This window comes from Lepisma saccharinum, chromosome 24 (genome assembly GCF_977018435.1).
Source record: "Lepisma saccharinum chromosome 24, izLepSacc3.1, whole genome shotgun sequence".
In the NCBI taxonomy this organism is placed as follows: domain Eukaryota; kingdom Metazoa; phylum Arthropoda; class Insecta; order Zygentoma; family Lepismatidae; genus Lepisma; species Lepisma saccharinum.
Genome location: NC_139252.1, coordinates 39,658,375 through 39,780,270, shown reverse-complemented (window position 1 = coordinate 39,780,270; position 121,896 = coordinate 39,658,375). Strand labels below are relative to the sequence as shown.

Genomic DNA, 121,896 nt, shown 5'->3' with positions numbered 1-121,896 from the left:
GATAATAACGTCTTTGATACAACTACTACTAGCAATAATAATAATAATAGTAATAATAATAATAATAATGCCATTATTATTATTATTATTATTATTATTATTATTATAGTATTATTATTATTATTGATGGTGGTGCGTTTATCCTGCTACTTCCCCCCCCCGAAAAAATCGTGCTTGCTCCTCTGATCGTCTGGAGATACTGAAGAAAACCATGCCCGACCCTGTGGCCGAGTGGTTAGCACATCGCGCTGCGACGCCAAGGGTCCCGGGTTCGAATCCCGGTCGGGCTTGGTTGTTTGTGAATGTCCATTCATCAATTTCATCATTTCATCACTCATCCCCATCTTCGCAAATTAGCCAAGAAGCACAAAACGCGAAGTAAAATAAACTAAATCAAATCAAATCAAATGAAGAAAACCATGGGGTGGATTCAGAGCCGGCGCCGAGGGAGGGAGGAGGGGACAACTTGGGCGCTCGCCCGACACCCCGCGCCAAATAAAAATAAATGTTTGCGTACTGTTTATTATGAGTTCATAAGATGCTTCCATTTAAGCAACTAATCTGATTAATCCTGACTTCGTGGATTGTTTTGACATACTTAAAAATATCGAAATCATATTCTAAAAGAAGTACCTACTACATAAAAATCGTGTTCAATTATTGCAATCAAAAATAGCTAATATGCACTTTTCATTTAATTATAGATTGAAATGAGCGTCAAAATTCAATGAAAAGTAAACAAAATATAGAAGACGTTGCCCTTATAGGTACCATTGATTTGATGGCCTCCCCGATGGCGCAGTAGTAACGTAGTCGCCTTGTAATCAAAGGGTCCCGGGTTCGATACCCTGTGGAGGCACATAGTGGTTCGGATCCCCCTTTAAACTGTAGGTCCAGTCCCGATTAACCTTACTGTGCATAAAGTGGACTTAAAACACCAAAATCAATCAACCTTTGATTTGAGGCTGGGTTAATCCCAGAGCCGCTATATGCGGGGACAAGGCCACCCCGGAAATCGAACCCGGGTCTCCAGTGTGGTAGTCTCAGATATCATACCTATTAGACCACCTATGGTAATAATACGAAGTATAAAATTAATTGTTTATATTAACTGTAATAATGTTTAAATTATCTTTCACTTCAGACTACGGAACACAAATATCTGATTTCTTCAGACCTCTGAAAAATTTTGGTTATAAACCCCGCGTATGTTGTAAGTGTGTCCCAGACCTCGCACCCACCTAGGGCCGGCTCTGGTCACATACATATCTCATCAATCGTTAATCTGAATCGTTGCGGTTAATCTAAGATATATATAGATACAAGCGTGAAATAATAATAATAACAATAATACAAGAAGACATAACTTGTCGCGAAACTAACCACTATTGTCATTGTTGAGATAAATCTGCAGGTATTAGCTATAAACATCGATCAAGCACCGCATTCAGGAAGGGGTGAAAATAAATTTGTATTTGTAATCGAATTATTGGCCTTGGATACCAGCTTGAATGTGGAATGGAAGACTTGATTTTGCGTTGAAACAAGTTTTATGTATTAAAACGGACATACAAATAAGTTTTATTCTAATTGAACAATTATTCTTGGGGTGTTCGGAATTAATTCCGATGTTGAAAACTGAAACTTCCTGGAACTCGTTTACGACGTAGTTTTCCATGATTTCAGTACATGATATTAATCAAGTGTTCGTATTTTTATTAAAGAGCATTAATTATGCTTTAAATTCCAATTTAAGTAAGTCATTCAACTCATTCTCATTCTCGTATCATTGCAATGAAGCTAGTTTCTCGCTTGATTTACTCCAGCGCCCGCACTCTGCGGTGCAGAGTAGCAGAAGACAGTATCAGTGACTTGGCAACTGCGCAGAAGTGGGTTGAATCCAGTCACATGACTTGCTGGAGCCAATCATGAATCCACTACATACCGGCAGTCACATGGCAGACAGCTGTGACCGTATCGCAAGATCGTGCGGCTCTGAGGGGTAAAATCTTATCATTATTGAAGTGGGCACTCAGTCGTTTAGATCGCCAGTGCAATGAATATAAAGGAACCAACGATGTGAAGTGTGCAATTAGGGTGAAATTTAACATTATACCTTGACATCCCTCAGACAATATTCTTAACTTCCCCTTACCCAATTGACCGAAGTTGGGTTTAAATCTGCTGCATTGCAGAAGAAAAAACAAAGCAGCTACATTATACGTTTTCCCCCGCGATTGATGGCGTTCCAGTGATTTCCTATTTTACTTGAGAATATTATTGTGGTTTTAACGACTTGTGGGACTGCCAGACCTACTGGATATCTACGAGAGGATTCCTAGCTGTCCTTTAAAGATGCCCGCATTGCAACAGGTAAGTCAAAAATAGCTAATTATTTCTTTTTCTGCGCGTCAAATTATACAGAATTTTTATTCCAAAGATCGTATGCTGTATATTTATATCGGGAAAGTTTTTTAAAAGCATGCATGTTAATTACTACCGATCAGCAGCAAGTAATTGTTACTAATTGAACCAAACTAACTCTTGAGTAAGAAATTGAGAATACGCTGCTGATTTTTGTTAAAATAAATTTTATTTTAAATTTGTTATTGTTGAACGATTGTGTCCAGCTCTTGTAGTGCATATTCTGCAGGAATATAATGTATGTAATAGCTACAAGGAAACTGTTTACGCGTGCTTAAATTTGATTTAAATTTCGGATCGAATGAAGTTTTATCTTATCCATTTCAAATCTAACATTCAATTTTTGTGCGGGCATGAAAGAATATACATTACCATACGAACTTTAAATTACGTGCCTTTCGTACGTAGCAATTTGACTGTTCGCGCCTGCGTAATTTTTACACCAACTCTTGGCAGCGAGGTCGTTGACTATATTAAACTGCAAGAAAAATTATTTGCATGTAACGAAAAGCTCTCGTCAGTTTCCAGTTGATAGTTCCATGCAAAACGCACCCCCTCCTCCCGTCTATGTAATTGTTGAACGAGTGCGACAGTGAGCAACTGGAGGGGGGGAAAAAGTAAAAAAAAACTAAAGGTCTAATCTCGTATGGGAAGCATGAAAGCTTCGAGACGTGAAGTGTAAAAATTAAACAGAGCGTATCCACAGACATTAATGACCTTGAACATTTGTAAGTTGCTTCCCAGTAAGGATGCTTTCGTTTTCAGTTTTATGAAAAAGTTTCCAGCATTGATAAAAGTGGGCTTTTCGTGTCTGAAACTGTTCCCTTTCGATTGATCGGGTAGGGTTGGTCGTTAAATTCATTTTTTGGGTATGTAAACCGTCAAAATCAACTGAGTAGCCTACAGTCCCGTTTCGTCACTATTGATCGAATACACAAATTAATTATCCACTAAATGTAAGTTGAATTTGACAAGGATGAGAATTCAGGAAGAAACTGGGCTTCCAATAAACAAGAATTTTTGGTAGCACCCCTCCCCTTCCCCTTTACATGTGATAGCTGTATAATAACTAACTGCTGCCAGCACCAGGCACGTATCCAGAAATTCTTTTCGGGGGGGCTAAACATCATTTTTTTACAGGGGTATAGATAGAACCTCGCAAGGTTTAAGGTCGATAGTGGCGATTCAGTTCCAAAACGATGGGGGGGGGGGGGAAGGGGGCAAGAAAAGTTTAATTGCTCTTGGAAGACAAAGGTTAGTATTAAAAAGCCATAGCGCGGGGCCAAAAATGGAGAGCAACTGTCTCCTAAATCTGCCACTGTTTAAGCTGTTCTTCTTTGCTTTCTTTCAGAACGTGATATCGGGACATTTTTTATCACTAGACTCCTCTGTTGCAATGTACGAACGTTGTGTTTGTGCCGAAACGATCTCAGTATGTGTCCGTTTCACGGAGCTGTTATGCAATGGACAATCCATTCGAATGTTTTGATTTGATTTATTTGATTTTACTTCGCGGTTTGTGCCTCTTGGCTAATTTGCGAAGATGGGGATGCCCGAGCGGGATTCGAACCCGGGACCCTTGGCGTCGCAGCGCGATGTGCTAACCACTCGGCCACAGGGTCGGGCATGGTTTTCTTCAGTATCTCCAGACGATCAGAGGAGCAAGCACGATTTTTTCGGGGGGGGGGATGTGCTAACCACTCAGCCACAGGGTCCGGCCTATTCGAATGTGTTCTCCCAGGTTTTGATATGATCCTTTATGGTGTTGTCGCCTGCCTTCGAAAAGTAACTTCAGCAAAAATCCTAATTTTTCATCCTTGTGACTTGGATCTTCAAGATTTCGGAAAAATTCAGACCGAAGGCACACACACACACACACGTCGTTTTCAATGAGTGATCCAATCAACAGAAACTTTTCACACCGTAGCGGCACGACAGGCTGTACAAGCCTGTGTTCGATTTGTGAAATCCTCAAGCGACGCGTATAGCTTGTAGCTTCGGTGTGAAACCTGGTGGGTCAATCTCATTGCCCCCTTGAACGGCAGCTCGTGTTGACCACAGAAGATATCTTGTCAACAGGTGGTAATGTCCCTTAGTTTTATTCTATCTCCTTTTTCTGTGCTTGTTAATTAAACGGGCAGCATCTTACGGTTGGGCATACACAAGAGATGTGCTATGCAGAAATTTTAGCGGAAAATGCTGACCCCACCAGGCATACCGTGCCATTGCTCTACAGCGACAGCAAAAGATCAAGCGAGGTGATTCGGTAGCTCACTTGGTAGAACAAGGAATGGCACGGTATATGCCAGAGACCTGGTTTTGGAGTCTTGGTCGAGCTTGCTTTTTCCGCTAAAATTTCCATATATGCAACATCTTCTTGCTTTCTCTTTTCGACATTCATAAAATTTTCGATCTTCATGGCTGCCCTTTTGTGGTAGTTAGTGTTTGAGTGTTTTTCCAAAACAGTTGACTTAAAAGTCCTTTTTAAACCCACGAAACTCTCGGACTGCATACACGAAACTTGGTCCGGTCACTAATAAATCGTCACTCAAAACTTAGATTTTCAGTCGATCTGCGAAGCTTCTTTCCTTTTTTTTTTTCTTAAAAAAAATGATGCTCCAATGCCAATTACTGCTGAAATATTTACTTTAGAGACCTTCGATCTCTTCGGCTCATGACCCGAAACTAGCACTACACTGTCGGGAATGTCTTCAGCTTTGGACCTGAACTTGTACTAGTGGTAGACTTCAGCACTTTCCAGGAAAATGTCACTAGTCCTCTTCTCCTCTTCATCCTCTCCTCCCCCCGAATCTTTACATCTTATAAAACTGTCAATGGACACTGACTGATTACTAATCGACCGTCACACTTACTCGTGAATTCTTGTTGAATTATTCTGTTGTACAGACCAACGGTGAAATTGAATCCGCGTATTTATGTCCATATATTCTGGAATGTTCCGCACATTTTTTGTAGTAAGTAATTCAATGAATTGCCCGACTCATGGCGCTACTTTCAACAGTGCTTTGTTGTGCAACTTCCAAATGCTGACAAATCTTTAAACAATGCTAAAGTTCGTTGCGACAACACCGAAAGAGCAAGAAAGGTTTACATGCAATATTATCAATAACAGGGTTATCACTCAGGGTTCTAGAACATTCTCTGCCTTTCCTCGATAATTATATTTCTCCTTAAATTATAATCACAATATTTTATTTCACACACACAAGCCAAAAACCTCATTATATCTAGTGTAAATCGAAAAATTTCGGAGGGGGCTCGAGCCCCCTGAGCTCCCCTCTGGATACGTGCCTGGCCAGCACCCAGGTTCCTGGTTCGAATTCCAGGCAGAAACTTGCTCTGCAGTGTTTCTGAATGCCCTCTGCAATATAATCATGATTCAACCTTGTCGTGGTTGACCAAAAGTGGCAGTGACTTAAAAGAATACAAAAACAGGACTGTTGTGCCGACATCGGTTACGACTTAACGATACATTAACTACCCTCAAGGCCGTGGCAAAGGGGGAGGGGGCTAACTCCCAAAATTATATTCTAAACATTAGTATTAAAGACTGAGCACGATTCATGAAAATTTAACTTTCGTGGTCAACTTTTTTTTGTCGCAGTTTATAAATTTTAACTTCTTGCCTCAGATGGAGCAGAATAGTGTTAAACAGCGAATTCTACTGTGTTGTATTGAAAGCTTTCTTAAACATCAAACCAACTTAGGTAGTAAGAATATATTCAAAGAGGACATCAACTCTTTTTAAAAGTGAAATTATTTATTGGCCCTGTAAGTTAGACGAAGCGATGGGTCATCACTTTTTTTTTCGTTCTTCAAATCACTGCGGGTGTGTGGGATCCCAAAATATCGAAACTACGATTGGGAAAACTTCCATGCCCTACGAAGACTTCTGCTACTGCGATGCAGAGCAGAAGGGGAATTTCGGATGGTCGAAGTTTTCTTCACTACGACAAAAAAAAATGCAGGATGTCCACATGAAACCGCCCCGATTTCAAATTACAATTTTGAGGTAACTATTAGTTTTGCTGTTTGTGGCATCATGTAAGACTACTGTTTTCTTTTGAATTTAGAGCACTTCTACTTGGTCTCCATTTGTAACCCACAAAATGTCTAGCCGATGCTCTATCTCGACCCAGGTGCGCACTAGTAAGTCGTGTTCCTGTTCCTGACATGTTCCCAAATAGTATGAGATAATTCGGAATCCTTTTCATCCTTTTAAAGAACCTTTTCATCTGTAAGGTATTTCAATTCGGTCCAGGAACCTTTTTTCCGGCTTATTTTAAATACGGTCCATGAAACTTTTTTCCCCGGTACGGTCCAGGGACCTTTTTGTCCCCGGCGGGATTTAAGTACGGTCCAGGGACTTTTTTTCCCCCGGCGGGATTTAAGTACGGTCCAGGGACTTTTTTTCCCCCGGCGGGATTTAAGTACGGTCCAGGGACCTTTTTTCCCCGGCGGGATTTAAGTACGGTCCAGGGACTCTTTTTTCCCCGGCGGGATTTAAGTACGGTCCAGGGACTTTTTTTTCCCCGGCGGGATTTAAGTACGGTCCAGGGACCTTTTTTCCCCGGCGGGATTTAAGTACGGTCCAGGGACCTTTTTTCCCCGGCGGGATTTAAGTACGGTCCAGGGACCTTTTTTCCCCGGCTGGATTTAAGTACGGTCCAGGGACCTTTTTTCCCCGGCTGGATTTAGGTACGGTCCAGGGACCTTTTTTCCCCCGGCGGAATTTAGGTACGGTCCAGGGACCTTTTTTCCCCCGGCGGAATTTAGGTACGGTCCAGGGACCTTTTTTCCCCCGGCGGAATTTAGGTACGGTCCAGGGACCTTTTTTCCCCCGGCTGGATTTAAGTACGGTCCAGGGACCTTTTTTCCCCCGGCTGGATTTAAGTACGGTCCAGGGACCTTTTTCCCCCGGCTGGATTTAAGTACGGTCCAGGGACCTTTTTTCCCCCGGCTGGATTTAAGTACGGTCCAGGGACCTTTTTTCCCCCGGCTGGATTTAAGTACGGTCCAGGGACCTTTTTTCCCCCGGCTGGATTTAAGTACGGTCCAGGGACCTTTTTTCCCCCGGCGGGATTTAAGTACGGTCCAGGGACCTTTTTTCCCCGGCTGGATTTAAGTACGGTCCAGGGACCTTTTTTCCCGGCTGGATTTAAGTACGGTCCAGGGACCCTTTTCCCCGGCTGGATTTAAGTACGGTCCAGGGACCCTTTTCCCCGGCTGGATTTAAGTACGGTCCAGGGACCTTTTTTTCTCCGGCTGGATTTCAAGTTCCGTATTGGAATGAAACAATACTCAACTTGGAGCGAATTTAAATTATGGGAGGAAAAATGTTTGTCTTGTTACGGAACCAAATAAAACCCTTTAGAATGTATGAGTTTCTGGCTCTGGAACAATTCCAGGGTTGGGGGGGGGGGGGTCGATTTAAAGGGCCAGGAATGTTTAAAAGTATTTCAACTGTATCTAGTTGTTTGAAGGTCAACAACCTCTTTTTCAACTCTGCAAGCGTTCAATGATGTTCTTGTCCCTGCCACATGACACTTTCCCCTTTGGTCGCGATAATTTGGCTTCAAAATTCCCCATTCCTGGGAAGATTACATGCTGGGAAAAATTGGTTTGCAACATTGACCCAGACTGTTGAGGAAGTTCAGAGGGTTTTTTCCCCGCCATATGCAACCCTGTTCTCTCCTGTAACAGTTTGACTCCACAATTCCCCGATCCTGGGGAAATTACATGGTGGGAAAAATTGGTTTGCAACATTGATCGGAGCTCTGTCAAGCTTACCCGTCACCCCGTGGAGTTGCCCGCCAGCTGGGCCAGCAGTTTCGCGAATTCAAGGAAAGCGGGCAATGTTTCCAACTTCTAAGAAATCAGGTTGATCTTATTGAAATGAACAATTTTATGCACATTTTCTGATAGATATATGCTTCGCAGATAGCCTAGATAGCTCCGAATATACGCCTGACACTCGCACTGTCGCTTCGGTGGATTTTTGCTTCGAATAGTCGACCCTCCCCACCAGTGGCGGCGATTAGGGGGGTGTTGGGAGGTCAGTTCCCCGCCACTTTTTGCTCCCACACTATGGCCTCTTAAATACTAACATTGTTTACCAAGAGAAAGGAAAATGTCTTTACCCCCAGTTTTTTTTACCCAATCGCCGCCACTGCTCTCCATCGAAATGTCTGGGTTCAAATCCATTCCACGATATGAGTTTCATTGTTTACCCATACGTTCACTCATCATTCCTCATCGTCGTGATTAAACTAATGAGGTAGAAAAACGACGCTAAATAAGTCAAATACTAAGCGAGGAAAATGCTTTAACGAAGGCCACGGACACAACTTCTCATTTCCTCTTCACTTTCTTTCCAACCTCACTTCACCGGCCACGATTCATGAAACAAGTGGGCAGCAATCATCAAATGATTATTTTCGGATATTGCAATTAGAAGTATAATATAAATTCCGAACTTTCCAGGCGGTAATAAGATATACCTACTTCAAAAACCCTTTTGTATAGGCTTATGTGATGCTTTTGCGATTAGCTTTTGTTCATAAGACTCCAGTACAAATTGACTGACATTGGTTCGTGAATGTCACGAAAGTTGTAGCACGGAAAGAAAATCGAATTGTCTGATACCAGTGGTGTATTTTTCGTTTATTTATCCGCCTATGTGGCAGAGCGCATTGAATGTTCGACTCTCAGATCTCCCTATCGAAGTTCAAAGCTAGTCCTGAGTTTTCTGTGAGTAGATCTTCATCGTCGCGATTCGTATAAAGATAAATCACTTAGTGGCGTGCCCAGGATATTGAAAGGAACGGGTTACGCATACTTTTTTGTAGTCAACCCTCATTTTTCCATCTTTTCCTGCATTTGAAGTTTTTTTTTATTTTTGGAAATACTGGACCATGGAGTTATAACTTATAACCTCACCACCACCCACCCACCTTGGGAACGCTATTGGTTACTTTAATACAATAATTTAATACTATAAGTAGCTTAGCTTAAAAATGTATTGTTGATAATAGAAAGTTATTTTTAATAGTTAATAACGAACATAAAGTTCATACATAAACGAACATAACTGAGCCCCATAGGCCCTTCCTATACGTGGGCGGCAGTGTGAAGAATAGAAACCAGCGCTGAAGCTCATTGTTAGCGGCTCTTGTTTGACGCTTGTTTTCATTTCAGAGACGGTAACATGAAAGCGCTAATTCCGAGGTAGCTGGACGTCGCTGTTAACTTCAACTGCACAGAGCTTGTTGCCTGTGCTTCTGTGCTGAGAATAACCGTCCGAACTTGGGAATGGATAGTGCATTGTTCTGGCTTCTTGCCGCAGCTTTTTGAAGATATGCTTTTATGCGATTAATGTAAAGAAGGTTGTCCTGATGCATCCCGTGACATGAAATAAGACTAGTTCTTTTTCTGGCCTAGTAGAATATGAAACCACCCGATCCTAGGAATTTTGGTTAGCAGAGGCACAAAGGCAGACTAGGATTTCGATGTTTTAATCTTTTCCATTGCTTTTAGGCTTGCAAACTTTGAAGAATAAAATAGTTTTCAAACTGTTCTGCAAGACTAATGCCCTGAATATCAGCTGTTGTCTGTGGTCTTGCTACGATGAATACAAAATTGAATCAACTTGATCAAAGTAATCTCAATTTGTGAATTAGTAAATGAAAGTAATATACAGTAAAACCTCGTTAATCCGGACTAATGGGGGATAAGTTGACCGGTTTAACGAAAGTCCGGATTAACTGAAATAACCTAAAAAGAACAGTAGAAAGTGCATTAAAACTCAGTTTATAGCAACAAAACAAGTTTATTATGGTGTATTTAAAGGGCATAGGCCTAAATACACTATACAGTACAGTAAAATGTAAAGTAATACCGTACATACAATGCAATACGTACATAGACGATACCCATATTGTGACGAATGCGATTGTTGACTTCTAGCCACATTTAAAACCTTGCATTCTGCTTCCACCCCCCACCCCCCCACCTTTTGCTTGTCCGGCTTATCGGGGCCAAGATTAACGAGTTTTTACTGTACTTTAATTTTATCTCTACTCCTAGCTGGCCATTACTACACACTGCACTTAATCCAACTGTAACACTACGAAATCTATGCAATGAAGCAAAAGTGAGTGGAGAGAAATAAGTCTCGAGACTGATGCAACAGTGACGTTTTGGCGCAACAATGGGTTTAAACTTTCTATTTCTCTGTCCTCCCACATACTTACTCATTTCTTCACGATAACGTGTCTTGTATCATCTAAGGATGTACTGAAGATCCATTCATCGGCAAAATATCAATGAATGAATGAATACTAAAGGACTGTTTGGTTGGAGCGCAATGCGTATCATATGTAATTTATTTACATGTGTTTAGTTATTTAATTAGTTTTCAAACACAAGTATTTGACGAAACAGTTTTTATATTAAAATGTGTACATTTTGCCAACCCGTTCTTAAGTTTACAACACGGCACTAACAAAATAAAATTTCTGAATCATGCACCATTGAAATTATAAAAAAAGACTAATTGGACTATTGGATCGCGTGCAACATTGCAGACGAATAGTCTCGATTAGCCTCGGAGCACTTTTCTGTAGCTGCCGTTTCAAGTCCACGGTCTGCTCCAGTTGCCAGTGGAGGGGAATTAACGTGCATATTAAGACAGGACGTGCACAGTCGTAAAGCAAGAGGGAGCAGTTTCGTAGGTTATTGTATCATTTGAAGGTCTGCGTTACGGTGCTATACCTCGGGCAATAAACAGGCAGGTGAGACTAGCTACCACCCTGAAATATCATGGAGCACTCGGATCCGCCTCCTAGATAACACCGTGAGGAATTGGCCGCCACATCTACGTTTTATGGCACTGGACGTGACGAAACGTCTGTTGTGTACTCTTCTGGCTCGTATTGAAACAATCGAGAGGCCTCTTGTACACTTCCTCCTTGCAGATATATTTTTCTAGTGAGCGTATCTATTCCTATTATTTGTCTTTGAAATTGAGCTTGCAAATGCCCTCATTGAAACTAACTAGGCTGTGACGATGAACTATAGCCAGTTTGTGGGGATCAAAGAAGAATGGAGTCGTACCTGTCTGTTGGAACAATTTATTCTCTAATATTTTGTTGTATAGGTAGCTCAGTTGCAGTGGCGTGCCCACGATTTTCGTAAGGGAGGGGTTATGTATACTATTTCTTGGTAACCAGCCCCAATTGTGACATATTTTCCTACCATTGACGTTCTTTTTTTAAGGAATACTAGACCAGGGGGGTTATAATCCCCACCAACCCCCCCCCCCTTGGGCACGCCACTGCTCAGTTGGTATAGAATCTGGCTACCACGCGGAAGACCCGGGTTCGAATCCCGGGGCAGATCTGGACCAGGATTTTTTCCAGTCAATTCCCTATGTCTGCACGGCTCTGAAACCCACCCAGCCTCGTATCTATGGGTACCTTGGGGGTAAAGGCGGCCGAGCGTGATGCTGATCACATCTTCCAAAATTATGGCAGAGATCAAGAATATGTGGAGCTCTACCTCACCCCATATGCCTGTATGGCATGTTTGCACATGCACAGGGGTACCTTTACCTGTGTGTTGCTCATCGCCATGTGAAACCTTGGTGGTCTAGTCGGTTTCCGATCTCCGTGGCGGAGTGGTTAGAACAGGTTCCTGGGTTCGAATCCCGCTTCGGACATAATGTTCGTGTTTGTCGTGGATGAAAAAGTACAGATTTGAGAATAATTGATATGAGGTTTGTGTGGAAAAGCTGCCGCTTAGGAGTTTCCTTTGAAGAAAGAAAAGTCTACAGGGCGTCTGACTGCCTGCCACGCGGGAGACCCGGGTGTTCTAAGGTCTGAATATATTATTTCCAGCCTTGTCCTAGCGTAAAGCGGCTCTGGGATACACCCAGCCTGAAATGGGTACCTGATGAGGGGTAAATGCGGCCGCAGCGTGGTGCTGATCACATCACCTCCAAAATGACAGATTATGTGTGGGACCCTACCCCCACATCCCCTAAATATGCCTTCATGGCACGGTGCTATATGCACGCCATGTAACAATTAAACATGTATATTGTAGGAAATGGGGAGAAAGAAATTGTTTTAATTGGAGTGTTATCGCTTAGAAAGTAAATGGGTATTTTCTCTTAGTTTTTTCTATATGCGAGATCTCAACATGTTGGATGGGATTCTTAAGTGTTGCATTAAACTTTCCACACGCTGTACAGTCCAGTTCAGAGATACGTAGATGCAAATTGTCATTTACTCTTGTCATACCACTCGCTTGCATGCGGTGGTTTGTGCTTACTTTACTTGATGTAGTTCTGACGACGTCTCCTTGTAATAATTGAGACTAGTTGGGAAGCTAATTCTCGTAGTCTAAGTTTTTATTTCGATTCTTGAAACTCTCATTGCTCGAAAACAATTGTAATATACAATGTGTGTACTCATCAGCTTCTGTTACTGCCATTTGTAATTATAAACGTATTAAACATCAACGACCCATGGAAATTTCAATTTGGAGGCTGTAATTTCGTGTTTAGTTGGGTTGTTACTATGTTTTGTTTCAAAAGATTCTCATACTCCAATATGTTCACGTAAATTTTTCATGTGTGATATATTGTGTGAAGCGATTTAACATTTTTTGGTTAACCTTGTTCTGTCTCTTCAGAAATAAAACTTATTTCCAGTTCAGTTCGGCGTATTAATCATTATGCCTTAAAATTTAACATGGGTGTAAGGATAATTTTCGACCGAAGGTCTTGGTGAAAATTATAGAATGGGGATGGGGGGGTATTGTGTGGATAAATCACTGTTCGTTGATGATAATAATATAGGAAGGCCACGAATGGGCGACTTCTTTAACTTCTGGATCGATTACCCGAAGGCTATTTTTAAAATCTAACTTTGTTAATCAATGGTAACAAAATTAGAAGAGATTGGTAGTCACTACTACAAAATAACTATTGACCCGATAATGTTTAGTTCCCGAGGTCAATATGAATACTCCTCCCGACCAGTGTGGCACATTTTTGCCATGTAAATACATATTTTGCCTTTAGTAGCGTGTATGAACCAGCCTTTTAGAGCTAAGCAAATGCTTTCCCTGTACTTTGCCATGGAGGCTCTTAGGAATATCGCTGCACCTTCTCGGTCAAGCGCCGTATTAATCTTCTGACGCAAGCGCGGAATGCTTTCGTGGTTAGGTTTAAAACTCTTAGCATAAATACACTAAATTTAGCCTAACAATGAAAGCATTTATACTCACGTCAGTAGACGAGATACGGCGCTTGACCGAGGTGTTTGACTTACGTGCGATAAACGAGACTCTTGGAAGTAAGTTCCCACATTCACGATCGGTCATTATGTGGAGGCGATTTGATCAGGAACATGCTCCGGTCGCCCCTTCCCGCTGACTAAACCCAGAGCATCCTAATCCAGGAACCATGCTCTGAAAAATTCCCATCAGATCATCCATGGCGTCAATCGAACCCGGGTCTCCCGCGTGGCAGTGAAACATCTTGCCGGGACTTTTTACAGATGGATATATATTATTTTTTCTTTTTTGCAGTTGAGGACATTTTTATGGGGCTCAAGCCCCATGGCCCCTTTTAATACGCCACCGCGTTGGTGAGCCTTTACAGATCTGATCAGGGTGTCCGCCTGTCTGGAAATCCTGGAAAATTCAGGGAATTTTATTTTTCTGGAAAAGTCATGGAAATTTACAGTTTCTGGAAAAAGCAGTTATTTTTTTTAGCAAATAAAGGACAAGCAAGAAATATAAAACTTGACAAACTACTAATTTTGGTATACAGAGTATTACCAGTTGCTACATTAAAATTTGATCTATTTTCATGTAGAACTCTACAATATGTAGAGCCTCTCCCATGGCGCAGTGGTAGCGTCATTGACTTGTAATCAAGGGGTCCCGGATTCGATACCCGGTGGATGCACAAGTGGTTCGGATACCATCACAGGTGCAACCACGAATCTTGGTCTGGGGGCAAGTACCAGGATAAACATACCAATAATAATAATAATTTTAATAATAATGCTAAAAATATAACATTATTATTGATTTGCTTTATTTTACTTCGCTTTTTATGCCACTTTTGGCTAATTTGCGAAGAATGGGATGAGTGATATGATGAAATTGATGAATGGACACTCACAAACATCCATGCTCAAGCCAGGATTCGAACGCGGGGACCAACATTATTATTTTATTAGTAGTAGTAGCGGTAGTAGTTTGTATCAAATACGTTATTACCCTCGTAAATTATGCAAAAAGGGGTAGAAGTTGGTGCTAAAGCATTTGTGTTTGAACAAACTATTTGAATTATTTTTCAACACGTTCAGTTTCACATTAATAATGGAAAACAATCACACAAACTATTTTTGAAAGACAGAAAATGCATTCCAAATATAATTCTTTTTTACATTAACATGTATAACTTTCATGCATGATATGTTTCACATATGCAACATGAAGCGACGTGGACACTAAATTGTGTACGTATTCAGTTTCTTTAATACATATTATATACAACATATATTATTTAAATCCATTACACATCCAATTCATCCATCTCACAATAAACCAACAGCAAAAATTACATAAATTGTCTCTCAAATGTGCACGCTCTTTCCTCAAAACAATTGTTCATGCTTTTAAAACAAAACCAATTAAGACAAGTCTTATTTCTCTGTCTGGAAATCTACAATGCATTACAGAGAACAAATAGAAATTGAGAGCGAAGCGAGCAAGAAAATTTTTGGATCCACTGTTTTTGCAGGCTGTGATCAATATTGATTTAATAGGCCTCAAATAATTTCACGGGACGCCAATGCATTCTCTTTTACAACTTTTGTGCCTCCGCGATGGTGCAGTGGTAACATCGTCGCCTTGTGATCAAGGGGTCCCAGGTAGGATACCCGATGGAGACACATGGCACAGTGGTTCGGATACCACTTTAAACTGTAGGTCCAGTCCCGATTAGCCTTACTGTGCATAAAGTGGACTTAAAACCGCAACTTACTTTTGAATTTACAACTTTCCTGTTGCTTTTTTGGTGTTTGGTAAATAGTTATTGGGAACAATACAGACGCTACTAAAGTGTACTATAAATTATGTATTTATGTAGTTATATGATTATTTAAAAATGATCTTTGGTAATCATTAGTGAATACATGGCAAAGTATCTCCATAAAAGATTTAAACCTGCTACTTGTATCCCTCCTGTATCCAACAATGAATAATTGTTGAGTTTACCTTCTCTTTATTAACTTTACATGTGAAGTAAATATGCCAGTGCTTGGTTAAGTGAGATTCTAAGGGTGTATTTAGCTGATATAGTGACATTCTTCCAGACTATTTCATAGCGTACTGAGATAGCCTGGAAGATTTTGGCTCTTGGTCTGGAAAACAGTCAGGAAATTTTGTTTTTATGAAATTGCAGACACCCTGCTGATGCGCTGTTTCAAGCAGAGGTGCGGTTTAAAGACGAGGCTGAAAGGAAATGTCGTGAAAGTGACATTAGCACCGTGGAAACCGGAAACTTTAATGAAGCTGAGAAAACTCGTCACTTTCTTTCACTTTAATGCCGTGAGTATCTGCAAGCAGTTAAAAACGAGACAAAAAGTCTTAGTATTAACTTTGTTCTGAAGAAAACCGCGCTCTTCTTTCATACCTTTTGCTTCCAACATTGTGAACGCATCCTTTTGTAGCAAAGACGTATTTGGGAGGGGCAGGCCCGTAGCCAGGAATTCTTTATGGGGGGGGGGGCGAAGTCAATCCTAGAGGGGGCAAATTTTTAATATATTGTGCCACATTGGCAGATATAACAGGGTACTCACAGGCACTTGCCCCCTCCCCCAAAAGAGATAAGTAACAAAAAAGGGACGATATCTTGAAACTGCAGCGAACAAAAGAAAACTTCGAGCAACATCAAATAGCAATATTTCGGTAATGACCTTTTCAGATTGCCAAAGAATATAAAGTTTAACATAAATAGGTTAATAGGGACTGTATCTACTTAATATTTACAGGTCGAATTGTTAATAGACGATTAATATGTGATTAGATTAAAAGTTTGAAGAGACGCTTACAAGTAACACAGATGGCCAGGGCGGGACTCAAACCCAAGCCGGTACGAGAATCAGTATTTAATTCCTATTCCTAATGCCATTTAAAAATAATAGTTCGTCGTGAATTTTAAAGTTCATGTAATAGTAAAATTATAATTGTTTTTGTATACTCAATACATTGATTCATGGTTGATTCTCATTGAAAATGATTCAATAGAACAAAGAGGTAAAAGGCAATACAGGCCCGTAGCCAGGAATTCTTTGCAGAACTGATTAAGAGAACACACTTTATAAATCATGCTTCATAATGATTCCCTCTAGTTTCCAGTATGCAAGATTTTTACGCACAAAGGAATCTAACGAGAATCCAACAACACCATTGTATTGTATTATGCAAGAAAAATCGAATTAAATAATAATTGTTACATATCTACACTTTGAATTGTGCAAAAATTTGTAATACCTTTTTTTGTACTTGCTAAAACATTAAAACATGGGTCCCTTAGTCCACCACGGACTCTTTCCTTCAAAGGGGAGACTCTTGCATCACTACAATGTTTGCCTACTGGTTACATTAACCATTTTGCAAAATGTTGTGTGAATTGTATTATATTATAGTTGAAATACAGTTATATAGTTAACACCTGATAAACAAATAGGAATCCCTTGATTGATCAATGGCTTCTTGGATTAGTGTCATCATTAATATGTCATATAAGTTTCATAGAAAGAAATTGTTTTAATAGGGCGCAAATAATTTTACGGGGCTCCATGGCAACATCTTTAACATTTTTTGTTATATAGATAGTTTGGCTCCCAGGGCAGGCTCCAGCCGCCCCATAGCTACTGAACTTTGTCCATAAGAATAGCAGACATTGCGAGCGAAGCGATCAAGAAAGTTTTACGAAATGTATTTTTATTTGTATAAAATTTGAAATCGAGGGGGTGCAATTGCCACTCTGTCCCCCTTGCAAGTGTCCTTGGCCGTCTAGAAGAAAAAGGCAAGAAACACGTAAAAACTAATTCCATCATGAGTATCCAGTTGTCCTGCTATTCTTAGATTCTCCTAGTCTTGTTTTCTTACTTCAATGTTTGCTTCCCCTAGAATGGACTTCCATCAAAGGTCGGGGGGACAATGCCCCCTGCCCCCCTGTGGTTGCTGCACTGTTTGAGTGTGTCTTAATCAATTTTACGTCATCACTCATTGTTGTGATTAGCTAGAAGTGGCAGAAAAGCAACGCTAAGTAACAAAAAATTAATATCCACTCCCTCTCGACCACATGAATCACTATTACCAAAAGATAGACTTGGGAAACAAAAATTTAAGCAGTTCCTAGTTCATAGCAACACATCCAAGAAAAACATCCAAACACATTAGGCACCTTTAATACAAGACTACTCAAAATGTCACAACTGTTCTAGATACTGAAAATTGCGAAATAATTTCCCGAAGTCTGAATCTGGAAGGGAATTCCTCCCCCACTCCCCCAATCCTGATACATTATACGGAATCCTATACACCATAATAAATCACAAAATCAATATGTCTCTTTGTTATATTGCTAGAGTACCAATTGTAAAGATTAGTGAGAATTCGAGGTAGGAATGTGTTCTGTATTTTTCACAGGGGGGCAAAGCAGGCTCTCAAGGGGACAGTTGCCACCCCTGCCCCCCCCTCTAGCTACGGGCCTGGGGAGGGGAGATACTCCCAGACCAACAAAAGTACTTATTTACTGTTCGTTTATAATAGAAACGTACTTCCGTGGAACAGATGGAATTCCATTGGGATAAATTTCGTATTGTCAAGGACGTATTTAGGGCAGAGTGTGGACTTCTCTGAAAGAACAAGTACTCAAATAATCTATTTTCTTGTAAAGCATTCATTGTATAATCGAGAGTTCCGCCGAATTTACACAAAGGAAGGATTATATTAAGATCATAACTTTTAATTAAGTGCTTATGAAGATTTATGCACACTAGTACTTACAACAATATGCATAAGATATTAATCGGGAACTTTACTTTTCATCAACTGGATATAACCTTTCTTGGTTATTCAATATATATTAGGTTTATTTTTTGACATTAATTTCCTTGCGAGGAGAAGTTTTTAGCAATCTTGACTACACGTAAACTAGATACGGAATACGTGGTGTTCGATTTCTATTCCTGTACAATCTTTTTACGTGTTCATATAATGACTATAATTATTAATGAATTTGTTTTAATAATTATAAATAGACCAATTAAATACCAGTGTGTTTATAAACATTTATTGCGAGATATTTGATTCGGACCCTCCTGAAATATGCCTGTGTATTGTCTACGAAAATTAATGCACAATCTGGAACTTACTTTGTCAAAACCTGAAACGTCCTCTTCGTTAGTCGATAAATCTTAAATTTCTATTTGACGTTAATTTCCTTGTAAAAATTGATTTTATACAAATTCCAGTGGTCTTAGAAATAAGCTCGATAATGAATGTGTATGGTTTTTCTCTATTAGTACGCCTATCTTTTTACATATTCATGTAATCATGGGCGCCAGGAAAGGGGCAAAGAGGACCCACCCCCTCATTAATATTCTAAATTAATTTTATTACAAGTACGACAATTGGTAAACATGCCAGGGCCCCTTCTGAAATACGTCGATTTCTAGATAAGTTTCTGATTAGTGTACAGAGCAAAGCGAAATGTCCCACGCTAGTTGCTGGAATTCTCACAATGGCATTCCGTACACATTTGTAGGCTTAGTCATCGGTTAAATAGTATTGGACGGAATGCTTCGAGCTTGCACATTCATTACCAGCTGGTATTCAAAACAAACTGCGCGCTGTGAACACTGAGAAATAAAACCAGAGGAAGTTGTTGATATAAAACGTGTGTAGTCTGAAATCAAATTGGATTTATTTAAACAAAACTAGTATTTCCGGTGTTAGTACATTTATGGAACTTTTGTTCGCACAATTAATGGGCAAGGCATGTTCTTGTGGATTAATTTGATTTCGTTGGATCACGGGGACCCAAACGTTATAAGTAGGCTGCGGTTAGGGGGGCGTGGGGGGCAGTTCCCTCCCCACTTTTTGCCACTATTGCCCCAGAACTGGGCTAAAACTTATCTACCAATGTAAATTAAACTGTTCTTGTCCCACCCCCAAGTTTTGGCACATTGCCCCCTATTTTAGAATCCAATCGGTGCCACTGTGTAGGAGCAGTAATTCTGATCAAAGAAGATATTTGACCATTTCAACGGTAACAATATTGGAGAATGGAAATGCGTAGTGACATAAAGGTAGATAAGAGTTCAGCAAAAATAACATTTGGCGGCACCCTTATGCATTAGATTACTCATCCACATGCTTGGCTCCGCGTAGTCGATAATAACGGCCACAAGAGACCATTGTATTCTCTTTGTAGGTCTAGCTGATAGCTTGCGCAATTCCGACACAGACAAGAACTACAGCAACGCGGCGAGAGGTCACGTTTCAAAACGTTTCATTGTTGGCTTCGCTCGGTGGGTGTTTCTGCTTGAAAACCAGCTACAGCCGTGTTCAAATGTCACGTTGCCGCATCTGGAGTATGTTTATTCTTTCCCTCCTGTTTGCAAGAGCGCTCGGGAAAGGTTTAAATGACTAACCTTGAGTTGTGTATTGGGTTATCTTGTAAGCTGGTGGTTTTTACGGTAAAGTAAGTACAGCAGAAGGTGACATGGTGGATTTTATTTCCGGAAGCTTCTTGCACAAGAAATTTTGGTGGCATTTTATCAGAAAATTAGGTCAAATCTGAGAATGTGGGAACTGTAGTTGGTCTTCGTAAGATCAAGCTATTTTTTCTGCAATCTGCTCTCATTCCTTAACTTCGTGTCTGTATTGCATTCTCTCATTGAACTGTAGGTCCAGTCCCGATTAGCCTGTCTGTGCATAAAGTGTACTTTGCCGCCACCATGAATTTCTTCTATACGCTGTTTCCTCTTTATCCTCTTCACCTACTTTCTTCTTTTTCTTACATATGCTGCTCCATTTCTCTGGAAAAAAAAAACTTCCGTGGCGGAGTAATGGTTAGCACATCGCGCTACGACGCCAGGGGTCCCGGGTTGGAATTCCGGCCTGGTCATGGTTGTTCTTGGCGAGTGTCCCTTCATCATATCACTCCTACTTATATTCGCAATTAGCCAAAAGTGGGAGAAAGCGAATTAAAATAAACCAAATCAATCTCTGAAAGTATTTGAACCCAATTATGGGTATGCCAATAGTCTATATAGCATAAGAGCAACATTGACTAAATGTTGAAAGCAAAACACAAAAATCTAAAATTTCGTATTTAAAACTTTAAATAACCATGCGCCTCCTGGACATACCAAAAAACAATGGAAAAGTAATTGACCCATATCGCGATACGTGAACAGGCGAAACCTCGTTAAATTCGTTTCCTATCCCATTAGCTGCCCACAAAGGTTTCCACAAACTACTGGAAAGTGCACCCACCAGGATTTGATGGCTGCACCTGGATTGCACTGACTTGCTAAGTCCCCCTAACAGGTGATGGAGACGCTTCGCTAGCTGAGTCCGTCTTGTCATGCACTTCCAAGGCCGCGATTTTATCACCCCTTCAACTTCCTTTGTTTCACCAGAATTTTCTTCCCTAGCTGATACACTTCGCACGGGATCGCCATTCTTGGTTCGTATTCACCTGGCGTCTCTTTCCCCATATGAAAATTACGTAACGAACGCCACTCTATTAACATATTCATAAGAAGGATTTGGAATTCAACCCTCTTTCCCTTAAGCTATCTTACAAATCTTTGACAAAAAAGTTCTTTTCTTAAAAGAGCATGAAAAGGAAAAATTTAGTGTTAACTAATGTGAGAGTACATTTAATAATGGATATTAGAAAAGGGTAAAACGTAGAAAGTGGAGGGGCCTTAAGATTTTTAACAAAATTTACATATACTCTCATAAGGGTTGTCACGTGCCTGCCATTTCAAAATTGTAATTACCACAACAGGAAGTACTGTTTGAGGTGTTCATAAGCAGCAGATAATTATTTAAAAAAAAACTAACCTTCAAAGGTTTCCATTCATTTCATTAAGATTTTACATACCATTATTAAAATTAGAACTTCAACTTCTTGAACTTTAAAATGATGATCTAGATACTGTAAATTATTGAATAATAAAATACTTGACAATGTGGAGAATTTTCTTTGCCTAGTAGGGATTTTGCAAAGAAAATCCAGAATTTTAGTTTCAATGTTAACTCAGAGCACAGTTTGCAATAGTTACCTCAGTTGTAAAATTAAATTAGTGTTAACATTAGTGTACTTCCAGTTAACAATTTCCAAATTTTTGTCCCACTGTTAGATCTTTAATTTTCCATAATTATTCTCCTCTTGCCATATATTTTTCCAATGCCTTCGTCCTTTTTATTTTACCGCTTTCCTGCAACCTTTAATTGCAACGTTGATGAATTAAAATTACGTGACATCGGTGAATGGATATTGAAAAGGGAACATCCATTCCCAGAGCAAGAAACTCGAGCCCTGACTTTCTGTGGTCTGACATGAATATATCTATAGACGCACTTGTCTACAGTGGCTCTTTTGTGATTTGCTTTTTGTTAATTTCATACACGGTACCACGGACGCCCATTATTTTTTTTGTTCCATACTTGCAGGTCTTAAGCCCTAAAATGCAGAAAATATTTCAAACTGCTCACAAAGGACCTTTTATTAAAATTATACACCTTATTACAGTACTCATATTTTTTTTTGTAATAAGAGACAATAATACTAAACAGAATGATGGCCTAAAAGTAATTTAATGAGTAGACTGATGCTTGTTTCGTGCGTTACGTTTTTGTTTATCTTCCGCTGTTTTTTTGTCGAAAGTCATGACTAACTCAGAATAATTGGCTTATTGACGATCTGGAAATGCGTATTTTATATTACAAAGTTTTCTATTATGAACTATTTAATATTAATAAAAACTATAGAAATGTTTTTGCATGGCATGGGCCATATTTAATTTTTAAATGTTTATTTCAGTTGGCAATCTATTTGCCACGAATTTGCATGGCTAGCATAGAAGCTAGCATCTAACAACTTCTTCAAACCTTCGCGACCACCCCTGAAAGGGGGAGGAGGGGTCTCACGGACCGTAGGGTAAGAACAGGTCTTCTAAAGTCTTCATATTTCCATGCAAAAGTTTGAAATTTTTTTACTTAAACTTAATTTTCTCGCAGTGTATTCTGAGGTTTGAAGTAATTCGAAACTTGAAGCGTACGAAGAGTGTACTATTGTGAGATCCAGACCTTTGCCATCAGAGGCCGGACGCACTGTAAACTCTCCATAAAACGCACTTGTGCGTATGAAGGCTGTGCACGCAACCCTTTAATTCACGTAATTTGAGCAACCTGAGCACGTGAGTTCTGGGAAGTGAGAATTAACGGAAGTAGAGCTCGTAATGTTTTCCACGATCTCACAAACATAGGAAGTTGGTATCCGTAGCATGTCGATCATATGTACTGCACCCTCTCATGATGCGTTTATGCCATTTCTCACACTTTCGTTCCTGAGCTTTCTGCAGTAAATCTTAGGCTCTGGCTCGTGGGAAGATGGCAGCGATTTTTGTCAAGGGAATGTAAGAAGTTTCTGCAAAATTCAATACGTATCGCTGATCTACAAGTTGTAGCCTGTTCTGCGAGTAGAGCAAATGTCCCCGGAAGAACATAAACCTCAGCGATAAAATTTTTCGTGGGTGGTGGGAGAGACTAAGGGTTTGTTTTGCTACATTGAGTCAAGGCAGGCCCGTACCCAGGTTCTTTTTTTTTTGTCTGTATGTATATATGTATATTTAATTATTTGTATACAGGGTGTCTCATAAGTAATAGCGCAAACTGACACAGGTGAAAGTACACGATAATAGAAGCAAAAAATTCTCGGTAAACATGGGTCTGCAAACGAGCAGTTTTCGAGATAATCGCGAATGTGTGATTACAAGCCGCCACTGACTTCATTCTTTGTAAACGTCGTCCTAGTTGGTGAAATGCTAATAATGTGTGCGAATGTGTGGTTACAAGCCGTCATTGATTGAATTTTGTAAACAGTGCTTCACTCCTTGCGCGGTCCAAGGTTTGCTCTGTGTTTACAAAACAGAACATTTCCGAGATGTGGCGTTGTAATCAGAGAATATTTCAGAGAGGTGGCGTTGCAATCAAACAGAACATTCGCACACATTATTCAGCGCCCAGGACGAGAACGATGTATCTGGCATACTTAGACATTGTAGAAATGTTATGTACTTACTCTTTTCCGCTTAATCCGATGAAAAGTAAATTTAGCATTCAAGAAATTTGGCTAATAAAAGGATAGTCGGTTGTGCATCGCACACAATCTTCATTGAAGCAGTCTGTGTTTGTTGTTCACATCTGCAAAATCGATTGCAAATTAAAGATAACTAAGTGGAGGGACAAAAAATGAGAAACTTTAAGTCGACATTGGTTTGCTATTAAATTAACATGCAAGTGCTAGGTTTTATTTCCGACGAAAGCAGGCGAGAAATGACAGGTCGGTCTAATTTCTGTTCCAGGGGCCTAGGGTGACAATGACAACCACCTTCGCAGCTACGGCTCCAGTTCTTACTAGTCCAATTTCATATAATTTTAATCTTATCTATGACTGTAGAAGTACGTTTTTACCCCATGTTGTTACCAACCCGAGAAAGAACAAAAGATCTATGCAACATTCAGACACAGGCTGACATCATTTTTTGTTATTCCGTCTTTGTATGTGTTTATGATGTTATTCTTAGTAAATTGTTTGAAGTCCAAACTAATTGCTTGTTTGTTATAACACAAACTCTACCCCTCGGAAAATTTTAATGGGGAAAATTTGTTATTAGAATAAGATCGTTGGTGGGAAGGTGGGAGATCCCCTTCCCCCATGGGAATTCGCCCTAAACATGACCACCAACGCTATGGAATTATAATGAAGAACAGGTCTGAACGTGAATTAACCACAAAAAGAGGACATTTTCTCATAAAGACTGCAGTTCGAAAAGAGGAGTAAATATGGTGAACTGTCCCAACCAAATTTTAACATTTGGTAGCTTCGCATATAAATATAGTAGACTGCAGACTTCTGGAGTCTGCCTCTCTACAGACACAACCCATTAATTTATACAAAAAGAATCTAAATTCTTGCAAAACCTTAAAAATTATCAGTTATTTTTGTAGGTTTGAATCAAAATATTTCATGGCTCGAGGGGGGGCATGGGTACGGGCCTGAGTCAAGGTGATTTACGAATATGAAAATGACTTAAATAAACCTTTTCAAATACACTGAATTTCAATGTGAAATTAATAGTTTTTATTTATGTAAGAGTTGAGGGAAGAGATAAAAAGGGTCTCTATTATTTGTTCACCGCTGAAAAAACTCGCTCTTTCTATGATCTCGGTAGGATTTTTTCCAGGGAAGGGCAAGAAAGGTTTTTTTTGCTAGGGAAACTAGTCATATTCCCCCCATAATTATATGGTGCCCTCCTCACTCCTTCAGTTGGAAGTTGTCATGTTCCAGCAACGTCCTGATAGTAATTGACAAATTACTGAGACTAAAATGAAATTGTGAAACGTATATTTTTAGTTTTGCATTACTTTACCAGGGGATGCGTGCTCCCTTCCGGACTTTTCATGGCTTTTCACTTCATTTATATAATGAAACTTAAAAATATGTCCAGAGATGTGCGAAATATCGGGAAATTTGATTTGCGTAATGCGGCAATACTAGTATACCGTTCCATACAGGCTGCTTTCTTGATAGGCAAAATTGGATAATATTAATATATCGTATGTTATATATAACAATAAAACACATGCAATACTAACCTTATCCAGGTTTCTCTTGTAGACTCTTGCTACCATATTTTAACCAATACAACTTCAAATAAGAAAACAAAATTCTAGATTGCACAGATGAAAGGGGTTAAAAGTGCTTGCGTTTCGGTAAGCTTTATGGGAATTGATTATAAAATCGTGACTTACGAATGCAGCGAAACCAATCCTAACGTATGTGGAGCAGCTAACAGCGGCAAGCCTTACTTAGATATGCAGTTGACTGATTTCACAATTTCATTAACGTCCATATCACCTTTGCACGTACTTCATGGTTTAAGTGTCTCGGCTGTGCATGCTTCATGATTTCCTTTTTACTTTCAAGACTTTGGTAGTTTTCAATCGAGGTTAACAAACGAGCGTTGGTTATCGTGATATAGGTGTTGAACGAGGCGGCATATTTCTCACTTGAAATTTCACCATGCTGATAAATAAAAACCTGAGGAATGGCTGCATGTGTTTCTGCGGCACAATCCCAGAACATAATCCATTTACACAACACTAAAGTTAATACACAAGGAAAGCTACTGGAGTAATCGTGTCTATATATAATGGAGTTTTAATGTACAGGGTTATTATAAATGATTGACCCGATTTCATAAATTCACTGTAGCTTTATTTGACATATTGTCAAAACTTTGCAGACGTCTAGAAAAACTCAGTTTTTTTGTGACATATTACAAGTGCTCTATATGTCCTCCCCTAGCAATTCTGCAAATATCAAGTCGATAATCAAGTTCTTACCACACTCTGTGCAGCATGTCCCCATCAATCCGTTGGAAAGCACTGTTGATGCGAGCTCTCAGTTCTGTTAGGTTTGTTGGTAGCTGAGGCGTAAACAATGTATCCTTCACAACCCCACACAAAAAATCGCATGGGGTTAGGTCCGGAGAGCGTGGAGGCCATGACCGGAATTGCTGATTATCATCCCCACCACGACCGATCCATCGGTTTGTCAATCTCCTGTTTAGGAATTCACGAAAGTGTCGTTGCACTGTTACGACAGACTGATGTGAATGAAACTCGAGCACAACATAAGCTTTCTCTCTGCCTGTCGCCATATTGAATAAATGCTCACTGCTGCGCTCTCGTGGCAGAAATCGGAAGCGAACCTGCAACACAAAAAAAAACTGAGTTTTCCTATACGTCTGCAAAGTTTTTTTGACAATATGTCAAATAATAAAGCTACAGTGAATTTATGAAATCGGGTCAATCATTTATAATAACCCTGTATATAAATCGCACAAGTATTGATTATAACTAGGCAAAAAGCGGGCTATGTAGTTTTAGTTGAGTTGAGGTTCGTAATGCCATTTTGCAACTAAACTAACTTACATGGTGTGCTGACCGATATTGGCCATTGCTTCTAGTTAATTTGTTTTGTTTTACTCACACGCATTGGCGTACGCAGTGGGGGAGCTGATTGAGCCACAGCCCCTCCTGAAATTTTGAATGAAAATATTTCAAATGAAAGGAATTGGGAAAGCCAGTGGTAAATGCACCCCTCCTTCCTTAAATCACCTCAGATTACCATTTTTGTCTGAATAACTTCTAAAACTAAGGTTAAGATGGCAATTAAGAAATATTTTATTGATTGTGTATTCTGCCCCACCCATAGAACGTAACTATGTAATATCCACCTCTGCGTCTGAAAAAACCTTGCGTGTATTACGGTGCGCTTGCACCTAGCCAATAAAATTGCTCTTACATTGTTAAAAACCATAGGCCTGGTCAAGTTACTTAATGTGAGAATGTGCTGGAAAATTCCTGGCTTTGATTGATTTTTTATTTTATTTTTGAGGGCCTCCCCAATGGCTTCATAGTTACGAGGTCATATAATGATGCCATTATAAACTGTAGGTCCAGTCCCGCTTAGCTTATCTGAGCAAAGTTTAAAAATCAGTCTGGTCCATCCTGAAATCCTACACCCTCGATTTCGGCAGAGAATTTTTTTTTAGGAAGATTATGTGTTGCAAATTGTGAAAAACAAAATTCCTGGAGCGCGGAAACAAATATTGCAGAGTGTACAACCGTTTAAAGTGGAAATACAGCCGTTTAATTGCGAGGTGGAAGTCTACTTGCGGCCATGTTGCGAGGTGGAAGTTTGGTGGAAGTCTACTTGCGGCCATGTCAGTTTCGTAGCAGCCACCCGCACCCTTACCGATGGATATACGTATAACAGTCGCTTTTTCAGGGCTAAACAAAAAAAAAAATCATAAAAATTGACTCAAATTGCCCGCAGATTCTGGGCACCGCTCCTGGGGTAATTGACCTACTGCGGCCCCGCCTTATTCTATATTCCCTTTAAAGGCATGTTAGAACCTGCCCAACAATATTTTTCGACAATTCACTCAAACATTAGGAAGGTACCAAAAAATTTAAACATTCACAATTCATTCATAAGAAAAAGAAAATGTGTAGACGTGCGCCTGTGACAGGAATCCTGATGGAAGCCCTGAAAAATCGTAATCACGTTACGTAGGTAAGGAATTTTCATATTACAAGAATGTAAGTTTCGTAACACGTAGATCTATAAAAATTTCCTTCCGCGCTAGTTAAGAGCACCCTTTCTTAGAAGAAACTTCATTTTGGACGAAAAGATTTGAAATGTGGTAGAAATCGAGGTTGTAAGATTTCCGGACGCAGCCTCAGTCAAATTGAATTACTTTGTTAATGACTTAGTTTATTAAAATCTTGACGCATTGCATCCTCACTTTTTTTTTTACTCTACAATGAAGTCTGGCGAAACCCTTCGTGGTTGCATGGGCGATCTGTTTGTTTAGTTCCCCGTGGTGCCCTGTTTATTATCATACAGTTGGTATGCCAACCCATTACCGATTGTATGGCTTCCGGGAAAGCCTCTGTAGACCAAAAACGTGCGACGTGCGATCCTTCCTTCGTACCCTTGTGGTGAAAACTCCGCTCGAAAATTAAAGAAAATAACTTTCGTCAAACGAGTTAGCGTACAGACAGACTGATACGAATATCTATTCAAAGAAACTGGACCTTTTCTTTCATTACAATAATTTTAATTACATTTTTCACAGCATTCCCGTTCAGTTTGATCCCAACATTTCTTTCACTGTTCGAATGTATTGTATTTTTATTTTACGCAGTTTTATCCCTTTTTTTAAAAGGATATTTTAAGCTGACTCCACATTTCTGGTGGTGGACGAGGTACCAGCACTAAGTAATTTGTGATACTTAATTTTAGACGTCACATTGTAAACTCTCAATTTACTCCTATATTGATTAGGAATTTATAGTTTGACGTTTAGTTTTTGACTTTTCGTTGGAGTAATTTCTAGTTCCGAGGAGGGTGCAATGGTCTACTGACTCCTCCCTCTTGTTGGCTCATCACGAGGATTCAGTGATTTGGAAACTAATTTCAAACATTAGGTCTATTCCCGATTAAGATGTCCATGCTTAAATTTCATTTGTGAACTTGGAAAGTAGGAATAATCATGATTGAGGCAGCAGTTTATTTGCCTGAAAAGTGAAAAATGTTCGAAATTGCAAGACTAAATTTAATTAATTTTTGGAAGGTTTGTGCAGTAAATTGGAAATATCAAACAATAGTTCTCTAGACACATTTTCTTCGTGCTCAGGTAAAATTTTAAAAAATAAAATGTAGATTGGTTCACGATCCTCGACCAAAATTATCCCATAACCCTATACACGCTTAAGAATAGCTCAATTCTTGGCCGGGGTGTAAGCAGGAGCGGCTCAAGGTGGACTTTTGGCGCCCTTTACTTCTCCTTACCCCCTCCCATCTTTTATCCTAGTCCTCCTAATTTCCACCTTCCTCCAATAAAAACAGGACCATGTTTTTTTTACGGTTTTAATAACTAAAAATAATAGCCTTATTTTAAAAAAATACTTTGTTGCTGTTAAAGGACACGTTTATTGTGGGTAAGTGTTTATTTAATACCTACACAATTACATCAAAATAACAGTAATCTCTTAGCTTAAATTGCTGTGATTTTGCAATACTCATTACATTATGCTGCAGGTCAACAATAAATCACTCTTATTAAATGGAACAGGCACGTAACTGGTGAAGGCGCATAGTGGTTCGGATCACATTTTAAACTGTAGGTCCAGTCCCGCTTAGGCTATCTGGTCAAAAGTGTACTCGAAAATAAACTCAAACAAATAGCCACGCTTATGTAAACAGAAATAGTTAGTGCTAATTAAGGGGGACAACCCAGTGATCATTGTGGAAGAAAATCCCCCCCCCCCGAACAGTGTGACTTTAATATGACACTATTCTGTCAGTTCTAAGAGCAAAGTATGTTATTGCAAACATACACGTGGCTTCTGATATATCCTATTGGTGGTCAGAATGACAACTGCAGGAATATAGTGCATGGGATAAAGCCATGCCACTCTGAACGTACTAGCTTTTTGTTGGACCTTGTGGTATAGGCTATGTATACCTACAGCCCATGGTGGAATGACAAACAGGTGGATGCACGCGCATGGCTCCCAGCCATACGTCACAGCTCTGACGTCAACATAGTGGCCACAGCCAGGAGAGGGGGTGCTTTTCAGAGGGTAACAAGTGGAGTTTCCGGGTTTGTTCTTTTCTGTAGACCATTGAACTGGTGTTTCTTTTTTGTTGTCTTCGTTTCACTTCTAGTGAGAAGAATCTAAGTGCATTGAGAAAGAAAATATGCCTAACTGTGCTATTTACGGCTCTAGCAATCATTACAAAAAGACGAAAGGAACGAATATCAAGTATTTTGGGTTTCCTCTTAAAAAAGAAGAATTTTGTTACGAATGGGTATTGGCTTGCAGGCGGAAGAACAAAATAAACAATTTTATATCTCTCTCTCTTTATATATATATATATATACACATACACACACACACATACATATAATATATATGTGCATGTATTGTGTTCTTTCACGTATCACATTTTACGTTGCTTTTCTGCCTACTTGGGCTGATTGCCCAACACAAATACTCTTACCCAGTTCAGGATTCGAACCCGGTAACTTCCGTGGCAATATCGCGAGTCAAGAAACCGGCGCCCTCAGTCACCGAAGCGACTCACGTATATATGCAGTCTTAGGTGTTTGTATATTTACGTATATGTATGTATACGTACTATACATATGTGTATATATTGGGTTATTAATGCAGTCTGTGTTATATGCTCCTTCGTGCCTCAAATTTATTTCTAAGTTCCCCGTGCATATAGTACCGTACCATGAAGGCACATTTTAGAGGTTTTAGATGTAGGGACCCACACATTCTAGATCTCGGCCATTTAGGAGGTGATGTAATCCGTACCACGCTCCGGCAGCCTTCCCCCCCCCCCTCCCTCGTGGAAGGAAGTCTTCTATAGAATACAGCTGGATCGCGAAACAATTATTGCACAGTGAAAACCCTTCCGTTCCCAACACATCTAATGTTTCTTCTCCCAATATGATCAAATGCTTACTCATTTAGGTATCTCCAGTGACGTGCCCAAGGGAGGGTGGGTGGGGTCATTACCCCATTTGACACAGTCCTTAAAAAAAAAGAACGTCAAAAACAGGAAAATATGGCAAAATGAGGACTGACCACCAAAAATAGTATGCGTAACCCCTCTTCCTGCCGAAAATCGTTGGCACGCCACTCTTCATCTCGGAGACATTTTTAAAAACAACTCACCAGAAAGTTTTATAATTTCGTATTACAGACTGAAGTAAAGCACCTTTAACACGATCAAATGAATCATGAACAAGTCCTTGAATTGAACGCTTAAAAGGAAATTATGTCAGAGACAACGCCATTTTTCTCTTGGATCCAAGGTTCGGTCAAAGAATTTATATTTAGGAATGGTTCTAATTAACGCGCATTTATATCCTCAGTATATTCTAGAACGTTGCGCAGATAAATGATTTATAAATATTGCCAGTAGTTCGACTCCACTTATTGAAGAACATTCCCTCTCGCGCCTTCCAGAGATTAAAAATTACAACGAATCGCTCTACGTGTGGCGATACCTTTGCTGTGCAGCTTCCAAATGCTGACAGGTCTCTACATAGTGCTCAAGTTTGCTGCGACAATACTGAAAGCTCAAGAAAAGTTTACGTGCAATATTATCAACAACAGGGTTATAGAACATTCTCCGTCTTGTCTTGATAAGTATTTCTCCCCTTAAATTATCGTCACATTATTCAAAAACCAAAAATCCTAGTTTTATCTAATGTAAACAGAAATATTTCCTGAAGGTGTGTGTGTGTGTGGGGGGGCTTGAGCCCCCTGATTCCCACCTTGGATACGCGCTATTAACAATAACAGGGTTATAGAACATTCTTCGTCTTGCCTCGATAATTGTATCTCTTTAAATTATCATCACATTATTCAAGAAGACAAGAACCTAATTTTATCTAGTGTAAACTAAAATATTTCCTTTCCTGGGAAGGGGGGGGGGGGGCTCGAGCCACCTGATTCCCACCTTGGAGACGTGCTAGTAACAATAACAGGGTTATAGAACATTCTCCGTCTTTTCTTGATAATTATTTCTCTCAAATTATCATCACAAAATCCTAATTTTATTTAATGTAAACAGAGAAAAATCCTGAAGGTGGGGGGGGGGAGGCTCGAGCCCCCTGATTCCCACCTTGGATACGGGCTATTAATAATAAGAGGGTTATAGAACATTCTTCGTCTTGCCTCGACAATAATTTCTCCTTAAATTATCATCATAGGCCTATTATTCAAGAAGACAAATACCTAATTTTATCTAGTGTAAACTGAAACATTTCCTGGGGGGTGGGGTGGGTCGAGCCACTTGATCCCCACCTTGGATACGCGCTAGTAACAATAACAGGGTTATAGAACATTCTCCGTCTTTTCTCGATAATTATTTCTCTCAAATTATCATCACATTATTCAAGAAGCCTAAATCCTAATTTTATGTAGTATAAACAGAAAAAAATCCTACAGGGGGGCTTGAGCCCCTTGATTTCCACCTTGGATACGCACTATTAACAATAACAAGGATACAGAACATTCTCCGTATTGCCTCGATAATTATTTCTCTCCTTAAATTATCGTCACATTATCTTATTTCATACCACAAGAAACCAAAAACCTCATTTTATCTAGTGTAAACCGAAAACTTTCGGGGGGGGGGGGCTCGAGCACACTAAGACCTCTCCTTGGATAAGTGCCTGGCTCAGTATACCATGGTTATGGTTATTCCGCGTGTTTTGAAGTTATATTGAGTCTGTAGTTGAAATTTGTTTCACGAAGAACGCTTCACTGTAAAGCGAACGGATTCCCTGCAGTCCTCTTCTGCAACGATGATGACGTCATGCGCCGGAAGGGAGAGTTTTCAGGATCGGCTTGCATCCACCTCTTTAGTCTTTACACCATGCCTACAGCCAATACATTCATCGGCAAAATAACACCAGAACTAACGCATAGGAAAGGAACTATTTCTCAGAATTCACGTGGTTTTGTTTACTTGAAATCTGTTCTTGCAGTGGATGGACAATAGAAAGGATACATGCGAACACATGGTATCGCTTCGGCTGTGTACAGTCCTATAGACAATTCACCTTGATTCAGTCTGCTAAATATCGAGAGTTTGCAACGAGTCGATCAACTCGCACAGAAAGAAGGAAATTGTTATTGATTATTCATGGCATTGAACTTGAATCTCTAAGCTACACAAGTACGGTCGTTGGGTAATAGTTATTCTGATTGCTCGAGTTAATGCAGACAAGCTACGTTTCGGTGAATGACGTGATGTTGCTTTTAGAATCAAACGCTCCGGTTCTCTTCGGCAGTGTTGCCAGTGAAGAATAATTTTTGATCAGTATTTTAGACTTACAAAATATTGTACAAGAGTTAGTGATCGGTTTTCAGGCTAACTGTAGTATCGACACTATTCCACGATGGTTTGTTTCAGTCACAACTTCAAGAGATCGAGTTGTACATTGTATTTGCTAATTTTATGTTGGAACGGCACTAGGTTCATAATTGATATTCTTGGGAGTACTAAGGAATACTAGGAGTCGTGCCCCATATATCAGATGCTTAGTCAAAAGGTTAGCCTGTAATTACTATGATGGGATAGTTACAAATCCAGAGAAATCTGCTTTGAAGGTTCTCTCAGCTACTCCCGGTATTAGGAAGATCATGTGGCAGGAATTTCATGAGATTGTCCCAGAAAACTAGGAAAAATTAGGTAATCTCCTATATACTATACATTTTCGTATGGTATTTTGGGTATATTAAATGGTTGCCCCCTCCGCCCGCGAAATATTCCATTCCACTATTACTTTTTATTATTATTGCTGTCACTTCCCTTAATTGTTGAATAACAGTTACGTATCGTAAAGTTCACAAAATTGATCCATGGGGAAATTTGTGGAATCTCAATTGAGATAACCTTTACATAAAAATGTCTTTTTCGGAAATTTTTGTATGCCATAATGTAATAAGTAAATTGTGTTGAACAATATAAACGTATAATACAGTTTGATATTTTGCCCCCAGTTATTGAAAAAAAAAGAAAAAAAAGGTTAACCGTTGACGAGAAATGAAATATGGCATCCCAAATGATAACTAGGAAATTGTTCAATTTCCTGCAAGTATAGCGGCACGCACGCCTCTATGGCTTCATAATTGTTTACTAATTTTTATAACCGCTTTCGTAGTGATTAACACTATCTTCAACTGGAGGAAATAGTAAACAAATTGTACATACTCGGCTGTGAAATCTGTAGGCTAATCAGAGGAATTAATCTAACAAAATACGCGAAGAGAACATAAAGGAAAGTGGTGTGAAAGGAAATTCGAAAGCTGGATATATCAGTTCGTATGCGAACATCCCAGGCATGTAAACTGAAATATTATATATTGTACTGTATTTAATCTCCGGGTTTAATATCTTGGTTCGGCCACAGAAGTGACATTAGGCAAATTGTCCATCACAAGGTTTATTGTATTTTCCACAATATGAGTGCAATGAATTGAACTAAGTACGTACTACGTACAATCCCATTTCTTAACATGGCCGTAGACAAAAAAAAATTCTGCGAGTTCGCCAGAAATTTTTAGGAGGGATCAGGTCATTAATAAAATTTGAATAATAAAATAGTATTGAATATTACAGTAGTAGACCATAATTAATGTATCAAAAATACTCTATTTATTATTATTGCTATTATATCCTTGAGGACTGTTCTACTAGATCCCACAGATGAATGAATAGCCAGCACAACTAGGTTTCATGTTATTTTTATATTTCGTACAGTTAGTGTACTGAAATGCATAGTTATTGTATTTGTTATTAACTTTTAGATTTCTAGTTAAAGAAAAAGCATTCAAGGTTGATGAAAAATTTAGTTGTAATATTTGACGTCTCGCATATAACTTGAAATTTGGAATTTTCAAAACTGTGGAACAATTAAATTTTTAGATTAAAAAGTAGATTATGGAAAATACATACTGCTTTCTGTATTGCACACTAAACTTATCGAACTGCGTTATCGATTAGGCCGGAAAGGGAATTTTGGAACAATCAAAAGGAAATTTTTAGTCTAAACTAGAAGCAACGCTGAAAAGAGAACAGAACTGCTCTCCGATATGGTCTATGGCGTGCCTCAAATTTAGACTTAATTCAGTCCTAAATTTCTTCCTGGCCATTGTTCGTCACCGAATTCCATCCACAAAACACTTGCCCGATCTTAAGATGTTAAATATCCAAACTCCTCACGAGAGAGACAGACTGGCCGACCACATATTCTTGCATAAAATAGTGAATGCTAACATCAGAAGTGACCGCCTTCAGGAAATTCAGTTTCGAGTGCCGCCCCCGCTCAACAAGAAACATTCAACTTTTCGCTTCTCAGAAGCAGAGATCACATCCAGCATTCTGTTCATAGACTGTAGCATAGACTGTTCAGTTTCGAGTGCCGCCCCCGCTCAACAAGAAACATTCAACTTTTCGCTTCTCAGAAGCAGAGATCACATCCAGCATTCTGTTCATAGACTGTAGCATAGACTGTTCAGTTTCGAGTGCCGCCCCCGCTCAACACGAAACATTCAAATTTTCGCTTCTCAGAAGCAGAGATTCTCTCTCATCCAGCATTCTGTTCATAGACTGCCCAGCCAAATAAGACAGATTTCATAATCTGGCACATTTTAGAAGACTGTTGACTAGAAGTATGAGTGTGTCTCTTCATCAAATGTTATATAAGTTTAGTTCATGTTTTTTCTTATGTTATATGTTATGTTATGTTATGTTTTTGTTATTTTCTGTTAGTACGTTCCAATGTAAAATGGCTAACGCTGTATTTGGAATCTTCTATTAATTAAATAAATTTAAAAAGGGAGGATTCGGGGATGGGCTGAGATTTCGAGAGTAACATCTGTTACGCTCAAGTTTTAGGAATTCCGAATGCTTAAAAATTCAAGTCTCAGCATTGTCTCACTGTTGTATTTTTGTAAAGTTTTGAATATTTTTTTGAATATTCTACACACTAATGCAAAGGCGAAAGTTTATTCACAAAGTTCGTTGTGCTGCCTCTCACATATAATTATTAAAGTTTTGGAATTTTGCCAACTGTGTAACCAGATCCAACATTTTTTTACTTTGGTTATTTTCTACGAATCCTAACTAAACCTTGATTCTCTTTTCAAAAAATAATATTTCTGCTCTTTTGCAACTTTAAAAAAAAAGGTAAAGTGCTCCCCTGTGCTTAGCACCACGCCATGAAGGCGTATAGGGGTTGTGGGGGTAAACAATGCTAATTTCTAGGGAGAGGAGGGAGTTGTCGACGTACCCCATCCCGACTTCCATTTAGTAAAAAATGTATCACTCAGAAGATTTGGGATAGGACAGATTTTTATGCGAGATTACTCTTATCTCAAGCTGTCTGTGGTTGAACTAATGTAGTGTTCAAGTTGCAACGAAGGCTGTTTTTGAACAGTGACAATCAGGGTGATATTTGAAGGGAGGATGGGTTACTGCACCCCTAGTTGCTAATTTTTGGTCATTTTGAAGGGGGTACATAATATGTGTAGGATATTCCAATGCTTCAAGAGAAAGAAGTTGCTGGAACCACTGGACATTTTTCAATGACCACCGTGGGACGACTCACAAAATATTCATAAGCAATATACCTCAGAGAATCTGTGTTGAAGAGGTTTAGTAGAAAATGTTACCCTTACCAAAGAACATGAAGTGTTCTACGCTTGCTCTCATACTAGTTTTGTTTTGTGGCACGCTTTGCAACAACTTCTAGTGCAGTGCATAAAATGGTTGTAGCGACATATTAGCCAACGTATGTGATTATATGTAATTTCTTAAGAAGGGAATTAGGTGAGGAACACGCCACTTAATTGTGGCAAGGTTATATGCATTGAACTACTTTCGCCTTCGCAGGTAGACAAAACTGAAACTTTGGAGGATTTTATGATGTCTGGCAACACTGTTTGTGCGTGCCCTTTACGGTACACGGCTTCGGACGAGGTGAGTGAATGGTGGCTGTGAAAAGTGAATCATGGGAAATGCGAAAACGACATGCACGTTCCCTTCATACCTCCCTCGCAGAAAGCATTGTTTAGCTATAGAACAAGAATATCTTAAGCTGCGAGCCTGGAATAATCAGCTTATTTGACATTCAAGTAGCTTCGTCCACAGTTTACTGACTTTGTGCTACGACGCAACGTATGAGAGAGCACCATTAGCAGTATAATAAACTACTTCGTGTGTTTATGTATAATTAACAACTCGGCTGAACAATTTGATATCTTGTTCTCAGTGCAGGTTTCATGGAATTGTAGACCTATGTACGCCCAACATTGTAAACAAAATGGAGCTGTGAACGGTAACAATCTCGATTGCACAATCCCGATTCCTGGATTGGTGAGGAGCCTGGGACCTATAACCAAAGATCTGGGGGGGAGGGATTGTTCCTTAGTCTGCAGAGTACAGGTGTTCTATAAAATTACAATTAATAAGCAATTTGTTCATACATTTCGTATTGCGTAAGATCAATAAGCGTGTTGAAGATTCAAACAAAGAACTATGGGAGGCTAAAAAGTCTCGAAACTATTGTTTCGTTCATTTCCTAAGTACCACTGGTGCGACGTTCATTATATTTTAGTACAAAACTGGGTATGTTAAATATCAATATTTTACTTACCAAAGTGGCAATTCTAAAACTGATTTTTTGCTTTTCATTGAATTTTGGCGCTGCCAGTGAATTTACATTGTTTCATATAAATTATTTTCACTTCACGATTTCATTCTATAATGAAAAGAGTGCATATTTACTATTTTTGATTGAAATGTACAGTTTTTATCTAGTACTGTTAGTGTGATTTCAGTAAGTTCGGGTATTTTTTAAGCATGACAGCAATCTGAGAGGTCAGGAAAAATCAGATCAGTTGCTTAATTGAAGCACCAGTGTCCTAACCGTACACAATTATTTTTATCTGTCGCGGGGTTCCTGGCGAGTGCTCGAACTGCCCCTTCCTAGGCCGACTCCTTTCCTGACACAGCTGCTCTAAATATTGTTCTCTATACTAATAGTGGAAAATGCAAACTTTTTTCAATAGTTAAAAAAATATTTGTTAACCATGCACTATAAAGTAAAAATACAAACTTAGACTGAATAAATCTTATGACTAAGACATATAAATTTGAATTATTTTTTACATAAATGTCGGCCGAAATTAACTAAAAACTGATTTCTAAACCCGAAAGTTTGTCGCAATAACACGTGTCTTCCATGTGACAAGATATGTCTGCTCTTAACCATTCGTAACAATTGCTACGAGTGTGTTTGAGTTTTGACACACGGTTCTAGTTTTTACAGCACACAAAACCCAGATGAAGAAATTAATGGTTTAAGATCACTCGTGAAATATCCTGCCCATGGAGGACACACCATTTACAGACACTGCCGGGAAATGCAGGAAATATTCCCCTCAATAAGGAAGGGGCGTATAGGAATGATTCCAAAGAAGTTGAATCTAATCTCAAAATGTTGCAATGCGATAGGAGTGTCTAGGGCAGCAGGGAGTTGGGAAATGTCAAACGCCCACTTATCTTCAAAGAGGGGATCCTGGCACTGACTTCGATTAGTCGCACATCATGCAGGGTTTTAAAAAAAGGACAACGAAAAGGCAGTCATGATTCTCCAACTAAAACAGATGTTCAGTTAATTCAAAATTGAAATTATACAAGGACTCGTGGAATTTATGAAATTCCATGCAAGACCTTGGCAGGTATTCACGTGATGGTCTACATACAAATTTACCCACCACAGAAGCCCATTGGCTACATTTAGTTTGTTTTAACTTTGCTTCAAATTAGTGATGGTTTGCCGTGTTGGTCTCACTTTTCAGCCCATAGTTGAACAGAATACTCTTCCGGTCTTTTCCGGGATGCTGCTGTTTTTGTAATCATTCACCACGAAGGTCCTTCCTTGAAGGTCATAGGGTGCCACGTTTGCAAGACACTACTGCAGTCTGAGAAGTAACGAATATGCAGGCAAAATTTCACATTGTAGTGACGTTTCCTGTGATGTATGGAGCAGTTATCTCCAACGACATGGAAAATGTTTTCGTGAAGTAATTTTTTAGACGTACAGGTCTCGATTATGGCATAATGTTAGTGTGTTCCAAATTTCGTATAATTATCATTCCTCACTGTAGCGATTACTTGAAAAGATTGGAAAAAGCATGACATTTATGTAGTAAAAATATTACATGCGATAGATAACACATTGGATGTTTGTAGTTAGTGCAAATAACGCACACCTTTTGCAAAAGAGCAACGTCTGTCCTCTTTCCCTGTAGTCCCAGGTTCGACCTACTTTATACTGTAGGCCCAGTCCTGATTAGCCTGAGGATAAATGGACTTCGCAAAAACTTTGACAATACAAAGTTGTATCCTTAAACGTTATGCAATTTGGGTATATTACAGTGTAGCTTGGGTTGCCTATTTGGAAGTTTGTTTTTCTGATGTACCGCAGGGGATACAATAAGCTTGTAAGGCGAGGCTGATTTTTAGAACTGCCATGTTTTCCTTCGAGATGATGGTTCAATCAGGAAGTGTGGCGACGCGACGGATTACTTTCCTCTTCCGGTGCAGGCTGGCAATAAAACTGCTTGGAAAACTGTTATGGGTTTCCCAACCCGATGCGCAGACGATATATGCTCGGAGACGCACGTGTGAACTTAATTAGAACAGATTGTGACGTCTCAATTCTATGCTTTAAGCACTTCTTCGAAAGTTGACATGTGAGATTCCTTGCTTTCAAGACAGGTTTCTTTCGACGCACGTCAGTCAGTTGTCATACTCTTGACTTAATTCAGACACATCCTGTGATCTAAGGACCGAATGACAAGTCAACAGTCAAAGCCAGTAGCTTGGTTTACCCTTGAAATTAGTGGAATTCTCTTAATAGAACCACAAAACAATCCAAAGAATAGACCATTTGTTTTAGAGATTGGTGCATATTGTAACTTTACAGGTATAATTGTTAGATGGAGTATTTTACTTTACCATATTTTTTCAGTGACTCAAATTTTGATCTCCAGCAGCTTATTTTATCTTCCTGATATAAATTCCGGATTTTGGCCCAACAGTTCAATAAATGTCACAAATATGCATGCAAACATGATTTGACGTATCTGTGTATTAATCTGTATTGATCTTCTATACAGTGGGATCCATGATTATTACCGTGTAAATTGTCAATCACAATGTTCATGCACTTTATTTGGCCCAATAAGAGCTTCAAGAATTAAAATAAAACTCAAAACAAGCTGTTGACAACTTCTGCACCAGCATACATAAATATACCTATAGAGGATGTAAGAGATTAATGAAAATAATGACAATTTACCAAGTTATACTAGTGAATCCCACTGTAAAATGCTCGTTCCAGTGTGCGTGCTTGCTAATAATTACTAATCACTGGATGACTGTACATTGTGATGGAAGTTTCATTGTTAGTGTTTCGCTACTCCAAAATTATTCTTGTTTTGTTAGTTCACAAAAGGTTTTTGTGTTTACACCATAAATATATTTTTAAGAACTGAATTGTGGTTATTCTTATTATCATATATTATGTTATATAATATAATACTTTAAAACTATCATGGTGCATCTTATTTTTTTTGACGGTAGTTGGATGATGACAGAAATATGATTCTTACACATTTGTCATGTGAACTTTTTAGTGTGGTTTAGCAGACTAACTACAGGGAGGTTATTGCAGCATGCCACCGCTTCAGCATCGGCCGTTCCGCGGACTCTTCATGCAACAGGTGCCGGCAAATTGCGTAACAGATAGCCCGTAACAGAAACCGCTTGTTTTGTAATGTTTCCACTTTTCACAATTACAGTTACAATTACAATTGAAATAAGCACGTACCTTGTCGCACGGATGCAGGAAAAGGTGTCCTCCCAAATACAAATATTTCCGGCACCTTATTTCTGACATCTAATCTTAGATTAGACATCGCTACTTTATCCTCAGTTGACAGAAAGGGAAGACAGCATCCCGGCGCATAAAGCAAACCGAAAGCGTAAAATGATATTTAAAAGTAATAATAATGATGATCACTAACCTCCTGTGTTATAAGAGATGTTGAAAATGACTTCCTTCAACAGCAATACAACACGTTTCTTAGGTTCAAGAGATCCTGTCTATCGTAATCCCTGACCACTTTTCTGCAAGAATTCGTTTTCACGTAATTATCGTACATAAAAACTCTATGTTCAAGACTATATTTGTTTAACGACATAAGTAATGAATGAATAACAATTAACACACAATAAAGCACTAGCACACCAACTCAATAACACAGTATAAACAAAACGCGTACTGATAAACGCGAACAGAAGTGAACATGAATGAGCGTAGACTCACTGTCTGGTAGCCGACAGTGTTGCTAACCATTTTTCGGCAATGTCCCTACAGACGTAGTCAAAATGTCCCTACAACTGACCAAATGTCCCTACGCCAAGTAAAGTGACTAAAAAAAAAACACCTCATGAGCATGCAAACAGAAGATAAAATATACACATTTACTTACCAAATCTTTCTGCTCGGTGCTTCCACAATTAATGAAGGAGCGAATTTACAATACAGGACCTCTCCCCGATTTTTTGTAATATTTCGCATACTCACTAATTGAGGCCTCCTAATCACGAATTTGAAGTTAAAATTTGGGGGGTCACGTGTAGAAATTGCAAAATAAGTGACATTGAGTGGTCCGCGATCGGCACGATTGCTTATTATTTACCGGAAGATTTTGTGTTTCCAATACTTAAAAAACGAAATATACATTCCTGATATTACTACGACCCCAAATTTTAACTATGTTTGCCTATCCTAACCTAACCTAACCGTACCTGAATGGTTCGTGGGGCTATCCGTCAATGGTTTGTTGGGCTACCCGTGCATGTTTTTTTCGAGCCCAAATTTTAACTATGTTTGCCTAACCTAACTTAACCTAAACTTACCGAGAATGGTCAGTGGGGCTATTCCTGAATGGTTTTGCGGTAATTGTGATTACGAACCGATAAAAAATATTATTTTCGTAGCACTTTAACGGCAAACGTTCATCATCGAAGACGCCATTTTCGTATCCTGCAATTTTATGATTGATGTACTGTTGCCAAATTTACCTGTAATCAAATCAGTTCTTCTACATCGTGATTGTCGCTGTCACATGTAAGCACGTTCTTTGGGCAATATACTGAAATCCATAAGTTTATTAATTAGCCCACAGCCATCCTCCTGCACACTCCACCTAACAATCTGTACAACATTAACAACTTTTTTACTGTTCTCTTCCGCCATTCTTACACGATCCATGCTCTCCAAGTATGAAATCAACAGTGTGGCAACGCTGTAGACAGCGTAACTAATTTTAATTTGTTCATATCAACAAATATGGCTACCATACTTATATACGGAGAATCATTGCGAGAATTGAAAAGCTTATTTTACAACTTCTACACGTTAATGAACATTTTTTCCCCCTCACCCCAACATGTTAACTTGAGATAAATAATCACGAATAATTATTTCGTGAGTATAAGACGTAGCATAGAAATTACAGAAGGGTCCGGTATTGTAAATTCTTGCCTTAATGAATAATAGGGGTGTGCTGGACAGAATTTTTTGGGTCGGGACGGGATCGGGACGGTAATTTTTTTAAATCCCGACATTCGGGACTGAAAAATTTGCAATTTCCCGACCAAGTCGGAAAATTTTCTGGACGGGAAATGTTCGAAATTTCCCGAAGCACTGGAAATCTCGAATTTTACAAGTCATTTTCACTTTAAGTGATTGTTTTTGCATTTCTAGAATAAAAACTTACAACTTTCGATAAGTTCCAGAAACTTACAAGGCAGAAAACGTCGAGAATTAACGACTTTTTAAAGTAAAGAATCCAGCACACCCCTAATGAATAACGTTGAGTCGTTTACTGTTGATTATGTTATTTGAAGTCATACATGCTGCTGCTGTGAAGAGATAGATGTTGGTTGGTGATGCTGTATTTCCTGCATTCTTTAACAATTTTGGTCCCATTTTATTTCCCTTTTTTGTTTTTGTATCACTTAACATTGAAAATATTCTTTCCGTTTCCGCGTTAGAATGCGGCAATGTTAGCACTATTTTCGAGAGAGTGGAAATGTTTTCAAAAAGGAACTTGCCTTGAAAGTTTTTGGTAACCGATAACATGTTCCAAAATTCTGATGGAGATCTGTTAGTTAGTTCTTTTTTCTCCTCCTCGCTAAAGTATCCAGATAAACTAATTCATAAAATGTAATTTACCAAGATTGAAAAAAGTACCTACGTTTTCCCTCATTTGGCAAAATCTGTCCCTACGTTCCTACGCGGGCGAAATTTAGTGAAAAGTCCCTATGCGTAGGGACATGTCCCTACGGTTGGCATCACTGCCGACACGTGCAGTATGAAGCGCCATCTCGCGGCTGACAACTCACCCAACCCCCGATAAGCTGCAGGCGCTGTCGCGACAACTGAGAATAAAGTAGCGATGACTAATCTAAGATTAGACGTCAGAAATAAGGTGCCAGAAATATTTGTATTTGGGAGGACACCTTTCCTGCATCCGTGCGACAAGGTACGTGCTTATTTCAATTGTAATTGTAACTGTAATTGTGAAAAGTGGAAACATTACAAAACAAGCGGTTTCTGTTACGGGCTATCTGTTACGCAATTTGCCGGCACCTGTTGCATGAAGAGTCCGCGGAACGGCCGATGCTGAAGCGGTGGCATGCTGCAATAACCTCCCTGTATAACGTATGTATATGCATAACTCGTCTGTGATTCAATAGAGGCGTTGCGTTGCCTTACTATGGCCGTGGTATAAGTTGCCATTGAATTTTTTTTATTACAATCCACGTGTTTTTTTTACTGTTGCTTACTGTGCAAATGACTTCAAACTAATAACACAATTTCACTTTTTACTTGCAGGGTATGGTGATGCCCGATACGGGGATCGACTCTCGTTCGGACACAAACATCTTCCAGAGGATAAACTCCCTCCTGGACAACTCCCTGGAACTTGCTAATTTGACAAGCGATGTTCTGCCTCGTGGTTCCCCGACGGAAGGTAAGTTCGCATGACTCCCCTCACCGCTACATTGACTGCTCGAAAGGAGATTAGTGATTCCCCGCCTTGCTTGGCGTCTCCTTTCGAAAGAGAACGTACATTCAGTCTATCCTCACTGTCGTGTGCTTCATTTCGAAATAATGGGGTTTTGTCTTGTGTACGTAAGGCTACCAGACGCCCCCGATTTAGTTGCTTAACCCCTGTCAAGACGTTTCCAGACTCAGTCGGGACGTGGAAATGTCCAGGTTTTTTTTTTTTTTTTTTGTTAGTACGTAATCGGGCACGTTCTCTTTTCATATAAGAATTACTGGATCTTTTTTGTTTTAATCAGTACAAACGTGTGAAGAGAATTTAATGTTTGCAAATTAATATAATTTGAATTCCCTATTTTTTAGCACAGCTCACGACGCCAGTTTCCGGGGTTCGAATCCCGGCCTAGGAATGGATCTTCTTTGTGAGTGTCCATTTATCAATTTCATCATATCACTCCTCATCTTCACGATTAATCAGAATGGCAGAAAATAAACCAAATCAACCTATTTCTTTTTCTTGACTTGGATTTTCTTAGGAATAGGTGTAAAACTTCCTCGGCTATTAAATAAATGAAAAAATCGTGGCGTTTGTAAGTGTACATCAGGGCAATAATCGGACTAGGTCTTCATTCAAAGCTTCATGTAAGTCTCGGCATCGAATGTTCCAGGTGATGGTGACTGTGATGGTGTATTCAATAATTTCATCTAATCATAATTCGTCCTAAATAGTTGGTAGTCGAAAGTTGTTGACCCATTTGTAATGCAACAAGAGGAAATGAAATGTTAAGATCAATGCTTTGTTGAAACAAAATTTAATGCGTGTTCTTGCTTCATTAGTTCATGACTAGTTTACCTTCCATGCTTTCTCTTTTTAATATGTAGCTAAGATATAGAAAAGGTTCTATCGTGAAGAAAGTTGAAAATGACTTGGCATTCAATACGGTTTGCTGTATTCTAAAAAGTGGGAGGGATGCCATCAGCAAACATCTCACCTAATAATTTCCGGCAAAGTTCCACGTAGCCGAACCGTTCCGGGTTCAATCCCCAGCAAGAGCTTAAAAAAAATTCCATGTTGATCCAACATCGTGAGAACAATTGAAGAGCTACTTGCATGCAAGCAATATCAGCGGACTCTTGTCTCGAAAGCCGGAAAACAGAGTTTATGGGACGCTATGCGCTGACCACTAGTCACTCAATGAAAAGCCACTGGACAGGTCTTGGTCCTCAAAGGACTGTTTCGCCACGGTGTTCAGTCAGTAACGTTATCGGCAAAAAGTAATTAGAGGTATCGAGGACAAGAATATTTTGAGGGTAGTCAGTCACAAGTGCTGCAGTGAGAAGATTTCGCCCGAGCGCCAGATAAGTTCGCACGGACGACGTCAGATAGCGTAAGGAATCGAGAGCTTCCTTGCTCGAACAGGCAAAACTAGCTGTATACGCTCGAAGTACACGTATAACTGTAATTTGTCTCTGGTAGTTGACCTTCAAATATGGATCGTGAAGTGAGACTCGGTGAAATTGAAACATAACTAATCATCTCAATGTTAAAATGTAGTTTAGTCTCTTACCATTACAGTGATATATAAAAATGAATGATTGTGGGCTGAAATGAGGGTACGAAATCCTTGGGGAGACGGAGGATTTCCCCCACCAACAATCTTTGCCTCGAAAATCCCCCATCCAAAATTTCCGGGGGGAGAGTTTGTGTTACAACAAAAAAAGATAAGCAATTACTTTTAATTTCAAATATAGCTACTGTCCTAAGAATAATATCGCAAACATACACAAATTAGTGTAGTTGTGACTGTTTGCTTTTTCTCTCAAGAGATTAACAAATCTACACCAATACGCACAATAAAAGTAAATCAAGAATGCAAAACAATAACTATGAAATCTAATTGATTTATATTAAAATAAAGCAAACACAGATAATAAAACCACTTCAACTATTTCATAATTTAACATCTTGAACCAGTTAGTAAAGGAAGTAGTTTGCTACATTATATCTGATATACATAAAAGTAACAAATGTATTTCTTTGTGTGTAATTAATAATACTATTTTTAATTACTAATTTAATAATTTCATTTAGTAATTTATTTTTACTTTTAATAACTTTATAAATATGTATGTCGTATAATTTGTTTGTGGGGGAGGGGGTTTGTAGGTTAAGATCTTTCTCCCCCACCAGTCTTAAATGATTTCGCACCCTGGCTGAAACTACCAAGACGGATATTTTATATAAATATCGTGAGTACAATTGTTGTCACATTAAAATTGTATTCCATTGTAGCATACTCGAGCGTGGGTTCCATGCAGTACTCTGTTATCTAGGCTGACAAGTAGTCCGATTTAATGCAAACACTTGTACAGTCACGGATATTTTTAATGGGTCATTGTAAACCAGAAGTGTCCGCGACTGTACAATTGTCTTGAGTCGCAAGGCCATTCTGGTTCGCCGGATTGAATAATCAAAGAAAGTAGTTCAGAATCTGGGTGTATACATCCGCCAGGAATTATTCTGGTTTATGAATTGCTTCCCAGTTCCCGAACACAACGCAGTCTGTTGCTGTGCCAGGGTCTCCATAACATAAACTAGTTTGGTGCAAAGCACAATCGATAGCGTTTCGGACTTGGCAACTTCTGGCGATATTTTGCTGCTTAACATTCACAATGAGGACGGGACTAACGCAATGCAGGTGGACCCCCCCCCCCTCCCATTCCTTTTCCTCATTTTAAATATTTACCTTTCGAAGATCACAGCTCTTGCATAACCGCTACGGTCGCACTTCAATCTGCATATTTTAGGATCCCATTTATAAATCGTTCTTAATTAGTGGACGTTTCTACAAGTACCATAGTTTTGCAGTCTTTGTGACTTGAGTGCGAAACAATGACGTTATCTGCCAGGGCGGGGGCAGACTTCTTTAGTTAGCTCCCTCCCCCCCCCAATAACTTAAGAAAAACTGGGAAATGAACGAAAATCCACTTGCTGGCGAAGTTCAAGGATACAGGAACTCAAATTCAACTTCTATGCGATGCGAGGTTCAAGAATTTAAACAATGCTGAGTTCATCTTATCACTGCTGGGTGGCGCGTCAGTCTGAGCTTTCTTTGTTGCACGCACACAAACGCTTATTCTAGTACCTGAATATCTGTAAACTAAGTAACTCCTTAATTTAGGAATATAGGGTAAAGATTCAGAAAAAGATTACTTACTTTTGGTTGCCAGTCCATGGCGGCGATTATGAGGGGCAAGGGAGCTTTTGCCTTAGTCTCCCACTTGTTGCCCTCGCACTAGCAGCTCTTAATGCCAAATCTTGTCTACAAATACCAAGAAACTGTCCTTGACACCCCTCCCCCCCGATTTGGCACCCAATCGCCGCCACTGTTGCCGGTGGTTTGATTACAGTAAAACTTTAAAACTGCAACTACAACTTTTACCTTGTTCTTAATACGAGGTACTTTTCGCATTTTGCGTCGCTTTTCTTCCACTCCTTGGTGATCGCGACAATGGTAAAATTGCAAGAAATCGTTGGAACACTCAAAAGGAAAACAAATTTGTAGGCCAGGACTCGAACCTGGAATCATCGTTCAATATTGTCTGCCACTAGGGGTGCTAGATACACACATGTGCTTGTAAAAATCGAAATGAGAACTAGACTAGTCTTGTTCGAGAAAATTGTTTACATACGATGCGGATATCTGCCTGATCTTTTATCGATAGGTTATGTATTGTTTATAACTGCAATGTCAGTCTATTAGTAACAATTGTGAACATGTACTGGGTGCTTCCATACATATTCAGGATAGTCCATTTTTTTTGTCTCGTGGCGTGAGGAGTAACATAAAACTAAGAAAATCGGTTTGCCTTAATGACCTTCTATACACTGTTGAAGTCTGTGCAGTGACACTGTTATTTATACTGTGCATTTGGTGACTGGACAGATTTGCACCTACAATATTAGACTAGCCTGAGACAGTGCCAAAATTTATCCTTACACTATATCTGCCAGAGAGCGGAAAATTTGCACCATTATCTGAAATATATCTTGATCAATATGGCTGATGTGAGTCAGGCCCGTGGCCAGGCAGGGGCCAGGGGTGGCTGAGCCTCCCTGGAACCTCCGACAGCCCCCTTAACGTTAGGTAGTGAAGAGTGAAAATGTAGACAGCACACATTATTTTGCTCACAACTTTGATGAAGGATAAATTCCCAGAACAGCAGCTACTACTTTCGTTCATCTTATAAATAAGAGTAGGCTAAGTCTAAGGTACGGCAAGTAATTAGAAGATTCTCTTTAGAGTTTCGAAGGTTTTCATGGGGTGGATTGTACGGTAGGCACTATGAATATTGTGGATTTCTCCTTGTATGATATAAATATCTGAATCATGAAAAGTAGTAGTAAGGGGTGATGTGATGTTAGTAACTGTCAATTTACACTTCAAGCGATGTTTTAGAAGAAAAAATGTAGTATTTTGGATTTCTAAATGTTATGTAACTTAATGACCCCCCCCCCCCACACACACACAGATTTACCTTAATTTAATGCTGTTAAATTGAAAGAGGAACATAAATTAAGAGTATTTGAAAATAAGATCCTTAGGAAAATATTTGGACCTAAAAGGGAAACGGAGACAGGTAAGTGGAGAAGGTTACATAATTTAGAACTACATAATTTGTATTCATGTCCACATATTATTAAAATGATTAAATCAAAAAGACTTAAGTGGGCAGGCCATGTGGCACGAATGGGAGAGGAAAAGAGTTTACAGGATTCTTGTTGGGAAACCTGATGGTAAGAGAAGTAGGAAGGCAAAGACAAGGATTGAGAAGGTTGAGGTGGACCTAAAATAAATCTGTAGAGATGGAAAAGAGTATAGATCTTGCTCAGGATAGGGACAGATGGAAGGCCTGTGTTGCTGCAGCCATGAACCTTCGGGTTTAAGAAGGCTAGAGAGTTAGTAATGCTGTTAAACATTCGAAAAATGGACTTGGTTCACAAAGCCTCCCCTGATAACCCGTGAACCCCCCCTCGAGACTAATTCAAACGTAATGTTTTATGAAAGTATGATTCAGCAAACAATGCGCACACACACACAATTAAGAATAGTTGCATTTCTGTAGTTTGTGCATACGGAACAAGATAGTCGCATTGCTGAGTTTCAAGTTTGCGGCGACTGTCTAATCAGTGGTGTCGCGTTTTCCTGCTTTCAGCTGTTTTGTCACCATCGTCCTAATAACCCTTCGCCATGCCAGCTTTTAACGGGCATATGAAAAGCTTTTAGCGTATTCTTTAGTTATCATTGGTTGCAGTTCCACCAGAATGGGCTCAATTCTTGATAAGAACTTCAGCAGTGTTATTTAACTTTCTTTTGCGGAATACCAAGGGTCCCGGGTTCGAACCCCGGCATGGATGTTTGTCTATTCATAAATTTCATCGTCATCTTGCCAAATTAGTCAAAAGTGGCACAAAAAGCGAAGTAAAATAAAGCCAATGAATCAATCTTTTGTGGAATATTTCAGCATGGGGACACCTTCTCAAATTACTGTAATTTTGTTGATGGGAGGCAACAAGCAAAAGCAGACTCGCCCAAATTTCTCAAAATACAAAAGATTTCATAAGTTTCTTTAATTTTGAATATTTTGTGATTAAAGTGCTGTGACTGGTTTTTCAGGACACTTAAGAAATCTAGAAGAACTGTTTTTGTCAGATGTCTGGAACTACTGCAGTGACTGCACCAGAAAAATATGGGTGCGAAGGGCATTATCTCGGGGCACTCAAATTTGTTACACGGGGTGAACAGTTCTGAAGACATCCAAACTTGGACCTCCCTTCCACTGCATACAGTAACGAGGCTTTGGCATCTGGTCTCTCAGCCAGTATAATCCTCCGTCGGGCCTGTATTGCGTCGTCTATAAGCGTTTGATTGTCCTTTCATATCGCAACCATTCCTAATCCTCTCGGTTAGCCAAAAGTAAAATAAAACAAGTCATTCATTCACTAAAGACAATACAAAAATACATAGTGCGTTAAGAGCATAGCTTGAGATGAAGCTGCTCAACGAGTCAGTCATGTCACATGCAGGAAAAAATACGTGCAAATTTTTTCTACATACTTCTGTATGTGGTTGCTCACCACGTGAGAATCTTATCTATATTTTCTTGTAAATTACGGAAGTTGCTTTTTGAACCACCCTGTCAGTCCATAAATTTTTCAGTGTACTAAAGGGTTTTGTTTTCCTTCCAGATTCCATTATGTCCATAAGTGACTTGCTGGGCCTGAACATGCCTCGTGGCGGCCTGGTAGGCAACACAAACACAAACAGTGTTAGCAATTCAAGTGGACTCGGGCAGCATTCCTCCTATGGCTCCTCCTGCTCTACGCCAAACAGCACAAACACAAGGAGCTACCAGGTAAGTGAAAGAAAGCACTCTTACATTTGTACAAACATGTCATTGAATTGTTTCATCTGTGTTATTAGACCTTGGAGGAAATTGGAGGATCAAGTAAGACATTAACATCACAGCCTATGAAGTATGATTTCTGAAGGGTTCAAACATCAATTATAAATTTGATTAACTAGATTCCTTACTGTTGCGGGAAATGTTCCTACGTCACAGCAAGTGTTTCTGAATTTAAACTTAGACACAACAAAGAGTAACCACTAATTTTCAATGTCGCGGTAATACAAATTTGTTACATATTAGGTAGGTTTGACAATATCTAATTCTAAGAAAAAGTGGAAGTTCTTTGTTGTCCATGCCGCACATGTTTCTTTGCAAAATGGCCATTTGTAGTGAAACTCTCTCCTGAATCATTTCATGAAAGTTCGGGAAAGTCCTGCGGACACTCTTATTACCTCTAAGATTTACCTTTAACACCTATTTCTGGTTTTCTTAAATTTACACAATGAACTTTAAAATATGACACGCCATTAATGGAAGCTGAGGCTGTGAAGGGGCACTTGCAGGACAACGCACGACCCCACACAGGATCAATCTGGCTGTAGGTCCGGTCGTCATGGCCTAGTTTGCTTGAAAGTGTAAAGTTTCTGTATGGTGCACTACTTGAAAGGGTTTGTTTATTTGAGTGTCTTCTCTGATGAGATAAACGTTAGTTTAGTAACTCAAACTTTAGTTACTTCTGTTTGTTTAATTGCAGAATTTAAGTTTTGATTGATAAAATGAACAGTCGCTCAACGAGTGCTTCGGACTAGACCTTGACACCTAACCACTCGATACCTGTTGCGTACATACTGTTCCCTAGACTGTCGGATGCGGTTGTCTTGGCGAAAAATGTTCAGAGATTATGTAATTATATATATAGCTATATTGAGTTTTTTTACTTGCCGCACTAGAACGTTGTGCATATTTACACATCTCGTGTCCTCCAGCGATCTCTTCTCAATGTCCTTAGACGCGCGAACAAGCTTCATTGGTTGTCATGGCAACGAGTCTGGAGTTTCCCCCTCAGATTCCCTTGCGAATCACGTTCACCTGAACTCATGAGCGGAAAAGAGAAAGGAGGGGGGGGGAGACGGAAGGACAAGATTCGCGGCCTAAGACTTCATTTCACGGTCAGTCTTAAGATCGATAAACTTCTTTCCGTCGCAATGAAGATTGCTGATGCGAAATATGTCTCCATGCTTGATGCCGAACTGCTAACATAGACATTGGCGTCTACTGACAAACTGGCGACGAGATACGAAATTTAACGAGCTTTACGAGGTGCATATAACGGCGTGTATAGCCAACAATTTTGTAGTGCCGTGTAATTTATACAGCGCAATTTCAATGCACTCATTTTAACTTTGTCAAATTAGAAGAGTTTTCACTTTAAGTAGTGTTAAAGACTAATTACATGAAGTAATTAATTCTTCTTAAAAATAATTGAATTGCAGCACTTTTGAGGACTCTACAAAGTGCGTGGCTAAATGTTTTAAAAAGATTTGGATTTATTGTTGACAAGAATTAAAGCTACTGCTGCATAACATAATAAGTAGGTATATTCATGGGCGTTAGGAAGCGGGGGCTAAGGGGGCCGCGGCCCCCCTGGAAAATGAAAGTAAACAAAAAATTATGTATTTCACACACATAATTTAATTTTAACCACAATAATGTGTTATTACATGAACATCATAAATTCAAATTTAAGTAATGGTTTTTTATGGAACACTATTTTTGGAGAAAATGTGCCTTGTTTGCCCCCCCCCTTGGAAAAAAATACCTTCCTTGCCCCTCCCTGGAAAAAATCCTGCGGACGTCCATGGGTATATTGCAAAATCATGTAACATTTAAGCTGAGAGGTTACTGTTATTTTGATGTCATTATGTACGTAGGTAGACAATGTCTACTATAAACGTGTTCTTTAAGTATTTTAAACATAAAGGTCATTATATATTTAAGGTTTAAATGGCGAAAAATAATCATGGTCGTTTTTTTATTGGAGTAAGGCGAGAAGTAGGACGACCAGGGTAGAAAGATGGGGGGGGGGGGGTGAAAAGTAGAGGGTGCCAGAAATCCTTCGCCAGTGAAAATTTTATCTTAAGCCGTCCCTAGCTTATACTTTCAAGACACCTTAAACTTTGTTTTTATATCGAAGGTGAAACCAAATGCGGTCTCTCCCCGACGGCGTTGTAGCAACGATCCCGTCTTCCAATCGGAGGGTTCCGGATTGAGGCACAGTGGTCCAGTTGCTACTAGTCTATCTCTTCATGAAATGGGCATAAAAACTAAGATTCGACACAGGCCACTGTTTACGTCGGATTACTTCCCAGAAATCCGCATGCAAGATTGCGGCTGGAGTTGCCCTCTTTTGTTGCGTACCGAATATCGAATCGGGCACCCTTCCAGAACCGCAACACACACGTCTCCTATGTGCAGCAGTGATGTCTAGCTCCGCAGGCAGCGAAGTTTGTACACGCTCGAGTGAGCAATTGTTGTCTGTTCAGTCCCAATTTGGATGTCTTTGTCTGACCTTATGTATTAAGGGTGTCTGGAGCCTGAAAACTAGGTGTCTTTGGAATCATCCTGGTGCTGAGGCAATAATTCGTACATAGAAGAGAACTTACCCCGATACTAACTTATTCATACATCAGCTTCGATGACCAGTCTATCAATCTCGCACTACAACTAGACACATTGCCGTCTGAACACTATTTTGTCGTATGTAGGCATAGAAACTTTTTTCGAAAAATTCAAAATCGAAAAAGCCTTTACAAAATAAAAAGAAATATAAAATTTTTTTGGAAAAAAAAATTAAATCTAAACTCAACTATTTTTTTTCGCAAAACTAAGGTCTTCTGGGGTGTGCGGGATCCTGAAAAGTCGGGACCGGGAAAAAAATTCACGTCCCGATCCCGACTTTTCGGGATCCCGAGCAGTCGGGAAATACCGAATGGTCATTTTAAAAAGTTGTTAATTCTTTGTTCTCTGCATTGCAAGTGTCTAGAACTTATCGGAAATTGTTTGTTTTTATTCCAGAAGTGCAAAAACAATCACTTAAGTTGAAAATGACTTGTAGAATTCGAGATTTTCAGAGCTTCGGAAAATTTCGAACATTTCCCGTCCCAAAATTTTCCCGACTTTGTCGGGAAGTGGTGATTTTTTTTTTCCCATCCCGAATGTCGGGATTAGAAAAAATTCCCGTCCCGACCAAAAATGTCCCGCACACCCCTATTTTTTTCCTCCGGAAATATTTTTTTTCTTTATAAAAGGGCAATCCCTAGTCATATGCCCACCTACATTGACTATGCAGGAAAGCTGATAAGGTTGTTGTGTGGATTTTGAGTACTGATTTGTGCAAACATTTTATTAAAGTTGATAATTTATACCACTTGACAGCCAGATAAATCACTTCGGAACGTGACGTATTAACCTGTAAGGAACATGTCTGACTGAAAGTGGAGATACGACAAAACAGTATTCAGCCAGCTCCAAGCATGAAGGTACAGTGTGTCCAGTTTTGCTCGGCAGAGAGAGCGCAGATGGCGAGACATGACTCAGATGTATTTTCGATCTGGAACGAAACGTCCAGCTTCTTTTTATCACGCATCTTTAGTCCAAACCCCCCCCCCCCCCCATCCCCTAAATATGCATTCATGGCATGGTGCTATATGCACAGGAAACTTTACCTACCTTACAGAGATAAAAGGGCGTGCCTAAAAATATTGATAACACTAGTTCATTCCTCTTGGTTGCATTTATAAACTTTGCTTGCTTGCTTGCTTGATTGATTGATTTGGTTTAATTACTTTGCTTTTCTGCCAGTTTTGGTTAATCTCAAGATGAGGATGCATGATGAAGGGACTCTCACAAAGAATGCCCAGGCTGTGATTGAAGTCCAGGTTAGCATACTATGCTAACCATTGTGCCATGGAAGTCTGCTGACACAGTTGTGCATCTCAAACCTCAATGGTTATGAAGATAGTGTCCATCAATGTAGACTTAAATCCAAAAAGAATAAGGTTCAAGACACACAGAAAAGACTTTTCCACTTTCTCTGTAGGGACAAATTATATTGATCAGTGTAAAATTGTAACAGTAAACGGTGCATCTCTGATGACTTACAGTAGCTATGCAGGCTATTTCATTTGACGACTTGAGAAATTGGAAAGTCAGAGTACAAAGAATACAGAATATACATAAATATATAGGCTGTTCAGGGGGAAAAGCACTAAAGTCAAAAAATGCAATTTTACCTCTGTTAATCTTTTAATGACATGATACATCTTTCTTGTAAAGACATGTGTCTGTTTAGAATCTTTACGCATGGCTAATATAAAATTATGCTTGTATACTGCTGACAACTTCTGCGCAATCATACATAAAAATTCATTCTTGAAAAACACTTAGTGCAAGGGGTGGACAATTTGCCGAGCAATATTTATGTATCCCACTATACCAGTTTCCAGTCAGTTGTGTAATTAACAATGCTTTGTTCTGCAGGCTGAAGAGAGTAAGTACTCTGAAGTGACGACTCCTCTAAAGATTCTTCACAGGAGTTTCTCAGATACTCCACTGACATCCTCCACACCCTCATCTCCAAGCTACAGGACAGTACATAGGGGATCACCTCCATACAGGTACAAGATCTTGTGTATAAGTTGATATTTTTTCAATCTCATATTTGGAAAGCTGGTCTTACTTAAAAAAACACCTTGCACAGTGGCACAAAAAATCAAATACGTAAACAATAGGTACAAAGTAAAGATTGTTCTTAAGCTTATAACTTTTTCAAATGCTAATGCAGAATATTGTTGAAATGAAGTACCAAATTTGTTAAAACTACCAGTATCAAGTTTGTATGTTGACACTGTTCATCCGATAATGTGTTTCTTGCTGTAGAGTACATGTGTCCTGATGTGAACTTCCTTTAAACTTTGGGAAATCACATGGTAATCTGAAATTAAGAGTAGTCTTAATATTACACAATTTCCAAATTTTGTAGATTTAAAAAGGTCTTAACTTGTCAAAAAATGTGGGTTATCTAATTGCTTGACTTTGCAATAACAGTGTTAACTTGGCACTAGTGGCATGGCGTGACTTTTCAAAATTGTTACCTGCCATCATACGTTACCATATCCCCCCCCCCCCAAACCTTTTGTTCTAGATTTTTTTTTAAATCTGCTCGATGGATTAGCCACAATCACTCCTAGAAAGAACTACCACTCAGGAGTTACCGCAAAAATCCAGTGAATAGTGGTAGCCTTGTCTACCATATCTCTTTCTTTGCAAAGAGGTGGAAAGTGGAAGAAGGACCACACATTTCTTTGGTCAGTTTGAAGTTTGTGTGGTGAGCAGATGACAGAATTCCCCTCCTCCAGTGGTGAAAGGGTAGTCCAGATTTAACAATGTTATTTTATTGAAAAAAAAAAACTTTAATTTCTTTACATTTTGATGTTACCTGCGGTAACACCGGTTACATGCTTGGCACAAAAAATAGGTTTCTTCAGGCTTGCAGAAATTAAGATTCCAGTGTTCTACAAATCTTGCATGTAATAAACTTGGAAGAGTTTATTGAAAAAGTTTCTACGTATTTGTAATAGATTCAGTGGAACATCTCTTTAAGTTTTCCTGGGGCATGTGCTAAAAAACTTTAGAGAAAATGTGAAATTTGGGCAATATTTATAACTTGTAGTATTGGTACAAGAGAGATTAGCCATATTGTATGTATTGAAATTTGGTTAATGTAACTCCAGCATTAATTTCCTTACAGTGATCGAAGTAGCCCAATGTTTGAGCAGCCTTTTATAATGGGGTGCAGTGGTTCACGCTCAACTTCACCTGCAGATTCAGATGCCAGTACAAGTGGCGTCAGCAGTATTGACAGCAATCTTTCAGACCTTATGGTAAGTTTCAGAAATTAAGTTCAGTATGTCAGGGTAGCTACTCACCAGGAATTCCTGGAATTTTGAATTATTGACTCCGGAAATTATAGGTTAATTCTGATTGAATTTTTCTCTGTAGACGTGAGAAATTGCAACTTTTATTAAACCAATTCACATTGAATTAATCCATATTTATTAATGACTTGAGGAAAGTTTTTTAGTTTAGCTTTTATTTTTATCGAGGAAGGAAAATAAAACTAATCTGTTTAGTTTTTAGTGTCCTTTGCAAAACAATCTTTGTGACACAGAAGATTATTGCAAGGTAAGATATCTTGAAGTTGATTAGGTAAATTTGAAATTCTTATACAATTAAAAATTTCTCAGATTACTACCTCCTGTAACATTTGTGACTTCTTTGTAGATGTATTTCTAGTCTGAGTATGCAAATATAATCTCGTTCAATTGAATTGCATTAGAATTTTTGGATACATTGGAATCTCAGACCCTTTATATTAATATATTTGTGTGGGTGGTGAGAGGTGGTAATACATAATGTTGAAATAGAGAGAACATCTGCATGTATACCCTTGAATTTTTGGAAAGTTCTCCTTGAAAACCAGCAGTTATACTTGAATTTTATCATCATCCTAGAGTGGCCACCTTGTAATGTGTTTCAGAAGGTAATATGTAATGTCTACTTCATACAGAATACAGTTTTAGTAAAGGATTGATCCACAAAACAATGAATGAATTTTAAAACTTTGATAGCCTTGGGTTTATTTTTTTTCCTGCCCAAATTTGGCATTACATTCACAACTGCTTCAGTAGACAACTACAACTGGCATGTTGATATTTTTTTAAAATAACTTTCCATGCCCTGAAAATGTGTACGAGGGTGATTCAAATTAAGACCTTAATTAGTTTTCTTATCTAGTAGATTTCTGTATGTAGGGTTGCACAATTTTGCTGCATTTTAGCACAGAGCTATTGCTGATCTACATTCATACCTTTGACTTACTGCTTACATATCTTAAAAAGAATAAGTCTTTAGCGGTCCATGTGCAGTCACTTATGAGCCATTGTGAAGGCCTTTCCACATATCTGGCTGCTAACAGAGGCCATTGTCGAAATTTCTGCTCCATTAGTAAACTTGCTGGTGGGGTAAGCATGCACAAAGATATTGAATTTTCATTTGCCTAGAAATTTCTGCAAGTTTTAGGCTGAGAGGTGTCAAGAAACCACTCCTCTTTACTGGTGCAAGTGTGTATAGGAGGCGCCATCTTTAAAATAATAAAAATTGAGTTTTGAAGCTCACATGATTAGTGTTGCAGCCTTGGTCTTTTTGTAAATAATAGTTGATACCTCATGTAAATTTGAGCTGTATAGTCTGTCCTACAATTTTTATTGTACTTTTAATTCTTTCATTTGAATCACCCTCTTATTAAGAATAAAGTTTAGTACAAGGAACAGGCTGCGATGAAATTTTTACCAATATGTACTAGTTAAGTACTGGGACAAAATTCTTGTTAAAAACAACACAAATACTATACAAGACACTTTTTGGACTGTTGCCAGCACGTGATGTAAGAAGTTTTTTAATGTCATATTGTTACAAAAGTTTAATATGAATAGACAATTGCAAATGTTTTAAAACTAACTTACGTTAATGTATGTAACCAGTTGAAATGCTGTGTGTGTACTTTGAGAAAGTAATAATTTCTTTAGAAAACCAGTAAATTTCAAAAGTGGCACGAAATTAAATTTACATTTGTATTTTTTTGTATTTGTTTAGTGTCACTTTTCTGCCATTTTCTGGCTGTTCACAACAATGAGTAAGAGTGGTGTTATCATGAGTAATACTCTCACAAAGTTCACCCATATTCAGAGGAGGACTCAAATCCAAAACCCCTGGCATGGCATCATAGCATGCTCTAACCAATTTGGCGTGGAGGTTGGGTTTATCCAAATATTGAGTCAGTAAAATTATCTGAATTTTACTGATTTCTATATTCTGATAAAAATACAATAAAAATTCTTTATTTTCGTAGACCCATATCCATGGGTGTGGAAAACTTCATACAATACTAAATATTACAACAAATCTCATCTGTATTAAATATGATAGAACACAATTGTTTAGCAGGTGGAAAACCTTGTGCAAAATTATGAAATTTAATGACTCCCCCTCCCCCCCATTGTAATTTTTCTGCTGACTGAAATCTAAAATTGTTCAAACTGTTTCTGTCCTTGAAAGTGATCATGGCTTAATCTCTTTGCAGAATTGCTTATCATTAGGTGCATCACCTCAGACTACATCAAACACTGTCTTGAACCATTCTCTGGGGTATTCTCCCCAAAACAATGCACCAGAACATGACTACAATGGTCTCCACGGATTACATGGTCTCCAGGGACTTCAAACATTGTCTCCGTTACAGTCTCTGAAGTGTCTGCAGGGCCTGGGAAACCAGCAGTCTATTCATGCAAGCCTTCTGTCATCGCTGCTTCAGTATCCTGGTCAGGGCATGTCTCCACAGTCAATCTCCAACCATCTGGATAAACAGTGGCCACCGACTGTCAACCCACTAGTCTCAGTCAGCGGACATGAAGCTAACTCTTTGGAAAGGGCTGCTCGCATATACAGAAATGCTGCTTGTAAGTATCTCCTGAAGTATCTCAAAACTGGACAAAAATGTGTGTGTGTGCATTGTTAGTTCTGTTCGTATACTAAGCTTAGGGTTATCAGATGACAAACTTTAAATGAGGACATTTTTAGATTTCACAAAATTTACAGAAGTGGTATAACTTCGTTGAGAACGAAGTATATACACACACACTCTTTAACTTCTGTTCAAATCCTAGATAAACAATTTTTCCATCTAATTCTCAAGCAATTTTAAAGGAACAAATGATACATAATTGCTTCTTAAGAAAATTTATTTTTAACAGCAATGTCACAACTTTAGGCTAAAAATTATAAAAGTATTTAATGTACTATATTTTTTCTTTTGAAGATTCTATTTTCAAAACAGTTAAAGAATACTTCCAAGTACAAATATTATTGCCAAAGAGTTGTGCTTTTGAGTTTGGATGCTATCTGAAAATTACAATATGCCAAATTTACAGAAACAATATTGTGTAATTGCAAAGAACAACAAAGATACATGTGTGTACCAGTTTTTAAAAGAAGAAATAATAAAACCCTTTTGTTGCAGCTTTGTATGATGCTACTTGCACATGGAGTGGTCAGCTACCTCCCAGAATGCACAAAAATCCTTCATTTTCATGTAAGGTATGTATAATTTACATTAGGGTTCAGATGACTATAATAAACATTAGCAGAATTTTAACTGCATCTGAATTTAATATTATTGTTTAAATTGTATTTGGAAAAATAAATTTTATCTTGTCCTTTCCCAGGCATTTTGTACTTCAGCTATTTATAAATATACATAAGTATACATAGTCTGTAAGGTTGGGTTGAAGGCTCTTTAGACCTTGGACACACTCTGCAATGAACTTCCAATCCAAAATGGTATTATAAACTCTGCAGTATTTCTCCCACAGTATTCTAGGTGATCTTTTTATGCATTGCTTTGCCTAGGTTTAATGCACAACAAAACTATTGCAAATATCGAGATATAGCAAGTAATGTTCAAACTATTATCCAGCTTGAAATGGAAATTCCTAACTGGAGAATGCTTGGTAGTTATTGGATACGTGGGAGAGATCAACTTGGGAGTCCATGCAGTAGTTGGGATGCTTATGCAAATTATCCTAGCTGGAGGATGCTTTATGAAATTTTTCTTAACTGGGGACAACATCCCCCTGCATTCACTTTTCACTTTGAGTATTGCTATTGTCCTGAAAAATTCTAGCCGAAAGTTGAAATAATCCAATTTTTAAGAATTCTGTTTTATAAAACAATAAATATTCAGAAGAAAGAAGTTGCAAAGTGGGCTTGGTTCTTTCAAAAGTAACTTCATGGCAACTTGTAAGTTTTCTTCAGTAACTCAAACTCTGTACGGACATGTCAGATATTTTGTCACTTTCCTGTAAAGACCAAAGGCTTGCTCCTCTTAATGAAATCTGTATAATTTACAGTATTTTTTTTTTTTCAGGTGTTCCTAGGGGGTGTACCATGGGACATAACAGAAACTGCTTTAATGAGTGCTTTTAAACAGTTTGGTAGCATCCGCGTGGAATGGCCAGGGAAGGAACATGCTGCTAGTCAACCAAAGGGCTATGTGTACATAATTTTTGAGTCTGAAAAGCAGGTAACTTGCATAACTCTTCACTTTTTATATACACACAGTGTAGAAATTTTATTAGTTGAGGAAAAAGTTAACTTCATTAGACACCTTGCATTACATAATGCCATAATCACATGATCATTTTTGTCACTAGTATTTCTTAAATATTTAATATTGTTCATTGCTGTAATTCTCTTCGGAATGAAATTTTCAGTATTGCTTGCTAGAGCACTGGACTATGTGATCACAGAAGGCTAGCTGGAAGAAAACCAGTAATTTTTAAAATCTTGGGTTTTCAAAACACTTAAGGATGGAAAATTACTGGTAATTTTTCGAAGGGTCCATATAGAACCTGGTTAAGTAGCACTAATTAACAATGGTTTCATTTAATTGGTGGCTTGTTAAATTTAGTATTGGACATTTAGTAGTTTGGCAATAATTTTTAACAGAACATTTTGAAGAATTTGGTAGATCCTATGCTGTAAAGGCATTACCTTCTTAATCTGGGAATAAAAGGGAGTGTCTTAATTTTAAAAATCGGTTCTCCACACATGCATCAAACTCCAATGTTTTCTATTTGTTTTTTCTAACAGGTGAAAGCACTCCTACAGGCCTGCACACATGATTTTAGTAATGGTGGCAACTGGTACTTCAAAATTTCTTCTAGGAGGATGAAGTCAAAAGAGGTATGGATATTTTGCGAGGTTACTACTACTATACTGTATTTTTGTTTCTAAAGCTCAGCTTCTGGGCTTGTTCAAAACACATTTTTGAAATTGCATGTAATTTCAAAACCACAGAATTTCTAAATTCTAAAATATTAGATTGCAGAAGAATCTAGATTTTTGTAAATTTTTCTAGCAGCATAATCATTAGAGCCTGGGACGTTATAACATATTTTTCATTTGGCTTCAGATCTAATATTAGGGTGAGATCTTTACATAACTGATGAAAATCAGCCGAAATAGACAAACGTGACAAAACATATTTTGACATACTTCACCAATTTCACGTTTTTACAACATATTTCTTCAATTTTGTTGTAATAAGACATATTTCTGTATAATTTCGTAATTCTCTCGTATATAATCGGTTATTTCATAATTTTTTTCTTCGTAGCTTTAGCACAACGGATAGTTCATATTGTCGATGGCAGGATATGGAAATTACGGAGGAAGAAGGTGCAGTCTTTTCTTAGTACAGAACAATAATACCCCACTTTTTTTATCCCGCCAACAATTGATAGCCATGCAAACATTATTGAGGAATAATGTTCTCTCTCATTGTTGCACGGGAAGTAAAGAAGTTTCGTTCTCATTTCTTTGCCTTTTTCGCTTTTCACAAAAATCAGTCAAAAGTAAATAACATTCGGTACATTACTACTCTATCGGGTATGGGAGAAATTCGAGAGTACTGCTGTACATATTTTTTACTTTACTGGGAATATTTCTGCATTTTTCTGACATTTGTAATTTTTCATGATATATATTTTCCAATTTGACATAATTACATACATATTTTACAGTTTTATAGGACATAGTCCCGGCCCCTAATAATCATAGTTTCTAATGGAAAGTTATTTGTTAAGCATGCCCAAGGCATTAGAACAATGAAACTTGTGTAATCATTGATGTTTTCCAGGTACAGGTCATACCATGGATGATAAGTGACAGTAACTTTGTACGATCAACCTCACAGAAACTTGACCCCCAAAAGACTGTATTTGTTGGTGCACTCCACGGCATGCTGAATGCTGAAGGCCTTGCACACATCATGAATGACTTATTTGGAGGAGTTGTGTATGCTGGTGAGTCACTTTGACTATTTGTAGTTACAATAGAACTAATTTTGTAAATATAAACTGATAATCTTACCTGTCAGAACTGGAACACACAAGAAGCTGCACTATATATCTTTTCAAGTGTGCAGTTTCCTTTTGGGTTTCTGTTCTGACAACTGACAAGTTTGTTCAATAAGGATGCGGAGTTAGAAGGTAACAGTTGGGCTGAAAAGTTCGTAGGCTGACTCATAGATGGCGTTACTAGAATTAAATCCATGTGATTTTTACTTAGTACTAACCTTCAAAAGATACGTGTATAAATTTCACAGCTGCCGGATAATTAGTTCGTGAGATATAGCATTGTGAGTGAAGCAGCTTTTGTTATTGTGAAAAAATGGATAAAAAAGAATTTCGTGTGTAATAAAGCATTGCTTTTGGGGGGAAAAAAATACTGTTGAAGCCAAGGCTTGGCTTGATAAACATTATTCGGACTCTGCACCAGGAAAATCAACCGTTGAGAAGTGGTTTGCTAAATTTAAATGAGGCGAAATGAGCATCGAAGACGATGCATGCAGTGGATGCCCCAAAGAGGCTGTTACCGACGAAAACATCAAAAAAGTCCACAAAATAATTTTAAATGATCGTAAAGTGATGTTGATCGAGATAGCTGAGACTTTAAAAATATCAAAGGAACGTGTTGGACATATTGTGCATGAATATTTGAACATGTGAAAGCTGTGTGCAAAATGGGTGCCGCGCGTGCTCACAATCGATCAAAAGCAACAACGTTTTGATGATTCGGAGCAATGTTTAGCGATATTCAACTGTAATAAAATTGCTTCCCCATCCACCATATTCTCCAGATCTGGCCCCCAGTGACTTTTTCCTGTTTGCAGACCTTAAAAGAATGCTCGCTGGAAAGAAATTTAGCACTGATGAAGAGGTAATCGCCGAAACTGAGGCCTATTTTGAGGCTAAAGAGAAATCGTACTATAAAAATGGCATCGAAAAATTGTATGACCGCTATAATCGTTGTATCGCCCTCGAAGGCAACTATATTGAATAATAAAATCGAATTTTGTCAAATATTTTTTACTATGTTAGCCTACGAACTTTTCAGCCCAACTGTTATGTCATTTGACTTGCATGCTCCTTTAAAAACTGAGTGTCTCAATGCGTACCAGTTTTGTCCAAATTTTTACATCTGTCCTGAATTGCCCATGGTAGCTGCAATCTAGCTTCCATATGATCTTTTTTAATATTTTCCATGTGGATAAGAGTAGATTTGAAAATTTAGGACTACAAAACTGGTATGTTAACACATAGTGTGAACAAGTGATGCCAAGAACTTAATTTCATTGCAGGTATTGACACAGACAAGTACAAGTATCCAATAGGCTCAGGTCGTGTCACCTTCAACAACAACAGGTCCTACATGAAGGCAGTGTCTGCAGCTTTCATAGAGATCAAAACTCCTAAATTTACCAAGAAGGTAGGTGTATTTTAGTTCTCACTAAAAACCTACCCATAACTAGGCCACAAAAACTATCAAAAGTGCAACTATTGTCACAGCCAAAGTTGTCAAACAAGGGGAATAACAAAACTATTCTGTAGTCTGTATCTTGTGGGGTCTAAATGCCATACGACAACTTGCACAGTTGGAATTTGGCACGAATCTTGTAAAAGTTCTGTTAAGTTAGCTGAAATTTTAAGGTGGTGGTTTGTGATGATCACAAGTTCCAATGGGCACAATCATTTGCAATAGTTTCACTGCTTTAGTCATTCAAATTCAGAATTTATTTATTTACTCCAAAGACTGAAGATGATACGCTGAACTCTATCTTACAGAATGCGCACAATATTGGCATGTCCCCATCCCTATTATGTATTATCGCTTATCGTACACCATATTGAACAGTATTCTACTGACATCATGATAAATGTTCTTCTTAGGTTTAGAGTTCTTAGCATAGATAATGCATTTTGGTGAAACCCACAAAAAACTGCAGTGTGTTTTTATGCTAAGCAAACTAAACTTAAGACCTAACAAGAAAGGTATTCTGCACTGATGTCAGTAGATGACTGTTCAATATGGTGTACAATAAGCAGGCCCGTAGTTAGAGGGGGGCAGGTGGGTCAACTGCTTCCCCCCTGTGAAAAATATAGAAAACATGATTTTTGCAATTTTCAGTATCTAGAATAGTTGACATTTTGAGTAAGTCTTGTATTAAAGGTGCCTAATGTGTTTGTATGTTTTTCTTGGATGTGTTGCTATGAATTTGGAACTGCTTAAATTTTTGTTTCCGAAGTCTACCTTTTGGTAATAGTGATTCATGTGGTAGAGAGTAGGGATGGCCAGATCCGGATCCTGGCGGATCCGAAATCTGGATCCGGTTGGTTCCGGATCCTAAAATTTTTCGGATCCGGAATTTTCAGCTCCGGATCTGGATCGAGAACTTTTGGATCCGGATCGAGAACTTTTGGATCCGGAATTTTCGGATAAGGATCAGTTTTGCCATCCCACATGCGCTTCTTTGGAAAGTAAGAATGTGCTTATAACATATTGTTACCTGCTAATATACATACATATATATATATAATATACATACACACATATATATATAGTGTGTGTGCGCGCGTGCGCGATTTGTAATTAATTAATACACTTACTAGGGAGGTCTAAGTCTCCCCCTCCGATTTCCATGAAACTTGGCAGTGTATAGAGCCCCCCCCCCCTCAAATGTCAAGATGACGAGAAATTGAAGTGGGGATCTGACCCCGAAACCACGTAAATATGGCATAGGAAGAAACAGGGGGCATAGGGCCTCTCTATACACCTGTCAAATTAAATGGGAATCGGAGGGGGATACAGGGGTCAGATGATCCCCATGTCAATTTGTCCTCATCTTGACATTTGAGGTGGGTTTTGCCCCCTAAAACAGTCTTTTAGCTGAAACAAAAAAACGCATAATTCTTCCTTCGGGCCCCTCTATACACCTGCCACGTTTCATGGAAATCGGAGGGGAACACAGGGGTCAGATCCCCACTTCAATTTGTCCTCATCTTGACATTTGAGAGGAAGTTGCCCCCTAGAACAATTTTTTTGCCAAAACAAAAAAAACAAACACGTATTTCTTCATTTGGGCCCCACTATACTGCCAAGTTTCATGGAAATCGGAGGGGGACACTTACATAACTTCCCTTGTTAGTTTTACACTTTGTAATTATATAACACTGCATATATTATAATGTTTTATTTTAATTTGTAAAACTGTAACTGTAGAACAATTGTATAATTTTTGTATAACATTTCTATCTAGTTATGTGTGTTAAAGGTTTCATCCTGGAATGGAATGTATCACATTTATGTGTTTTCATTTCCAATACATTCGAATGAATACATATTCGTTTCAATGGCATTTACAAAATCACCTCGGACATTTGTGCACGAGTGTGTTAGCAGATGCGTAACAAAGTATTTTAGGAACAACACTTGAAAAAAAATTCTTGTAGGACTAACTAATGAAAAATTTCTTTGTAATCGAAGATCATAATACCTTTTAAGATGTGGTAATATTATAATGGGATTGAGATACGAAACTCTCGGACCCAGATCCAGATTTTCAGATCCGGATCCAGATCCGAAACTTTTGGAACCGGATCCGAAACTTTCGGAACTGGATCCGGATCCGTTTGGCCATCCCTAGTAGAGAGAGAGGAAGTGGATATAAAATTTTTGTTACTTAGCGTTGCTTTTCTGCCACTTCTAGCTAATCGCAACAATGAGTGATGTAAAATTGATAAACACACACTCTGAAACAGTGACGCAACCACAGGGGGCATTGTCCCCTCCTCAAACCTTGTACGGAAGTCCATTCTAGGAGAAGCAAACATTGAAGTAAAAAAAAAAAAAAGACTAGGAGAATCTAAGAATAGCAGGACAATTGGATACTCATGATGGAATTAGATTTAAAGTGTTCCTCACATTTTTCTTTCAGACTGCCAAGGGGCATAGAGGGGCAATTGCCCCTCCCTCGATTTCAAATTTTATACAAATAAAAATAAATTTCGTAAAATTTTCTCTTATAGTCAAAGTTCAGAGCCATAACTATGGGGTAGCGGGAGTCTTCCCTGGGAGCCAAACAATCTATATGAAAAAGAAAAAAAAAATGTTACAGAATGCCATGGTGCCCCGTAAAATTATTTGCTCCCTATTAAAACAATTTCTTTCTATGAAACTTAAGATGACACTGAAATCATAGAAGTAATTGATTAATAAAGGGATTCCTATTTGTTTGTCAGGTGTCAAAACTTGTATTTCAACTATAATATAATTCACACAATATTTTGCAAAATAGTTAACGTAACCAGTAGGCAAACATTGTCTGTAGTGATGCAAGAGTCTCCCCTTTGAAGGAAATTGAGTCCGTGGTGGACTAAGGGACCCATGTTTTAATGTTTTAGCAAGTCCAAAAAAAAGTTACAAATTTTTACACAATTCATCAAAGTGTAGATAATATGTAACCATTATTAATTAATTAGATTTTTCTTGCATAACACAACACACTGGTGGTGTTGGATTCTAGTTAGGTTCCTGTGTGTGTAAAAATCTTGCATACTGGAAACTAGAGGGAATCATTATGAAGCATGATTTATAAAGTGCTTCCTTAATCAGTTCTGCAGAGGCACCCAAAGCTGTTGGTACATATTAAGTCTATTAACATTATCGACCTGAAAATATCAAGTAGATACAGTCCGTATTAGCCTATTTATGTTAAACTTTATATTTGTATTCTTTGGCAATCTGGAAAGGTCATTATCCAAATATTGCTATTTGATGTTGGTTGGAAGTTTTTTGTTCGTTTGAGTTTCAAGATATCATTTTTCTGTTACTTATCTCTTTGGGGGAGGGGGCAAGTGCCTCTGTGTACCCTTCTATATCGACAATGCGACACAATATATTAGAAATTTGCCCCCTCTAGGATTGACTTCGCCCCCTACAAAGAATTCCTGGCTAAGGGCCTGACAATAAGAAAGATCCCCATTATATAAGGTTTACTGCTTTGTAACCACTCCCCCCCCCCCTTTCAGAACCCTTCAGTCCCAGGCATCATTGTAATAAAGCTTGCCCACTTCAGAAGCGCAACTTTTTTTATTAATAATATATAATATGCCGCATCAGGCACACCCTTAATTTTGATGAACTATGAGTTGCCAGCAATAAGCATGGCCGTATTTAGAGGGGGGGTTTCTAGGGTTCAAACCCCCCCCGAAACATCTGACATGTTGGATTAATGGAAGTTCAGAAACCAAAATCTGTAACTATTTTCAAAATTTTTTTCGAAGCATCACACAAATACAAGGAGACAATGTTGAAACGATAGAGCTAGAATTTTCATACATTTGGAATTCCGCAAGTTGAGTGAAACAGGATTTATTCTCGGAATTGCATCCCACCCATAACCCCTCCATTTTCATTTATGCTGTCCTCTTTCCAGTTTAGTTCCTGCGTCACAAGGAATATACACAGAAAATTCCCTTATGATTGTCCCAAAATTTTATTTCCAACTTTTAAATTCCCTGTCCGATAAAGTTGAAAATCCCCCTTGATAGGAGTTCAAACCTAGGATCTCCAGTGTCGTAGCGCATTACGCGATTGAGGTTACAATCCATGCACCAGGCTAAGTTTTTAAAGAGAGTAACTGGTTCCACTGTTTTCAAAATTCCAAAAATTAAGTTATAAGGTCAAACAACAAAAACTTTATGACTAAAATTTCTATCTAAATTTTAGAGATTTTTCTTGAATGTATCTTAAAATTTGATAACAAAGTATAATAATTGTGCATTTCAGTACACACTGTACGAAACGTAAAAAAAACAAAACAAAAACAAGAAAAACTTGTGCTCGATATTCACTCATCTGCTGAATTGAGTAAGCCCCCTTAAGGATATAATAATAATAATAATTATTATTATTATTATAATAACAATAATTATACAATGATAATTAAAATTTCATAATAATAAAACAATTTTATTCCAAAATAATAATAATAAAATTATTATAATAACAATAATTATACAATGATAATTAAAATTTCATAATAATAAAACAATTTTTTCCAAAATAATAATAATAATAATTATTATTATTATTATTATGATCCATAATAATAAAACAATTTTATTCCAAAATAATAATAATAATAATAATAATAATTATTATTATTATTATTTTGGAATAAAATTGTTTTATTATTATGACATTTTAATTATTATTGTATAATTATTGTTATTATTTATATTATTCAAATTTATGGCGACGCCCATGGGAACAATTATGAATGAACCCCCCCCGAAAATTTTTCTTGCCTACGGCCATGGCAATAAGCAGTATTCATTCAATGGGTCCTCATGATCCAGGAATGTCCTCGCATCATAAAAATATTGTAAAGAATGTTACTGCAAGCACTGTTACACAACTGTTTGACAACCGGTCCACAGCAGCAATAACTGGTTGAAACCAGATAAATCTACGAATGCCATCTGGTGACACTTCAACAAGCCATACAGACCAAGTTACCAAAACTGGGGACTAATTTATAAAATATTTAAATTTAAGTCAAAATTAGGCTGAAAACACTGTATAGTAACACATGTAAATTGATCTTCAATTATAGGTGCAGGTAGATCCATACCTGGAAGACTCCCTCTGCTCTGCCTGTGGAGTTCAACAAGGGCCTTACTTCTGCAGAGACCTGATCTGCTTCCGCTACTTCTGCCGAACCTGCTGGCAGTGGCAGCATGCACTGGATGCGATGAAGAGCCACAAGCCCCTCATGAGGAATTCAAAGTCAGCTGCCAACAGAGTAAACTGAGGGTGTCGAAGGCGGTTCATTTGAAAGGAGAAATGTGATATAAACCAGTGAGAAAAAAAAGTCCGAAAGTTAATAATGATAGACACTGCACAGAGGACTTTCGGTGCATTTTGTTTTAAGTAAATGAAACAGGAAAATGTTTAGCCTGGTTATATTTATCTTTACAGTTCTTAGTGTTAAGAGTTTAAGAGAATATCTTAAAGGAAAAAATGGGATAACTAACGAAACAATCACTAGAAAAGTTCCTTGAATTCTTGAACCAAGTGGTTCATTCCGTTGATTTTTTCATAGTGTTTTAATATATTTTCTTTAAGTTTTTCTGTTAGCAAAGAAAAAAATGCTATCATTCAATCTTCAATGTACTTTGCTTCGGGGTCATCAAGACTCTGTATTACTCGTATATTTTACAGTGACATTTTTTTAGATAATGTGGAATTTAATAATTGATATATTGTTCATACAGTGTTCCTATTTTCACTTTTATATATGGTAGAGCACACACTATCGTTCTGTTTTTAGCACATGTTGGTTCCTACACTGGCAAGGGATGTTTTACGGGATTATTTTTAATAGTTTATATGAAAAGGGGAAGCGGGTTACAATGTAGCTGCGCCACGGATGGTTTATGACGACGATTAGGATGAGAAACTGGTCTACGATTCTAGGAATGGATTGTAGTTGCTTTATTTATATATATATTTTGGTTCTTATAATTTATGTATAAATTCATTTCTTGGTTAATTTACTACTTCTTTTGATATTATCTTTTGTTGAATAAATAATTTTTGCATAGAAAGAAGGCTTTTAATTTAAAACAATTATTCTTAGTTTTGACCTAAGCAAATTGCTAGTATAACTAACACTAATCAAATTACACTTCTAATGGCTAAACATTGTGCTCAATGTTTTGAAAAACTGACTGACGTGTGTAAGTGTTCACGACCTAAGTAGTTTTGAAACATTAAGCAAATGAAGTTAGCCACAAGTGCTAATACTAATTCTGCTTTTGAGGTCGCATTAAGCAACCTTAGATGTTGATAGGTACATCTCTGGAGCATAAAACTAACTTCCAAAGGTATAATTTAATTAGTATGGTTGTACTTACTGTGTGTTCTCCTCGTATATTTTCCATACGTATGTAAAGTGTACTTCAGCCATTTACTAACACCATCACGATTTGATGATTTCTGATGAAATTATTACAAAATTTATATATTCTTGAGGAAATTAGCAATAAATGTCCAATTGAAGAAGCAAACTACTTTTTGGTCCATACAGACTGTTCAAATGACACTGAAAATTTTGCTGTAGGACTCCCAATATTGAATGACGTTTCTGGGAAAGTCCAAGGTACATAAACTACGATCTTGATAATCTTAGTTGATAACACTGGTCTGGGAGGGGAAAAAAAAAATCGAGCCCTGACACCATTTCTGCTGATTCTTATGTAAAATGACCTCCTGAATCCGAATGACCCCCGTTTTCCCCCATCACCCACCATTTTCGGGGGGAGCCCCCCACCTATTTTTATCACTTTTCGATAATTTGGAGGGATGAATAGTATTATTTTAGCCTTTTCACCCCTCTGGCCCCTCAGAAGAAATGTAAAGTTCTAAAACATGAACATTTGTAGCAAGGATGTAGATTTGGGGGGGGGGATTTGCCCCCTTAAATTGTAAAAAAAAATCATTAAAAATGATCAATTTTTCCAGTTTTTTTGCAATTTTTTCACTTATTTTTTTTACATATTCTAGCTTCCAGCCCCCTCATCCTCCCCCAAACACCCCCAAATAATAAAAATATATAGAAACAATATTAAAATATATAGCAACAGTTTGGAAGATTCACTGTACCATGCTGGCGCTCTCAATACCTCGCGGGAACAGGTTTGCATAGGAATTTTCATGCTTTGACAAGTTTAAACTTGCATTGATCTTATCACTATAGTCCTGCACTTTAATCCTTATCTTCCCTCAGTATAGGTGAACGCTCAGGAGTAGGACCCCGAATGAAGGGAGTCGGAGGGACGAGGAAGGTCGGCTCAAAGGTACCTGTAAATCAATGCCATTTGCTGTGCCCATGGTTTGGCGGGAACCTCGCTGTCATCTCAGATTGTTACTTTTGTATGACTTCCATCGTCGGGTTATCTAGCAAAAGTAAGCATACAATTCAGTATCCTAATATCCCTTCAGCTCTAAGACCAGTTCCTCACAACGAATCTTTGCCAATCCCAGTGCCCCCAAAAACCTATACTCTAGAGCCAGAAATGGATTTGAAAGACTGAGCCACAGCCTGGACCATCAAATGATACGTCCACCGATGAAGTGTGTTATGCTTATTCAGCTCATCGACAACCTCACCTCGTTACTCAGTCGGAATTGAATGATCTCGTCAGGGATTTGGAGTTACCTAAGAGTAAATCTCAACTTCTTGGATCTCTACTTCAGCAGTGGAATCTCTTAGAAAAGAGCTGTAAAGATCTCTTCTTACAGGACCAGGCAGTCAACCCTGAAATTACTTTTTTCGGAAAATGAAGGCTTAGTGTTCTGCCCTAATTCAAATGCATTGATAATAGAACTGAAGATGGCATGGGACCCAGACAAATGGAGACTGTGTTTATAGAACGGTTCCATCAAGCCATCAATAAGTTTGAGAGGATATTTTGAGGGAAGGGGAACGCGAGCATGTTAGCAGAGTACTGCTGGTTTTTGGTACCTCAGGGTACAAAAGGAAAAGAAGCACCAAATAAAGGTACTTATCTTATTTATTTATTTTCTAGATTTATTATTTTACCTTTTATTTATTATTCTTTACAGCTGAAATATTCTTTTCACCCCTCCAAATCAAAATCATGGCCATAAAATATCAAAACGTGATAAAAAATAAGGGGGCTCCCCTGAAAACGGCAGCTGATGGGGGGGGGGCACGAAGTATTGAGAGCGCCAGCATGGTACAGTGAATCTTCTGACCTGTTGCTATATATTTTATTATTGTTGCTATATATTTTTATTATTTGGGGTGTTTGGGGGAGGATGAGGGGGCTGGAAGCTAGAATATGTAGAAAATAAGTGAAAAAATTGAGAAAAAACTGGAAAAATCTACCATTTTAATGATTTTTTTTACAATTTAAGGGGGCAAATCCCCCCCCCCCCAAATCTAACTCCTTGCTACAAATGTTCATGTTTTAGAACTTTTTACCTCTATAGCCCCTCAGAAGAAATGTAAAGGCTGAGATAATCCTTTTCATCCCTCCAAATGATCGAAAACTGATAAAAATAAAAATAGGTGGGGGGGCTCCCCCCGAAAACGGTGGGTGATGGGGGAAAACTGAGGTCATATTCAGATTCAGGAGGTCATTTTACATAAAAATCAGTAGGAATAGTGTCAGGGCAGATTTTCATGCAGACCAGTGTAATCTGTACAAAAGTGATACACAACATATAACTGAAAACAAGCAGTCAAGTGAACATGCTAAAAGTTGTGTGCTTTGAGCTAATATCAATGGTATCTGTGTCTGCTAGATTTCTGGAGTTTGTGCATCTATGAAATGTGCAAAATTTCAAGGGGAATGTTTTTGATGTCTAAATTTCATGCATAATTTTCATAACTTGAGGTGGCATTGCAACAAAAAATTGAAAAATAACACCGATGGACATGTACTATAAATATTCTACACTACTTTGTTTGAAATTGGTATAAACATGGCTGGAATGGGCATCAATCACTTTACTGGCATGGCAAATAGGATGCCATCTGGGGATCAGCAATGCAATCTTTAGGTAAGGCCTATCCCCATACATCTACAGCAGTGCACATCTAAGAAATGTGAAATGTATATCAATGGCGCCCTTTCTATGTGAACTGTTACTACAAACATTCACACCCTGAGGTTCTTACCAATACCAATCACAGAATCAAAGAATAATAAAAAAAAAAACACATTCCTATATACTCGAAATGAATAATGCTGCACCCATGCAGAAGGCTGTGCTGTTCCTTATGAATGCTATGTTCGCTACATGAGGTGGCCACCCAAGTTGAGTCAATCCCCCCCTCCCAAGAAACTTGTCAGTTATTGATTTAGTTTATTTTACTTCACATTTCTGACAATTTTGGCTAATCATGAAGATTAGGATGAGTGATGATATGATGAAATTAATGAAGGGACACTTACAAATGCCCAGGCCAGGATTCAAACCTGGTACCCCTGGCATTGTAACATGATGTGCTAACCACTCTGCCAAGAAGGCCTGCCTCCTTGTCAGTTCTGTCTGGGATGTTAGCAGTGGCGAAGCATCCTAACAGGCCTGGAGGCTGGGCCTAACATAATATATTTGTCTATTACGGATTATTTTATTACTTATAAATTTCATTAAACGACGCTTAATAAAAGAAAACTGAAATTCTAGGTCTTCCGATAATTACCGCAAGTTTGCAACCCTGCCTGGAACCGTATCTGCACATTCAGCAAGGACCGCCTGAGAGTGCCTCAGCTGGTCCCATAACAACCTATGTGATTCGTGCGGGAAAACATAATTTCAGGGGCACGTTCGGCTATAACTTAAACTGAGAGGCTGGCCTCTTTTCTCTCTCTCACCCTCTCTCCCAGACTTCGAAGGGTACCGATCGTGTAGGAGTGTGTGACGAAGCAGGCAGTGGATGCACAGAGCTTGTTGAAGCAGCGTTTCCATGGAAGATTCAGAGCTGTCCCAGGAGCGGAGCACACCCAGCTGGTAACATGTAGCGAAAATGGGTTGCTAACACCTCTAAGCCTGGCCTCCTAACTTATCAAAGTAGGCATTATTAGAATTCTAACTGCAAATAATGCATGCAAGTTGGTTACCAGTGTTGTTTGGTGCTTTCAGCTCTTTTGAGGAACCGCTTTTCGCGAAGTGTTAGCTGCTGGATGTGTCCCACACCAATCTCTATTCATAGAGGGAAAGTATTTTATTTCTTTGAGGAAAGGGATATCGAGGCGAAATTTCCTTTCATGATTAGTGAAATAACTGAAAACGTGCTACTTTTAAAATGGGGCAAAGTACACAGAAAGGTGTGTTCTCATTTAGCATTTCATCATTTTCTAAATCATATTATATTTTTTTTAAAAAAGGCGCGTGTTGAAGAATTATATGCATAACAGTTAAACTAAATCTATAAATCAATTATTTCTTTTTATTTTACTTGGCTTCCTGCCATTTTTGGCTAATTGGGAAGATGAGAATGAGCGATAATATCATGACATTGACGAAGGGATACTCGCAAAGAACATCTATGCCCAGGTGGGGATTCGAACCTGAGGCCCTTGTTGTAGCATGCTGTTATAACCAATCCGCCGTGGAGGTCAGCATTAAAAATAAATAAACGCTAAGTGGTGATCAATTTCTTTAATGTGAGAAACATTTACAATACTGTTATTGAAGTAGCAAATAATTTTTACGAGCAGCTTTAATATAAGAAATGTAAGAGGGCTGGGCCTCACAGAACTGCTTTTTCATTGGGTAATGCGTGGTCAGAACAGTGTCCCATCGTCACTGTTTCCTGACCTTCGAGACAGAAGCGCCTTTATTCTCAGATATCTAATAGAGACCAGATGAAAGTAGAATCTGAACCAATGCCTCCAGGGGGAATCGAACCTTCTACTTCTTGATTATAAGGTGAGAGCGTCAATCACTACATTATCCTTTACAATAGCTATCCAGACTTTTTTGAACAGCAGTAGACGATATTCACGCAATATGTTATATTTTATTTTCTAGGGGCTATATTTTAACATAATACTGTTAAAAAAATTAAATCTTCCACCCCCCCCCCAATCCCTGCTCAGTCCTGTGTCTACCCTTCCAGAGACAGCACGCTTCGCCACTGGATGTTAGTAGATAGTGTGCACAGAGAGAGAGTGTGTTGATTCTACAGGGTGTCCCACGAACAGCGCAACTGGGAATTAAGAGTGGCGTTACTTTGTAACCGAAACCTGTACATACATAAGTCATACACCAAATGTTAGTCCTGTCCAAGTAGATATTTTTAAACACAGAAACAACAAACGGGGTGCAGTGTTGTTCATGCAGTGTTTCCAAATGTAAGTGAAAGTGTAAATTTATTTTTCCACAAAGCATGGAAAATTGCATGTCAAACATTCGTACGGAAATTTGGACGTCAATTTCCACCTTGGGTAGGTGGACTATTTCGCCATCTATAGTTCAGAGAAGAAAACCGATCGTTTTCGCGTATAGCCAATACTGAAATGCCTCGTAAAGGCGTACCGGTCCAAATGGGTGTTTTAAAATAATTATGAGGTACAGTGGCAACACTGTTGATGTTTGAAGGCAACAAAAGGTGTGTTTAGTGATGGTCTATGACATGGAAATACTGGAAACAGGAAAAAAAGAAAATGAAAATTTAGTGATGGTCTATGACATGGAAATACTGGAAACAGGAAAAAAAGAAAATGAAAATTATGGTGAAAAAAGTGTTACTTACCTACTCTTGTTTCCAGTATTTCCATGTCATAGACCATCACTAAACACACCTTTTGTTGCCTTCAAACATCAACAGTGTTGCCACTGTACCTCATAATTTTTTTAAAACACTCATTTGGACCGGTACGCCTTTACGAGGCATTTCAGGATTGGCTATACGCGAAAACGATCGGTTTTCTTCTCTGAACTATAGATGGCGAAATAGTCCACCTACCCAAGGTGGGAATTGACGTCCAAATTTCCGTACGAATGTTTGACATGCAATTTTCCATGCTTTGTGGAAAAATAAATTTACACTTTCACTTACATTTGGCAACACTGCATGAACAACACTGCACCCCGTTTGTTGTTTCTATGTTTAAAAATATCTACTTGGACAGGGCTAACATTTGGTGTATGACTTATGTATGTACAGGTTTCGGTTACAAAGTAACGCCACTCTTAATTCCCAGTTGCGCCGTTCGTGGGACACCCTGTATTTTCTTTTGTTACTTTCATTGTGTAAATGTAAAAGAAAGTAGTCATGTGACATTCATTTGAAAACAATAAAGTGCTGAATAGTACTGTTGTGTGGTAGACGACGACAAAGGGAAGTGTGTATAATACTGCCCTGAACAATGTTCACGCTTGAAGAACAGCGAATATTCATTAAATTTCAGGTTGCTCGTGGAAGGAATGCACAACAAATTCACAAGGGCTTATGCGAGGCATGTGTGGACCATGCTTTACCATATCGTACCGTTGGCAGATTGGCCAAGGCATTTGAAAGTTTAGTGAATCGGCCACGAAAGAACATGGTGGTGGGCATCAGATCCACATACAGATGTCATACAGCACAAGTGGTGCAGAACTTACTGCAACAATAGGGTTGGGAGGTGTTGTAGCACCCACCTCATTCTCCTGGCATGAGTTCCTGAGACTTTGATTTGTTTCCCAAGATGAAGGAACTGCTGAGGGGGAAACTCGGACATCCCGAGCATAATTTCGGCCACAGGGCAGTCTCTGTACACACTGGCACGAACGGGAGCTACCAATGGCATCCAACTGCCAGATGTTTGGAAACTTGTTCACCCAGCAGCAGGAGATTACATTGAAGGATTGTAAATGATTCCAGGTATGTATCTTCTCATTCTCATACATGTTGCCACTACAAGAAAAATGGCCCTGGTATTTTTGTCTTTTTCCTCCCTTTCCAGGTTAACCAAAACTACAAGAATGTTTACATGAAATTGAAGCAGGGATGCTTATAATAATCCACCGTTTTTCCGGTTTAACTGCAATACTTTAAAAAGGCTTGCAACATTTGCATCGTCTGGGTGTAGAAATAAGTGCACAAAATGTCGCAAGACATTTTAAAGTGCTATTATGCTACACGGGAATAATTTGGGAGCTATTTAATGTTAATAGAATGTGATGACTTATGGCTCTGTAACTATCCTTTGTTATTTTAAACTGGAATTATAAAAGTATCTATATCGATTGGAATCGGTCAGGGTATCGACTCAGCCCTAGTGAGAATAGAATGTAATGTAAGAAATAAGGACTTGTGTAAAGGGATAAACATTCTTTTTCTTTTTTCATGAATTGTCTTACGTCCACTTTATGCACAGAAAGGCTAATCGGGACTGGACGTAACAGTTGAAGTGAGATCTGAACCACTATGCCATATGCCTCCAACTGGGACCTCTTGATTACATGATGGTGATGTTACCACTATGCCTTCGGGGAAACCCTCTTCCTATTTTCATTTAAAGTCTTTTGCACTTCTTTTGTTAATTGCAATAAGGATGGATGAATTGATAAAATGGAATATTTATCCGTGTCTTAACCAAGGTTCGAACTTGGGACCTCTGGGGCTTTGATGCTGACCACTCTAACATGGAAGCTGGGGGCATGTAAAGTGTTATTCTGTGCATATAGTGTAATTATTAAATTTCTCTTAAGAGATGCAGACCATACAAGCCATTCATTTACCTTAACTTTAAAGGATTTTATAAAACAAAATCTATAATGGACATGTACTTATACAGTCATGGACATAAGTATTCATACAAAGGCATTGTTTGAATGAAACATGTTGTTATACAAAGAAGACCGTCAAGGCAAGTCAAGTCTGTAGCACATATGCTCCATGGTAAGAATGGTAAGAATAGAAACGCAAAGCAATTGTGTGCATACAACTGAAATTCTCATGAGAAATGTGGGTAATCCTTAGATAAACTGCTTTCTGGATGGTCATAAGTATTCATACGCCAGGTTATAAACCCAAAAAAAGTTCGTGAAACAACCGTTTCCATCATTCAGTGCCAGATATTTGTTTACTGCACTTGCAACTGTGTGAGGAAGTGGTTGGTTTGGTGTTGGCATGCTGCAGGAAGTCAAATGGGCTGCAAAGGGAAGGAAACCACAATCGAAGAGAGGAGAATTATGATGATATACCACAATAAGAAATCATATTCTGAAATCGCAGACATAGTTGGGAGAAGTCGTGCGACTGTGCAAAGTGTCATCAAACGATATAAAGACACAAAAGTGCTGATAAATAGGGAAAGGGTTGGACATCCTCAGAAACTTACTTCGAGAGAGAAACAAGGACTGTTGAGAATGATCAAGAAAAACATCAAAATTAACATCGTCAGCAGTGTTGGCACATGTTCACGAACACCTGGGAAAACAAGTGTCCTCAAGAAGTATTAGAAGGCTTTTCAACCGAGCAGGGTACAGAGCTAGGGTACCTAGAAGGAAGCCAAACATCAGTAAGAAGAACAAGAAGGCCAGATTAACATTTGCAAAGGAGTATGCGAGTAAAAGTTTGGACTTCTGGGATAAAGTGTTGTTTACGGACGAGAGTAAATTTAATATTATCCATAGTGATGGTAGAATTTTGGTGTTGAGAAAGCCCAATACTGAGCTTGAGCCTCAAAATCTCTTGGCGACAGTTAAACATGGAGGTGGTGGCATTATGGTCTGGGACTGTATGTCAGCCTCAGGTGTTGGTTGAACTCGTCTTTATTGAGGGAACTATGGATAGATTTATCTATTTGGATATTCTGAAGAACAATTTGCAGCAGAGTATATATCATTTGGGTCTTGGGAATGATTTTTACTTCCAGCAGGACAACGACCCTAAACATACAGCCGAGATTGTCCACCTTTGGTTGTTATATAATACTCCCCACACACTCAAAACTCCACCTCAGTCCCCCGACCTTAACCCCATTGAACATCTTTGGAGCCATTTGGACACCAAACTCCGAAAACATGACATAACAAGCAATAATAGACTGAAAGAGGTCATTTTGCATGAGTGGCACAATATTACATCTGAAATTACCACGCCTCTTGTTCATTCTATGCAAAAGAGACTGACAGCTGTTCTCCATAACAGAGGAATGGATACTAAATTCTGATGACATGGTATTTGTTTCTTTCTTTTCTTCACGGTGAACTTTTATGTTGGTGTATGAATACTTTTGTCCAGCCAAAGAAGCGGATATTGAGAATGTATTGTATTTTATTTTTCTAAAAGCAGCATCTGATATTTATTCTTGTTGTCAATATATCGTTTGGTGCATACATGGTAAAGCATTAACAGTTTTGACTTCCTTATTGTTTTCCTAGATGCTACAATTCGTTCTTTCTTCCTTTAGTTCCACTGTATGATTACTTTTGTCCATCACTGTATATATATATATATATAAATATAAAACACTGAAGTTCCTGCAACCTAAAAGCTGTTCTAAAAAACAATTGGTGGTCATTGGGAATTTCCAGTTTGCAAGATGCATTTTTAATATGAATATGTAACTATACTGGAAGTAATAAATTGATTTCAGTAACACCACCAGCAAAAATATATTTCCAATATCCAGTATAACACAATTTTATTCACTACTTAATATCTTGAGCTATCATATAGCCTAATGTTTAGCACTCTCACCTTTGGTGTGAATGGTCCCAGGTTCGATTCCCATTGGGAGTTCCAAACTTTTCGTGTTGGCCCAGCATCGTGAGGACAACTGGAGAGCTACTTGAAGTCAATAGTCTCAAATGCCAGAAAACAGCAGGGGGGTGGGATGACATGCTCTCTGATCACATATCACCCAATGAATGGCAGCTGATTGGCTGTTTGTACACTCCTGTTCACATTAAGTGGCATATTTTCTGGGTTTGAACAGTTGAAATATGTGCCACAGGAGTGTGTGAGAGAGAGGGAGGAAAGGTATTTAATATCTAAACCTGTGCATTCTCTCTTGTTGCAAATGGTGAAGCTTTCATGAATTTCCGGTTCATATCATCAAACGCTATGCAATTGAGGAAAGCAACCAGCAAACTACATATTGCACTGAATCAGATCCAAGATGAATAGTTTATTAGTGATAAAATTCATGCTTACCTCTTAAAAGTTCTTGCATTTCATGTTACCAATTATTTCTTGAGTATATGTGTGTGTGGATATCAAGATCAAGAAAGAGTTTACTTGCTAGGGCATTCGGGTTATTTGGGAAGCATTTTATTGGCAAGTACTTTTGCTCGAAAAAGTGGTTTATGAGATGTCAGAATGGAATTCTTGCTTCAAAATTTTGTAGGTAACATATCTGTGTTGCAACAGAGGCAATTACGGACCCAGGTATACACGTTGCATTTAGTAATGGATAAATTAGTAATGACTTGTACGAAAAGTAAATTTTATTTGTAGTAAAATAACTCTTACATAAACTTTTCCATAAAATGATCACAATGTTAGGAATGTTTTTAAATGACTCTTTACAGTGCAACTATTGCACCTTAACAATGACCAGAAATATTTGCATTTAAGCATAACATTATTCGTAATTGTATGCACTTTTGTTCTACTTACAAAGCTAATACTACTATGCTTCCCTCAACAAAAAATATGGCAACATTATGTAAATATTGATGTATAATACACTGAATGGCCTGTTAAAATCTGAATTTGCTAGTAATATTTGTGATTAACTAAATAATTTTAACCCTTTCTTACCAACACCCTGAAACACAATGTTATTTATTTTTAGATTTCCATATATGCACAAAGTAATGGGTAAAAAGAGCAAACATGATGCTAAAAGGCGAAATGCAGATGATTCAAATAATACCCTGTAAGGTTTTAATCTGGGAACATGGTTTATAGGGCTAACCATATAGCTGTTTACACTTTCTGCAAAGCTCTAATTGCAAATAAGGGAAAATCACACATAAACCAGGACAACCTGTCAAATAGAAGAACTTCAATCCACTGTCTAAATATAAATATATTTAAGTAGTGGGTATCTTTTATGCAGAAGGTAAAGGTACCCCTGTGCATTTGCACACTTGCCATGAAGGCATATGGGGTGATGTGGAGATAGAGCTCCACATATTCTTGATCTAGGTCGTAGTTGGGATGATGTGATCATCACCATGTCCAGCCACCTTTACCCCCAGGTACCCATCGATACAAGGCTGGGGGGCTTGAGAGCCATGCAGAAACAGAGAAATGACTGGAAAATTTCCTGGTCTAGATTTCCTGTCCCGGGATTCAAATCCAGGTCTTCCATGGAAACAAGATGCTCTACCAACTGAGCTACCGTGGCCAATCTATTACGTAGAAGCAATGTAAAAATAAATGTAAAGTGGTAACTATGAACTTGGACTAGTGTTATTTCAGTAGCGAATTATTTTGGAAGATGCTACAACTTCAATTTCATGGAGAAATAAATCTAGTGATCACAAACTAAAAAAAAAGTGCATGACTGCAAAAAGTGTATCACTTACTCCAGTATCTCATGAATGGAAGCACATATGAAATTAATGTTCATAATCTATCCTTAATTCTCTCCTCTTGTATTAATATAATGAGGACATATTAAAGCCTTCCTTGCAATGAACTATGTTTCCTTAGGTTATCAACATGTTGGTTCCTGAGAAGATTCTGTACATTTAGGGCATCCTTGGAAGTATATTGTGTAATGCTGTTGCACTGTAATCAAGAGGTTTGATTGCCTGCATAGGTGCACTGTACAGCAGTTCAGATTCTACTTTAAACTGTAGGTCAAGTCCCAATTAGACCATTTGAACCTAACGTGGACTTAAAACCATTGATTAGAAGCTTTCATATTGGTGGTGTTAATCATCATCAAGAAGACCACTTCCACATGTTCTAACAGTTACACCCGCCGCAAAATTACTTCGGACCTCATAAAAAAGCACAAAAAATTACATCTTTATCACAGGTCGGAGGCTAAGTCCTGAATCATTGACTTGTTGATGAAAGCAAGAGACTTGGTAGGATTAATTGTTCTATCATTAAAGATATTTTCAGTCGAGTAGAAAATCGATATGTGCACTCCGATGGCTGCCATCTTGAAACTGATCTGCCGTATTTGATATTTTTTGATTTGATATATCTCGGGAACAGTGTCTCCTATCAATGTCTGGTTTTCTCAGAAATGTTCCAAATAGTGTAAACTTTCATAATAAATCAATAAATCTATTTTTGAAAAATAAGAAATAGAAGTTTTTCAGAAAGTCTTAATTAATAATTCTCGAACCATTTTCTATTTTGTAAGATTACTTAGTGTTTATTAGAAGTTTTTAGACGAACTGAACCCCTATTTTTTCTAGATTTATAAATTTACCTTAAATAACATTTTAAGAGAAATACAATTTACAAACAAGTGAACATAAATTTTGAAAAAAGGATCATTGTTAAGACTTTCAACTCGCAGTTATTCTCATAAAATGTTTTGTAGTTTTTCTGAAAAACTTCTATTTCTTATTTTAAAAAAATAGATTTATTCATTTATTATGGAAGTTTACACTATTTGGAACATTTCTGAGAAAATCGGATGTTGATAGGAGACACAGTTCCCGAGATATCTCAAATAAAAAAAATATCAAATATGGCGGATTATTTTCGATTAGCTACTCGACTGAAAATATCTTTAATGATAGAACAATTAATCCTACCAAGTCTCTTGCTTTTATCAATAAGTCAATGATTCGGGACTTAGCCTTTGGTCTGTGATAAAGATGTAATATTTTGTGCTTTTCTTATGAGGTCGAAAGTCATTTTGGGCTGGTGTATATCTTATCTACAATAAAGTAATGGTAGCTCTTCCTAAGTTACTTTTCAAAATGAGTAACTATAACTGAGTTAGTATTTTAGTAAAGTGTCTCTCAATAACTTTTCCAAAGACCCATGTCTTTGTCCTCTGACTGAACTCACCTACTGCATTTTAAATCTACAAAAACAATGTGCTTGCATGAGAACCAAACTGGTGGTGTAAAAATAACAGATCAGCTTGATATGAATTTTTCTGGACCACATTTATATCCCCTTTGCACGATTTCAGAATATATTCCTTAGAGGAACAAATATGTACACTTTCATAACTTGTTCTTTAAAATAGTACATGTGGAGTAAAGGTTGGAATTGATTTGCGTAACAAAAATTACCAATCCAATCAGTTCAGAATCCATATTCTGCTGGGTATTCAAAGCCACTGAACAAAATTACATAACAGCTTATGTTGTGAATATGGAAGATATTCAGTTGAATCCAAGATACATCAACAATTTTACAGGATTTTTACTTATATATACAATATAACAAATTCATTATTCAAATTTATATGTTCACATAATATGTAAACCTCAGTCACATAGCATTCTGAGATACAAGATCGTTATTGTAAAAACAGGTCAATGTTGCACTCTATAAATTATTTTCTGTAGCATTATAAAAAATATATCACAAATATAATGAAAACTTTATGGCCATATAAATCTTACATATATCCACAGGAATATTTAATTCAGAGAAAACTATCAATCCATTAACAGACATTCACATATATTCTGTAGGTAGCAATACAACTTCCCTATACTGTTTTGGGAATTTTATTACTGACGCAAGGATAAGAGTAGCAAAAAAGAAATTGGTAAGACAGGTTATACTGTTTTTCTAATGCCAGAGAAATTGAACTATCCTTTGTATGAGGTGAACAAAAATTCAAACCAACGAACTTCATTAGGATGTAGAGGATATTCATCAATGAAACTATTAACTTTATGTGTTCACTTTAGAAACAAAGATGTCATCGTGCTTCAAAGTAGACAGATGATGGAATATGAAAGCCAACAGGTGTTGGGAAGACGGTGCCTTCACCAGTGTTCAACTGTTAGCTGGATGGTGGGCAAGTGTGATTGAGCTCCAAAAGGTGGGCATGGGTTTCGGATTGGTTTACTGATTGGCTAGGTTGAGTGTAGAGACTATGGTATGGTGTTTCAATCATTATTAGGTGAGATAATGAGGATGCTAAGTTTGATCCTAAATACTAATAAAAGTAACTGCAAAATCACTTAAAATGTGTTTTCCATGGAATTAAGGTGCCAAGATATGATGAACCAGACGTGCTACCAAATAAATGTAGTCAAGAGCAACTGGACCTCACCGATGGCGTAGTGGTAGCATCGTCACTTTGTAATCAAGCGGTCCCGGGTTCGATACCCGGTGGAGGCACAAGTGGTTCAGATCCCACTTTAAACTGTAGGTCCAGTCTCAAAAATCAAGAGCAACTAATCTATATTACGACGAAAATGTTTCGGAAGCAATGACAATGCTTTAAACTCCTTCTGCATGTCCTTAATATTGGTTAATTGAATTAGTGATCACCCTGTACATAAAAAATCCACTTTCATATTCATCTTCCAAGTACATAAGATCATTTGCGATTATGACTACTACTTTCATATCCATACACAAATGCCCATAATATTGAACATCAGATTCAGAATCCATATAATTTACCTGAAACGGCAACAAATCTCTTCATCGCAAGTTTAAATTTCAGCTTGTGCCATTGAAGCTCCGGAGGCTTTGGTAAAGGCCAATAATGGAAGAAAATGTACCAAGGGCACCCACTTGCCAAACCTTCAACTTCCCTGACCAGAACAATCCATCCGGAAGCCAATGAACAGCATTGATGAAATCTGCTGCACACCTAAGAGCTGTCAGAATTTCGTATCTCTGCTGGTATTTCACCTTCTCCATGGCTGCCCTGCAAAACACATACAGATTCAATTCCTGACGGATGCGGTAAACAAGGTTTCGTGCTGATGCACGTAAAACAGATTCAAGTCCAAAGGATGTTAAGACATTTGTATCTCTATGTAGTAACTGGGGACAAACTAGTGATAATTTAAAATGGGAAATATTTCATGGAAAATATGAATAATCCCTTCTAAACTAAAACTAAATTCTATGGTGTAATAGGCCTTTACAGTGCATTGCTACTGTTGCCTGATTTTTAAGATGGAATTTGCTATTACAGTGGAACCTCGATTTTATGTTTTTCAGGAGACCAAGTTAAAAAAACTTAAAATGCAGGAAAATGTAAAATTGAGAAAATATTTATACCATTTAGCTATATATTAGGACCATCAAGATTGAATGTATGCTGCAGAAAAATGTAAAATCCAGGAAAGTAAAATTACTTTGTATTACTTTAAAGTAGCTCCTGAACTGCCCTCACAATTCTGGGTTTGTACTGAAATTATGAAAAATTTCATCGGTCGAACTGGAGTGCACTAACCATTCAACTATAAGGGGGTTTCAAATAACTTCTTCATCTCTTTAATCAATGCGATTCTCATGGAATTTTACCTTGGAAAGAAAAAGGTATGTACCTCTATAACAGAGGTTTTCAAACGTTTAAATCCGTGCTACCCTTTCCATGTTGAGTTTTTCAACGCGATGTCTCTGTACCTAATATTTAAAGAATGTTAACAACAGGACATCTGACTGCCATGCTGGAGACCTGGGTTCAGTTCTGGGGGTGGCTGATTTCGGGTGAGAATTTTTCCAACAATGTCCCTGCATGGAGGAGTTCCAGGGTCCACACAGTCTCTAATAAAAGAGTACCTGGGAGCAAGGGCGTAAAGAAAACTGGGGTTTACTATTGTTATGTACAGAAGATACAAATGTAAACATTTCATAATCAATATATTTCTATTGCTTACAGCACTATTAATCAAACTGACAAACTATTTAAATATCTGACAGGAGTCTCATGATTACCAACAAAACTGATATAAAAACTATGCAAATTTCAAGATCAACTCCCCACTGCCATGCTTTCATAGCACAAAGCTAAGCACAGAAGAGAATTCCATAATTTTGTAATAGGTGAATAAGAACTGGGGGAAAATTACCTTACATCATATTCAACCCTGGTTAGATGAGATTTCTGCATTTGAAGCAATGTAATGCATCTCAGAGACCTGAAAAGATAAAGATAATTGGAACTCTACAGCAAATAAAATATACTAGCTCGATTTACATCTTTAACTTCTTTCATGTAAATTATACTATCTCCAATTCATTAAAGATTTGTAAATAATTATCTTTCTTTCAAATTCAAAGCTACAAACGCCACTTCTTGTGTATTAATTTATCACCACAAACATTGATATCAAGGGTGCGCGCAGGATTATTTCTCAGGGGTGGTAGAGTCATAGAAACTTTAATTATTATTATTATTTATTATTTTAATTATGTATTAATAGTATTTTGGCTATTATTACTGCCATTACTATTGTTTTTATTTTTGTTGCTGTTATTATCTTTATTATTACATTACTATTACTACTAATGTTTTTTTAAAATTACATTAAATTGATAATTTCCATATTTTGTATATGTATATACAATTTGCATAACTGTATACTTAACATTAATTCATGTAGGACAAAAAGCTGTTTTTTATAGTTAGATAATCAGTGTAAAATAGACTAAGTTTAACTCATTATGAATGTGCGAATTACACAATAGCAATGTAACACGTACTTTAAAAATATTCAAAAACCACAAAAAATGGTACTAACGTTTTATGAGTATGTTATTTACAAAATGACATTTCGAGAATATACTGTTCTCTTCTTTAGGTCCAAAACTTCGACTACAAAAAACTTTCCATAGACACATCAGGATATTTTAAAAACCAGGAATAAGGATGTGGATTTGACATACGTTAGACAGGAATTCAAAAACTATGCCTACAACTGTTGTAGCCTCCATATTCTATTACAAATTAACAGTCCCTGAAATTAAAAGATCCTTTCCATCTAAAACATGTATTTCAACATTGAACAATTTAAAAAAAGTTTAAAATCGGCCCTCGTCATTTCACTACCCGTAGTGACCACATTCTGATATTAAACTTTTTTAAATTGTTCAATGTTGAAATACATGTTTCAGATGGATAGGATCTTTTAAAATATCTTGACGTGGCTATGGAAAGTTTTTTGTAGTCGAAGTTTTGGACCTAAAGAAGAGAACAGTATATTCTCGAAACGTCGTTTTGTAAATAACATACTCATAAAACGTAAGAACCATTTTTTGTGCTTTTTGAATATTTTTAAAGTACGTGTTATATGACTAAGCTTAAATGCAACCCTACTACAAATAATAATAATAATAATAATAATAATTATAATAGTTGCTGTAACTTGCAGCCTGTAAGTCGCAGAAAACAATACTTTTTGTTATAAAATATCTCCACAATTTCACCATTCGAATTACATTAACAAACAAGCCCTCTCATCAACTGTAGAAAACATCTCAAAGGAAGGTGACATTTCAGCAACCTAAAAAGGGCTGATGAGTATAGTGAAATAAGCATTCTCCAGCTGCTTCCTAACACCCACAGATGCTGACAGAGGTGTGTTGACACTAGATATGGCTGCTTTGAAGGATATGATCAATATGTTATTTTCAATTCCAAAAGTGCTGAAATTATTCTACCAAAAGTTGTATATATGGACATATTAAACTGCTTACCTAAGTAGAGAAAGGTACAAGGACACAGCCCAGCAAAGTGTGGAAGCATACCACCAAAAACTACTGCGAGCATTTACAAGTTTGTTGTCTGCTGCCCAGGCAATATGTTCCAAAGGATAATATAGTTGGTCAGCCACGTTTGTCAACACTTCAACAACCCTCACTACTTTGTCTGTATCCTGTGGGGAAAAGCAAATATAAGAAAAATATATATTTAGACATGTGCTTTCTATCTCTTATTTGTATTCTATGTAGTTACTAAAACTTAAATTTACAGAACTAACGTTATGTGGGTGTACCAGTTTTTTTTTCTAGCTCTTTTACTATAATGGTTGATTGTTTTCAATTATCGCTATCCAGGATATAACTTTAAAGCATATTTTTTTTTCAGAAAGGTATTAAGCATACAGTTTTTCCTTATATCCACCGGTGGTGTTCAAAAATATGGTATCTCACAATTTATCACCGTGTATGGAACATTTTGAATGGCAAGAGACATGCTTGGAGAGTCGGACAACTTCATGTAGTCTTACAGACATTGTGAGTTTAGAATTCGGTAGAAGTAAGAGTTTCCAAAGGTTCTGTACTACTTTCAACCAATGCCACCTTGGAGGGTAGTGGTTGAATGAGACCACAGACCTAGTGTGACTTGTTACACTGCTTGGCAGTTCAAATAAGTCAGTGTTAAAACTGAAGTTTCCTCTCGGACAAATCTTAAAGTTGTCTGGCTTGACGAATGTGGCTAAGGTTACTTTATAAGAGAGACAATGTATTTTCTTTTTGCACTGGTTGTTAGGTTCAGAAATAAATTATCAGTTGGAAATTACGGTAAATATCCGATATCGGCCGAACTGATTTCTTCAAAATGTAAGGAACTTGCATTTTCTGTAACATTATGCCGTTATTTCCATTAAGTATGTGCAGATGGTGCGAGCGTCGAAAGTCACGCTGTCTCGCCAGTGTTTTCAAACGTGCCTTTTTTTTTTTACGAGAATTTTTTTTTAACTATGCTTACCTAACCTAACCTGGTCCGTGGGGCTATCGTGAATGGTTTTTGGGGCTATTGTGAATGGTTTTTGGGGCTATCCATGAATGGTTCGTGGTGCTATCCATCAATGGTTTGTGATGACATAATGAACACGAAAGTAGGTATTTTTCGGTTAAGAAGGTTGAAATACTGCATACCCACTCGAAATCGACAAAGCACGACGTGCGATGATCCATGACGAGTGCACGCCATATTGTCTGTTACCCAAGCAGAACAAGGAAGACAAATAATGACTCGTAATATGAAAAGTTGACACTATTTTATGGAAAAAGGCATAACTTCGCCTTAAAGAATCTTCCGCAATGCAGAATAGGTAAGTATCAATGCTAAAATTAACGAAATAAACGAGTGAGAGGTGTTCGGGCCTTATCGGATAATTACCGAAATTACAATTGCAAGTAGGTTGGGCACTTACATTGAATGACACTCAAGACAAATGTTTTGGAAATTTCTATAGGGTAAAATGTATAACTGTACCAAAAGCTTCCTGCAAAATGGGACTGTTTCAGCAAAATCCAACCATGTAGGTGAACTGAGCACCACCACTGGTAAAGCTTGTTGCATCCCTGTTGATAGGATCAATGGTCTCCATATGTTATGGCTTTCTCCCCTTTGAACCGCCCCACATGCTGGATGGTTCAAAATAAAACATAGAATGTTTCTATGTTATGATACTAGTGCTTGTAGGAGGTTTTCGGTATGGAATCTTTACGTTCGGATGCGAGGGAGATGTTGGTGAATGTTCAAAAGTAAATTGAACAAGCACAGTGTGGAGAATTCTTGCAATGTGGAAAGCATTCCTAAGGTGAAGCAGACAATGTGAGTGAATCCGCAACAACATTCACAAGGGAACGCCTTGAGATGACCGGACCCCTTTCCGATTTTCTTCATATTTGGCATACTCACTAATTGAGGCCTCCTAATCATGAATCTGAAGTTAAAATTTGTCGGAAATGTCTAGAAATTGCAAAATAAGCTAAAATAAGGCGTTAGTTTTCGGAATGGAAAGCATCGATTTTCGCGAAATTTTTTATTTCACAAGCAAATATATATATATATTCCTGATACTACCACGACACGAAATTTCAACTATGTTTGCCTAACCTAACCGAAACTAACCTAACCATGCGCCAATGGTTCGTGGGGCTAGCGCCAATGGTTCGTGAGGCTAGTGGCAATGGTTTGCAATTTCTAGACGTTTCCGACAAATTTTAACTTCAGATTCGTGATTAGGAGGCCTCAATTAGTGACTATGTCAAATATGAAGAAAATCGGAGAGGGGTTCTGTCATCTCAAGTCATACCTTCACAAGATTATCAAGGTTTGTCTTAAAGATTTACTTAATCACTTTTAATAGATGCAAAACAATACACAGTTAGTTTTTATTTTAGTTTTCTAGAGATGTTTTGTCTTGGTGTCCCAGAACTTTCTCAAGCCAAGATAAACACACACACAACACACAACCTTACATGACTAGTCGCTCTACACTTCTGGTAGTGTATTGTGAATACTGTAAAGGGTGTGTGTGTGTTTATCTTGGCTTGGGAAAGTTCTGGAAAACCAGATGAAATGTCACAAGAAAAATAAAATACAAACCACTTGAAGTAGCTGTATATTACTTTGCGGAGCGATTTTACAATACCGGGAATTTCTCCGTTTTGTTTGAAATTCGGCATACTCACTAAATTAGGGCTCCTAATCACGAATCTGAAGTTAAAATTTGGCGCTCACGTGTCAAACTTGCAAAATAAGAGGGTCAGTCATCGCAACCGACAATGCACAATTGCTCATTATTTATCGCAAGATTTTCAGTTTCGAATACTTAAAGAACGAAATATATATATTCCTGATATTAGTACGACCCTAAAATTTAACTATGTTTCCTAACCTAACCTAGCCTAACCTAACCACGCGCCAATGGTCCGTGGGGCTAGCCATAATTCAGGAATATCTATACGTGAGCGCCAAATTTTAAGTGCAGATTCGTGATTAGGAGACCCAAATTAGTAACTATCCGAAATTTCAAACAAATTGGAGAAATTCCCTGTATTGTTAAATTATACCTATTAGTTCATTGCACAATAATAAAAAGATTGCTTGTTTTACGGTAAGGTTTACAGTACCTTGTTTCCCAGTTTATAGGACAAAGTGTAACTAAACATAGGTATATCATCGAATAACCTAAGAATCGTCCTACAAGTGCTAAGGTTACTACTTATTATTTCAAGTTTTATCGCCGCAGATTTTGATGAAACCAAATCCGAAGCACACATTGTACAGTATCCTAAAGTTCTGATCACTTTGTCTCTCCCACTATAAGTGTTAATGAACTTTGAAATGTTCGAAAGAGACATGTTTCCAATGTCACCAAATGCAGATGCATGCAATTGAGTCTCGGAGAGTTATATAGTTGAAATAAATATATTTCAGTGGTCCTATACTGTTTATAAACAACAAATTCGTCGATTCCTTCTGCTGTATTATGACTTGACTCTTTCTTCTGCAGCAAAGCAAAGACGAAGTTATAAAACTTCAATAATTTATACAGCGCAATATTTATATACTTATTTTTTTTCAATACTTTATTTATTTACAAAATCTATTTTTACACATTGCACTTGCATACATAAAAAATGAAGAACATGATTTTCAATATATATAGAAAATACATCAAAAGTGGAAAACCAAAACAAGATAAAAAATTACATTCTGTGCAAATATGGCGTAGAAAGAAAGCCTGCGAAAACTACAATTTGAGAAGCAACAGAAGGATCTCACTTATTGCACAGTACTTAAGCAACCTTGTGTTCTGACGTCACGGGAGAAAGTTTTTAATTTTAGGCTAGATGCCTACGTTGTCAGGTTAGGCTAGCTTTGCTTAGTTCTCTTAGCCTAATTAATAATTTTTCATTGTATTTCTGCTAATGGAACCTAACCTAACATCGTAGGCATTCCTCGTCTGACGTCAGAAAACAAGGTAGCAATACTGTTGTGCGGAGAGGAAGACCTGCAACCATAGAAAAGTTAGGTCATAGAAGTGGAAGCTACATTAAACCTCGCTGCGCTTGGAAATTGCAGTTCCGTCGGTGGTCAATAGATGGCGTGGCCATCTTCTTTTGCTGTTTCAGGCACAAATTGGGGGGAGAGCTCTTTCGGTGATAGTCAAGTGGGTTTCAAACGTCCTTATTGGTCAGATCTCTTGTATCCCAGCAAGGCTGTTACCAATGCCAAGGGCTTTCTTTTTCGCTGCTTCCCTTCCAAGCACCGCTGTTAGGGGTGGGGTGAAGAGATGGGATGGGTGATGCGTTTCCGCCACCGCAAAGTTCTTCGGAATCTTTTACTCGAAAGTAAGGTTGCCTTTCCTACGCAATTGTTAACAGATTCTTTGAGTGTTTATTTGAAGGCGAAATTGGGAATGTAAAATGTAGGCATTTTCAACTGGCGCATGAATTTACAAATTCAGTTCTCAAAAAACTATTTTTTTTTAAATATTTCAACTTCTCTCGTGGAAATTTCCATTACCAATTTTGAAGTAACGAATACAGTGTGTGGGCCTCTCCGATGGCGCAGTGTAGCGTCGTCGCCTTGTAATCAAGGGGTTCCGGGTTCGATACCGTGGAGCTACAAGTGGTTCGGATCCCACTTTAAACTGTAGGTCTAGTACCGATTGGCCTGAGCAAAAAGAAAAAATAATGATAACTCATAATTGAAGTAGAAACTGGGGGTGGCGAATTCCATGCACCGGCACAACAATCATTTCTTGACTGCAACAATCTTTACTCGACCCCGCCGCACAAGAAATGAAAATGAAGTGAATATCGTGAAATTCAAATAATTTTTGTTTCACTTTGCTCGAAATAAAATCGTTTCTTTAAGATAGGGTGACCATTCGTCTCGTTTTGACCGGGAGAGTCCCGTTTCATAGGCGTGTCCCACTCGTCCCGTCGATATTATAAAAGAAACACTATTTGTCCCGTTTTTTTAAAGTCTAGGAATTAGCTTGAAAACCAAGTCTAAATTTGAGAGATTCTTAAAAAGAATGAATTTCTGTGTCTTGACGGAAATTCAAAAGTCAAATCCCGCGTTTTGTGTTAGATATTGATATGTGATGCAACTTTTTCGGGGAGCTTTATTAACGGTTAGTAAAGAATAAAGTTGTTCTCAAGAAGATTGGTTCTTCTGCAAAATACTTCTGGCACTTGTCAACTTCAGTGTAGGACCAACATCAACACTATGTAGTCATACCGAGATTATAAAAATGAATAGCTCTTGACAACGAGAGATCATATTTTACATAGATATTGTTCATGATGTACCATTTATGTGATCCATACTATAATAAATAATAAAAAAGGTAAAGTGCTCCCCTGTTCTTTGCACCACGCCATGAAGGCGTATCTCGGCCGAAGCTTGGAGTGATGTCATCAGCACCACTCCCCTACCCCCCAGAGTTTCCTCCAGGTGAGCGCCGGAGCCGCATAAAAAGGTGGGAAAAGTCCCGGTTCTCTCCCGCCGGGATCGAACCCGGGCCTCTCGCATGGTAGTCAGACGCCATGCCGATTTTTTTATATATAAAATAAAGAAATACCCCTATTCGGTGGTATCCCCATCATTCACACAAATTTTCACAATATTCGTCCATATCAGTTTTCTCTATATTCTCGATTTTCTAAATTTACGGACAAACCAAGCATCCAAGTCCTACCCGGGATTCGAACCCGGGACCCCTGGCTTCGTAGCGCGCTATGCTAACCACTCCGCCACGGAGGCCGACCACCGACTGAGCTACAGCGGTTACTATAAATAATAATAATAATAATACGTTAATGACAATAATTTTATAGCTAATTAGGCCTAACCAATTTTTCAGGAGAGAGTAAAGTGACCTTTGGGTCAAAATATTATGGTCACCCTACTTTAAGAGCAACATCAAATCGTACTTGACCATGTTTTTATGTTTAAATTTTTGCAACTTTTAAAAATTAAGATATACTATTGATGAAATCCTACGAGCAATATTTGTATTTTCCTCAACCACTACAAATTTTTAATTCACCATGCTCCTAAAAACTTGTAAAATTATTGCTTTCTTATTTTATGTTATTTCATTTTATTTTTTTGAAGAGTGACAATTGTCAGTTCAACCTGTATGTGGAGTGAGTTGACGATATGTTCGGGGTCAGTTGACAATACTTGTAATTCTACCTTTGAAATGGTTTGGAATATTTTATTTCAAACAATATACTGCCTTAAAATTACAGATTACAAAAATGTGATCTAATGAACAGAATAATATGTAACATAAATGTTCCAAACCAGGGTGCGGAAACCCTGGAAACGGGGGAGAATTCCTCCCACCAACGAACTTGTCTTGTATTAGGAAAACGTGCCCCATACAGACGCCTTGCAGCACGGCTATTACCTACAGTCTCCCCATAAATCAGATGCATGTCCGCTAGCTCTTGGGACGTGTAGCTATGCAGCCATCCCTTACACCGGGCTACAAGTCTTTATGGTCGTTAACACTAGTACACTTCACAGAACACGATGGGCTGTGGCTAAGAATTAACACGTAACACTGCTAGGTCAAATATTTGCCCAACACTACTCTCCAAGAACCTCACGTCTTTCCATTCAACCGTGAATGTTTAACAACCTACCCGAACTGCTCTGTAAAAATATTCAAGCTCACACAATATATAAATAACATATCGTCAAAATGAAGCCCAAGGGTGTAGTATACCAAATACCTTATTCGAATCTGAAAACTCTGGGTGCCCTCGATGGGTTCCTCACCAAGAAACAGCGCGAGAAGAAACATTCTTGCTTGGTCAAAGGACACGGAATGAAATTGCTGCTCAGCATCCCTCAGTTGAAGAGGTTGCAACATTCGCGAAAGCAAGAAAAAAAGACCGGAGGTTTCATATTCACCATCCCGGCCATCCTGGCTGCTCTGGGTGCTGTGGGTAGCTTGGCCGGCGGAAGTGCCGCTATCGCCAAAACCGTCATCAATGCAAAGAAGAACAAGGCCGAGTTGGAGGAGCAAAAACGCCACAACCTGGCAATGGAAAAGAAGGGGAAAGGCGTGGGCAGGAAGCTCAAAGCTTTGAACAAATTTTTTTAAAAAAAGAAGAGCCGCTGTCCAACCTGATCGAGCCGTTGGGAATCAAGCACTTCAGGGGTGTTTTCATGTCCGATTCTCTACCCTCTGTTGTGAAGAAAAAAGAGTGTGGTGTGGTTAACCTGGACAGTTACGAAAATCCAGGTACACATTGGATTTGCTACTTGAAAACCAGCAACAACAAAGCATTTGTTTTCGATTCATTCGGCGGTGTGCCACCTGCTGGATTGGTAAAGTACCTCGGTGCTTCGAGTCTCTACTACAACGACGAACGCATGCAAGGTTTCGACGAAGTGAACTCCGGTCATCTCTGCATATCAATGCTTGTGTTTCTGTCTCAAATAAATAACCCTACGATCGAGGATTTTCAAAAAGGATTGTGGCACCTGAAGCACTATGGGAGTATTCCATCTCACCAGCGAGACTTCGGTCTTAAAACTCGTGTTGCACGACGGCATCATCTATCCTAAATCAATTGCTCTTCGTGCATTCTGCAGCATGTACCTGATATCCAATGTGACGGTGCATAACAACAAAATCAAAGTCGGCAGCGACAAAATCAGCATCACCCCTGGTCAGTACAACCTGCCTACCTTGCAGGCTCACTTGCCGAGAGGTGTGCTACTTTCTCAAAATTCAGTCACTCACAGAGTTGAAATTGTGTCTGCAACGGAAACCGTGGACCTGGGTACCGCCGGAGAGCTCCTGGGATTCGAAAACGATGCCAAGCTCGAACCTGGCATCAAGCACATCGGTACCAACATTCCTAAATTTCTAGCCATCGAGACTCTGAACGTCCACTGCAACGTAGCGGAAGGCATGATCACCAAATCTTCGGACGGCATCCCGGGTAGCCACAAGCAGACTGGGATCATTGCCACGTTCAAACCAAGTTCGGAGTTCATGGAGCCAATCATCTACACACCATCCTCACCGATATATTTTCCTGTATCTCGTAATCGCATAGACAACATAGAATTAGCAGTGACAAACTAGAAGGGTGAGGTGGTAAATTTTGCCGGAGCCACGACCACTGCTGTCGTGGAGATTAACATATAAATAACCATCATGGAACAAATCGAAAGTTACGAATTACAGTCCTTCCCTCCCAACCGTCTCACGTTTGCCAACCTCAACGAACCGAACCGAGAGATTGAGTTTGATGTGGACGTCGGGGATGGGTTCATTCACCCTCACAGAGCTGATTTGTACGTCAAGTTTGATATAGTGAAGAGAGACAACGGCGAAGCATTTCTTGCCAATGCAAATTTAAGACTTGTAGATAATTTTGTGCCGTACCAATTCTCGCAGGTGGAAGTTCGAAAGCATGGCACCGTCATCGATAGGGTTGACTACCCCGGGATTACCTCTACAGCTGTGGGAACACTGAAACTCTCCAAGACCGATGCAGCATACTACCAGGCAGGGGGATTCGAAGCAGGTACAAAAATCAAAACTCAAAGTCACACAGTACTGTTTCCCATGCGCCTGCTTCCTGGCTTCTTCTCCGACTACACGGAGATCATGTGAAAGGGTGGTTTGCGTGTCACTTTTCGCAGAGCTGCCAACGACAACGACGCACTGATGCGCTACAGCACTTTGGGTCCGGACGGGACTACCCCGCTTCCCAACACACTACCCGACGCTGCCAAGTGTCTTGTAAGGTCCATGGAGCTGCGCGTGCCAGTGGTAGAATACGAATCAAACTATGCTCTCAAGTACAAAGCCGACATCCTGAAGAATCCTCAAGTGTCCATTCAGTTTTACGGCTACCAGTGTGTGCAAAAACCTGCTTCCGGCAATCATTTCGAATTTGACGTAACCACGCAATTCAACAACATTCGGTACGACATGCCCGAGTTTGCAGCCGTACTCTTCCAGACAGGAAGGGGCAATAACCAGGAGAAAGATTCTAGCCAGTTCGACAACTGTAAGATTAAGAACATTTACCTCAAAAATGGTAGGAACGAAGTTTTCCCACGTGAGAACTACAACCTAAACATCGCAGAAGAGGACTACCTGAAACTGTACGAGGCGTACACAGCTTACAAACGAGTGACTTCGGGTAACGTGGATGTGTACTACAATCCAAACGAGTTTATAGCCCGCAGACCCATGTTCGTCATCAACACATTTAAAAGAAAGCAGGTAGTTGTTAACGATCGCACCAACATCAAGATTGTGTGCGAGTTCCACGATGCTCTGCCTGCGGACACACTGTGCAGCGTCATTCCTATTGCAGAGAAAACTTTTGTGTATGATGTCAGGAACGAGCGAGTGACAGAGCAGTTTTAAATATGCATAGGAAATAACAAGAAATAAAAAAAAGCCATGCTTGAGCGCGCAAAGGAACTTCCCCTTTGGCCCTGCACATGCCCCAAATTTTCGTCCCGTAGGACACAGCGGGAGTTAGTTCCGTTACAAAAAATATACATACTATATATTTGCAGACATTGTTAATTTTTTGTATTCTTTTGTGTAGGTGAACAAAAAATTCTGTTGATTGAATATATAGTATGTATTACAAAAAAACAACTGTGAAATTAATATTTTGAAAAAATATCCCACCTCCACCCCCTCGTTTTGCATTCGAGGGCAAAAAAAAAACACTAGTAAATCAAATTTCTCTTTTTTTTAATTTTGGGCACAGAGCAAGTTTTACCTGTTTTCAGGCGATAGTGACCCCACGGCAAGCTATGAATCCCACATTCGAGAACGCATCTCTTGTCGTCTCGTGCATCCAGAGCAATTTTCCTAACGGTGTTGGTTGTAAGTATATGTTTAACACTCTGGATGCGATACTCTTTTCGCAGAATCGGCTTTTTGGTTTCGAGGCACTCGACGTAGTCTTCAAACTTGAGTTTTCTCTGAACCACCTGCTTGCCTATGCCTTTAGCTTTTTTGGTCACAGAACTCTCAGCTTGAATTGCATATGCTTTGGCACGAAGACCAGCAAACTCTAATATAATATCCCCATCTTTTTCATCCTTTAGTTTGCCAGGTACTTTTTTGTTTCGAGCCAGGATTTCATATCGATTTGGTTGGGGATAGCTCGACGTGTCGAACAAGTTAACGAGGGCTGGAATCGTGGTGATATCTTTATATGCGTTAGCAGTGTGGGCGTGATATACCAGACTGGCCGTATCTGTGTAGAGAAGGTTGATGTTGTTACCATAGTGCAAGCGTAGTATATCATAATATATCTCGAACATTTGCAGCTTGCTTAACTCTAACACTGTGGCACCAACATAGACTGGTTTGTTGAGCTTTACCTCACCACGATTCATGTGTACCAAAGCAAGCTGTTTGTTGTAGATTGTTCGAGATTTAAACAGTGGGCTTGCAACAAGTTTGCGACAACGGTCGACGCTAGTAAGCAACCTTATGTCTTCACGATTTCGCGTGTTTTCCATTGTTTTACCAAATATTATATTATTCATATCCTTAAAAAAATTGCGATCAAGTTCCGAGGTAGCAGCAGTACGATATTTAGTATTGAGGTCGATGTATGGCTTCAACCAATTTGAATGGTTGAAAGTGAGGACTCGGTGAATTGCTGTAATCGTGACCCCTCGTTGCATCAACCACCGAAGATTTCGGTAGTGCAACCCGTAACGCTTTTTGGGTTCGAAATCCATAATAAGTTTTTTCTGCTTCGACGCAGGTGGACACTTGAATTCCGATGCTGGTGGGAGGTCGCAGAACACATCCTGCAGCTTCTCGGAAAACTCGAGGTCCACCTCGACAAAGAAGCCTTGTTCCGAGTCGTCGAAACCTTCTACGTCGAATTTGGAAGGATCAGCCCACTCAAATCCTCCAAATGGAAGTTTTTGCACCATGGAGTGCCCGTAAAGATTATTAGCATCCGTGTACATGATGTAGCTGGATGGTTGAGAAGGGTCGTACCCGGTCGACATGTGTTGGTTGTTGACGCGAGCGTACCGTTGTGACACCTGGACCATGCCACCCCGAACAAGCTTTTCCACAAAAAGCATCATGTCCACATTGGAAATAAGCTCGAGCTTGACTTTTGTTAGAAGAAGCATAGCCGACCATGCCAGCCCGGGGAGGCCGTAGAAGTATGCAGGGTCCAGCTTGTAGATTTGCATTGCATTTGCGCGAAACGCTTGAAAGACGTCTGCGAGGAGTGTTACATCAAGTTTTAAGTAGGCATCGTGGTATTCTCCAAAATTTCGACAACCCAGCTTGAGCCACATGGACTGAGCATGCTGATATTCTTCATCGCTGATGCCCGAACCTCGCAGCCGGCTGTGAAACTTAGCCTGGGGAGGCAACGACTTCTCCTCGAACTTGGAAGGGTCGCTGACATACTCGTAGGGGTAGACCAAGACCATCTTGAGGTTCAGGCCACAGCGCTCAGTCAAGACGTCATCATCTGGAGGCGATCGTCTTAACGCTGTAAACTCCTTGTCGTAATTTTACCGTAGATAATTAAGGTATATTTATTTTTCTTATGAAGTTAAATTTTGACATTTACCCTCCCGACGAATATAGTTAGAAGAAAAATTTATAATATTGAATATTTACACCAAAATTTTCAGTCAGGAAGTCACCATAGCACAAAGAAAGAGTTGAAAACCGTTAGAAACTTCCTGGCGGAAAAATTTAAACATTGTATATCTTTGAAAAATATTATCGGGAATATTGGTCAGCTACAATAAAACTCGTAACCGCTTTTGTATGAACTTTTGTATGTAAAATCAATTGATTAAATAAAACAAAAGACATGTTAGGTTGACCGTAAACTTTCCAAGTTACCTAATCAATTAAATTGTCTTTAAGTTTACCCAAAATTAATCAACCAATTAATGCAGATTTTCTGTGTAGCTATACAATCTCAATACAAATTCTTAATTTCTATATTCTTGCAGCAAAAGCGAAAGAAATTGGTACAAGGGCAATGTTACATTTCTGTGATAAAGACTAAACCTAAATAATTTGTCACATTGTAATTTCGATCCTATTGACTTTATTGAACGAAAGATAATAAACAAATTGAATCTTTTCATTGTCGTTAGTAAGATCTGTGACAATAACTTAAGAGTTTCATTGAAGAAAAAAGCAGATTAATATTTCCATTTTAACGTTCACTTGGGAAATAAACATTTGGAATATTTCCTTACACTGTTTTTTACATTTGTTAAAAAATCGTGAAGAATGGTAATAAATTATAAAACAATAAACATTATCACAGATATAATAATCAAAGTTACGAACATTGAAGCTTCACAAAGACAAAAAATAAAAAGCAGTTCATATGAAACAGTTTTAAAAATTTAATACATTTGTAGTTCATATTAACATAGCTAGGTAACAAAATGCTTTCTGTGTGAAAACATTTGTATTTGAAACATAAGTAATATATTCTTGGATAGTTTTACACATGAATATTTCATCGAAGTTCTTGTTACACATCGCAACTTTGTATTTGAATGTACAACATATCTTCCATTAGCCTCCGATTAGCATAAAGAAGCATAAAGCGGGATAAAATAAGAATAAATGTACACATGTATCAACTTTGCCCCGTTGTATAGCTTTCTTTCATTAAGCACATTTTGAAACTGAAAATTTGTGTAAATAATATGAATAATTTATCGAATGCTTGCATAAAATTTACACTAACAAATTGCTTTGGTAGACGTAATATTAACCAACGTTTGTAATTCAGGGTAAATTATTTGATATTTCTAAAAAAATGTTGACATGTTGTCCACATTTACGAGTATATTTGATGCCTATTCCTGACACATGAAATGTTTACATCATGAACTATTACTCTTATTTATTTTTTAGTATAAAACATTTGTTACTTAACTTGTATCTTTTCGTAGTGACTGAATCACATGGAATTGCCCTAAAAATTTCTCATTTTTAACAACATCTTGAAGAAATGTGAACGTTACTCTTACCTTTTTCATTGTAATTGCCTCTGCAATTGAGTACACAAGACTTATATACCATACCTCTTCCACATTTAAGCATATTTACACGTCATGTAAACTCGATTACAGTTCTTAAATTTGCATTCCAATTCCATATTCACTAAAAAGGTCCAACATTGATTCCGAAGAAGCAAATCAAACATGGCGGCTATCTCGCCTCCAGTTGATGACGCTTAGTCACGTGACCGGAGCAAGCCATGAGGCTTTCAGATTGAGAAGGTAATGGGTAGACCCCCTTACACCTGAAGAGACTAGCATCCAAGTTCGGGAAATTGGCTGAGGTAATAATTAGTTGATTGTTGTTGAGCATCCCAGCAAGAGCATCGAGGCCTGCCTGGAGAAACCTCAGAGAATCGAGAAACCGAAGTTCTATGCCTTGCACCCATTTAGAGATGGCAATATAGTGCTCCTCATTTTGTGCTACAATATTAATGCGCGCATCGTCGTATCCGAGATGCCTGATAAGGTGGTGAAAATCGTACCCGGAGCCGTTATGGAAGAATACGGGGACGAGGCGCGGGTCCTTAGCCTTCAGGTTGCACCCGTTACACCAAGATCAATATAGCTTCCGGTGAAGTGATCGTGGTGTCGAACTTTCTTTTTTTTCCTACTATCAATAAATTTTTCGTTACAAACTGGACAGTGTGGCCTCTTCGTGTTTACGCTTTTCTTCGGGAGTTAAGTCTCGCATAGCTATAGGATCTAACAATACTTCTCGTATCTCGTTCACTTCTACAATCATCCTCTCCAGAAAATGTTTGGCTGCATCGGACCGCGATATACATATGGCTCAGGGGCAATTATTTGATTTCGTCGCACCACAACATAGGCAAAACTGGAGATCTTGTGAATTTGACAAGGCGTGGTAGAAGAAACTTCTGGGTTGGGTTTACAGGTGGACAGCGGTTCAAGGAAGGCCTCTAAATCTGCAATAATAATAGCAGGGTGCTCTCCCATAGCACTATGCGCCCGAAATTGCTCCACAGTACCAGGCTCGGGTAAGACTGCAACCCCAGGCCTGTTGTCGTTACAATAGCGCATGTGGTGTGCAAGCTTCTGGGCAGCAATGTCGGGGCCTTGAATGTGTTGGTAATCTTGTGGTTTTTGATTATCGAACGTAGATAAGCACCTGCGACAGACTTCTATGCAACCATTATGTTTGCTTTTTTGACCTGAAACTAACCGGGAGAGAGAGCGAATAAGCGTGTAATGATGGCAAGTCTCGTTCTTGATAAGTATCAAATTGATTTCTTGTACAGCTTCACCTTCCATGTTGCTCACTCGAATAGGGTATACAATATTTGTGTTCTTAGTAAGGCCGTAAACATTGATAGCTAGTTGCAGGTTTAGTAAGTTGTGTGCACGGGTCTCGAATTTGTTTATGTCCGACAACTGAACTGGGTAGGTAATCCCAGCCATCGCATTTTCTAATTTTGATTCGTAGGGTATGTAGTGGGTAACACGACGCGCCTGATCTTTCCGGTGGATACGATGCAGCGCTGCCAGCACCGACCAAAGAAAACATTTTGAATCGCTATTCTGGATGTTTAGAACAGCCTTCTTGACTGCAATTATTGCCGGCAGTGGAACATAACTAGACCCAGACAGTGGAACAAACTTGTTAAGACTCAATTTAAGTTTATGCGGAGTACCACACAACGAACCACCCGAGCCTTCAGCCTGATGTTCTTCCTGTTTGGCAACCAGCTCCTCCAAGAATTTGTCGCAGATACTCTCGAGGTTGGCAACATCTGCCAAGTGCAATATTTTTGCCTTGGTATTATGGTGAAAGCTGTATTTCTCATCAGATGGTTTTTTGTATTGGCATCCCAGCGATGCATAACATTTAGTAGAGTTTCTATCACTTAAGATAGAAATTATCTTGGGTCGCACACTCTCTAGGAAGCTACGTACATCGCATAAGCTATCTGAGGTTAAATCAAAATCCTCTAATATATGATCAAAAGCAAACCGGCTTGCTTTTGTTGCCGACTTGACGCGTTTGGCAGATGGTAATATGTTAAAAAAAATCTGCTTCAGCCTTCCTTTTGACCGAGGTCGATGGTTGCAGCACAGTGTCTCCAGTACCCTTGAAATTAAGCATATGCTTTTTGACATGTGCAATTGTAAAGTGTTTGTTACACATAGGACACAATTCGGTTGCTGTTAAATGCTTGCCAGGCACACAGGTACGACTATGCATAATGAGCACTGGAAATATTTTTTTACATGTAATACAAATCTTCGTAGGACGCATATTTTTGGGGGGTGTTTATTTATATATGTAGATATGCTGATGTATGATTTTTTTAGATGTCGAATCCACACGTACTGTTGTACAATTAGGTACAAAATGTTGTACAATTAGGTATAAAGTGCAGTACAATTAGTACAGAGTATTGTACAATTAGGTACTGAGTGTTGCACAAATAGATACCCCCCAAAAAAAAGCACTACAAGAAAAAATAACTACTCTTCAATCAGTCTCACAAAAACTCAACTACACTGCACTGTGTATACAATTTTTAAAAATCAAACAGAAAATAATTGCTACTCACCATGTAAGGCAAATCTACGAGGAACACTGCGACAGGACGTCCGTACTCTTCAAGCTGCTCTCGCAGACTGACTGACTGCTCTGCGCACCCCCTTATATAACCTCGGTTTATTTATAACGTATTTTTCCTCCAATCAGAAGAGACCACGTTAAGTATGACGTATTTTTCCACCAATCAGAAGAGACCACGTTAGATATGAGTCATCATAGTACGTCATTATTTGTTGCGCAATCAGAAGATATAAGTCATCACATTACGTAATAACTTGCCGCAGTGTTGCGCAATCAGAAGATATGAGTCATCACATTATGTATTTTGTAACTAATCAGAAAACACAATATCAAAAGCATTCGCCTCTAGCGCAGGCTAATTACTGCTTATATATTTACAACTTGCAACCCCTCAGATTAATGTGTAATGACCTATATACAAGTACATAGATTCTGTTATTATTTTGAGGGGTCCTATATTGGACATACTATGGGGTCCGACATAGGGTCATCAGCTATATATAAAAAAACATCGCTCGTGGCAGTTACTTCGCAAAACTATAGGACTAATAACACAGTTACCATATACTTGGCTATTAGCTCCATCTATTTTTTTATTAATATATACTGCTGGACAAAAAAAACCGGACACTTGCATTTTTTGTGATAACGTATAAATTCTGATTCGAAGGCTAAGTAAATGTTGCAGAAATTATTGGAAATAAGAAATCCTGAATATATTCAACAGAAAGCAAATTAAAATTTATTGTTAATAAGTTAAATTAGAACATAAACGAAAGTTACAGAAAACTACCAAAAAAATCTTAGCAATATTTTTTTTAAAATATTGTTAACTGGTACTGGTGGGGTCTAATAGCGGGTGTTACCTCCCCTGCCATCAATTACAGCTTGTAACCGCCGTGGCATACTTCGAATAAGGTTGGCAATCACTTCTTGGTCCAATTGCTCCCATTCTTCTTGAATAGCACGTCTTAGCTCTTCAATTGTTTCTGGAACTATTGCGCGGTTTCTGATATGTCGTTTCAGTTGATCCCAGACGTGCTCTATCGGATTTAGGTCCGGACTTTGTGGTGGCCATTCTAATCGCTTAATCGCAACTTCGTCCAAGTACTCCGTGACAATATTCGCAACGTGAGGACGCGCATTGTCATGCATAAAAACAAAGTCCGGGCCTATGAATGGTGCATATGGTTCTACATGATCTGCCACACATTCTGTAATATACCTGCGAGCTGCCATTGTCCCATTCTCTACAAGAACCAACTCTGTACGTCCTTGTAAAGAGATACCTCCCCAGACCATGACACCACCACCTCCAAAGGGTGTTATTTCAATGAAACAACATTGTGCATAACGCTCATTAGGTCTTCTATACACATGTTCAAGCCCGTCTGATGAGCGTAGGTTGAATTCTGACTCATCAGAGAATAAAACCTTTTCCCACTGCTCCACATTCCAACGTAAGTGTTTTGTAGAAAATTCCAGTCTTCGCTTCCGGTGACGTGCTAACAACCTGGGACCTGCAGCCGGCCTCCGAGATGATAAACCACTTTCATTCAGTGTTCTACGAACTGTTCGTGAAGAAACCACAGTTCTATGAACATTTCTCAAATGCTGTGCCACAATATTTGAAGTCGTACGACGGTCTCTTAAGACTATGATACGCATTAAACGATCTTCCCGTGCTGTTGTGCATCGTTTCTGGCCAGAACCCGGTCTTCTACCATAGGAACCGGTTGCGTCATACCGTCTGAGACCTTCATGGATAGTACTTCGTGCTATATTTAGCACCCTAGCAATATAGTGTACACTACGACCATCATCGCGAAGAGCTACTGCTTTTACACTACCTCTTCACGTCTCATTTTCAAGCTAGCAGCAAACTTACAATACACTTGCAAGAAAAATACCAGCAATGACAATGTCAGTAATATATGTTACTATGGTTACTATGAACCAAAATTCATGCCTCTCTAGACATTAAACAAAATAACATCAACAGGAATTGAATATCAATAAATTAAAACAAAATTGCATGAAATTAATTTTGAGCCTACTAAGTGTTCCAAATAAGTAAATACGAGTAAATAAATAAATAAATAGATAAATAATAAACGGAAAACTGTGGAAAATGTTCAATAATGAATGTTCAATTGTTCAATACTTAACTGAGAGCGTAATTCATAAGTAATTGCAATTCAGATGTCAAATATTAAGGTGTCCGGTTTTTTTTGTCCAGCAGTATATTTGTAAAAAATCCATCTAATGTCTGAAATAAAAAATGTTAACTGTTTAAGGAAAATTTTTGCAAAATATCCCGCCATTTTCTTCAACTTACTAGGACCCCAATTTCATAGGCTTGATCCTAGAAGTCACATGCGCAGCCATGTCCTTCGTAATCGCATATGCTTGTCAGCCAGATATTATCATAGGAGAATCACATTTCACCCTATGATCCTACCCAAACTGATATTGCACAAGCTAGAAGAAACAGGGGCGGGATATTTTATGTTAATTACGGCAGCCTGTGTGCAGTTATAAGTTAATTATCAAAAGAGCGCTCTAATATAAGACAATACCACTTACAATATTCCCTAACACACAATCAACATACCAGGTAAGATCCTATTTGTCCTTTCATACCCACCAAAACACCTAGTTTTTTTGTTTCCTCATAGATGGTGCTGACAGCGCCACCCAGCTCGAGATAGTTCCTTTGTTTACTAACAGATGGCGCCACTCTCCTCCGAAAATTTTCAATAAAAAAACTTAAATATCTCGAAAACGGTAAGAGATAGAGCAAAAATGGGCTAGATACCCCTTGTCGATTTAGGTAATGTAGATTACGTATACCAAGTTTGGTGGTTTCCTAAGTCAAGGGGTGGGCCAACTTCCAAAAATTTCCATTTTTTCTAGACTTCGTAACTTTCGAACGGATGGACGTGGGGTTTCTTGCGTTAACATCGTCTCGGTGTCCTCTGTCTTCCTCTACCAAAATTGGTATAGGTCGTCATAGAACCAAATTTACCCCCTCTAGGTTTCCTCCATAAAAAAAAACAACTTAATATCTCGAAAACAGTAAGATATAGAGCAAAACAGACCGCGATTTTGAATTCGAAGAAGCATTTTATGATAGTAGGGAATACCCATACAAAGTTTGAGCGCGCTACGATTAATATGAACAACCCCCGAAATTTCAGGGGGTGGGCCATATCTCGAGAACGGTTAGAGATAGAGCAAAAACGATTAAAAATCAGAAAAGCTTAACGAAAAGCACATGGTATAAGCTACCTGTATATGATGTTTTCAATAGTTGTTGTCTGGGAACCATGTTGGCCCACCCCCAAAATGTAACTTTAATGGACCATATCTCGAAAACGGTAAGAGATAGAGCAAAATAGACAGCGATTTTGACTTCGATGAAGCATTTTATGATAGTAGAGAATACCCATACCAAGTTTGATTAATATGGCCCACCCCCGAAATTTCGTCAGTGTGCCATATCTCGAGAACGGTTAGAGATAGGGGCAAAAATAAAAATAGTAATGCCCTACAGGGTATTGCTAGATGCCACCCTTGTCGATTTATACCAAGTTTGGTGGTCCTAAGTCAAAGGGGGTGGGCCAACTCCCAAATTTTTTCTTTCTTTCTAGAAACCCCCATCGTAAAAGGCTATGGCAAGAGCCCAGTAGGTTGCCAACATTGCTTTATGCACTGGAACTACATAAGGCAAACCTAAAGTAAGGTTGCCAGCTTTTTGCTTTAGGTTAAGTTAGACTAAGAAAAGTACACGAGCGCACCACTTTCGCGTTTGCCTTATGATGTTTTCCGTTAAGGTTGCAAAAAGAGCACCACTTTCTGTTCCAGAACTCTCTTTTTCTCCCTACTGACGAAAGACACCAGTCACAAAACTCCCACTGCACAGTCCCTCCCACAAACCGTTGTTTACTTTTGTAACACGTGAAGCACCCTCCTTGCCCCTTCCCCTCTCAGCATCGGCCCTTCCCCAATATTTCCTTCGGAACCTGCAAGAAGTCCAGTTCTACTAATGTTGCCATCTTAGTTCTTTTGAAACCAGATTTGCCCAAATCGCGAAACTTTTCGTTTCAAATAAGACGTATGTAGAGTAGATGTGGTCTTCATCTGTTTCCTAACTACTCCCACTCCCATGTTTCGGTAAATCCACTGAAATCTCATTTCTGACACCACTACTATTTCGTATATTTTACGTCCTTTGCTACCTTCAAGGCTTTCGCTTTATAGGATAATCGTGACGATGAGGATGCATGGTGAATTATTCAAATAAAATTATTATTTCTTTGTGTATGAATTATTAATTTTTATAATTATGTAAGTAAAATAATAACAACGAACATTGAAATAACCATTTCTTGCTGAGGATTCGAACCTGCGACACCTGACACTTCAGAGCGTGCTAAGATAACAATCGGGAAATTATGCTTGTAAGTATTGTTTTCACCCAAAAACAGTTCTACCACCTCAAAAACATTGCTTCAATCCGAAATTATAGCATTCCTGCGACAACGTATGTCAATCTCAATCAGTATTATCAACAATTATCACAAATTCCTGTAACCGAAATAATATTATATGTGTGAAATATAGAATTTTAGGTTGACATTTTTAGAAGGACAACGGACCCCTCTACTCTCCTTCTCGCCCATGATGTCGAAGAAGGACAAAGAGGACTTTCATAATCGCTGATATTTAGTGTAAATACAGAATATCAGTTGGTAGTTTGCTTTTGCCCCAGTGTGATTTGATTTTTTTAAATTTTGATTTGGCGATTTAAGTCCACTTCATGAACAGTAATGCTAATCGGGACAGTTTAAAGTTGGATCCGAACCACTTGTGCCTCCACCGGGTATCGAACCCGGAATCCCTTGATTATAAGGCGGCGACGCTACCACTACGCCATCGTTCCCCAGTGTGACTGGACACCTTCAGAGTAAGATAGACCCGATTAGGCGACATAGCTCTTTTCTGTCAATTGAATATGGCAACACTGGTATGTTTCCGGTAAGGATCACCGGCAACTGCGCCGGCTAAACAGGCATTCCTAAAACCCGCCTCCTCCTCCCGCGGTCAGTCTTTGCCGCAACGCGAAGTCTTCCTTGGGTGGGCTCAGGGCCCTTTCCTCATGTTGCCTGTGGAGGGTACCGGATCAGTCCTCCTCCTCGCTTTTGCCGGTGTCAGAAAAAATGTCAGTCTGCTCACGCATAGAACTCGGCATGTTATTTTTCTAAGGCTAAGTCAGGCAATATTACTAAGTTGCACTACTTCCTTGCTGTTCACATGATTATTTTTAGAAAATAACCAATGTTATAAACTATCATTATGTACACAAATCTCTAAGCTCATTGAAAGTTATATTACTACAAAATGTTCACACTTATTTTGCCTTGCCGTGTCACCAAGTTATTTTACGAAGTGCACTATATTTGGCGGAACAAAAATCGTTATTAGGATGCTTGTCAAAGTTTCCAACCGCAATAAATTTACGAACTTTTTGTCTTGTTTTCATCATCATCAATATATTTATTGGACTTACAGCAATGCATATGGCTGTTTATGCCCATTATATATTTTATTTACATAAGATACAATTTACATAAAATGTACAAACAAATTTCAAATACACTCCTATCTATATCAAACCTTAGAAATATACATTACCATGTTATATCATTTTGTCTAAAAAATGCAAGTAAAATATATTCAAAGAAAGAAGCCAAATTTATGGGAAATGATTACTGGTGCAAAGAGTTAACCATAAAGGTGAAACAATAAGTAAAAAAAGAAAGAGCATTGGGTTTAAAGTGAGACGTCATTTGCGGCAGCGTATCCCATACTACAAATTTGCCATTGTTTTACCTTACGTAATGAATCCTGTAACAACGCTGGATTTTCGTGTGGATTATTTTACTTCTATGAGTTTGCAATACTTTCTGCATGCAGGTGGTTTTGTTTACAGAAGGTGTCAGGGTTTGTGATTTGACATATATACGTATTCATAGTGTAAGATCTGATGTTGACTTCTTTTATGTTATTTGTACAATGCCAAGTTTGGATTGAATTACTTATGTTGATATTGACCGGACACTTGGGAAATAGTTTTCGTACGTGTTTTATTGAATGTAGCTTACTTTACAATACTAGTCCCGTCTTTTTGACACTCGGTGCAATGCAGGTGTATCCAGTGTCAGGGTGGTGCAAGGAAATGACGTTCAACCAACTAGACGGAAAGCGGTGTTCAAGTTTAGAAGATTCAACAAATGCCTGTCTGCTGCTTTAAACGGTCATTTGATTAGTTAGCACGCACCACGTGACCATACACCAAACATACACCGGTCCGGAAGGTAGTGCAGACGGTGCAGACACCAAGTACACTACTTGACTCCAAATCAACGAACTAGACGACTCGTTGTTGCACCGTGCAACCAAGGAAGCAACGCTTCGGTGCAAAGAGAGTCAAAGCGAGTCAAAAAGTGCAGCCAACTAGACGGGGCTATTTACACAAATCACTTTCCTACAACAAAGAAAAGACAAGGTTTTGCCGAGTTTGAATTGATCTATAAGAAGCTTTTATTAACCTGTAGCTTGTATTTTTTATACATTTTTGACTCTGGTATGAGACATTGTCTTTTAATCATTATGTATACCCTTCTAGGAAGGTGAATCTTGTTGAAAGTATTACTATATGTAGGTACATAATAATAATAAGAGAGCTATGTTTGCAAACTGATAGAAGACTAACCAACATTAACTATTGGATTCTATACTAATGTAATAATACAAGAGTATTCATATTTCTGTTGACGACATATTCTTAATATCTCACATTCTTCGAAGAGTTGCCAGTTCTCAATACAATTCTTAGATACACATAAGCCAAAGTGACTTAATATTTTTGAACTATAAGATCGTTGTTTTTCATCTGTCCAACAGTGACATATTGAATTTTTGTAATTTCACTGTCTTGCTGAATTACGACGGTCTCTAATAGTAATCTTGTTTGATGAAGTAGAGGAAAAAGATAGATTCTCATGAGTATATAATATGATGTGGTGCAGGGAAGTCTAGGTTAGTGTTAGACACAGATTTTGTTGGAATTTTCGTACTTGATATCGAGAATACTATTAAGTTCGAGGCAGAATTGGCAAATCACATGAAAAGTTAGAATTTGTGGGCTAGTGTCTTTCTCAAAATTCTTTATTTATCGACATTTATCCGTTTTCGAACCAACATATTAGATATGCCTCTTCTAACAACGTTTATAAGTTTCATCATCAAAGAATATAATGCCCGTTTGATCATACTCTTGTAGAAAAGAGTCAATTCTGTGGCGAAAACCACAACAGGAAGAATATCGCTCTTACGTCTTGAAGAGATATGGGTACACGTTTATCCTTTAGAGTTAATGCCTAATGCCTGTTTAGCTGGGTAAAATATATCAAGCCACTTTCTCATGAGACCAGACTCTTTCATACTGTCGAGAATGGCATTAAAATTCTCAATGTAAGGGAAGTTTTTAAAGACAGTGAAGGAATTTCATTAAGAGACATACTTTCTCTCTGACAATATGCGTAAGAGGAGGACCATCCTTTGACTTGTAACCTGAGATTATACGTGTTGCCATTCCGTAATGCAAGAAAGACACTGCACTTCTTGAAACAATTTCATTTGATTATACCAAATTCTTGGTGTCACTTGCCTGTCACTGCAATCCACAGACTAAGACGAAAAGGAAGGAGTAAAGGCATCCATTGTAAAGCGATCAGCTTTCGTAACCAGGAAACAGAACTGACTGTACTGAGTAATTGAAAGGAAGTCAACTAATTGGAATGTCCTATAGTTCAAAACAGCAACTTTTGAATGAAAATCTGGGCGCGATGGTATAATTCTCTTCCCATCACCAGCTAATGTTTCATTGTGGAGTTTGTAGTCTGGATTTCCTCTTTTAGACGGTGGCCATTTTGCAGGGGTAAAATTCAGGTGCTCCACTAAGGTAGGTAACAGAATTAGAAATCCTGTAGTCTCTCCGTCTCTCTTGAATACCCCTGGATCGTTTATTATGTACAACGGATAACGATTAATATGCCTTGTTCTGTCTTTCAGTGAAGGCGAGAAACTATTACTTCGCCTCACAATCTTCTCAAAGAATAACCGATTTTCTTCCACTGACTTTTCATATCTAAACGGGTTGACGACAAGAAGTTGATACAGTTATAAGAACCTCCTGACTTTGTTTCATTGCAACTCTTCTCCTTAACAATTATCTCAATATCAAGTATCTTATCACGCCATAGTGCACTGAAGGTTCGTATGATGTTTTCTTGTGGAAGAGCTCTCTGATGAAAGTTCATCCTGTTGTGTTCCAATAGGGAAGGTAGTTCGCTTGCCTTAGTAGATTGTAAAGTAACTTATCGTCGTCTGCCAGAAGAAGAAAGCAAGGTTTCGTTTCTTTTCTCTCTGGTGAAATAACCTTTACAATATGCTGATGAGTTCATTGTCTGTACCATGAAAGATAAAACATCTTGTTGAAAGAATTTCTTAAGGATTTCGATGATGATATCTCTATCCCTTGAACACAAGATGACTGATATGGTCTTCTCGATGTTCAGTTGTGTTGATCAAACTCTGTTCACTACATCCAAAGCATTGAAGTTTTCTTCAACCGTAGGAAGCGAAGGCACAGAATGATAAAAATGCATAATCACTGAAGGTGGAAGGGTACCAAGACATAAAATCAACAACTCCACAGAATTCGATGTAAACGATAAGAAAACCATTACAACCTAGAACCAGCTTGAAATTTGATGAATTGGTGCTGAAACGAAATGAAGAAGTACTTCAAGTAATTGTAAATTTTCTTAAACATTCTTGATTTAGTAGAACAATATGTTTAACTTGGCATAACTGCCTCAGCGTCACGTTGACATTCACACGCTATTTTTATTCTTACATTTATAATCGGTCAAGGGTTGGCTGTTACCCTCACGTGGAAAATAATGTGACTTGAATTATTTGTGTTTTCTGATATAGCCTAGTATATGTATGCCAGTTGCGTACCAATTGGAAATGTTTGCAATCGCGTCTTCGCGTACCTGAGTAAGATCATAGCATGCAATTTCTACTTTAAATCACACATTTACCTTTCAAGTTAACCAGACTTAGTACCAGCTACCAAGCAATAGTCTGGGTGTCAAAGTGTAAATCTTGTTTTGAGGTATGAATACATATTTTGAGTGTTTTTTGATATGTTATGCACATTTCAGATTCGTCGGATGCCACTCTGTATAACTTGAGCAATTTGCATAATTCAGGATGGCGTCCAATATGCCCCCTCTCTTAATTTTGTTATGAAGCAATATTGGCGTGTGACATATTTTTAAGTGAAGAGGAAAATAGTAATACTGTACTTTGTTAAGAAGATAAGCCATAAGCCTTTTATAAGTAGTTATGTAAGTTATTAAAGTTAATTCTCATCTTAAAATGAGAGAGTAAAAATCTTCAAAAACACTTGAGATAAAAGAGAATTTAAAGACTGGGAGAATTGTTTTACTCCCATGTTACCACGATGTAACTGATTGCATTCGGAAAGACGGTACAACCGACGTTGTCTACATAACGTGCCACGAACCCAGATGCCCCAAGGTCGAACACTGACTAAGGCATGTTTGTCCCCTCATTCATTTCAACACTTCATCATGCATCCTCATCAATACAATCATTCCAAGATGTAGAGAGGCAAAGTATCTCTCTCTGCCAGGAAATACAGGGTGGGATAAAAGTAACATTCCTCACAAATTCGTTTTCAGTTTTCAACATACTTGTTCACACATAAACACATGTGCAGATGTAACAAACAAGTTCTTATGGGTTGGCAACCATGGCAGGTTCCAGCTTTGTTGTTATTTGTTTTTTACAATAGAGGATAAGGAAACTCTAGTTCTTTGTTAATTTTTTTGGGAAAAGTGACTTTTGCCCAACCCTGTATAGCATGTGCGTAACTAGATAAAAATTTCGAACTGTTACATGTTAGAAACTTTTGTAAGAGGCAATTTTTAGCTTTAGTCCTTGGACAGCTCCAATGAAAAAACTTGGGAGATTCTCTTTGAAAAGTATTGAGATCGAACACCTGCACACCACCTTACGAATAACCACTCGGCTTTTCTAGCAATTCTATATTCACACACACACACACACACACACACACACACACACAAATGTATATGTAAGAACTTTATCTAAAATCCAGTTTGTATCATGCTATATTCATGATTTTAATATATCACACAAGCCAATTGCTTATTTATACACCTGTTCTTGATTGGAAAGTGAACATAAACCATCATGAACCAATGTTCATATCATTTCTGTGTAGTTCGTTTGCTGGTAAGAAAATATGGCACATGCCAAGAATATTACTATTATGACAAGAAGGTCGACCAATTTAATATTTCTGGAGAATCATAAGAAAGTGGACATTGTAATAAATGGACTGCACGTAAACCTATTACATTAGCGCGAACTACTTGCGACACTTACCGGTAGTTGATTTCCTCTTAACAAAATTACTTTTAAACTTTAATCGACACATAAAATATATTTCTAATATGATACATCACATTGTCATGACACTTATTTTACTTCACGAACTTTATCATCTATAAGTATACCTAGTCATTGATTTTTCAATATTTCTCGGAAAAGCAATTTTCATGAGGGCATGATTTCAGTAACGCACTTCAAAACTATTTTATGTACTCAGCCTACGTAACCGAACTAGTCTAACCTACTAATGCCCGGTTTTATATATTTGCTGACCTGGTATTGTCAACAGAATCTTCCCATTACGTGTTACAGGTTATACGTAATTATTACTTTCATGTGCCCATAACTTCTTTATCATTAAAGTTTTCATAGATCTGACTTCACCACTGAATTACTGGTGAAATTCTAGCCCAAGACCATACCCCACATGCCCCCCTCTCCATTTAAAGAAATGAAGTTGGATCCAAGATGGCGGTCATCAAGATGGCGGACCTTGTCTTGACATGCACTAAAAAGTTTTCCCCTAGGCCTAACATATTACTACCATGACCAATTGCTGCAATCTACACTCCCTTTCATTTTATAAGGGGTGGTCAGGGACTTTTGGCTCACCCTGTAATTTTTACAGGTTAACATTTGTTCATGTTAATTATAAAATGACTTAAACTTTGTTGTTAGCTGTGGTAATCAGTTTGTTTAGATAATTAAAAGAGGGGTGTAAGGGTCTGGTCTGGTAGGGCACCCACAAATCAACCTCACTTCCACCCCTGTAAGTTGCTAGTGAGGCTCTGGCGTCTGGACCTACGGCCAGTATAATCCTTCGTAGGGCTGTGCTCTCCTGTGTTTGTCCTTCTGTGTGTTGAGGGCCCCTTTACAGCCTCAGCTTTTAATAGGAAAGGATGTTTTAGTCCTCAGAGACATTATCGTTTTAGATCGTGTTAAGCAATGAATGAATGACTTAATTTTAAAAATTAATGATGAAGTTTTTAATAACTATATTTAATTTCTTGTTAGATGTCTGTCCTCGATTTTGTTTTAGCTAAGGGGAACATCTCCGTATTGCGTCACGGGAAAATATGGCCTTTGTGCTGAAGTGATCTCCAATATCAAATTCAATCGAACACCGATCTCAATCCACCAACCCTGTACCGAATAGTCTTCCCAGAAACTCGGACTTTGGCCCGGCCCTGCTCTTCACAGAATAAAACGAAGATATTCGTTTCCAACATTACCACCACCCGACTGAGTCTAGAACGAAAAAAGAAGCGTATCCATTGGAAATTACGTTCCGTACTTGCGGACAAATATACATAATCCAATGCCACCACTAGACCAAAGCTCATTGCCCCTAACAGGAGCAGTTAGATCGATAATATTAAACACAAGGATGGCTAGATGGTTAGTTAATTTCACCAATAATGTAACTGAGATTATGGAAGGAAAAGAGCATATTGAAATTATGGAAAAACTAAATATGCTGACCAAGGCAGTAATTTATTTTATTAAAAACATAAACTAAACGTAACGTTTCAACCTTCTAGCAAGGTCTTCTTCAGACTCTGTATCAAGTACAAAAGTAACAAGATACAAAAACAGGGCATTATATATACACAAACATTACTCCCTCCAGACTATTTAGAAAGTTTGTTTGGAACTTTCTAGCAGGTGACTTTCACTTTCCAACTTTACTTTCACCTAAAAGGCTAAACACAATTACTTCAATATAGAATGTGGTTGGACTTTTAATCTCACGCTCTTTTCCCTTCATTTTTCTTCCTTCTCCTCTCCTCTTTCTCTCTTGCCCTTTCCACTCTTTCTAACGTCTTCTTCCATTCTTTGTTTAACTTCAAACCCCCATTCCAGTTCATTGTGTCTTCTTCACCTTTCTTCTCTATTTCCTTGGCTTCCTTCCATTTTCTCACTAGCATTCTCTTCTCCCTTCCTATCTGCTTAGCCTCATCCCACTCTATGTCATGTCCTGTTTCTCTCGTGTGTTTAAATATTGCATTTCTTTCTCTCTTAAGTCGTACATCATCCCTATGTTGTTTCAACCTGTCTTTCAGCCTCTTTTTCGTTTCTCCTATGAACACACTCTGACATTCTTTACATTTCACTTCGTAGATAATCCCTTCCTCTTCCTCTTCCTCTTCTCTGTTTTCCTTTTTCTTGTTTGCATTCCTCGCTATTCCTAAGATGCTTCTCCCTCCCTTCCTGTAAGTTTTAATTCCCGCTTTCTTAAGCACTTTGCATATCTTTTCTGTGGTCTTCCCCATACTCCTTATTCCAAACCTTCTCTCTTTTTCTTTCTCTTCCAATTCTTCCCTGCCCGTTTTCTTCCTTCTTCTGTTTATGTCCAGTCTATCCTGCTTCTCATAGCCATTCTTTTCCAGCTGTTTCCATAGGCTATTTATTTTGCCTTCTTTTTCACATTCTTTCATGCATATTTTCTTGATTCTGTCCTCCATATTCTTTATAAAATTTATTTTTGTCACATCACTTACATCACTTCTTTTATGGCAGAATACCCCTGCTGCACACTTCTTCTGATGCCAAGCGGTTTCAATTTCTTGTCCTCTCTTCCTTTTCATCAATATATCTAGAAAGCTTAACTTGTCTTCTTCTTCTATTTCAAGTTCCAATAATATCCCTCTTTCTTCATCTTGTATTTCTTTGGCAAAAATATCAAGCTGCCTCTTCGTTCCCTTCCATATGCCAAAACAATCGTCCACATATCTGCAAAACAGAATTATTTTGTCACCTCCTTTTTCTATCACTTTCTTTTCCCATTCATTCATAACCAATTCAGCCAATGTTGGGCTTAGACTGGAACCTATATTTAGTCCTTCACTCATTAACATTATTTTATCTCCCATTATACTGTAACCGTTATTCCAAATGGTTTCCAGCGCCTTCACTACCCTTTCACTATCCCATTCTCCTATAATTTCTTGTACCATTCTCTTTCTAATAATGTCCAAAACGTGTCCCCTCTTGATGCTCGGGAACATACTTTTCACGTCTAAGCTAAACATTGTCGTCTTCATCTCATTTAACTTAAGTCCTTTTATGAGGTCTACTACTTGTTCACTGTTCTTAACTGCTCTGCTTTCTTGCTGTGTTACTAACACGTCAATAACTTTCTTTAGTTTCTTTTCTAAGGGTTCCAAAATATTGTTTCTGCAGTTCATTACTGGTCTTAACTTTATCTCCTCTTTGTGTATCTTTGGAAAGCCTTTCAAACTTGGTAGTCTTCCTGTCTCCTTTATGCATTTCTTGAATCCTCTCCTCCTACAGTCTTTTATGATTCTTTCTTTTATAGTTTGTTCTTCTCCTTTTCCACAAATCTCCTCATATCCATTTTCTTTTAGGTCTTCAAACTTCTTCTCGTACCATTCTCTTTCCATCACCACAATTGCTCCTCCTTTATCTGCCTGCTCATCACCACATCATTTCTTTTCTTGATTTTCTTCATCCCTTCCCTTTCATTTTGACTCAAATTATCTACTTTTCCTTGTTTTCCCATTTCTTTCTTCAGTATCGCTGCTGTTCTTCTTCTAATCTTGTCTCTTTCTGGTTCTTCTTTTATATGGAGCACTGCTTCTTCAATGTCATATATAACTTCCTCATAATCTACATTTCTTTCTTTAACTTTGAAACCTCTTCCTAGTTTTAAAAAAGCTTCCTCTTCTTTTGTTAGGTTCACATTCCCTATTACCACAACTCTTTTTCTGGTATCCTCTTCTTCTTCCTCTTCTCCTCTTTCTTCTTTCCATCCTAGTCCCTCTCCTTTCTTCTTCAATTTTATTTTCATTTTCTCTCTAAATTTCTCCTGCCAGATTTTCATTTCATGAAATGGACATAAACAGAAGAAGGAAGAAAACGGGCAGGGAAGAATTGGAAGAGAAAGAAAAAGAGGAAGAGAAAGAAAAAGAGAGAAGGTTTGGAATAAGGAGTATGGGGAAGACCACAGAAAAGATATGCAAAGTGCTTAAGAAAGCGGGAATTAAAACTTACAGGAAGGGAGGGAGAAGCATCTTAGGAATAGCGAGGAATGCAAACAAGAAAAAGGAAAACAGAGAAGAGGAAGAGGAAGAGGAAGGGATTATCTACGAAGTGAAATGTAAAGAATGTCAGAGTGTGTACATAGGAGAAACGAAAAAGAGGCTGAAAGACAGGTTGAAACAACATAGGGATGATGTACGACTTAAGAGAGAAAGAAATGCAATATTTAAACACACGAGAGAAACAGGACATGACATAGAGTGGGATGAGGCTAAGCAGATAGGAAGGGAGAAGAGAATGCTAGTGAGAAAATGGAAGGAAGCCAAGGAAATAGAGAAGAAAGGTGAAGAAGACACAATGAACTGGAATGGGGGTTTGAAGTTAAACAAAGAATGGAAGAAGACGTTAGAAGGAGTGGAAAGGGCAAGAGAGAAAGAGGAGAGGAGAAGGAAGAAAAATGAAGGGAAAAGAGCGTGATATTAAAAGTCCAACCACATTCTATATTGAAGTAATTGTGTTTAGCCTTTTAGGTGAAAGTAAAGTTGGAAAGTGAAAGTCACCTGCTAGAAAGTTCCAAACAAACTTTCTAAATAGTCTGGAGGGAGTAATGTTTGTGTATATATAATGCCCTGTTTTTGTATCTTGTTACTTTTGTACTTGATACAGAGTCTGAAGAAGACCTTGCTAGAAGGTTGAAACGTTACGTTTAGTTTATGTTTTTAATAAAATAAATTACTGCCTTGGTCAGCATATTTAGTTTTTCATAAATCATGGAAACAAGGCTTAAATGTGTTATAATTGAAATTATGGATAATTCAGTGTACTGAACTTCCATACATATCAGTTAGTGGTGAAACAATAGCGCCACAGGAAGTAACGTTGGGTAGTTTGAACTTCTTAATTCGCTACCTCGGTTTCTTACGTGAAATACGAGGGAAAAAATTGGATTTTCTATTAATCTTGTTAGCGGTCTCATATACGCAGATCTTATCAAAGTGCAGCTTTTCCGGGAGTTGATAATATAAACAGGGTATCCGTTACGATGTCAAGGACACAGAGCGTAACAAACCTGACTTTCCTCTAACAATCTGCTGATATCTCCCGCCTAAATGGGTTGCATGACCAGAAGCTGAGATTGTCATTTACTCCAGTTGCGATTTTGGAACAACAATTCGACGTCCAGAATATATTTCTTTCATAGAATACAAAAGGTTTCATTGACATCTTTCTGGCTACCAAATTGCTCCCTGATTAGAATTATGCACTTTTCTCTTGTGTTCCAGTAGGGGAGTTGCTTGGCTTCTTCCAAAAAATGGAAAATATCGTGTTGTCTGCCAGCACATCCCCCCACATTACATCACTTCGAGCACTGGCGATCAGTGTAAAAAGTTCGAAAAACAAAACAACTAAGTTCAAACAGGGCAGGAGACGACAGGCCCACCAAAGATATTTGATAATTATTTTTCAAGAAATAAGTCAAACATTTATGAAAATAAATTTAAAAAATTGTCATCTATATTAGCATAACAGTTTAATTAACACAGAATACCCAAATTATTATGTAGAATAAACTTAATAGCAATAATTTTTATGTAATTAATGAACAAAAAGTGTTTACCTGTGTAACATGCTGTTAAATTCCTGATTTTTCCTTACTTGTGAACATTCAGTTCGCCCTGACCCAAGATTCTAGTTCCTCTTCTGCAGAGAGTGTTCCAGAGATATACAAACCACGCAGATCTCACTCTTCCGCAGTAGAAAGGCACCGATTCGGCGACGAAGAAAAGAAAAGCAACTCCTAGTCCAATCAGCAACATGAAGAATATTGCTCTGGCATCAAGCAATGTGATGGGTGCAAGTTCATCGTCGACAGTCTGTGCCTCTTCATGTCGATAAAAATCATCAAGCCACCTTCGGATGAGGCCGGACTCGTTCAGACTGTCAAGAATAGCATTAAAATTCTCAGAGTAAGGGAAGTTTTTGGAGACAGTGAAGGATGCCATTAACAGTCCTATTCTCTCGCTGGCAATATGCGTAAGAGGGGAACCATCGCTAGACTTGTATGAGGAGCTTAAATGTGTTGCCAATCCGCAATGTAAGAATGATACTGCGTTCCTTTCACTCGCAACACGATTGTGTATTTTCCTTAAACTTCCCATTACTTTAGCATTGGTAGCCAAAGACTTCAACTTGGAATCTTGAAATACTTTCAACTGATTGAACCAAATTCCCCGTGTCACTACAGGCAAACCTGACTTTAATATGTCGTCTACTGAGCCTAGATCCTCAAAATAGGCTGCAGAGATTATATACTTGAGCAAAGAACCTTCGTACAAGGTACGAATGATCAGAGAGTAAAATACGACAAGTTGGAATATAGTTTTCAAGTGCGCGCTCCTTGGTACTCTGTAAATGAAACCCACCACCATAAGAGATAGGACATGGAAAAAGGATGTGGTCAGACTGGCAATATCTTTCTTCTGAATATCAAAGTTTCTAGACAAATGTGCACATATCCAGATAAACATCATAGTCATTGACACTGCGATCCACAGGCTAAACCGAAATGGAAGGAATAAGCACATCCATTTGGGAATGAGGGTAGCTTTCGGAACCAAGAAGCAGAAATGACTATACTGAACTATCGAGAGGAAATCAAAGTTTCGAAATAATTTAGAGTTCAAAATAGCAACCCCTGAGTAAAAATCTGGAAATGAAACTACAATATTCTTAACGCCACCAGCTGATGTTACATTACGGACTTTGAAGTAAGGAATTCTTCCATCAGACATTGGCCATTTCGAGGGAGTGAAATTCATGTGTTCCACTAAAGTTGCTAATAAAATTCGAAAGTCTGACTTGTTCAATGTGACAGGACCTAAAGTTTAAGGTGGGATCCGAACCACTGTGCCATAGGTTATCGAACCCAGAACCCCTTTGTAACTGGACAAGAATCAATTTTATATTAACTTAGAAATAAGAGAGAGGTGTATTCAATTAGTGATTTTCCTGTTTTGTCACTAGAAAATTTTAACAAAAATTAATCTTATATATTATACTAGTTTAATAATGCACTACTTTAGGTAGGTGTTTCTAGGCTCTCGACTCTAGAAGTGAACTGGAATTACAAAACCCAAAATGTTCCGAAATAAGGAGAGGGGAGGTTGGGGGTGTTCAACCCTTCTTCCAGAAATACTATTGAAATACTAACAATAAATCTTGAAAAGTGACTTTCTTTGTTCATTTCATTTAATGCATCAATATTTTAATCACAAAGCTTTCCATTTCTGATTTATAGATGAAGTAGAAGCGTTATGTAAACATCTAATCACACTGCGTTGTTGAATTTGAAATTTTGGGTGTGTCAGCACTTAAAGGCTATTTTACTTGGTCCAGCCCTTTACCTTACCTAAATTAACTGTCACGTCGTTAACAAAAATATTAAAACATTCTGACTTCGGTTAAAAGCTGAGGCTGCAAAGGGCACTCAGCACACATAAGGACAAACACAGACGCCAGAGCCTCGTTTGTCTGCAAAATGCAGTCCACGGTGTACTATGTGGAAGTGAGGTTGACAATTGGGTGTCCTACACCCCACACTGTGTTGTGTGTGTAAGAAATTACTGATTTTTTCCTGGACACATCCATGGCAAAATCTAATGCAGATCAAATGAAATCTTAAAGAAAACACCTGAAAAATGGCTTGCGCCAGTAGAGTTCATTGCATCATGTACAGGGGGCTCATGCTGTCGAATCCTGAGTACATGGATATGTATTTGGACCATCCCTATTATTTCACCCATCATCGTCCTCATGACCACGATAAATCAAGAGAAGTAGAGGAGGAGTGTAAATTATTAAAACAGAAATGGGAAAAAGAGACAAAACAGTTAAAATTAAAGTTTTAACGTATTTACACGTTAATTGTTTTTTGGAAAATGAAGTTTTTACC

General features: G+C 38.4%; 2 protein-coding genes across 2 annotated transcripts; one reads left to right on the top strand and one right to left on the bottom strand.

Annotated features, from left to right (window-relative positions):
- Positions 1-1,958: 1,958 nt before the first annotated feature.
- Positions 1,959-70,147, top strand: orb (polyadenylation element binding protein orb). The gene is made up of 12 exons (XM_083111089.1): positions 1,959-2,373; positions 43,923-44,061; positions 50,344-50,510; positions 55,044-55,180; positions 56,314-56,446; positions 58,705-59,080; positions 59,641-59,717; positions 60,547-60,702; positions 61,272-61,364; positions 62,320-62,485; positions 63,823-63,950; positions 69,139-70,147. Exons 1-12 carry the CDS (start codon positions 2,356-2,358, stop codon positions 69,334-69,336), a joined length of 1,788 nt encoding a protein of 595 aa, XP_082967215.1. The 5' UTR covers positions 1,959-2,355; the 3' UTR covers positions 69,337-70,147.
- A 10,335-nt stretch (positions 70,148-80,482) lies between these two features.
- On the bottom strand, positions 80,483-91,206 carry Pex11c (peroxisomal biogenesis factor 11c). The gene is made up of 4 exons (XM_083110350.1): positions 90,832-91,206; positions 87,661-87,839; positions 86,034-86,102; positions 80,483-84,880 (listed from the first exon to the last, which is right to left on the bottom strand). The coding sequence occupies exons 1-4, from the start codon at positions 91,060-91,062 to the stop codon at positions 84,670-84,672; spliced, it is 690 nt and encodes a 229-aa protein (XP_082966476.1). The 5' UTR covers positions 91,063-91,206; the 3' UTR covers positions 80,483-84,669.
- Positions 91,207-121,896: the final 30,690 nt, after the last annotated feature.

Coding starts and splice junctions, on each gene's coding strand:
- orb (XM_083111089.1), top strand. Junction 44,062..50,343: donor TCGTGGTTCCCCGACGGAAG/GTAAGTTCGCAT, acceptor TTTTCCTTCCAG/ATTCCATTATGTCCATAAGT. Junction 55,181..56,313: donor AGGGGATCACCTCCATACAG/GTACAAGATCTT, acceptor ATTTCCTTACAG/TGATCGAAGTAGCCCAATGT.
- Pex11c (XM_083110350.1), bottom strand. CDS start 91,062: ATGTCTCTTTCGAACATTTCAAAGTTCATTAACACTTATAGTGGGAGA. Junction 87,840..90,831: donor CCTATAAACTGGGAAACAAG/GTACTGTAAACC, acceptor TTTTCCCCACAG/GATACAGACAAAGTAGTGAG. Junction 84,881..86,033: donor AGGGTTGAATATGATGTAAG/GTAATTTTCCCC, acceptor TGTGTTTTGCAG/GGCAGCCATGGAGAAGGTGA.